Source organism: Siniperca chuatsi, linkage group LG4 (genome assembly GCF_020085105.1).
Source record: "Siniperca chuatsi isolate FFG_IHB_CAS linkage group LG4, ASM2008510v1, whole genome shotgun sequence".
NCBI lineage: Eukaryota > Metazoa > Chordata > Actinopteri > Centrarchiformes > Sinipercidae > Siniperca > Siniperca chuatsi.
Window position 1 is genome coordinate 1151358 of NC_058045.1, and position 144179 is coordinate 1295536.

Genomic DNA, 144179 nt, shown 5'->3' on the forward strand with positions numbered 1-144179 from the left:
TAAAGTAAACATCCTGTCTTGTATCACAGTTCCCCTTTCCAATATTAAACCAAGGCCACCATCTTCCCCAAACTTTAACCAAGTGCTGTGAGTGTCTTAACAACCATCAGAATGTTTACAATGCTTTACTTACCACGTATGGGGTGGGGATGGGAAGCAAATTACCAAGACAAATATGTAAGTACAGGGGAAGATGACATAGAAAGGGAATACAGGGTAACAACTTTGTCTCTATATGTCCTTCTTCCTTCTCTCACAAGCTGATCTTTGGGAAGAGAAGGTGATTTATCTTAGGCTGTACTCCCTCAGCTGCTTGGATAAAACAATAAAGACACAATATAAAGATACAATAAAAAATAACACTAGTTCAATATATCACAGTGAATTATAATAAATGTGCTCATTTCAACATATATTATGTTGAATTCAAATGTTTAGCCTACTTCAATAGTAATTTCACACAAATACCAATATAAGCAGGAGGGTAGCAGTATTATTAGATTATTCAGTGTGTGATGTGACAGTAATGGAGAGATCACATTGTGTTTTGGGGTTCAAGGCTCTTATTTATTTAATTGTATGGTATCTATGATTTTACATTAACAAGAGCTTGGGATGTGATCACTGCAGTGCTTAGGACATCAGATTGGTTTCTCATTTTTTATTTATTGTTTAAATTAGGGCCACGGCCCTTTGCTGCATGTCATCCTGCATGCAAACCAAAATGTGATTTCCCCTAATATCACAGCACAGCATGTAAATACTGTTTTTGTTGTATACGTTTATGACAAACACATCGTTTTGACACCAAAACCACCACCACCTGGTTCTTTAATAACAATGAATATTCTTAAACAATTGCTGTTAGGGATGCCCTGATCATGTTTTTTTGCCGCCGATACGATTGCCAGTTGTCTATGAGCCATATCAGCCAAAACACGGCCGATTCCAATCATTTTTTGTGTTGTTATAGCAGCTGGTATAGTACTATTATAGGTCAGTTTGACTGCTTTGTGGTGTATTGGGATCTCCACCAGGGGGCAACGTAACCTAGCACATGCGCAGCTTCTGGCCAATGAACGAGGTGGGAGTTGGGACTACACTACACACACGCACACGCATGTGGTTGTTGCTCTCAGCCACATGCACGAGAGTGTCTAACCACAGGTGTGTAGTACTAGTTTGCCTTCAGGGCTTACTGCCAGAAATGATTTCATTAGAAAGGTTTTTTGGAAGAATTGAGCATACGACTAGATAAATAGGATTTGGATTATACATGATACAAGATAGATTTATTGATCATTTTACAACACAGGGTTGTATAACGAGATTTTGTTATACAACCCTGATTTTGTAAATTCCCTTTATCCTGCTCAAAATAAATGATTTACAGTAGATCAGTGAATAAAAAATAAGTCATAGAAATGAAAACTATTTTACATGGTGGAGTGCTGAGGATGAATTAAGGAGTCTCACAGCCTGAGGGAAGAAGCTGCTCTGTAGTCTGCAGACTTTTACTTCTGTATCTCTTTCCACATTGCACAGGGAACAGGCTGTCATGGTGGTGTGTGTGTGTGTGTGTGGGGTGAGCACTTCATCAGAATGGGGGTGAAGCAGGTGGGAACATTCTCAGACTTTTTAGGTACAGGGACGATGGTGGGTGTCTTGAAGCAGGTGGGAACATTCTCATGTGACAGTGATATGTTAAAAATGTTATCCACTAGCTGATTGGCACATGTTCTTAGTACATGGCCAGGGATGGTATCAGGCCCAGCAGCTTTATTCATATTCACTCTCAGCAGGGTTTTCCTCAACTCCGCTGTGGATACTGACAGTGGCCGGTCTTCTGGAGGCAGAGTGGACTTTATTGGGGAGATCAAAACAAGCATAAAATGTGTTTAGCTCATCTGGTAACGTGGCCTCACACATGATGGGGGCGCTCCTGCTTTTGTAGCCTGTGATGTTTTTGATCACCTGCCACATACTTTTGGTGTTGGTGGTGTTGAGGTCTCTCTCCAGTCTCTCCTGATGTCTCAGCTTTGCCTCCTTGATGCAAAGTTTGAGGGAGCTACTGGCCACCGCATCTACATGTGCAGCCACTGCAAAAGTTCTGTGAGTTTTTAAATGGATGTTTTAATATAGTTTTGCTATTTTAAAAAACAGGAGCACCTTCAAGTTCAACAAGTTTGGATAGCGTGTTTTGGATTCATTCTACGTTCTAGGTATTGGCATGCGAGGAAAAAATTTGTAATGTTTCTTTGCAAATGCATAACAAAGAAGCCGTCAGACGAGTGAATGATGAAATACTGCGGCACGTGTACTGACAAGAACTAGGAAAAGTGATCATATCTCTCCAATATTAGCTTCTCTGCACTGGCTCCCTGTAAAATCCAGAATAGAATTTAAAATCTTTCTCCTCACCCACAAAGCTCTTAATGGTCAGGCACCATCGTGTCTTAAAGAGCTCATTATACCTTGTAACCCCACTAGATCACTGTGCTCCCAGAATGCAGGGTTACTTGTGGCTCCTAGAGTCTCCAAAAGTAGAATGGGAGCCAGAGCCTTCAGTAATCTAGCTCCTCTTCTGTGGAATCAGGTCCCAGTTTGGGTTCAGGAGGCAGACACCATCTCCACATTTAAGAGTGGCCTTAAGACTTTCCTCTGTGATAAAGCTTATAGTTAGGGCTGGCTTGGGTGAGTCCTGAACCATCCCTTAGTTATGCTGCTATAGGCCAAGACTACGAGGAGACTACCGGGAGCAGCAGAATGGATGTCCTCATTTTAATGTTTCATCATTTTTTCTATGATCTAATTTCAGTTGAAAAATTTAAACTGCCCAGTTATTGTGGATATGAAGTAATGTTAACACACAATATTGAAAACAGAAAACAAAATTATACCCATTGTTAAATGCAGCCTGGATTCTATTCCTGTTTACAATGAGGAGTTGGAGAGCTTTTCATATTGACTCAAGTTAAAGGCTGCTAAATCAATATGACAAGATGATTTGTTGTCTACATCTGCGCTGTGCTTTTCACTTGCTGTCTGTAGAGGATGGGAGGGAGAAGAAATCCTTTTCAGAACCAGCAGTTTTCTTTTCATTTATTCTGCACAGTTTCATCAGCAGATAGGACTGAAAACACTATGACTGTATAGTGAGTCTCCAAAGAACATGGACAAGAAGTCACTGATGTTTTGACTCTGTAATTTACTCTCATGAAACAGATCAGTTAGGACTAACAGCTGTGATATGGCTGAGACTGTTGCAATTTGCCAAGCATGGAAAAATACAAGGGCTTACATGGATTTATCAGGCAGGCAGTGGTTAAAATCAGGGAGGCAGTCCATCCATCCATCCATCCATTTTCTACCGCTTGGTCCCGTTAGGGGTCGCGGGTGACTGGAGCCTATCCCAGTGACTTTGGGCCTTAGGCAGGGTACACCCTGGACAGTGGCCAACTCGTCGCAGGGCTAACACAGACACAGACAAGGACAGACAACCATTCACTCTCACATTCATTCAATACGGGCAATTTAGAGTTATCAATTAACCTACACATGCATGTCTTTGGACGGTGGGAGGAAGCCGGAGAACCCGGAGAGAACCCACGGTAACACGGGGAGGACATGCAGACTCCACCCAGAGAGATTGTGTGATGTTAGTCTGGTCCGGGAATCGATCCCACGAACCCACGATCTCCTTATTGGGAGGCAGGAGCTTTAGCCGCTCTGGGGAGGCAGTCCAACAAAGGCAAACAATTCTGACAGGGAGCAGGCAAAGTCCAAAATCCATCTCTATGCAAGCTCCAAGAGAAACAGAAGAAACTCCAATAAGCTGAGACACAAAGGCCAGCAAGTAGGTGATGACAAACTGACACAGAACAATGAAAGCAAACAGACTTAAATACACTCAGGTAAGACAACGAGACACAGGTGAAATTGATCAGGGCGGCACAAACAATCAAAACTGGCGGGAAAAGCAAACAAAGATAGGAAGTACAACTACCAGAATCGTGAGGGGAACAAAATAAAACTAGAAATAACTACGCTACAAGCCCCAAACCATAATGGAGACATGCTTACATTACAGAGGAGTTCTTTTCTTTCACTTGTCTCCTCATGGTGGTAGTGATGCTGCATCATTGACCAATCACGGTGGACAACATTGGTCAGTGCTGGTTCATCTGTGTGTTGCTGCTGCCACAAAGTGGGAAAAAAAGAACCACTGGAATCAGATAAAACATTCAAGAGGAGATAAAGGTGATAATGCTGTATGGCCAAGGATGATAAATATTGTGGTGATGTTCGATGGTGGTAATGTTGATAATTTTGATAATAATGATAATGAGGATGGCGGTGGTTGTGGTGGTGATAATGACAGTTGATGACGATAAGGATTATGGAGCTGATGACAATGATGATGATTATGATGTTGATGATCATAGTAATAATGCTGATGTGAAGGAAAATTATTATGATTATGATAACTAATCTATGTGCTGTATCCTGCTAAGGCTGGCTGCTGTGGTCGCTGGACATATGGCGGCAGGGGGCACTCTCTAGCTGACGTGAGTTGCTGGAACTGGTGAAGCTGGGAGATGGAAGATCCTGGCATCCCAGTGCCAAAAGCCCCTATTGAAGCCAGCTACTGTGGTTGCTGGAAGTGCACAGCTGGGGGCGCTGGAATCCCAGTGCCAGAAGCCCGAGTTAGAGCAAGCTGCTGTGGTTGCTTAACCTTGCTAGGCAGCTGGAGTTGTGAGATCATGAATGCACTTGTGTCCACAACACAGGTCGTTCACATATCTGCGTCCTATGAGGAAGTACTGGCAGCTACGGCATGGCCGTGCAGGTCTGTGTGCACACAAAAAAGAAATGTGTGTATGTTTATTTGTTCTGCCTCCGTCGCGTGCACAAGCATGAACCCACATGGTCAGAAACAAATGAACATGTAAAGCGGGAGCTGTAAAGTTACTCTCCGCCGTGTGTGGTTGTCTTTTAGGGCCAAACTAGAGGTGTATGTGTATGATCTGTTTAGGATAATGGTGTTAAGTTAAAAGGAGTTAGTTAGCATGCAAAGACTCTGTCTGTATTGAGCATAACATAAAGTAACATCAACTTAGCAGTGGCTGAGAACTGCAGTTACAATAATAACCTCACGTTAACCATGGAGAAGATCACAACAATAAAACCTCAATGAAAACACATCATAACGTCACATGTACAAAAGTTAAACAGTCCTTTGCTTAGCTATATACACTGTTACTCTATGCTATTCCCAGTCGTTATGTTAGCCATCCGTGGGAGGGCAAGAGAGGTGGCTTTGGTGCCGCTGTTAGCTGGTGGTCAGTCTGTTGTGGGAAGAATTGTGATTCTGCTGTGGAAACATCTTTTGCTGTGCAGTGTCCGCTTGTAGAGATTGGAGGAAGCTGGTCACTCTGTCTGTGGATGTCCTTTCAGAGTTCACAGCTCTGCGTTAACTTGCTTCATGCTTCTTAATGTTAGCTAGCAGGCTTTGTGCAATAGCCGTTGGTGCTAAACTTTATTGCAGAGATCTAACAGGCCTTTGCAGCGTAGATCAGGAGACTTTGGTTCTGCTGCATGTTTCTGCTCTGTCTTTATTATTGAGCAAAGTAAAACCTTATTCGTAGGTAAATACAAGTGTTTAGTTTAGTTTAGGTTATTTGACGCAAGTTCAAATACAGTAGTAAAAAAGGAAATACCAGGACTTATTTCCATTGTGGTCCACATCATGGCACATCAAAGAACACAATTGACTTACAATTAAATATGCCAATAAAAGAAATCGAGTTGTCAAGGTAATTACCCAGAGGCAAGGAAAATTCTAAATAAGATCTCCTCTTTGTCCAGCCTATTTTCCCTAGACATAACTGAACTCAATTTAACATCAATATGAGATTTTGACCATTTCCTCATACTTCTTAAATTCTTAAGCCTTCCTCTTGTCTCAGCCTGATCCTAATTTAAGATCTTAAAATGCTCCTTTTTTCTCTCACTGCACTGATCATTATTGAGATAACAGTAAGATCCAAAAGAAAACCTGATTGGCTTATAAATGAGCCTGCACAATATCAGAAATGTATCTCAGTGATCAAATTCAAGTCTCAACTCTGTATATTTGATCTGTTCTCAGAGTTGTCTTACTTCTATCAAAAAAGAGTCAAAACAAGATCTACATATAAGCTTCAGTTTCTCTGGTTTGTCACAAACCGGCCCACCAGAAGGAAGTTGCTAGAAGCACGAGGAGCGGGACAGTTGAATTTAACAGCTTAATGGACACGCAGGAATATTAGTTAGGATGAGTGATACAAATTTGTTATTATATCTTTTAGCCGTTTCTCAGTAGACTAGATTACCCTAAAACATCTGTTTTGTCACTCACTATTCTCACAGGTAACGTTAGCTCAGCTAGTTTAGTTAACAAATATTATGGTGCCTAACGTTTCTTTGTTTACACTCCAGGTAACATTACATTATCTGTGAAATATCTTTTTTGCACTCCGTTAAGTGTGGATACAGAAAATAAACTGCAACCGGCAGTTTCAATCATTTATTCAGTTAGTTATCATTTATAAAGAGGCAACATTCAAGCACTGCTGCTGATTAAAACTGCATCTAAGCCTCAGTTTTTTGTTCATGGAGAAGAGTGTTTGCTACATAGACTGTATAAAACGGTTTGCTACAGGTTGAGCCCCTAAAGCTTATAGTTAGGGCTGGCTCAGGTGAGTCCTGAACCATCCCTTAGTTATGCTGCTATAAGCCTAGACTCTCGGGAGACTTCCCATGATGCACCTCTTTCTTCTCCCTCTCCATCTGTATGCATTTTTATCCCATTATTGCATGATACTAACTCAACATCTTCTCTCTCCTGTAGTTTTGTGCTTTCTCATCTCTCTCCTCTCTCCTTCTGTCTCTTTCAGCAGGTATTTCTGCCTCCGGAGCTGCAGAGACTGGATCTGTGGTTGTGGGCCACTTGCTGACCCCGTGTTCCTGCTCGACAACTGCTAATACAGTTGTTGTTAGTGGCTCTGTTATTAATACTGGCATTATTTTTCCTATAGCTGTCATTCCTATTATTACTAATTTATTAATATTAATACTGCAATTACTCTGTCCAAGGTTTCTGCCTCTTTAAGGAAGTTTTTCCTTGCCATTGAGGTCTAATGCTTGCTCATGGTGGGATTTGTTGGGTCTCTGTAATTAATATTATAAAGAGTATGGTCTCTATAGGAAAATTGCAATGAGATAACTTCTGTCATGAATTGGTGCTATATAAATAAAATTGAATTGAATTGAAGTGAAACCTTTTAGTTAGGGCTGGCTTAGGTGAGTCCTGAACCATCCTTTAGATATGCTGCAATAGGCCTAGACTACTGAATGATGCACCTCTCTCCTCCTCTTCCTCTCCATCTGTATACATTTTTATCCTTTTACTAACTCGACATCTTGTCTCTCCCATACTTTTGTGCTTTCTTGTCCCTCTCCTCTCTCCTTCTGTCACTTTCAGCAGGTATTTTTTCTCCGGTTTCTGTCTGTTAAAAGGAAGTTTTTCCTTGCTACTGTCGCCAAATGCTTGCTCATGGTGGGAATTTGTTGTGTCTCTGTAAATAATATTATAAAGAGTACAGTCTAGACCTGCTCTATAGGTAAAGTGCAATGAGTTAACTTCTGTTATGAATTGCCACTAAAATTGAATTGAATTTCTTTGTCATAGCACAGTCCATATTTCCTTTGTATAGTCAATATTTCATTTCAAGTTTTATATCCCATTTCAAAACTATGACTATTCCATTCCGTAAATAGATTTTAAAATTCAATATTAATACTATTTTGTTTATTTGTTTATTATTATTACTCATGTAAATTTTTATTCTTCTGTGTTGAGTTTTTTTGGAGCAAACGCCGAGACACATTCTTTGTATGCTTGCGTTTGCTAATAAAACAGATTCTGATTGAAAGGGCTATGGCATGCTGACATAAAATCCCAATACCAAGAATCGTGAAGATACAAAAAAATCTCCAGGGTTGTGTAAATAGTGAATGCATCAGTATTTGACGACTTGTGAATGAGAACGGGTTGGTTTTATCAGCTCTAAACCAAGCACTTCAGGCCTTCCTCCATGCCTGAAAATGCCCTAGATTGTCTGCAGTAGCCTATTGTAATCTCATTTTGGTCACAATTTCCACTAAAAATTAAAAAAAAAAAACCTTCATTTTAAATTTTGGGCCTTCAAAGTGCTCTCTGAAACTGAAAACTAAAATTGAAATGAAATTAAAAAGTAAAACATTTGTCTAGAGCTTAACCAAAGACATCGTTAAAAACGTCACCTGGATGCCAATATGAAGATTCTTCATGGCTCCTGCTTTGAAATACTTACCTTTGAACCTTGACCTCAGTGCATGTTTGATGGTGTATAATTTGGCAACAAAAGGGGCTACAGGCATGGGACCAACTGTTATAGAGAGCTCTCGCCTTCAGCTATCATGTGAATATAGTCAACAACTAGAAACTGGGTTTTGGGTTGGTAGTTCTTCCGGTTAGCATCAAGAAAGCTTGTAAATGTAAATAGGGTAAAAAAGATATATCTCCTAAATATATCAAATATCTAGTACAGCCGAACTAGTAATTACACTGCATCTAGATGATCTATGTTAAGAAAAAGTAAAGATGTTGGTTTATTTCAGATATTTTAGCCAAAACAGAGTTGAACATCCCATGGTTTACAGCTTCTGCATGACGTCAACGACTCACACCGAAAGCAGCCAATGGGAAAAGAGAAAGAAGTTGTTCTACACAGGCCTGGATGAGGGAGCATTTCATGCCAAAAATGCCTATGTAAAAACCTATGTCTGTCCGATTATGACTGTAAGATCATTGTATTCTAAGTAAATTATTAAGTAATTTACTCTTTTATTAATTTCTCAAGCGTGCTGTGAATAAGTGTGAATAACTGCTATGACAATGTCAGAAAACATGGCTATAACTCACTGTGGGAAAACAATATGCTTAGTGTAGGGTTATATACCTTGAGCACTACAAGGCTTTATAAAGTCACTGAGACAAGAACTTCTACAAAGACAATGTTTATTGTCCAAAAAAGAGCAAGTTTAAACCAAGTTTTTTTAGTTTAGATTAACAGGACAGCTCAAGAAAAACAAACATGGACTTTGTTGCGGTTAGACTAATCCACTGATCAGCAACACAGCATCAATTAGATCCTGACCAGTTACAATGAAAACACACTTCATATGTAAGGCATCAGTCCCTCGCCTTTTCAGACTCCTCAAAAATTCCTCTTCTTCAATCTGGAAGAGGACAAAAGAAGACAGAGTGCTATGGGATGTTACCAGGTGGCTTCTAAAATGATTGGCAGGTAGTTGCCAGGTGGTTAGTGAGTGATAAAAGATACTGCTTACTTACTCTGTTTCATCCTCCATATACGACTCACAAGTCCCAGATCCATATATTACAAAAAGTACAGCACAAGAATTATAAGTTATAGGGGAGGCCTTGGTGGTAATTGATTATTAATCACACCATATTCAACCACTGCAGCATTATAGCAACTCTTCATTTATAACAACATCATTGTGACAGTTTCCTACAACAATGTGCTATGTTATCGTCTGGCTGATGGTACAGCCAAGGAGATGTTGTGTGATATGTCCTCCCCTGATTTCTGATTGAACACAGTATGGGATCATTTTGAGTTAATGTGTCAAAGTCTTTTATCAAAACAATAATTACATTTTTGCACAGGAGTTTAACTCACATGCAAATGTGAGGCAACAACACAGGCAATGTCTTAGACAACTCACAGGTGTATGTTCTTGTCCTCACAGAGAAGCTCATCAGTGACATACAGCAAAATGTGAATGATGAAACGCTTTATACTGAGGAGATGTGAACAATAACTATCCAAACAATCTCCAGCATCAAATCCTATTTTCATTCTATACTTAAATACTCAATAAAGGCACTCAAAATGATCAAAACGTTAAATTTTTTGGTACTATTAGTGAAGATTACAGAATGGTGGTAAACTTGACAATAGCAATATTTTTTTAATCTCCCATACATATTCCATGAGGTCCATATTTGATTATTGAAAATGTATGGCTTCTGTTAGGGTCTTGAGATTCTAAGCATTTTATGTATAGGGACAATCAAATAGGGGAATTATAATTTTGGAATAGTGGGCCAAAAGTCAGCTAGCAGGTTAGCATGCTAATTTCAGTAGATATCTCTACAAAACAATACATAGACGTCTTTGACATGACGTCAGAACTGTTACTTCGTAACATTCTGTTGATTAAGTAAGTTCTTTTTTTTTATGTTTTAAAATAAAGGCCAAAGTTGGCATCCAGTGTCATTATCATATCTCCATCCGCCTGGGAAACAAACATTTAGAGTAATCCTGGTTTTGTATCTGGTGCTACAAAAAAGTTTCAGCATCAACCAGGGAATAAATAATGTACTTACAAATTCTTAAAGCAAATGTTGAAAGATACACAAGGTCCCACATTCATACTCATACAGCCTTCATAAATGCAGAGCAACAGGTTTATACACTTATGCTATTACTATTTTATTATAATACTTTATACGATAATGAAGTGCTGCAGATATCAGTTCAATTACATCATTTCATGGAAACTGCAATTATGAGTAATTAAACAAGAACCAGGCTGGAACTTGAGCCAACCTTTGGACATGCTGGACAAGTGGTCCTATCATCTAACTGTGGGCAACCATCTACCAAACTTCTTTGTCGGAAGTGGTGATGCCTAAACTGGGAGAGAGATAGCCCCACCAGGGCTTTGTAGAGTGTTTTGATCTAGGGTATAAGCAGCAGTCACTGAAAACATTACGGTTTCATATACTTAGATTTCCCACATGCAGGGCTTTCCACAAGGATTTGGAGTAGCCAGCCATTGGGGAAAAGTAGCCAGCTGGGGGGGTCCGGAGAAAGTTTTTGGCTGTAAAAGCCCAAATTTGGTGACCTCTGGCACGTTTTCATGCCACTACTTTATCATATACACTGATACACATTTTAGCCCACACAGTCAACACATATTTTTTTTATTTACTTATTGACACCTTCACTGTAGTTTATCAAGACATGTTGGTTGATGTATTGTTTTACGTTCTAGGACATTTTAAACTGTAAATTACAGTGTGAGGCTGAGGCATAGCCTATTCCTCATATGACATAGGCCTGTTACTTCGACAACATTGATTGTTTTAGCATGTGTTTTCAATGCATCTTAGAGATGGCTCTGCTGTAAAAAGCATATGAAAACAAAGAATTCATTCATTCATTACACTTATGGAAAGCTCTGCACATAAAGGCCAAGGTGATACTTGACATGGTTCACTAAGGAGTTGTTTTTATAAAAAAAGACCAATAATCATTTTGCATGCAACTGTATAATTCTAGATGTTTTCATAAAGGTTAACTTTTAGTTGTGTTGGGACTCCACAGATGAATTCATTCATTTTGGTGATTTTTAACTGAACTTTTGTTTTTTCCCACAATCCTGAGAACCATTGAATGCAGCATTGGCCAGTCTCACCCGTGACCCGGATGTCACCAGGTAAATAAAAAGGTCAGCGATCATTGATTCTGTCTCTCTTTCTCCTGGAATCTTTCACTGTGGCGGACAGCCGTGGCTGTCTCCCTGTCAGTGTGGACTGCTCACCAGCAGACACCCACCTGAACTCTCTCCTCCTGGCTTTGCTGTGTAATCTGCTCGGAGCAGAAACATGCAGCAGAACTGAAGTCTCCTGAGCTGCAAAGGCCTCTTAGATCTTTGCAACAAAGTTTAGCGCAAAATGGCTGCCACACACAAAGCCTGCCAGCTAACTTCACATGCTAACAGGAGCACGAAGCAAGTTAATACCTAGCTGTTAACTCTAAGGACAAGCACAGACGGAGCGACCGGCTTCCTCCACTACTAGCGGACACTTCACAGCAAAAGATACTTCCACAGCGGAACCACAATTCTTCCCAGCTTGGCTCATCTACAACAGACGGACCACCAGCTAACAGCGGCACCAAAGCCACCTCGCTTTCCTTCCCACGGACGGCTAACATAACAACTGGGCATAGCATAGAGTAACATAGCTAAGCAAAGGACTGTTTAACTTTTGTACATGTGACGTTACTGATGTGTTGTTCTGAGGTTTTGTTGTTGTGACGTGTTTATCGTGTTTAAGTTAATTTGGTAGCCACATGCTAAGTTGATGTTACTTTATGTTATGCTCCACACAGACAGTCTTTGCATGCTAACTAACTCCTTTTAACTTGGCACCGTTATCCTAAACAGATCATACACATACACCTCTAGTTTGGCCCTTAAAAACAACCACACCCGGCGGAGAGTAACTTTAAAGCTCCCACTGCTGCTCACACATTCCTTTTGGCACACACCCAGACCTGCACACACACACACACCCTGTTCTGTAGTTTAGTGTTTAGATTTAGTCTTCATGTTGTGCTTTGTTTATCTTTTTTAAAAGAATGCTTGTGTATAATTATGCTGGCTTCTTTAATGTTGCACAAGAGTGAGTCATTTGTCAACCTCTTCTATGTTCTATGTAGCACAATCAAGGAAGACGGTGTGTAATCATGTGTAGTTGTTAATTTTCACATCCATATGGACTCAAGTCAGTCTTCCACGAAAGTAACTGAAATGTGGGCTTCACAGACAGGACTTCAAACTAACCTCTGCAAAGTGACTTACCTCTGCAAGTGTGAGGTTGTTTCTCCAGCACAGGTTGTTGCAAAAACCCTCAACAGAAACATGACACTACAGTGACAGACAAACAGAAAGCTCTAGTAGAGGGATGGAAAAGGCTGTGTGGGGCTTGTTGGCTGCTATTGGCCACAGCCCATACCTTAGCAGAGTGCAGGCTACAGGTTCACACTCACACATTTGGACAGTGATGATGCAGAGCCGTCCTGCCACATAAAAAAAAGGGAACTAAAATAAAAACATAACCAAAGACTACTATGGAGACTGCCATATCAAAACAGGCAAAATTACTTGGGTGTGTCACCTATAACCTAATGTTTGTTATTATTGGAATCAGCAAACAGGCACAGAAAAGATTGTTTTAAATACATTACAAGTGTGATGATTTTCTTATAGGAATTCATTGCTGCACATTTAATAGGATTCTTTATCCTGTCAAGAAATTTTTTTCAATGTAAAATGACAAACCTGTGTTGACAATGACCTTCATGTCCTTCATGTACACAGACATCATGACCTTCAGGTTATAGGAATAATCCCAGGGAGGATGGCTCACAGTAGGCATCCTGTAAGAAAAAATGCTAGCTCTAACAGAGTTAGAACTCTGAAGACACAAACAGTTAATACTACATAGTGCTAAAACAATTACAAGAATCTAATGAATCTCTTTAAAATTACTATGAACTTTGTATGGATGAGTGCATGCTATGGTTCTTACATTCCTCATATCAGGAAGGTGGAATGGATTTTTGTGAGTCTTCTTCAGACAAGCCTCACAAAAGACTGCAGTGGCACCTATTATCAGTATGTCCTAGGCAGACAACACTCTGAGTAGTGATTGGTGCTGAACATTCAAAGCGTGTCTTCCTAGACTGCATCCCAGGCATTCAGCTCTCTCTTCTTTGCCTTACTATATGCAGTCTCAGAACATGAACTGCAGATCAGTGCCACATCATCAGGTTCAGCCTGTTGAGGTGTAACAGATGTAGAAGGGTTTGAAGGGCCTCTCCGTCTCTAGCTGGGCTGGGGAAGGCCTTGACTGAGGTACCTTTGCACGGCCAGCAATACACCTCCCTCCCAGTCCTCACCACCTTTATCTTAGCGCTGCTGATGCGTGAAATCAAAATATTTGGCTTTACTAGATTAAAATTACTAGATACAGGGAGACGAAAAATTCAGGTAAAGAGATATTATGCAGGCACACAGACAGACCTGTGCCTTTGGGTTTTATTTTTCAAGTTCAAAGTTGAGGACAGAAAAGAGTGTTTGTTACCCTACGTCATTGCTCACTTACAAATATACAATAGAGCCACCACAGCCCTGATATCACCATATAGGTAAACATGCTAAGGTATTTCTAATGATTTGGCAGTGTTCATCTTTTGCAATAATATAAATGTCAGTGTAAGCTTCTAGCAATGACAGGTGACAGGTGCGCTAGTAGAGGAGCAGCCCGATTAAATTAAAATAAACTTGTACCCTAAGGTTCCTCATAAGGAATTAAATCCAGCCAAGCAAAGCAACATTTCTGGAGACGGGCCTCGGCCAGCACTTCTGGGGGAAGACATGGTATGCGTTCAGCCACTGTAAACAAGTCATCCGTATATATCGGTTCAAATTTTTTATCAAACACTCCTCTCAGTTTGGATAGTCTTAGCAGATCTCCCTCCTTGAAATTCTTTAACTTGTCTTTGTGACAAAGTACAGGTTTACCGTACAGGTTCTGAAAAACTTGAGGGGTGTTCTCTGAAATCACCTGTTTAGGAGTCCATTTTAGACTTGTATGACAACTGTTATTGTAACTTTGAAGCAATTCCTGTAAGACATCTGGTGTTTTTAACTGTAAAACACCTCCACATTGTAGTTTTCAACGTACAATTAAATCTTTTAATCACAGAGGCTTTCAGGTCACTAGATGTAGCAAGATGATTAATTCTGTGTTTCTTCATCAAGGCCTGAAAACTTTTGTTAAAGAATTCTTTGCAACTTTTCAGGTATCCAGCTGTCTTTTAAAATAGAGGCAAATACCTTAGTGGCCTCGGCTCCTTGCATAAGCTTTTTTTGAAAACATATCAATGACCGTTAATAGATAATTAAACCTGCCATTATGTTCTACCAAGGCCTGCATATCACAAAGATCTGCCTGAAACTGATTTAGAGGTTGTGGTACAAAAACTCTTTCTGGGAAAATGTATCCTGACAGGTTTACGTAGCATATAAGTGTCCTGTTCAGATAAAAAAAAAAAAAAAAAAAAAAAAACTTGCACAGCTCTGTGGAGTTGCTCCACTCCCTGGATGGGATGGGTCATAATACCTTAATTAGACATAACAAAATTCATCATTACACACTACAAGTTTAAAAATAAAACAAAGTTTCAACAAACAATGCGTACAGAGTAAACAGGTGGTACATATTCATTTTTGAGGAATCTATGGTCAAGTCTTCAATGATTTTACTAAATGTAAAAAATATTGAATTTTGAGTTAAACGTAATGTTGTTTGTACAAGCAGTTCCCAAGGTGTGTATACAGACTGTGACCGAACAGTATCCAAAATCTCTTCTAGTCTAGTTACTTCAGTGTCACTGCTAACGTTTTCAACGACTCGAACTTGTATGTGCTGTGTAGTGGTATGTGGACCCAAATGCTGATGACCAGGAAGCAGTATGAGGTGAAGTAGCCAGATGGCTATAGTGTTTATTGGGGTTGATGGTTTACAGGCAGGCAGACCGGTAGGCAGACAGCAACAAACAGGAAAAAGGCAGATAGGTTACCGGCTGGTAGTGGTGGAAGCAGGGAAATGAGTCCAAGGTGGCAAAACAGTTCAAATAGGGAGCAGGCAAGTTACAAAATCCAGGATCCAGCCAAGGTCCAAGGAAGACAAAGAATCCAAAAACAGAATTCACGGTAAAACTGCCAGGAAACTGGGCACTGGAACCAGATACAACAAAAAGGTGCACCAAACGGCGACACACACAAAAGTCAGGAACACTCACTAGACAGGAACAAAACTCAAGACCAGAATCACTCAAGGTAGGAACAACACCATGTGTAACAACAATGACCCAACACTGAACAAAGACAGAGACACGGACTAAATACCCTAGGGGAGGTGAAACAACGAGACACAGGTGCAAACAATCTTCTTCTTCTTCTTCTGATGCTTTATGGCGGTTGGCAAACAGCTTTTGGTGCATTACCGCCACCCTCTGAAATGGAGTGTGGATCAGAACGGTCTTATCCTACCCTATAGTCTTCTTTTAAGTCCTGTCTTTTCCCACATGCCCTGAGTTCAATTGGAGTAACTCCTTTAGTCCTCCTGCGATCTCTTGCCAGTTTGTTTTTTAATCTCTGTCTATCCTGCTGGTACCTAGGACAACTGATAATTACATGTTCTACCGTTTCCTGTATGTTACAGTACTCACACATACCATTCTCATGTTTACCAATTATCTTCAGTGTACTATTAAGACCAGTATGCCCAAACCTCATCCTTGATATAATGTCTTCCTCTTTTAGGTGCAAACAATCAAGGAAGGACCAACAATCAAAACTGGAGGGAAAACAAAGACAGGAAGTAAAAACCACAAGATACACCAGGGAAGGAACACACTACAAAATAAAACAGGAAGTGACAACACCTAAACTACCACAGAACTAAAAGACCATGTAACTCTAAAATTAAAAAACAGTCCTCTACAACTCTAAAAACTGATCCTGAAGGCAGGATCTAGTGTCATCAGATATTGAAGTATTCTGGCTACAAGTTTGTTTGAAATTTCTCAAGCTGATATTATTAGGATGTTGTAACAGACCCCCTAGTGCTAACAGTTGGTATTTAGACAAAATTTGTGACATGTTGGCGCACGCTAGTAGAACAAATCACACAATATATTTTATGGGTGAATTCCTATTGATGTCCAATGAAAATGAAACTAATGAGTGCATCTGCAGCCTGTGGACTAGAATATATTTCAAGAGTGATGGCACTCGAGTAGCTACTTGTATTTGACCACATTTTTATAAATACACCAGAGCTCTAACTCCATGTGCCAATAGATTGTAGTGTCCTTAGCTCATTGCAATTGTGGGGAAAACAAAAGTTCCTAAGTCTGGTCCAAAAGTAATAAGGAAAAGATCATTTCAGAGTTTTATGAGGAAGATGTTAAAAATGCTAACCGGTCAAAGGTGTTCTTAGAAAAAGATCCAGAGGAAGCATTTCAGGCTTTCAATGGCATTTTAATGATGATTATAGACTGTCATGTACCATTAAAGAACTTTACAGTTAGAAACGTCAGCACTCCTTGGATAAGGAATTAAAAGAAGATTTGACGGAAAGGGATCAAGCAAAATTAACAGCAATTTCATCGAGTATTAAATCGGATTGGCAAATATACTGCAAACTAAGGAATTTTGTTACTAAATTAAATGAAAATAGAATAAATGAAATTAAACATGATAGTAAACAATTATGGAATAATTTGAGTTACCTATTGAGAGGAAATACTAAGTCCACCCCATCTTATTTAGAAATTGGAGGGGAATTTCTTACTAAACCAAAAGACAGCAAATCATCTAAATCATCTGTTTCATAACCAAGATAGACAAGTTAAAAGGCACTGGACAGCCAAAGAATACAGATTTAGCATAGATATTATATTATATACAGTGGTGTGAAAAAGTGTTTGCCCCCTTCCTGATTTCTTATTTTTTTGCATGTTTGTCACACTTAAATGTTTCAGATCATCAAACAAATTTTATATTAGTCAAAGATAACACAAGTAAACACAAAGTCTTTTACAGCGCTGTGGAGGAGTTTTGGCCCACTCATCTTTGCAGAATTGTTGTAATTCAGCCACACTGGAGGGTTTTCGAGCATGAACTGCCTTTTTAAGGTCATGCCACAGCATCTCAATAGGATTCAGGTCAGGACTTTGACTAGGCCACTCCAAAGTCTTCATTTTGTTCTTCTTCAGCCATTCAGAGACCCCACAACAACATCCAAAGAACTGCAGGCCTCACTCGCCTCAGTCAAGGTCAGTGTTCATGACTCCACCATCAGAAAGAGAAATGGTTTACTTTCTTTCAGCTGTGAATGTGATATAAGCGCTTTGAGTAGTCAGGAAAGACTAGATTATGGAAAGCAAAAAGTGTAGCTTTGAGTTCAAGAAAGTTAGTGTCGCTAAAGTTGAATTAATTTTAATGATTTGTAATGACGATCTTGATGGCAACCTGCTAAAGCCCATAGCTTCACTAATTTCTCTGATGGTCACACATATAATTAATCAATGTTTCAATGAAAATGTATATCCACAGGCATGGAAAATATCCAAAGTAGTGCCAATACCAAAAAAATTAAAGTTGCCGTTTTCTGAATCCAATAGTCAAACTATAAAGGGAGGGAAATTATAGGAGTAGTTTTGCTTGATTTTTCTGCAGCTTTAGACATCATTGATCACGAGTTAATTTTGAAAAAATTTAAATCTTATGGTTTTTCTTAGTCTGCATTACTATGGATAAAAACTTATTTGAGCGATAGAAGGCAAATGGTGTACTTTAATGGCAGTTATTCAGATGTTAAACATGTGAAACATGGAGTGTCTCAAGGAAGTTGTCAACAATCAGCAACAATTAGTGACATAAATACAAATCTAGATCAGGAGTTGGACAACAATAATAAACTTATTTTGAATGTGTCTAAAAGTGTTGTAACAGGAACACACTATTCTTTATGTTCAAAACCAAAGCTTGATCTCAGTAAAAATAACATGTTAATAAAGCAGGTACAGTTATCAAAGAAAATAAATTATCATGGGACAAACACATACAGAGCGTGGTAACTAAAATTATCTACCTAAAACTAACATTTTGTCTGTAATTAATTAATTTTATGTGCAAAATATCTGACACAACAAACTATCAAACAAGTAATTCAAGCTTTAGTTTTCTCTCACCTGGATTATTGCTCTGCAGTTTGGTCAAATACTTCATTAGGTAATATAAGAACTGGTCCAGACTATGAATTCACTCCCAAATCATATTACACAACACATGAATATATAAATGGTTTTTAAATGCTAAAAGAGCAGTATTTAAGAAGAAACTTTAGTAATTGATGTGTTCTTTGGTGTGTAAGGGTTCCATGGGCATTCTACGTTAAATGATGACATTTATCTGTTAGATCATGATAGATTCAGTCAGAGCCAGTCTATCTTACTTGTGTTTGTGTTATTTAAATTGTAAATTGTTAGTGTTTTATTTACAGTCATTTATGATGTGCTATGTTAGTGTATTGTGATGAGTAGTGTGAATGTGTCTTAAACAAAAAGTTGTTGAATAACCAAACAGCAGGTTACACACCAACACTGGGTGTGTCTGCTGTCAGACGAGGTATTTATCTGGTGACAGGATTGGGTTGAGGGTGTCAACAGTCAAAATTCACCTGTCAATATTAGAACTTTTTTCTTTTTTCACACGTGTTTGCTTTGAAACAACCAGAGGATTGTATTGTTGTAATATGACATTTTAACATCATGATGGCGCTGTTTATCCACATTTTAGTCAGATGGAAGCAGCACCTCTGCTTTTCTTACAACTGACATTCTTCACCACCAGTCATACAAAAAGAACTACCACATGTGCAGTTTTTGCACATTTCATGTCATGTGTTCGTGTCAGTTTTTCACTTGGAGAGAGATGAAGCTCTTTGTCCCCTTTACCAAACTGTTGTCCAAACTTTAGTGGGAAAATCCACTAATCACGTATGGTTTCAATCAGTCACATTGTGTCAATTTCGCAGAAAGACAGAAAATAGTGATGATCCCATCTAGAGAATCCTGCTCTGCAGACAGTGAGTTAGAGAACAACTGTACATGTCCTGATTCACAGCTGGAAGACTACACTCCAACTATTATTATGAATGAAAACAGTAATTCTCTTGTTATTTGTTCACGAAGTATAAGAAGAAGAGGAGGAAACCCTGCAATGCACTCACCCCTGCTGGATGAAAATAGAGCTTCTGAGTCAGTAATTCCCAACCTGGGGCTCAGCACCCCACACGTGGTCCCAAGATAAATGTCAGGGGTTACAACATGATTAAGGGGGGGAAAAGTCTTTTATGCTTTCTTTTCTCACTTTGTTTTGTTTATTTTGAAAAAATATATATTTACTTACCTTTCTCCTCCCTCAAATCAAACCATCTTAAAAATAAAATCATCATTCACAGTTTCAGTCCGTTCTAAGGCACTAACCTGTGACCAGGAGTCACAAGTAAATATCGCTTAACTTTAAGTGGTCAGTGGCCGAAAAGATTGGCTACATTTCTAATCTGACAATTTGACTTAACATGTAACGATGGGACCACAACTTTCAACACACCAACAATACAGAATTATTTAGAAAAAAAGGTCATATTTCCAACGCTATACATATGTAATAGAATGCAGTTGGCAAAAAGATCACTGACAAGTAGACCAGAGGGTTGTATTTTCTTTTACTGTAAGAAGTTACTGAAACTGTACGTACTGGACGTAAATCATGAGGTGCAGAATCGTTGGAGCTGGAGTCAGCAGTTAGGGTGGACTAGATAATTTGTCAGCTTCTGGCAGAAATGTGGATACAATAAACAGTGCAAGGAAAAAAAATTTAATTATAGAATTTTTCTATAATTTAGTTTGATCATTTTCACGGGTCACAATGTAAGCAGTGGAGCAAACCGGAAAGCAGAAACAATGTGATTTGGGGCTAAGCGTTTTAAGTTTTGGGTAAAAATTGGCAGGTGGATTGCAGATTCCACCCACTACTCAGGCATTATATACTATAATGACACTCAGCACTGAGTAAAATAGTTCACAAGAGCTGCCAGAAATTATGAATCACTCTGTTTTTCTCAAAAACTGTAAAACTAATTAAACCTGTCTCTTCCCACATATTCTGCTCAGTTGACACCAAACGTGCCCCACTGCATCCTCAGACTGTCCTCCACAAACCATCCAGCCAGATCTTTGAAATATCAAAAACTGAGCCCACAGTGCATCAAAATGTTTTACCATAAACAGTACGGTAAACAGCTACTGCAAACTCTCTATAAAATAAATCTGATGTTTATGAAAAGATAAAGTTTAGTAGTTATGGTAGATGTGGTAAATTTCAGAATTGTATATCAAAAACTGCATTTCTGTTTTGAATCCTATCCTCATGTAAACTATTGCAGCCAATGGAAATGGAGCTTCTTCAAACATCAGTTTGTCACTTATGGAGCAATCTATCTTTGTAAAAATATATTAGACATCTCTATATTGTCTAGATGAAGTCCACAGATTCTCAGAATTTTATCTCGATCTGAATTTTTGACACTAGTTTGAAATCTGCCTTTACATGCATGAACGGCTTTATCACAACCCTGGTGGTTGCATGAGTCTGTGTGGAGCCACCTGATTTTACGGGGTAGCTCAACATGATCACAACGGGCCATTTGTGGCAAAGGTTGATTTCAAGATGCAGAATGCCCTGTCTTACACCTACTCAGGCATCGTGTTGTGTGAATTAGAGACTCAAATTTCACCTTTGATTTTTTTATATTTAGTATACTAAAATGAATTGTGTACATTCAGATCAATTTAATGGTTTAATGTCTACATACGAAAAATTTAAGTTTAATATAATTAAATATTAGTATCTTAACTTTAAATAAATGTAATATTCAGGCAAATAAAGCACACCAAATATTTTCAACTTACTTTATTTTCATGATCCGAGACTAGATAGAACACCTTTTTTTGCTCTGCCGAACAAGAGTGCCAGTAATGTAACTCAGTGGTAACCCTTGAGTTGCTTGACATCTGTACCTAAATGTACTAGTATCATCCAGATTTTAAAAAGTACCATTAACATAACAATAACGTACAAACACTGAGGACCTGATGCTGAGATTACAATAAACTGCAAACACTTACATTGAAAGAATACAATGAGTGAATATAACAGGCTACCCAATTTTTCCCCAAAACAAGCACCTATGTCCATGGTTGCAATATTTATTGTCAAGTGAATATTCCACAAAATCCCTCATACAGCTTTAAATGTTCACACCAGTGGCTGTTGATGATGGCTAGTAGTGGCATACAGGTTATAGAAGCAGGCTTGGGACTGGAAAGGTGCCAAGTGAATCCCCAGGTGGGTAATGTGAAAGAGCATCATACAGTGGGGCAAAAAAGTATTTAGTCAGCCACCAATTGTGCAAGTTCTCCCACTTAAAGATGAGAGGCCTGTAATTTTCATCACAGGTACACTTCAACTATGAGAGTCAGAATGGGGGGAAAGAATCCAGGAAATCACATTGTAGGAGTTTTAATGAATTAATTGGTAAATTCCTCGTAAGTATTTGGTCACCTACAAACAAGCAAGATTTCTGGCTCTCACAGACCTGTAACTTCTTCTTTAAGGGGCTCCTCTGTCCTCCACCCGTTACCTGTATTAATGGCACCTGTTTGAACTCGTTATCAGTATAAAAGACACCTGTCCACAACCGTCACACTCCAAACTCCACTATGGCCAAGACCAAAGAGCTGTCAAAGGACACCAGAAACAGAATGGAAGACCTGCACCAGGCTGGGAAGACTGAATCTGCAATAGGTAAGCAGCTTGGTGTGAAGAAATCAACTGTGGGAGCAAGTATTAGAAAATGGACGACATACAAGACCACTGATAATCTCCCTCAATCTGGGGCTCCATGCAAGATCTCACCCCGTGGGGTCAAAATGATCACAAGAACGGTGAGCAAAAATCCCAGAACCACACGGGGGGACCTAGTGAATGACCTGCAGAGAGCTGGGACCAAAGTAACAAAGGCTACCATCAGTAACACACTACGCCGCCAGGGACTCAAATCCTGCAGTGCCAGACAGGTCCCCCTGCTTAAGCCAGTACATGTCCAGGCCCGTCTGAAGTTTGCTAGAGCGCCTTTGGATGATCCAGAAGAGGATTGGGAGAATGTCATGTGGTCAGATGAAACCAAAACAGAACCTTTTGGTTAAAAACTCAACTTGTCATGTTTGGAGGAGTAAGAACACCATACCTACTGTGGGGGTGGAAACATCATGCTTTGGGGCTGTTTTTCTGCAAAGGGACCAGGGCGACTGATCCGTGTAAAGGAAAGAATGAATGGGGCCGTGTATCGTGAGATTTTAAGTGAAAACCTTCCATCAGCAAGGGCATTGAAGATGAAACGTGGCTGAGTCTTTCAGCATGACAATGATCCCAAACACACCACCTGGGCAACGAAGGAGTGGCTTCGTAAGAAGCATTTCAAGGTCCCTGAGTGGCCTAGCCAGTCTCCAGAGCTCAACCCCATAGAAAATCTTTGGAGGGAGTTGAAAGTCCGTGTTGCCCAGCGACAGCCCCAAAACATCACTGCTCTAGAGATCTGCATGGAGGACTGGGCCAAAATATCAGCAAGTGTGTGAAAACTGAAGACTTACTGAAAACGTTTGAGCTCTGTCACTGCCAACAGAGGGTATATAACAAAGTATTGAGATGAACTTTTGTTATTGACCAAATACTAATTTTACCGAGGAATTTACCAATTAATTCATTAAAACTCCTACAATGTTCTTTCCCCCCATTCTGACTCTCATAGTTGAAGTGTACCTGTGATGAAAATTACAGGCCTCTCATCTTTAAGTGGGAGAACTTGCACAATTGGTGGCTGACTAAATACTTTTTTCCCCCACTGTAGTAAATGCTCGATCACCCCCAAACACAAACGATGCAGCTTAAAAGGGGTTCGCAAGAGCTGCTGAAGAAACCCTACAGTCCAGCACCGATTTCTGTTCTTTACTCAAAGGAGTTTTGGGGAAAGCCTTTCACCCCCCCATTTGCAAGAGCCCTTTCTGAATGAATTCATAGTAGTACCTCAGCTCTTTGGGGTAAGCCATGTTCAGTGCACAAATGACTCCCAGCATCATTGCACGGATCCAGTGTTGTCCAGAATGATTCATAAATCATTCAACATAAATAGGACTCACATTTTCCAGTTTCTCCACCCTCGTTGCTGACAGGTATGTCCATGGTGGCTTTCTGCAGGTCTCTCAAGATGTCATCTCCTTTGTCCTGTATATTTAAAGAAAATAAGAGAAAAAAGTAATGTATTTATGCAATATATTTAATTTAATGATGTACTTTACTGTATGAAGAAATGTTAATCTTGCTCACATACCTGTTAATCCGTAAAGATAAGTCTGGCTATATTGCATGTTTTTCTGAATGAAACTACTCAATGGGCTAAAACAAACACCAGCACGATCCTTTCATACTGTGCACAAGCATAGTAGTGATGCTCTTGTTATGCAGCCAAGTGTGAGGTTGTATTAGGCTTGTTTTTGGCGAGTGTCCTTCTAAATCACGTTGTGAAAGCCATTTACATGTGACTGTAATTACAAAGACTCACCATATACCCCCGAATGAGAGGCCCATCATCCTGGATGCAAAGTTCCTGCTGGCCTTTAAGGGTGACATCACTTGTGGTCTGTGTAAAAGGGTTACAATTAATCAAATATTCCTAAATACATCAGTAATAATATTTCCAATGCTGTCTTCAGTTCACACCTGGAAGCAAGTACAGTCTGATCTGCTGCCCACAGAGGATTAAGTACCTCGCTCAAGGCAGGTGCTGCTTTTTCACATTCCCCACCTGGGGACTGAACTGGTACCTTTCCAGTCACAAGCCTGCTTCTCTAACCTGTGTCACTATTGCCTCATTAAGACGCCATCAGATTTCCTTAGAAATCTGTGCTGCACCGGGCAAATAATCCAGGCTATGCGGTACTAGACAGGTAGATTTCACAGCGTATACCATAGACTGTATAAAACTCGGACGTAGTGTCCGTGACGTCACCCGTAGGTTTCCGAAGAGCCGTTTTGAAGCTCAAAGTGGGCAGCGCCAGGCGTCGCCATCTTGGGGGTCATTGGGACAAGGAGAGGAAATATGTCAACAGTGTTATAGCTACATTTGTTCGCAGCTTAAATGGTGTTATGATTGAGCACTCTCACATTAGACATGACAGTCCAGGGCTTATTTTTTATGTTCATTATGGTTGTTAAAAAATGACATCTGTAGCCATAACACTGTTATCACCTCTGCTCTTCCTCATCCCTACAATCCCACCCTTTATCCCCTTTTACCCCTACCACGCCCTGGACTCTGCAGCTCTCTGGGCGTAGCTGTTACCTCTTACCTCTGGCCCAGTCTGTTGATCTTATTTTAATAAATGTGTTTAGTTTTACATTTAGTTTTAAATAGTGTCCACCTTTTTGTGTGTTGTCCTATATATTTAAAAAATGGTTCACATTAATTAATAAATTCTATTTATATTTGCACTCCTTTTGTCTTTACTACTGACTGAAAATGTTAGATTTCACATTTTAATCTGACTTTACCTGCACACTGAGTAGTTATGAATCCCCGTAGGAGGCATCATTTATTTGCGACGTTGCAACTCTTAGAAGGTCTTCCTCAGGCAAATACACAGGTACTGTGAGCCAAAAAGAAACAATCAGCTGATCAAATAGGTGCATTCTATCAGCCATGTGTTATTCTTTTGCCTCACTATACAGTATTGGTCTCACAATGCTTGTGCAATACCCACAAGACCTTGTCAGAGATCGCAAATGGATGGCACCTCCTAAGGGGCTTCAGAACTATTCAGTGTGCAGATAATTGTTTTCACAGAGTATAGTTTCTCAGTGAATGTTCCACATCTGTCTTAAAGAAATGTCCAAACAAATTCGGCACGTAACATTATCTTTTCATTTTTACTTTCTGCTAAGATCTATGCAAAATGTTAACCTATAAATACCATCTTAAAATTTTCATTTATAACTATTAACTGTTATTTTGTTAAACATTTAGATCACCATTATATTTCCAATTAGGAAAATGATGAATGACAGCTTTTAAGAATGTGCTTTTATTCTAAAGTATATTTAGTCTGACAACAAACATTTACCACTACACAAGCAACAGTTTACATGACTTCAGTACACCTGAAAAGGTGTGTAACAGTAATTATAATGATAAAACCTGTGGATAACAACCCAGTGTCATAATTTGGCAAAATCTTAATGTCTTGTGAAACAAGTGATGCCTTCAACCTCTTTACCGTGGAGTACACACCACAGACTCACATCACACCGGCAGCCCTAACCAGCATGCGAATGGCACCCGCCCCAAGCAACTAGTGCTCTGCTAGGCTTGGCTGTCCGCACCAAGCGCCGCTCCCCAGAACAGTGTACCGACCTCAACTCTCTCCTTTTCAACACTTCGTAGTCCATCCCTCAAGTTCTCATCAGGCACAGGTGCAGCCACTCATTCTAATTAGTGTCTGCAGCAGCTCCCCTCCCTGATGACAGTTACAGTACTTAGCCAAGTCTAGCATTAACGTTACGTTAACGTTACATTGCCCATATGGTAAGTTTAACATTAACATTGCATAACGTTAACTAACTTACGAGATGGACCTTTATTTTCCAACCTCACACAGACGCCATTTGTTCAAAAGTATTATCGCCTTAAATTCTAACACTTCTCTATTATGATTTGACTTTGGTGCATGCCAGTATAATAACAGTGGCTAACATATGCTCCTGTTAGCATCGTTAGCACAGGTGGGCTTCTTGCTCAAAGGCTAACCCAAGGCTATTTCATTAGCTGGCTAATTAGCTAACAAGCCATGTATTGTCAGCACAGACACTGATACCTGCTAATTATAGCTAAGATATAAATAAAATACTAGAATTTCACTCACTGAAAAAACTGGACCACAGACTTCTTGGCCGGTCTGACGGTACAATTAACCGCACAGCAAGCCATTTTATTCTTCAGATATATTCATGAAAAAATCTCCAAAAGGCACAAACACGGTCGAGAGGTCAAGTTAGGTGACTAGCTGAGGTGATGGGCGGCTAGCAGACAGTTGGCGTTGACGGCACCGGCATCCTCCACCTGTCACTCTTAAGCCTTATTATAAGGCTTATATTATGAGTTCTTAAAAAAATCCAGAGACCAAAACAGTTTTTTGTACCAGGCGATAAACATGTTTATTTCTGCTGTAAAGTTGGCCATTTTAACATGAAGGTCTATGGGGACTGACTCTCTATTGGAGCCTGCCTCTAGTGGCCACCCGAGGAACTGCAGTTTCTTGCACTTCCGAGTTGGCTTCATCCTTCAGCCCCAGAGGTTGCTGCTTGGTGTATACACATATTTACCTCTTGCATGATCGCCAGATGTTTGGCTAGTTTCTGGCCAGAAAAACCCCTGTGGAGGTAAATTGGTGTCAGTATTATTGTAAATGTACAGACTATGAGTTACAAATATATATTACAATTTGTAAACACAAAACATGATCTACAAATAGATTCAAACTCCACAAACAAACTCTTCATGATCCACAAATAGAAACCAGTGACTTGTACTTGAAAACTAGAATTTCAATAAATGAAAAATGATTTGTCTGCACTTGTGGGTCATATTCTATTTGTAGATTGTTTCACATTTGTTTTCAGCATTTTGACACTACTGTTTTGCTGTTTTACAAGTTCCAATTTCTACAAATGCACTCTTCACAATTTGCAAACAAACACAGTCTAACTTGTATTTTCAAACCACTGTTTCAAGACACACGTACAAATTCTGTGTAATGCTCAGCATTCAAGTGTCAAATCTGTGTTTGTGGATCGCTTCATATCTGTCTACAAATCATTTTGACACTGCTTTCCCACAGAGAGTGTCAATACGAGCCACAAATGTAGTCAGCCAATCAGTCGCATTGCTTGCTACGTGATGTCACCCCTCCTCAATAAGCATGGCGGTGGTGTTAGAGAGGAGGGTGCTGGGTAAACTACATGCCATCTTGGACAGCGTCTCCCACCCGCTCCATGACGTGCTGGTCAAACAAAGGAGCGCCTTCAGCGGAAGACTCATCCCCCCACAATGCACCACAGAGCGCCACAGGAAGTCATTCCTGCCTGTGGCCATCAAACTCTTTAACTCCTCCCTCTAAGTGTCAGTCTGTATGACCCGAAGTCACTAAACTGGACATTGATCATTAACATCTCTGCTATACTTGACATAATTGTGCAATATCCTGTGTTTAATACTGCTGTGGAATGTACTCTGTTTTCACTTTAATTTATTGATATTTATTCATACTTCTATTACTGCTGTGCAATATCCTCCGTCTCATAATCATCTTAATAAGCTGCACTTAACTTGACAGCACTCATTATTGCACCATTACTTACTACTTGTATTATTACATTGTATTATTATACCGTACATACTTATCATCAACCGGTAAACCACTTTGTACTTCACACTTATTTTAATTTTATACTTATACCCACTTGGTACTTAATTTATTTTCTGACCTGTATTATAATGGATTATATTTTTTTGCTTAGAACTTCTCTTCCTGTGTGCACTGACGTGACAGCGAGCTGCTGTAACAAGGAGTTTCCCCTCAGGCATCAATACAGTATTTCTGATTCTGATTCTGATGTAATGAGGTCAAATGACCACAGTTACATATTTAGGACAGGATAATGTTAAATATTGATTTAAAGATCAAATAAAAACAACCCGGCATACCTTCTGCGTCCATGTCCTCTGCCGTGTCAGTGGGGTTGGTGCTGCATCTGATCTACATGTTAAGGCAAAAAAGGAAATACTTATGAGCATAACAAATAATTGGTCTTCCTGCATTGCTGGAGAAAATAATCACACAGCAGTATCAATGAAGGAATATAATTCACAGGAATGTTGTAAAGCATTGCCGAGGGCCATCGCAGCCACTAGAGTCACATTCAACTAAACACTTGCCTTAGATCATGAAACCTGTGCTCCGTCTGAGGAACAGTGGCACATCCCTTCTGTGTTAAAGACACACCGCTTTGCATAGAGCCAAATACCATGCAGACACAAACTGCCCCTGCTAGTATCATGTACTTATTTCAAATGAAATCCACTTGCTTCCTTGCATAAAAGCATGGCTTCTTGAGGGTAAGGCCATCGAGCAGTCCAGCAACCCTTATGGTCCTGATTCACCAGGGCCCGGCAGGGGAGCCTTCCAGGACCTCCGGCCTCCTCTGAAAGACACGGGCACACACACACATGCACACGTTACACAACTTCACACAACTGTGACTTTCCCTGACAAACATGTCATTTTGTTAAGGAGTCATTATCTGATGGTTGATTACACATTAGATAAATAATGTATTCATTTGATAATAATGCCACTGATTCATGGAGGCATATTAGGTTATCAACATATAAGTCTCAGCCATTTCTTGACATCGGTCTTGTGTTAGAACATGTGTTTACTACACGTTTGGTTGAACCGATCCTGCGCTTGTTTAAACAGAACATGGACCTGATATTTGGTGCTGGGTGTTGCTGCTGACGAGCCGTCAGACAACAACTGTTCATTTCATAAAACTGTATTATGTATCTTTGCACTGGTCCATTAGTGTGGATTTTCATGTAACCAACATCACCTCTGAACGGCAGTGTGAAGCTGTTCACTGTGTGTGTTGAGTCAAGACGTCAGTGGCTCCTTTGCTGCTCAGTTCACACCTCTAAGCTGCACTTTCGGCGCTCAGGTGACAAAATGGCCGTTTCCACACCCAAACCCAAAGCTTGGACACCTTCACAATATTTAGGTAAACAAGACCACCACAAAAATAGTAAATACTGGATTATACACAAAATAGACAAAACCTTCATTTAAAAATCCAACATACACTGAAACTACTCATAACAGGGCTGGGCCATCTCTGTGAAAACAGCGTTGTCACAAATACGTGCCGATTACATTAACTATGCATTAGTTGTTTTACGTGGATGCTAATATTCCACTTAAAATTGGACTTATAGCCATATCTGAGTACGAATGCATCAGCTGACCACCTCGATCTGAATAGTCCAGCCCAACCAGTAGGAATCGGTTTGCGAGGGGCGGTAGAAGCCTTTGCAGTCTGTTCGCTGTGAGAATACCTGATGCCTTCTATACAGACTATTTGTGGTCTTACTGTGCAGTATATGTTGGCATATGCTGGAATATTTATTTGGGATGAATTCATTTGAAATCATGAAATAATCGAGAAATAAACACTCCAACTGTCTGTTGGAGCTTTCTGCTCACATCACAATTGCTGTCAATCATCCTTGCATTTAATACTATAAGGAAGCGAATGAGGCTTCTTTCCAAACCTCTGACTTCTGCTGCTTCTGAATGCTTGAGCTCCCTCTTCTGCCTGCCCTCGAGCCCTCAGTGCTGCTGCCTGGTCTTCCCCTCATGTGGACCACCTGCGCTTACTATCGCTCATTGTGCCCGAGAACAAAAACACATGCACAGAAAACTTTAGAGCGTGCACTCTTTTTTAAAGTACACTGTCATCTGTCCGACGCACTGGTTCGCCCTTTCCTCTGGCACAACATGGCGAGTAAAGTAAATGACCTGATTCTTTGAACAGACACAGCAGTCTTACATTGATGAATGCAACTTCGGTGCATGAAGTACTCAAATACTGTCCTGAAAATCACTTTCACTTGTGAACCCCTGATGTAAACAGGGCCACCATGTACAACAACAACAGACCTTTTAGTATAACAATTAAAAGCATCTGTTAAATATTGTCTCTCGCCTTTGTGTCTGTCTGTTGAATGTTCCTACAAAAAAAGATTGTGTGGCGACAGCTCTCGTGTGAAGCTTCGGCTTTGAGGGCCGAGGCCTCAGAAGAAGCTTTAAAGGACCTTTTGTAGTTTCCAATCCAGAAAACCTACATAATGAAATGGTTTTACACCAATTAAACTGAATTTAAACAAAAAAACGTCCTGTCCATCCGTTGATCCAGAATGATGTAGTTATTTGACATGTTGATTGTTAGTGCAGCACTAAAGTAAACCTTAAATCTATGACACAGGTTTCCAAAGCAGCAGCTCTTGATATTAAGCGTGAACCAACACGTGTCAGTCCCTCCTTGAAAAAGGATTTCAAGGTTTCCCTCTGCTCCACATGAACATCTGCTCTCTGGAGCTGTAAAGGGGGACTAAAGCGGTATTATGCAGACAGACAGTCAGTGGGAAGGACTGGCGTATCATCTGCACGCAATTAGAAAGTGTAAAGCCGTGTTATTTGTACGCAGATTGGTGAGACTGGCTTGAGACAACAGTGCTAATATTTACATTTTTTGATAAAAATGATATTAAGGATATTTCAGTGGTCCCTGGATATGTCCCTACTGTCCCTACCCAATTCTACGTCCTTGCTGCTTTATTTTAATACTTGGTTTTCGAAAGCATAGCCACTGTAGGCTACTGCAAAAGCTGTGTGTGTTTTGTCTGCTGGTCCTCAGTTTTGTCTTTAGCTTTCTTCCTCCTATCTTTCTTACTTGATTTCTCTTTATCTTAGTGTAAGAGCTTACACAGGCTGTTTTTGAGAAAAGTTTTAATGTGCATTTGTAAGGTTTTAAACATTGGAGTTAAATGGTCAAAATGAATACAGCGATTATTCTGCTCTCCACAGTAAAAGAATTGAAGTGAGGAAAAAAGGAGAACTCAGTCAAAGAATAAATGAGAAAAAGAGACTTATGCTGCGGATAACTGTAGATTCACTTAGAAATATCCATCCAAAGGACCTGAGTATCTTGTGTTTGGACCGAGGCTGTAAGAGTACACAATTTGTTATTGTGGACTGAAAAATGGAGACTCTACCTTTAAGATATTAAATATTGCATTGTATTTAAAACTGGCAAACTGATAAAACAAGATGTTGTGTATTTGCTCTTTATTTGCACTTTAAATAAATGACTTGGCACATGCAGTTAAATCAGTAAATTGTTGTAAAAAGACAATGTTAAGTATTCTGTCCTGTTGATATTGTAATGCTGAGGGAGAAGGTGTTTCCCAAGGTTACTGTAAATATGATCTGTAGTAAACCAAAGCTGCATACACATTGTGAAATTACTGTAAATATAATTATTTTACTGTCACTTACATCTAAAAAGGTCCATTTGTTCCCAAATGGGAACGGGTATACTGCCTCTTCATGTTGAAACGGGTCAGAACGCTGCTTTGGGTGAAGAAAGTTGAAAATGTCCAGTCTGTGATCTGGGGGAAATAAAATCTCACTTTGTTTTTTAAAGGATAGGTGGACAGGAGGAACAATAACTCTTTCAACGTACATAAGGGCATGTGAGTGTTGACAGACTTGAAAAAAGTGTCATCTTTTCTTTGATGACATAAAAGATATGAGGGAGCTGATGGATATGAATGACGCCCATAAAGTGAAATGGTTGTTTGAAGAAGAGATCTTCAAATCAGCAAGTTATTTGGTGAATGTATGGGAGTTCAGGAAGAAAACTTTGTATCATGGATGACTATTATCAGTGATTATTTTCATTATCATTCATTTTCCTCTTATTCTTCTTATTTTCTTTCTTTTTTTTTAAATCTTGTAATGTTGAGCTTATTAAAAAAAACGCAAACAACTCTGATACCACCCTGATGAAAGCAAGAGAGATGAAAATGTTTGGGGGATAGAGTGTGGTACTGTATATCGGAGCTGTGACTGTGTCATTTTCATGAACTTGTATTGAAACTCCCACTGGTCTATACCACGCTGTATTTGTTCTCAGAAGATTCTAAACCTGGGTTTTAAATGTATTTTTAGGCTGTTGGGCACTGACTGGTCACTGACACACTGGTATGCAGATCCAACTGTGACAAGCAGAGGCCTGATTCACATCCTATTGTATGTCAGAACGTGTGTGTGTAGGGGGGGGATCCACCCTGCATTGTTACACCGGAGCCCAGCATGAAATGAAGATACCTGACACAGATAAAAACCTGTCTTTCAGCGTCACCACCTGTCACACACAAAACAAACAAACCCTGACTGGAGGCCGAGACATACCACACATAACGAACATGCATGAGCCGGACTTGATTTCACTCACCTTGCAGAGAGAAGTGTGTGACTCACAGGACTAAATAAAGTCTCACCTCACTCAAGTATGCCAGATATTGTCTTTGTAATGGAATAGTGGTTTCCATTGTGAGCAGTGACTGTAAATATCAGCTTCAGTTGGGTGAAGACAAGTGTGGAGTGGGAATAACAGTAAGGCAGGCTAAAGGGAACAAAAACACATTACATAATAATAATAATAATAGCATTGTCCAGACACCTTGTGAAGGTTGAAGGTGATACAAGAAGAGAAGGGAAGAGAAGACATACAGTATCAAAACAAGGAATGAAATGAGACATGAAAGAGAAGAGAACAAATGAGACACGAATAAGAAAGGAAATGTGACATGAAAAAGGACAAAGGAGAATAAATGACACATGAAAGAGAGAACAGAAGAACTTAGACATGACAGTACAAGAGAAAAATAGGATGAAATAAGAAAAAAGAACAGAAATCATGAAAGATGGAAAGGAGACAAAATGAAATGAGAAATGAAAAAGAGAGAGGAGGTAACATGAAACAGGTAAAACATGAAAAAGGAAAGAGAAGAAATAACATGAAGAGAAGAGCATTAGATTAAAAGCAGTAACAGGTTGGCTCACTAACTTGACGGGTTCACATAGCTGACATTCCTGCTCACATACACACATCTCTCTATCTGTGTCTTACTCTCTTACTCATATATAAGGAGGAAGAAGCAGAGAAGCAGAGGGGTAGAGTTGAGCTGTGAGTCAGGTTTGAATTCATTAAGCCTGAGTTAGCTGGTTTCCTGGGTGTGGCTGAAGGTTAGCAGAGTCACATACAGTACCTCTCTGACCCATCACACTTAAGCTGCGTTTCCACCGCAGGAACTTTCCCCAGGGATTAGAAACATTTGGAGGAACTCAGTGCGTTTCCACCGCAGGGACCAGGGTCTAAATTAAGTTCTGGGGACATTATTTTACCCCCAAAAAGGTCCCTGCTCTGGGATATTTCTGATTGGTCGAGTTCCGACTGGCAGAGCAGTAAGTGGTTAGACCGTCTGGATCGATGCGTCATATCGGATCTTCAGCATTATCTGTAATTGGTCATCATTAGCTGTTACTTTAGGAGACTTATTAAATATGGCAGACTATATTCAGAAATTCAGTTAGCCTAATATATTCAGCCCATTGAAACTTTTATTTATTATTTAATTCATTATTTTAATGAAATTGATACAAATAAAAAAATACATAACAAACCTGAAATATTACGGAGTTATCTTTGATCAGGATTTATCCTTTAACTCCCACATGAAACAAACTTCAAGGACTGCCTTCTTTCACCTAAGCAACATTGCAAAAATCAGGCACATCCTGTCTCAAAATGATGCTGAAAAACTAATCCATGCATTTGTTACTTCTAGGTCGGACTATTGCAATCCCTTGTCAGGCTGCCCGAATAAGTCCCTTTAGACTCTCCAGTTGATCCAGAATGCTGCGGCACGTGTACTGACAAGAACTAGGAAAAGAGATCAAATTTCTCCAATATTAGCTTCTCTGCACTGGCTCCCTCACTGGAATTTAAAATCCTTCTCCTCACCTACAAAGCTCTTAATGGTCAGGCACCATCGTATCTTAAAGAGCTCATAGTACCTTATTACCCCACTAGAACACTGCGCTCCCAGGATGCAGGGCTACTTGTGGTTCCTAGAGTCTCCAAAAGTAGAATGGGAGCCAGAGCCTTCAGTAATCAAGCTCCTCTCCTGTGGAATCAGGTCCCAGTTTGGGTTTGAGAGGCAGACACCATCTCCACATTTAAGAGTGGCCTTAAGATTTTCCTCTTTGATAAAGCTTACAGTTAGGGCTGGCTCAGGTGAGCCCTGAACCATCCCTTAGTTATGCTGCTGAGCTCCTCTCTCCTTCTCTCCCTCTCCATCTGTAAGCATTTCTATCCCATTACTGCATGTTACTAACTCGACATTTTCTGTCTCCCGTAGTTCTGTGCTTTCTCGTTTCTCTCCTCTCTCTTCTGTCTCTTTCAGCAGGTATTTCTGCCTCCGGAGCTGCAGAGTCTGGATCTGTGGTTGTGGGCCACCTGCTGCCCCCGTGTTCCTGCTCTGGTTCTGACCAAGGTTTCTGCCTCTTAAAAGGAAGTTTTTCCTTGCCACTGTAGCCAAATGTTTGCTCATGGTGGGATTTGTCATTAATATTATAATGAGTACAGTCTAGACCTGCTCTATAGGAAAAGTGCAGTGAGATAACTTCTGTTATGAACTGGCGCTATATAAATAAAATTGAATTGAAAATATAATATATTAGAAAAAATAGCTGTACAATATTGTGCAGGGATGTGCAAAATATTGACAAGGGAATGTGCAAAAGTTCACAGTATGAAGTATAAGAATATTTGCAATGTGCAATCTTCCTCAGGTCATACTTTACATGTTTAAGTATTGTAACACTACTGGGAAGGCTAAAAAAAATCCTCAGTATCATCTTTTTTTCATTCAAGATTTTTATATTAATCAATTGTAAAAATTTGAATGAGCAATCACATGTATATACTATATGTGCAAAAACTTTTCCCTTAAGTTTCCATTAGATTTCAGCTGTCAGAGGAATCTTGAGGCATCACAGTAAAATACAAGTTGATATGATGACAATGTCACCCCCGCCCCACACACACACAAACACACAGTTTTGGCTACCTGTATATCACACTGTCAATCCAAGTCCTCCCTTTTCCAACTCTCCTCGCATTCCTACACTCCACCATCACATAAGAGGAGTGGAGAGAGAGAAAAGAAGAGGAGATGAAGTAGTGGAAGAGTCCGCAGTCCGTCTCTCAGCTCTCCAACATGGAAAAGTTGAAGCTACACCAATGGTTATCCGTGTTTGTCCTCGCCTTCGATGGCTTTTTCTTTTTTTTACAGTAATCCTTCCTCTGAACGCAGAGTTTCTTTTATCTGGAGCATCAGAACCTTTTCTTGGACACTTCTTAAGTTTTACTCCTAGCTGCTGTTGCCTACTCCATCGCTACAGTTGCTCCAGAGCCATGTAGAGAGAGAGTTGCATCAACTCTATTCAGTTTCAATTCAAGTGGCTTTATTGATGTGACTGCATATAATACACTGTTGCTGAAGCATATTAACACAAACTATACAATCATAATAAACAAAATAAACAGTAAACAATGCTCAATAATAAACATTCTCTCCAATAGACCTTTTTTTTACAGCAATGGTGGGTCGCGGAGCTCTCTACATGGATCTGGGCTGCATCCCGCTTCTGCTCTGGCAAACTAAATCAAATCAAAACCAAACCAGTCGTTGCTGGTTGCCATAAAAGGCATCATCACCGGTGCGCCAGCGCGGGAATGTCGCCACAGACACTAGATTTAAAATCTCTGTATAGTGCAAAATACAGAGAGATTTGCCTGGTGGTGATAGGCTTAATCAGCATTGTGTGGCAAAGGCTTGAATGTAACGGATGTTCATTTATATGTAAAAGTCCTACACTCTAGCTTTAAGAGTTTTTTAGGCAAGAATATAGTTGTTTGAACTTCAAATCTGTGGTTGGTTTATCAAGATAGAGCCAAGTTGAAAATTTGCTCCAACATTTCCGGAGATGTGAGGTCCTGCTAGCGGGACAGCCAGCATACCTCGCCAGCCAGCAAGTTGACCATGCATTCAGAGCTCATGGTAGCCTGCCGAGATCAAGTCGTTTTTAAATTTGCCGCTGGCTCTAATGTCTCTGTAGTGGTTAAACATGAGATATAATTAGTTTTGGGTGTACCTAACGGCCAATATTTGGTCTCAGAGCCTAAATCTATGATTTGTTGTCGGGAAAATCGGTTTGGCTGAGGGCAAGGTAAAGGTTTATAACTATATTTTTATTTAAATTTAATGTTGTACTAGAGTGCTGTCTTTGTACTTTTGACCAATTGTGTCTTTTTTCCCTATTGTACAAACGTGTTATACTTATTATGATGGCTATTATTGTGTATTAAAACTAACATTTAAGCAATATTTTAATCGAGGGACAAGTGAGGAAACCCGGGCCCTCATCGACTGGCGGGCGGCCAACGAGAGCCTTTTCAACGGCAGGCGAAATTCTGGATGGGAGTGAGTATTGATTTTGAGTGCTTGTATCATTGCCTGTATATCTGGAGAAGGGTTGGAACCAGATTTGGGCAGTCTCCATCCATGACGGTTAAAATCTCATTGAAGTGGCAGTTTTTGTTTTTGTTTTGACCAGGTACGTTGTTACCACCACTGGCCTGGCAATAAATGCCAAACAGGCCAAGAAGAAGTGGAGTGGACAAACACAAGATAATCTGCCTGTTTCTCTGATTTGTGTTAGGCTATGTACTGAAAGAGCCTTCCTAAGGTTCCTTTTAAAGAAACTACTTTAGCTTTAGTTTTCCAGGCCATATATGCAACCTAATACAGACAACAACACAGATGTAGTGGCCCTTGAAATAAAATGTACTTTGGGACTGTGAATACATTCAAACAAACAGTTTCAAGATGTACCAAGTAATACACTATTTTCAGGAGCTTAGGGACCCACACACAGGCAAACGGGTTGAGGCCTGTAGTGTGACTGCTGCCACCTGGCATTGGTACACCACAATGGATGCTGCACTCCAGGGGCAGCACTCGATCAAACCGCCCCTGGTTGTTGCAGACGCAGCTCAAGCAGAGAGATATCTGTCTCTGTTTGAAAAGCTTGTAAATAAATTCTAAATCAGTAGTGTTCAGTTTTAAATTCAACCCAGGCAATTCATTCTTGAAAGCAATGTTGTATTATGTATATTTACAAAACAAAAACAAAACCCCCCAAAACGACAAAGTCCTATATTTTATAGTTATATACAATTATTTAGTCATGCAGTTAAATTTTAATTAGCCAGAACAAGAAAAAGAACATTGCAACAAATGAACATATACAACATATATAAACACACGTCTATCTATCTATCTATCTATCTATCTATCTATCTATCTATCTATCTATCTATCTATCTATATGGTATGTATACATATATAATGTAGGTTTACTGTCTAGATGTAGTCATGTTCACCTAGACACACAGGCAGTTCCTCAGGAGCAGAAAGCAGGGCAGAAAGCCCTGTTCCGCGACATGTCCCTTTCTACCATTTCTGCATTGACCCTGTCATTCTCGCCTTCTTCCTCCTCCTCCTCCTCCTCCTCCTCCTCCGTCTCCAGGATATTACCTGCTGCCACACAAATGTCGTGGAGGATGCAGCAGGCTCCAATCACCTTCAGGGCGAACAGAGGCAGGATCTCCAGGCCCCTCAAGAAGATAGCGCGGCAGCACATTTTCAGCATCCCAAAGGTGCGCTCAATAATGTTCCTTGCCCTTGCATGGTGCCTGTTGTACCAGGCATCAACTTGGCCTGTTCACATAGTAAATGTATGGTGTATTTCAAAGTCACCAGAGTAACGATTTGCTGTGTCTCCTGAGTGTGTGTGTGTTTAATAAGAAAGAGAGAGTGTTCTTACATGCTACAGGCTGGCGGTATGGTGTCATAATAGCAACGGGACGCTGCAGGCACGGGTATCCTCCATCATACAGGGCCTGCTGGTACATGGGTGGTCTCCGTAGGACAAACGCATCATGTACAGATTCTGGATTGCCAATGTACACATCTAGAAATGTACCCTTGGCATCACAGATGCCCTGCAGTAGCACTGAGGGGGAAAGTTTTTTGTTAACATTGCATTTCTTCTGTGGCTCTGCAGGAGGAAGAATCCTCTCAATCAAGTTCACTGCAATTCCAATTGCAGAATGACCGTTCTCAGGAGTCAAACTTGCCAAGTCCAAACTACCAAGTACAGAAGTCCGAACTTGACGTACTTGGTATTGAGAAAGGCCCATATTTTCATTTTCTGCTCTCTTTCTCTTTGGAATGCATCCTTATCTGGTAGGCTTACATGTTGTTAGTAATTACAGCCTCTTACATAAGCATGTAGGGGTCCTGCCATGGTACACACTCACACACACACACACACACACACACACACACACACACTGGCCCCAGTACGGGCTGGTACTGAAAATGATTAGGACGGGTTAGCACATGGTATAAATCTGGAGGAGGAAGGGAGGAGGAAAAACTGAGCAGGAGGAAGAAAAGACAGAGGTGAAAAGCTCAAATAAAACACAAACAACTGAAACTGTGTTCAGTCTTAAACCATTTCCACACATCACGGTGAATCATCTTCACATTGAATTCTAAACATGTGAACGCAGATAATAGCAATTTGATGTTTTTTGACACCTGATGAAGATATTATTATTATTATGAGATACGGGGAGTGACTAAATGTTACTGTTTGTTCTGTGCGATCAATTGTGATAAATATTTGACCATGTCTTCAAACTATCAGATTTAGAGAGAACAGTGGAACTTGGAACATCATATTATCACAAAATAGTGTGTACCTCTCCCAGTTTGGCATCTTTGTTACCACACGGACATGATCAGAGAGAACAAAAAGACACAATATGAGCCAAAGGTCACATCAATTAATAATTAATAACTATAACCAAAATTACCGTTAATAGCTAGTAGGTTGAAGGATTTGGAGTTCAGCATAGAAGATGTTGGCAAATCATTTACTCTTGTGCAACATTAAAGAAACCAGCATAATTATACACAAGCATTTATTAAAAGATAATAAAAGCAAAAACACACAATATGAAATCAAACTCTAAATGCACTAAGATAAAGAATATAAGAATGTGTATGTGTGTGTTTGATCCAGAATGGCGGGTTGGATCCAAAATGGCGTCAAACAAAAGAAATCAAATTCAAAATGGCGGCTGAATAGTGGGCGCATGGTTAGACAAAGAAGGGAAATTCAAAATGGCGGCAAGGCCATGTATGTTAAAGAGTGTGGCTCTGTTAAGGGCCAATTTGAAGTGTAAATGTGAACTGTGTGGGATAAACGGTGCCAGGTTATAAAGAGGATAGTTAGTTGTGTTGGGACTCCACAGATTAATTCATTTATTTGGGTGATTGAACTTTTGTTAGAAGACTGCATTCTTTTTTGTCCCACAATCTTGAGAGCCATTGAATGCAGCATTGGCCAGTCTCACCCGTGACCCGGATGTCACCAGGTAAATAAAAAGGTCAGCGATCATTGATTCTGTCTCTCTTTCTCCTGGAATCTTTCACTGTGGCGGACAGCCGTGGCTGTCTCCCTCTCAGTGCGGACTGCTCACCAGTAGACACCCACCTGAACTCTCTCCTCCTGGCTTTGCTGTGTAATCTGCTCGGAGCAGAAACATGCAGCAGAACTGAAGTCTCCTGAGCTGCAAAGGCCTCTTAGATCTTTGCAACAAAGTTTAGCGCAAAATGGCTGCCACACACAAAGCCTCCCAGCTAACTTCCCATGCTAACAGGAGCACGAAACAGACAGAGCGACTGGCTTCCTCCACTACAAGCGGACACCGCAAAGCAAAAGATACTTCCACAGCGGAACCACAATTCTTACCAGATTGGCTCATCTACAACAGACTGACCACCAGCTAACAGCGGCACCAAAGCCACCTCGCTTTCCTTCCCACGGACGGGTAACATAACAACTGGGCATAGGACGGTGTAGTCCCTCATTCGTCCAGGAGTGTTCTATCGTAGAAAAGGTTTCAGTCATAGTCATCTGGACACTGTTTTCAGAATCAAGACGTTTCGGCTCCCATCCGGAAGTCATCCACAATTGAGAATGACTTCCGGATGGGAGCCAAACGTCTTGATTCTGAAAACAGTGTCCAGATGACTACGACTGAAACCTTTTCTACAACTGGGCATAGCATAGAGTAACATAGCTAAGCAAAGGACTGTTCAACATTTGTACATGTGACGTTACTCTAAACCACACACCCAGCGGAGAGTAACTTTACAGCTCCCGCTTCACATGTTCCTTTGTTTCTGACCACGTGGGTTCATGCTCGTGCACGCGAGACATACGGAGGCAGAACAAAGAAACATACACACATTCCTTTTGGCGTGTACCCAGACCTGCGCACACACACACCCTTTGTTCTGTAGTTTAGTGTTTAGAGTTAGTCTTCATATTGTGTGCTTTATCTGTTGAATAAATGCTTGTGTATAATTATGCTGGTTTCTTTAATGTTAAAAATTATAAATGTCAGCTGATTTCTGCTCACCTTTCCTCACCTGGCACAACCCTTCCATAGAGGTCATGCAGGAACGCAAGGAGACACTCAGTGTTATATGGCCCAATTAGAGGTTTGTGTAACAGCAGTCCATCTGTGGATATTGCTGCACACATTGTGGTGTTGGCACCCCCCGGCCCAGGACATCCACTGTGGCTCTCTCCCCAATCACATTCCTTCCTCGTCACCATGTTTTAGCCAAGTTGAAACCAGCCTCATCCACAAAGATGAATATGTGGGGTGTTTACCTGCTTTCAATCTCCACGAGTCTCTAAAATAAAGCCACAAGGCAACGTAAGAGTTAGGCTATTACAGTAGTATATATAGTGTGCAGTACCTAAAAATGTGTCTTTGTGAGTGTTTGGTTTTGTTCAGAAACAGTTCTGTACTTTATAGTCACCTTACCTGGACTCACTGGTTCCTGAGTTGCCTGACTTGGTCAGAGTTCCTCTCAAAAGGCGCAGTGCACAACTGCTTCATCCTGACCTGATGTTTTTTCAGGACTCTAGAAATAGTTGTTGTGCTTACACTGTGAATATCTGCAAATGTAACGTTGTCTCAAATCTCAGTGAGTTTTATGCCATTGTTTCTGATGACCATATCAATGATTGCAGTTTCCTGCACATCAGTGAACATCCTACCTCTCCCACTTGTGTGAGGTAACTGTTGGGTCCTAAGCAGAAATGCAAAAGCAATTACACACAAGTGGGTCTGGAGGCTTTGCTCTATTTACTCAGTCAGATGCCCTGCAGAATACAACTTACCTGTTGGTTTGCCGGAGAACTCTAACAATAGATGCCACTGTTGAGTGTTGCAGATTTGGCTGCACTCTCAGACCGGCCTCTCTCATTGAGAGACAATGATTTATTACATGATCAGGTACAGCAGCTCTGATCTCATCTGAGACTACAGCTCTTCATTTTCCTCTTATTCTTCTTCCAGCCACTCTTCTTCCTCTTTCAGCCACTTCTCCATCTCTGGCTGGGTCCATGTTTACATCACAATACAAAACTATTCCAAAGTTGTCTCCTTCTGTAGAAATGGTAATAAAATTGAAAGAGTAACACCTGTATAGGTGTTCAGCTGCAAAGGGGAATCAGCTGTGGTTGGTCCAATTGTTTTTTAGATAGATTTGAAATATATTTCATTACAATATTACTATAGAAATGTAGCAAATTACTGTCTTATTCAGTTTTGTATTGTGTTATTGTTTTGAACTTAAGTTTTGAAAACGTTATGTAAGCATGTGCAAATTGGCCTGGAGGTACAGAGTTGTGTGCTTTTGCTCTTATTATCTTTTAGTAAATGCTTGTGTAGAATTATGCTGGTTTCTTTAATGTTGCACAAGAGTAATTTCCCAACCTCTTCTATGTTGAACTCCAAATTCTTCAACCTGCTAGCTATCAATGGTAATTTTGGTTATAGTTATTAATTTAGTTATTAATCTGAGTTCCAAATGGATAGTTTAGTGTATTTTATGAGACTGAATCAATTAATTAGCTATCATTTTACCTTCATTAAGGGTGGTGTGCCTTTGACTTTATTAAAGTTATTATTTATGATTACCTTTGATATTTTGATAATAATTAATTGATTGTACCTACACAATTTGGTGCCCCTTTACACATTGTAAATCCCAACAAGGCCTTTGCAATTTTCCCAAGTAAATGATACTGAAGTGCTACTTCAGTGCACAGGGACTGCTCAACAACCACAGGCTGCAGGTCAAGGCGAGTTTATTTGCATAGTCCAATATTACATACAGTGCATTCAGAAAGCATTTTTCACATTTTGTTATGCCTTATCCTAAATAATTTCCCCCCCTCACCAATCTATGCTCAATACCACATAATGACAAAGCAAAAACTGAAATATCACATTGACATAAGTATTCAGTCAGTACTTAGTTGAAGCACCTTTGACAGTGATTCATTAAGGCTACGTCTGAGATGTGTCTGAAGTGTTGTGGTTGCATTTTGTGCATTTTGGATGTTAGATTAACCGCTGTGCTGAGCTGCATGTCGGTAAAGAGAACTGTCTGAACAGTTCTGAAAAAGTGAACTCAGTATAGAGAAATGTGTGTTACCAATTGTAAAAAACTGTAATATTGCTTGTTGTTGGGGTGTCCATAGCTCTTTTGTCTGTCATTTTTGGTTAGGCTGATTGTCTGCGTTTTGTCATCTTTTCTGGTTAATTGTAGTAAGGCTATACTGAGGAGAGTGGTTGTATATTTTGAATTGACAGTCAGTTGTATGCACAGGCTGCAAATGTCTGTCTGTAGAGAAGAAATTATTGTTGGTTTGGACTTTGTTTTCTTTACACCCCCCCCCCTTTTAAAAATGTAACAACGTTTACTCAGAGTACATTTTAACTAACCTACTTTTTACTTGTATCTACATTTTTACACAAATAATATGACTTTTACTTGAGTAAAATATTCAAAATATTCTAGTACTCTTTCCATCCCTGTGGATGGGAAATATGAGAACACATATTCTCATGGTGCTTGGGACCTCAAAAAGGCTTAGGACTGCCCTGCAACAAGCACCATTACCCATAGCAATGCTATCAGCAGCTGTAATATTAAGCAGTAGCACAACAGTGGCGTATTAGCATGCTAGCAGCGGGCGCACCGTCAGTATTAAGCGTGTACAGGCTACATGCAGTCCCAGCAGTGCTGTGTTATCACTCCGGCGTCACGTCCCGCCCCTCTGTTGTGTCGGAGGAGGAGGACGGGTTTCACTGGCACCTCACATCCCATACTGGATTTACCGGACTCCACCTGTCGCGACTGCGAGCGCTGGGGTTTTTGTGTCAGTGTCGTAAGCGAATATTAACAGTGCGCTGTGACACAGCACGGCACGGCACGACACCTGGCTGGTTTTTAAACCGAGTGTCGTCGGAAAACAGACAATTAATAGACAGGTGAAAGGACCGCTTCGGCTCTCATCGCCTGCTTTATGTTTTGAAATATATTTTCTTTTCCCCGAGGACAGAGGGGGAAACAACAACCATAATTCCGGCGGATGGTTTTATCCGCAGTGTCTCAGCCAACCAGCCAACCGGGGAGCAGAATGTCAAGACAGCAGCAGCACCGGACGCCGTTAAAACTCACCGACAACGTGGTGGAGGTCAAAAGCAAAGTGAGTGGTGGGCTAACGTTAATTTCCGTGGCAATGGATGATGCACTGACAACACCGACATAACCTTGTGCTGTCGTTAAGATAACATACGTGCTGTCTCCCCCTTTCGCTCTCCGACCAACAAGCCGACACGTACGCGTCGCCGTTCCACACGGGTAATCCAGGGACAGATTCAGTATAAATGAACAGCAGGCCGTTTAATTCCGCATTGATTCCGCTGTGTCAGAACACCGTTTCTGCTATTCAGCCTCCGCAATCTCTTCCTCGCTCTCCGTTTCAGCGTCCCTGCCTCCAGTTACTTGTTGTGGACTAGCTTGATACTCGGCTCCGTTACTGCAACACTGTAGCATATTACTTGTAGTGGTAGTATCAGTAAGCCTATCGGATGTCGCCGTTGACATGTTAGCACTAGGCTACAGTAGCTGTTAAGGTTAGGCTATTTTTCGGCTACTTTGGAACTACACTTTTGAACTAATAGTACTTTGTCAGAGTATATCCATTTTGGGAGGACATGGGCGTGTCTGACAGGAACTTACAGGATAATAAGGCGCATTCATTGCATTCAAAACATGGACAAGTTGTTCAAGTGTGACAGATAACATCAAAGGAGTTTGAATTTTCATATAATATCAAGTTAATATACACTTCAATCGCTATAGACAAAATATAATATGTCTTCAGCATTGGGAACAGGCTACATATACTTTCACTTAGTAGCCTAATTGTATTGCATTGCTTGATTGATGTGCCTTGGAGTTCCATAGAGTCTCAGTCAGATACAGCACATACAGCCTATGTGCCCCGGCATTATTCCCCCTTGTAAAGACTTAGGACAGCTACAAAATGAAAATACTTATTACAGATGAATGCATTAATAATGTACCACTTTGGAAGGGAGCATTCTTTACAATAATTAGGCCTACTAAAACTTTTGAGTTGCACATTTCAATGACTTTTCCACTACTGTTAATGAGTGAGAAGAGATATGCACTGTTTGACTTTTCCAGTGCTGCAGTTGAATTGCAATAGCTGGAAAAAACAACATCTTAAAGTGGACAGCATGTATACAGGAGAGTTAAAACTTGGGACTGGCCTTTACAGGCATTTAGAATGGTGCAGCTGTAGGTTAACAACACATTTGTCATTTCTGTGGTGAAATATAAAAGATGAAAGAGGCTCCTCACTTAAACCCACAATAATTATCAAAGAAACATGTCATGATGTTTTGCAGCTTTAGGGCACTCATGCAGTACTTCAGTTGTATTGCAGCAATTTATGTAACAGTTTCTTACACGGAGGAGCATGTAAATGTATACTGACAGTACATGTAAGCAGCTGCTGTGTCTTAAGGAGGATATATTGGCAAAAATTGGAATACAATATTCGTCAGTATGTTTTCATTAGTGTATAATCACCTGAAAATAAGAATCGTTGTGTTTTCGTTACCTTAGAATAAGCCGTTTATATCTACAGAGGGAGCGGGTCTCCTTCCACGGAGGCCGCCATGTTGCTACATGTTTCTACAGTAGCCCAGAACGGACAAACCAAACAGCAGGATTCAAATGGTTGCAAACTGCAATTTCACCTCTAGGTGCCACTAAATCCTCCACACTGGACCTTTTAAAAAAGAAAGACTTCAAATAAAAATCAAGAGACTAGCTGGCACCCATGGCCAAATAACTGCCAAATGTGATCACGTGACTCACTTGCTAAATCAGGGGCACAGTATTAGATATTGCCACAACTAGTTGGCAACTAGATCTGTGTGAGAATGCCTTGTAGAGCAGTGCTGTGCTCAACCAGTTGTAGGAAGAGTGGATCATTTCTCTGTCATTGACATTCACTCAGTGTATTGTTTTTGACAGCTTAGTGCCATGTTAAAGGGGCATTTCACCCCAAAATCAAAAATACATATTTTCCCTCTCACCTGTAGCGCTGTTTATCCATCTAGATTGTTTTGGTGCGAGCTGCCGAGTTATCGAGATATCGGCCGTAGAGACGTCTGCATTTCTTGAATATAATGGGACTATATGGCGCTCGGCTTGTGGTGCTCAAAGCGCTGTGAAACTGCTCACAACAAATCTCTGGATTATCTTGATTAGATGGATAAATAGCACTACAGGTAAAAATATGTATTTTGATTTTGGGGTGAACTGTCCCTTTAACCGGTGAAGAAGAGAAAACAGAATCAAGCGTTGGAGCTTAACCTTAGCATGTTCTCCACCTCGGCGCCTGAATTCAGAGGAACTGGCACCGCTGGGCCCAAATCATTTTTTTACATTCACACACAAATGTTCACTCACTTATGCAGCTAAATGCTCGCAATGTACAGTAGAGTACAGAAAAGAAAGGATCGGCATTTGATCAGGTTTATTTTAGACGCTCCATTAAAATATGCCCGGATGGGCCTGATACCCATCCTTTGGATTCGTCTCTACTTATTTTATTTTATATTGTGAATGTGACTGATGACATTTCAGCATGGAAATAGTATGTTGGGCTTACTTTTACAGACTAAACTGTCCAACAACTGTCATGATTTTTATTGCTTGCCAGTAAATTATTTATACCTGTATATGATAAATGATTTAAGGCCATTTATCGGCATAGTAAATGGAATTATACTCACCAGAGAGAAAATCACCTGGCTGCTCAAGCAACAAGAAAAATGTGGTAAAGTAGTAAAGCCCGCCTCTTGCTTGAATTGATTGGCTGCCGGGGCTATGTCTGACATCGACAAGTGGTGCGACTCCGCGCCTTTTGTTGCAAAGTTGAGAATATTTAAACTTTTATGCGCGTCTAAAAACCGCTAGAACAACGCGAAGCGCGGTGCAAGCGAGGAGCAATGGCTTTGCCCTCTATGTGATCGCCCTTAGGTTGTAATGACATTTTGTGATTGAAGGCAGAGCCTGCCCTGCCTTGGTGAAAACAGCCTTCCTCCAGCACACAGTCGTAGTTCCGCAGTGTAATTGTCTAATTATTAGGATGATTTTTTTTTACATATAGTTAGGCAGCAAGTCATACTGTCTTGTGACTGATTACATTTTCACTGCTTGTGGTTGCTGTGTATGTTAATGCAACATTGTTAATAGGAATTAATCAGCAGCCTATCACAATGGTGATGCATATCAGAATAGGCCTGATTGGTGGATTACTTAATTTGCTTTCCCATCAGGCTGTGTTTTCATGAAAATCTAAATTATGCAGGTTGTTACTGTTCCATTGTAGTGTTAATAATGGCTCCATTTCCTTGTGCACAGTAATGCACACCAACCGTTTTTTAACTAAAGTATTTCCAGTGTTTTAATTACCAGTATGCATCTCCCCACCCAAAATAACATGTTTCCTGTGCCAGTACAATCACACCGTGCCAAAACAATTAAGAATGTCTCTGCACTAACATCGTATTATGTTGCTGATGCATCCCATCATCCAGGCTGTATATGGAGCACACATGCAGTACCTGTCCTGCCAGCTCCGGAGAACAACAGAAATGTTATCACCTGAAAGGACAAAGCAGCATATGTCCTGCTAACGGCTGCTGATGAAAGATGCTTTTTAGAGTCACCAAGATGAGCTCAAGCAGAACAGGTCCAACTTGACCACAGTTCAGAAAGGTCACACTAAGGTGAAAACCTGTCCTGACTATTAACATACAGTATGCAAAAAATGATTACTGATGACTTTTTGATGTGTGCATGAACATGGATTTTAAGCTTTTGTGAAACTGGCAGAAATATGATAAGGGTGTAGTGGTGCATTGAGAAGTTAGAAATTCCAGTCAGTGTGTCCAGTACACCTTGGCGGAACAACATCACATCGGGCTTGGGTGTAAACCGCACCACCCGGCCATTACTATAAATTCCTTCTCTACAGACGGGCACATTGCAACCTATGCATACTTTAGTACTGACCAAATTAGCAGTTATAAATACACAACCCCTTCCCCAGTATAGCCAAACCAGATGACCAATGATGGCTGACAATAACTAAAAATGGCTATGGACACTGTGGCATATGCTCTAAGTATTAAGCTACATAAATAGCCCAACACTTATAAAATCAACGGCAGCATAAAGCATCAGTGAGGCAGACAACACTTAGATGTATAAACAATATAACACAGCCCTTCCACTCAGAACACTAGGCTGCTAGGCATCGCAGTGGTTGTGGACGTTCCCCTCTGGAGAGTGAGTTTGCTGTTGTCCTCATCTGTCTGAATGGCAGTCTGAGCCTTGTGCACCGTGTGACCTGTTGGTCACGCAGCTGTGTGGGTGTGTTTGATTTGGGTCATTTAGCGTGCATGAAATCAGTGATTAATTAAGGTAGATACAACCTTTTAGTTTTGACCCATGCTGAGGTACAATAATGCAAACCTTACAACCCATAATGATGTCATTCTTACTTGTATTACATTGTTGTGCATTTTGTTGACTGTGCACTGTGTAACTATGTTACTGTTCACAAACTGCTACGGTGGGCCTACCTAACTACACCCGCCAACCGTACGCCCTGCAGAAGGAAGCGTGCATGCTCATGGACGAGAGGCTTGTGCTCGTGACAGTGCAGGATGGAAACATTCATGGCACCGTCCTCCTTGGCTGAGCTGTAACATTAGCTAGCTCAGTGGTGCTAGGTGAGCTAGCAGTATCAGACTATTAGTTAGAATATTATTGTTGCTATTTGTTATTGTTGCACGCGTCTCCGTGGTGATATGGTTGGCGGGTGTAGTTCGGTAGAAAGAAAATGGTTCCTACATGAAACTGCTCACGACGAGGTCTGTGGATTATCTTGAGTAACCGGGTCCTGATTTCTGGAAAGAGACGTTGCTGTTGAGTTTTGCAAATGCATTGTTTTGTTTTGTTATTGTTGTTCAGACGGTTAAGCTAAGATAGCATATATATGCTAACGTCAGTGTCTGTTTTCTCCACACTAACTGGCAGCTAGACCACGTGATACCAACGTCGTTATACTATTGGCTCACAGGCCTTGTTAGAAGCAGGAAGCAAACGTCATATCGCACACAGAAATAAACAAAACATTCATTTTGGACTTGTCAACCTTTTTAAAAATGATTCATTCACAATCAAACATTTTTTTTCTGGAAAAGTGATACTTTTATTTACTTTTAAGCTTTATGGATGTATTATTATTCAGTATAGTCTTTAATTATTTAGATCTAAACTTTGTATTTGATTGTGGAAAATTGTATTTTACTTTATATTGAAAATTTGTCATTAGGTATGTTTATTGACTTACTCTGTTTCCAGCTACTCAGATGTCAGGACGTGTTGCATTTTATAGACAAAACAATTCATTGATTAATTGAGACACTAATTAATCAGTAATGAAAATTGTTAGTTGCAGCCCTATTTCCAAACACGTGGTGTTGTTTTACCTTTCCTCTCAGTAAACATTTTGGCTGGAGAAACAAGATGTGGTAACTTTAAGTTGACAGTAGATACCAAGGGTCTGAACTGGACTCCTGATAAATACTGGATATTGGTGAGAGCCATTTCATTATTACATATATGCATTACATTTATTTGGCAGACACTAATGTCTAAAGCAACTTTGGTTTTCCCCACGCATACTTGCTGTAGTTTGAGATTCACTGTCTTGCTCAAGGGCACTTCGACAGGTGGGCTTGAGGAACTGGGGATTGCCAGCAACCCCACGCTGCAGTTTATTTGTCCAGTTTTACAGTTGATATCCCCGTTATCCCTTCAGTACAGCCATGGTGACTGGACTTTACCCTGGACAGTTTTCATAGGGATTATTCCTTCAGTAGAAAATAGTCCCCATAAAAAGAGAGAGTGCAGTCTGTGGATTATCCATTCTCCTCCATTGTATTGGGAAGTGACTCTGGCAAGAGATGTTGCTGTTGAGTTTTTAAAAATGTGTTTTCAGTACTGTGAGCAGCACAAATTGAATTGTATTCACCTCCATTGTGTTGGGGTAGAGGACGAAATCAGAAGACAGATACAAACCTACAGGTAAACAAATAAAATCCTAATAATAAATCTGCATGGATAGGTACCACAAGAGATATGAGAAAAAACAGTCATTTGGGTGAACTGACCCATTAAACCTCTAGCTATATTTTTCATCAAGGAGTGGCTTTGTGGCTTCCTTATTTGGCGTGAGATTTATTTGGGCAGCGTGAGCCTTCAGAGCCTGAAGGTGGGCGCTGGAGTTGGCAACCCTGATGTTATGTCAGTTTTGAATGTTGCCCACGGATGGCTTTCTGCTTACAGAATGGTGCTCTGAACCAGGACACATGATAAAATTGCCACTTTGGTTTTTCAAATATATTATTTACTTAACATTTGCCCTTAACATTGAATCTGAATTTGAATTTTCAAGTCACCCCATATGACTTATTCCTGAAGGACACCACCAGTTTGAGTGACAAAAAGGGCAATTTGGCCCACCGTTCTTTCGCCCATATAGAGCACATTCATTTCATATAAAAAGAGAAATAAGCATGATTCAATTTCAGACATTCTACAAAGATGAATTTCTTGAGCAGAGTGTTAAAGGCAACTCTTAGAGTAGAGTAAATGATGCTGTTGCATGATATTACTGTATGATTGTATGTATCTGAGAGTCCTTGGCCAATAGAACATGTAAATATTGATAGTAATCTAGTTTGTCTTAGCTGTCAGTGTATTAAATTACAAGTTGATCCTCTCCCATCTCAAACTGTGAAATATCCGAGAAACTCTGCTTGATGTTTGTATTTATTGTCTTCCTTCAGTTTGAGGCAGAATACCGTCGCTTTGCTCTAAAGAGGAACGGTCCGGGTGGCTTCCAGGAGTTCTACCACCTCCTCCAAACCATCCATCACATCCCCGGTGTCGACGTGCTGCTGGGTTATGCCGACATCCACGGAGACCTCCTTCCAATTAACAATGACGACAACTTCCACAAAGCTGTCTCGTCAGCCAATCCGCTGCTCCGCATTATCATAACCAAGAAAGGTAAGACGAGTAGGGACAGAGAGGGATGCAGTAGACAGAAAATGTATCTTCGAGAAGAAGGCAGGAGAAAATTGGTTTCAGAAACAGTCTGAACCCCTGCACCGATTTCTCTTAACTACCCACTGGAACCCAGTGAACAGCTTTGGATGGTGGTAGACTGCGCTACCTGGTGGCTGGCCTTCCTTGCTTTCAAGCAGTAATTATTTATTGATAACATTGTATGTTGATACATTTATCAGGGAAAGCAAGAGAGTCTGGTCTCTAAACCCAGTGTACAGGGTTTGTCTGTCTTTGTGCAGCTTGGACATGGTCAAGTCATATTGTGCTGGAGTGATCTGTGATTTATAGTGTGTCTGCCTAAAGAAGCCTCACATAGCAACAGCAACAAAACAAGAATTCTCAAGACAGAACAATATAACTAATAAATAATACATCACAGACTTTTTGGATAAAAGATATTTCATGTTTAAATGAAAAGAACAAAACAAATAAGATCTTGATTTATGCAGGCTATGTAGGCAGTTATGCATTTATTTATTTATCTTTTAACGTATAGATCCTGGGCTTGCCTCATGTTACACTTTCATAGAATGGCCATTCTATCCTCTTGGCTTTTATTTTGATATATTTACTTTTACTTCCCGGTCACCTGTCTTGCTTTTCTTAAAAAAGGAAAAACCAAAAGAGTAATTTCCAAAAACCCAAATTAGACTGTTATTGGAATTAGGTTTTCTCGTTTTTCATTTTTGATTCTGACAACGAAAAAATGAACTGCCAGAACGTACACGGACCCAAGACCCTGCAAACTCATTAAGTGGGCTGTTGTAATGTCACGTTACATGCAATTCTGTCTCTGCTGGTCCACCTTTTGTATAGCTGAACTAATTTGATAATGAGCTTCTTGTATCTAACCCTGTTGCAGATACCCGTCTCTTTCTTACTGTAAAAACATTCAGAAAGAGACGCTTAAGTAGTTTAAATTACAGCTGAAGAATTCAGTCATTTTACGCTCAAATGTCATAGAGGAAAAAAATGTCAGGTGATGTAGTTTAAAGAGAGACATAGTCTGCGTAGGGACGTGGGTCAAACAAGCCCAGGAGACTGGGCTGTTCGTGTCCCGTGTGAAGCCAAAAGTCAACATTGACTTATTTTAACTTCTGTAACATATTTAACTTACGTCACATGTATAAGGTAACTTAACTTACGTACGTAAGTTAACTGGCGTAGGCCGGTAGGTAACTACTTACCTACCGGCTGCTTAAGAGGAGTGAGCAGTCAGCAGGCGATGGCAGTATCAAACAGAGCAGTCAGTAAAATAGGTTTTTCAAAAATTGTGAATCACCACAACCACGAGAGAACCTTGAGCATACAGTCATAAATGTGCACAAAAATATTAGGCTGGGGTCCAGTAGTATGCGAGATTGGCTGCGGACAGATACACACACGCACACACACACACGAACAAAAGCATGATCCCCTCCAGGCTTATAGCCTGATGGAGAAAAGTCTGCTGGTGATGAAGGTTACATGGTTTTCCCACAGAATATTATTGTCTACTAGAGAACCAGCTCCTGTGTCAGCCAGTGGATAGAATGCTGCGCAGAACAATGACTTTTATTACAGGGTGGAGGGAAATATTTTATTACCCACCTCACCCCATAATATTCATCCTGTCCGAATGGGGCTTAAGAAGTCTTTTTGATTTTTACCCATGTTAGATAAATGAGTAATAATAAGTAATAGGAAAACAGAAGACACAGATCGCGTACCTAAGTGGGTGATGACCGACTGATTGCCTTGCATACTAATGACATACTTAAGTTTGAAATCAGTATCCTGTTGTTAGGGGCACGACAGGGAGTGAAGATGCAGCACAGACAGACCGAACCAAGCCCACGCTAATTACTGCACAAATAGCCTATCAGGGTATATGGTAATTGAACTGAATCAGATAGTTTCGCTGTGGCCTGGTACCAGAACGCAGGTCTAAATATTGTGTATCATTCAAAAAAGACAAACTTCCTTTAATGAGTGGTTTGAGATGATTTACAGCTGTAAAAATAACTTGACTTAACAGTTTGACTCTCTACTGGGAAATAATATTATATTTTACCGCCCCATCCAGGCTGTGATTGGTCGGTTCACGAAAAGTGACAATGACGAGCGCATCAACTATGAAAAGTTCAACATGTTTCAACAACACGGCACCCGATATAGCTAACTAGCCATCCAAACCCAAACCTTGCTTATCTTATAACCTGGTATTGAGGATCTTGAGAAGGAGGATGTGGGCTGGTCGGTCTGACTATGCTCTGCCCCGTTCCCCACTCTGGCTGAGGAGACAATGCTGTACTCTTGCTGTTGTTTATTTGGTTGTCATGACTTTGCGACTGTTTGACGTCCTGTCACTGTTCCAGTTGCTCATCCTCAAAGTGGAGAGAGCGGACGACCGTTCGTTTGAGTTCAGCGGTGCGGACAGCTCCGCAGAGTCGTGTAACTGTGACTTCATGACATTTCACATAATCACTAATGAGTTCTGTGGCACTTGAAGGATGTTTCTGTTGGCTGGGATAAAACAAATAAACTTATCTTAACTATCTTCTACTCTGTGTACATCCATCCATCCATCCATCCATCCATCCATCCATCCCTCTCCATGCTTAGTTCTTCCATCATGTATGCATCATTGCATACTATACCGCTGCGTTGTTGTCTCCCAGCGCACCCTCTCTTGCTGTGTCTCTGTATCTTGCATAGTTTGTGATGTAATTATGCTAATCTGCTGTTTAGCAGGCTGCTATTGTTGTTCAGAATCACAGACAGCTGCTAGTTTAATCAGATTAACTCAGTGGTCTGGGGGAAGGAGGAGAAAGAGAAGGAGAGGAAGCGAGCTAGGGAGAGCAAGATATTTAACACCGAGAGACTGAGCATAGAGAGAACAACAGGAAATCAACAGTTTTATTTTAACATCCTGTTCAGTAGGACCATTCATTTGCTGCAAGTTCAACAGCCAAAACATGTAGCAATGTTTCAGAAGTCCATCAAATCCAACACAGTAAAGTCGCGTTAGGAATAATGGTGTAATTTAATCTCCATTGTGCTGTAGAAGCTAGCCTGCACCTCATTAGTAAGGATTAGGCCATGAGTTAGCCAACAAAAAAAAATCTACTCACCCAATCACTTTATCTTTCATCCCTGAAGTGTAATCCTGTTTATACACCACATCCACGTGAATGGAGAGACTCCTACAGCTGAAGCCTCTAATAGAATTCATGCAGCAGTGTGCTCTCTCTTGACCTTGGGAGGTTCAGGCTACATGGACAGATTAAAATAGTGGTGATGATACTTTTTTTAAATTATTATTTAGCAGGTTTTCCTAGATTCAGCTCTATAAAAATTTGAAATTATTCATAGTAGTCTTTGCAACATTATAGCGGCTCTGTTGTAATATTGCACTGTATCAGGGCTTCATAATGTGTTAAATGTATGTGTAGATCTATGAGGTTTTAAAAGCTTCCTGACTGCTTCAAAACATCATTAACCTCTGTGCATCTTTTTCAATGCAAAAGGAGTTAATTTTGCTCACTAAACACTTCTTTCAATGAGTGCCCCTTCCTACCTCTCTGTTCTTAAATTTATATTGCTTTCCCTTTATTTTCTCTGACCTTTACTCAGGGTTGTCTTTGTGTTTGCACGTGTCTGTATTTGTGTATATGTGTTTGTGTGTGTGTGAGAGAGACAGAGAGAGAGCCACTGAGTGGGATTATCTTACTCTAAAATACTTCATCAATCATATTAGCTCCACTCACTGCCACCACTTTGTGTGCTGTGTGCGCGTTTCATGTTCTTATATCCTGGTGGGGACTTTAACCTGAATGCACACTAACCCATGGGGACTTGTGTCACCGTGTGGACAACAATTGAGGTCCCCATGGATAGAGACTGCTTTTTGAGGGTTAAGACTTAAGGTAAGGGGCTAGGGAACGCATTATGTCACTGACTGCGATTTTGAGAGAGAGAGAGAGAGAGAGAGAGAGAGAGAGAGAGAGAGAGAGAGAGAGAGAGAGAGAGAGAGAGAGAGAGAGAGAGAGAGAGAGAGAGAGAGAGAGAGAGAGAGAGTTGTGAAAAAGTGTTTGCCCCCTTCCTGATTTCTTATTTTTTTGCACGTTTGTCACACTTGTATGTTGTCTTGGAATGTTTCCAATCATCAAACAAATTTAAATATTAGTCAAACATAACACAAAATGCAGTTTTTAAATGAAGGTTGTTATTATTAAGGGGAAACAAAATCCAAACCTACATGGCCCTGTGTGAAAAAGTGATTGCCCCCTAAACCTAATAACTGGTTGGGCCACCCTTAGCAGCAACAACTGCAATCAAGCGATAACCTGCAATGAGTCTTTTACAGCGCTGTGGAGGAATTTTGGCCCACTCATCTTTGTATAATTGTTGTAATTCAGCCACATTGAAGGGTTTTCGAGCATGAACTGCCTTTTAAGGTCATGCCACAGCATCTCAATAGGATTCAGGTCAGGACTTTGACTAGGCCACTCCAACATCTTTATTATGTTCTTCTTCAGCCATTCAGAAGCCCCACAACAACATCCAAAGAACTGCAGGCCTCACTTTCCTCAGTTAAGGTCAGTGTTCATGACTCCACCATCAGAAAGTGACTGGGCAAAAATTCCAAGTTCCAAGTTCCACTTTGTTGGTCTAGAACCAAGAACTGCTTACGTCAGGGGCTGGGGACAGGAGTATCGTGACCAACAAGACCAACTAAAACTTTGAGACTGCCATTTTAAAAAAGTCCAGAGTCTAGTCTGCCTAATCCAAAGAAAAAGAAAAACTGTGGTCCTCGACAGAAGTTCAGAATAAACTAGAGGGAGCTTCAAGAACGAAAACCGGTATTCGACCAGATACAGCATGAGATGGCTACAGCGGGGTACGACAGAAGCGTTGCACAGATAAAAAAACTTGAGAAACTGAAAAAGCAGTACAGGGACCAATAGAAGGACCTCGGGCGAAGCAGCAGTGGTCTGCCACGGAAAAATCCTCATTTCGCCTTTCTTGACTCAGTCCTCTGCAACAGACCGGCATGCCAACTGACTGGTGCCTTGAACAGCCTGCAACAGCAATGCTTGAGGCGATGGTAGATGATACTCATCATGGTAAGTTTAATTTTTTAATATTTCGCCTTGTTGCCAGCCAGCTATGTATTTCCTAGCTTTTTAGCGAGCTACTAATTTCTTCAGTGTTACATTTGTAACACCTATGGCTAGCTGTTGGTTAGCTAATATTACACAAGCAAGCATAGTTACTAATTTCTCACATTGATGTTACGTTTGTAACATCAATGTTACGTTTGACATTCGTATGTGAGAAATTAGTAGCTATGCTTGCTTGGGTATAGTTAGCTGTCCAACAGCTAGTTAGCTAGCCAGCTAGCGTAACCTTGGTAACAATAGCTAATGTTAGCATGCTACTTAATAACATTGCCATTGGCTCACCTACCAACGTCACTTAACATTTGGCTTCACCAAAGGGTAAAATTGTAAAAAGTGTTTTGGACGAGTTTATTTTTTAATGCACTGTTCTCTTTTTTTGTTGTTCATAGAGATGACTATGTGGAGCTACAGCTACCACTAGACCTGAGCTCGCCCACACCGTCTTGCAGCTCAGGAGCTCAAAGCTCCTCGTCTTCATATCAACAGGCGAGACGGGGTAAGATTTGTTTTGCTGGGTAGGCCTATATAGTAGTCTATCACACCAGACACTATGCAAATATTGAGATATATTTATATTACCATCAGGCTCTAACATAATGTTTTTATTTTTCCTTCACCTACCACTCTGGCAGGTAGGACATTCAGTTCCTTTTGTCTGGCACCTCTGAATCCACGGAGAAAGCCTTATAAATACTAACAAATGAAAACAGTCAAATGTATCTGATTGTAGACATGTGTGATACAGAATAGAGCCTTAATCAACATCAGTTCAAATTGCTTTGATAAATAATATTCATGAAAATAGGCCAAACTAGTTAAAGCTAAATTAGTCTGTCTTAATATAGAGATATATAAGAGAGAATATAAAGCAAGTCAATGTAACATTTACATATAATATAATATAATATGGTACATGATGATATAGTATAACATAATATGTAGTATATAGTACAGCAATATAAGATACGGTAGCCACAGACAATATTTGACTAGCATTTGGCAGGAGCATACTCTTCATTCCCTGCAATTTGCGATGGCATGACTACACAATGAAGTTGTGTGTTGTGTGTTAATTGTTATTGTTCTTGTACACAGGAAAACGAAAGCAAGACAACAATGTGGAGCTCCTGCAATAGCCGGAGAGGGCAGATGAGAGGTTCTTGCATGATGCCTTGCTGCAGAAAATGGAAGCAGACACAAGTGCTTTGCTTGGGCTCATGGGGTGTATGGTGGCAGTGATGGAGGCTCAATCCCACAAATGACACTAAACCACACTGAAGTGTTGAATTTTTTTTTTATTGAAAAGTTTGAGATTGAGTTTGAAGATGTTTAATGCACTCTACACTATAACATTTGACTTTTGTATTTTGTGTATTTTACTATATTCAATTTATTGTTTTCCTTTTGATGTGTTAGAACACAAAAGCAGAACAGGTAGGGCATCTCCACAACTGATTGTGCACTGCTTAGTCTATAATTGTAGGTTCAGGGGTCAGTCTGCCAGTGTCCAAAAAGGGCTTCATGAGCCAATTCTGCATGGGGTAAGCCGGGTCACTGATCAGGTATTGTCCAACATCACAGCCAGAGATGGTCACTTTGATTTGCTTTAGTAATTGCCCGTCACTTAGGACTTCCCACAAATGTGTCATAGTCATAGACTGTCATCATGCCCACTCCCTGGATAGCCAACACATACATCCCAGAAAAGACCTCTGCCATCCGAAACTGTTTGCAAAACAATTGAATGCCATCCTTTCCAGTTGTAATAGTATTGAGGATACTTCTGTTATTATTGTTGGAATCTGGCTTCCATCTAGTGCACCAACACATGCTGGTACTCTCCAATAATTATGGAAGGAAGTGGCCATTTCTACCACCTTGTCAGTATCAGGACATGTAATGTGGGCAGGAAGTAGTACCATGATGACTGCATTGCAGAATTGCTCAACACAATTAAACACAGTGCTCAGGCCTACCGCAAAAAGATGGCTGATGGTTTATACAGTGACGTAATGACGTGGCTCTATGGTGGCTCTCTAACCTGTAGAAAAGGTTCGCAAGTTGAACCACCTCTGAACCGGCACCAGCCCAGATGCAGCACTAGTTTCATGTTGTTGGAAAGGTACATAAATTACATAAATTATGGTTATAAAATTACAGAGTACAGTGGTAGTGAACATAAAATATTGATTATCTTATGCAATTATTTATGTCAAGAAAGTAAAATAACTGTCCTGTATATCCCCTAATGGTCTGCAATATTAGGGTAAGGCTAAAGATGAATTTGCATACTCAAAACTAATGCAGTTATGTTTGGTGAAATAATCCATGAGATAATGATGTAGCTGGTAAAGTGATTTTAATCAGTACAGTTCTCAGCAAGTGAGCCAATGGCAGATTAATTTTGCATCCTGTTGCTTACAGGTACAGACTACGAGCTTTGTGATGCTGATAAGAAAGAGAGAGAGAGAGAGAAAGAGGGTGGATGAAGAAAAGGAGGGGTTAATCTTCTTCCTGCCAGGGTACTACAGAAATGACTTTCCAGAAATAACACCAACACACAGACATACACAGACCACTGCCACAGTTTCTGACATGCTTGTGTCTGTAAATGTTTATAGGAATGCACTTATGTATGTTCCAGCTGTGAGTGGCAAAGCTCCCCCGGCTCTATGACTGAAATCTCAGTTATGATGGAGAGCTGGCTATAGATGGCTGAAAATATCTGTACGAAATGATGATGAGGAGAAAATCAAATATTTATACACAAGCAGCAAAATGCATGGATGGAGGGAAGGAGAGAGAAAAACAGAATCAGACAACTGGAGAGGAAGAGGTCTGCAGGTCTGCAGCTCATGTCATCTGTCTTGACACCACAGTATCACAGTAATTCAGCTAATGAGTCGAAATGAGTCAAATGTTAATGAATTGCTACAGTAGGACTTGTGACATAAGGAAGACAGTTAATGTTTGTTGTGCTTTGGCACTGCTGGCACAGAATATGCACATTGCTATGATTGGAAAAGTAGGAAAGTATTTTAGTAACTTTCACTGTTTGTTAAATGCAAAGTGGGGGGCATAATCATACTTGTAAGTACAATACACATTTTATAAACTGTGGTGTGCTTTAAATATAAACTAAGACTTTACAAAATAACAGTTACATCAACACTAATGTATAAGGCAACAGGAATATTATTAATACATCCTGAGTAAAGAATAATACCTGATATGGCTGCAACTAATAATTATTTTCATTATCGATTAATCTGCCAATTTTTTTCTTGATTAATTGATTAATCGTTTTGGCTATAAAAATGTCAGAAAATTGCCCAAAATGTCCAATAAAATTGGCTACAGTTGCAAGAGCTTGTGTTTAGGCTAAAGGCCATTTGTGGTTTTCTTTGACCTGAATCATCGAGATAATTTTGTCTTTGACACCATGTTTTTCTTAATTAATTTAGGTTCACACAGGTCAAACTACAAGCAAATTAGAACTCTTAAGTGGCTTGTTTATTGATTTTAACCTGCCATTCAACAAGGTTTCTAAAGACTTTAGGGGAGTAAAACAAATTCCTGACCCTGCTGCTTTAGCTAAAGCATAGTGGATTTGTTTGCTCTCACTCCAGAGTCCCAAAAACTGTTTCAAACACGGCACCCTAAATTTAAGTAAGGTACCACATGCTTCTTAAGTATGATTAAGCCTGATTAAGCCTTGAAACATGAAAAAACAGTTACCGGCATCCAACCTACTACTCGTTATTTAGTTGGCTTCAAATGAGGCTTAACGTTCACACAGATTCTCTTGACTGTCCCTCATTATTACATTAGTCCAACATCACCCCAGCCTGTGGGATTAGCCACATTAGCAGCGCAACATGCTAGCACCAAGTTCAACAGGCTAACCTACAAAATAAAAAGTGAAACAACATAAAACATGGCAAAACTTACAGCTTTCAAGTTTGAAGTCTGGTCACGGACAGCCGGTATCGATCCATAATTGAGCTTGAACCGTTAGTGACCCTTGTTAACAAAGCAGTCCGTAATAAAATGCACAGACATTGCCATCAAAAATAAACTTCATCCACTCAGCTCTTCTGTCCTCTGAGGCTGGGGCCGATGTAACGATTTGTGCTGGTTCTTTGACATGGTGTAAATTAGTTTGGAGCTGAATAAATGTTCAGTAAGTTATTAGCAGTCTTGTGAAACTGAAAAAAACTTGTGAAAACGGGGGTATTTTGACTTTCTGTCTTATAAGACTATAGTCTATTGATCCATAGATTATTAAAACAGAAACACATTTGTTGAGTAAAATATATTAGATTATGAATAAAAATAATATTCAAACACAATATAGCCTATCACTCAAAAATATAATATACCAGGTCTCCATATCTCTCCTGCCCCCGAAAATAATGGATTAAGAAGTACCTTTCTCATTAAGAAAGTAACACCAGCGATTGTCCGACCAACGAGAATTTCGCATTGGTTGGACAATCGTATAGAGCAGAAGGTGTCAGTCCTAAAAAATATGTAAACCAGTGGGCAGAAAAATACAATTTTATCTCTTAAAAGGGAAACGTGATATTGTATTTTCCAGTTGTAGTTGTAAGTGGTAAGGGTTAATACTACACCCTCACAGCATATAGTGTGCTCTTTGTTTCATATTGTGTCCTCTCTCTCCTCTGTACACAAGCCTATTGTAGACTTGCACTGGATTCAGCCATATGGCAGCCCATTGGGGTCCAGATGGAGGGCACTACAGAGTGAGGTCACTGTTACACACACACACACACACACACACGGGACAGATATGGGACAAATATGAACGATGCCATCGTCCATCGCCGTTGGCTGATAGCCATCGACCACTGAGCCCTCTACCATCATGATTTGGCGAGTAAATCTTGTTACTGAAAGTGCAATAAAAGCTTTGCGAGTAAAAAGTAAAATAAGAGTAGTTTATCACTATGACTAATATTTCAAATATTTTTTATAAACATATGATCTGCTTAATGAGGTAACTTAAGCGTAGTGCTAGCCGTTCCTGCTACAGCTTTCAGACCGTGGTCGGGAATTTTTCCTCCAGGGATGAAGTTGATGCTAACCATGGGGCTTACCACCTTCACTTTTATCCAGCAGCTGGGAAGCAAGACATGGGAACGTCTTGGGTATTGAGGAGCTGCAGCGTTTATTCATGGCCGAACTGTAACCTACACTGTACATTTACTGCCACTAGACAACTTCACTGCTAACCTGTTCCTCTGCTCCGATTGGCAACACCTGTCTGCTCTGAGTGCAGTCACAGTCACTCTCTCTCTCCCACACCCACTACGCACTGCCCTGTTCCTTAAAAAGGAGCCAAGCTACTCCAAACAACAGTGTCAACAACAATGTTTCACTGTGGACATTGTCATATGCCAATTTGGTAGACATCGCTAAACCCTACTCTTAAGCTGCAGCTACTTAGCCATTCACATTTGTAGTATTTTAGTTCCGTAGCATACCTAACCTACCTAAGTATATAGCCCGGGTCTTTAATTTCAGTCAATTCCGTGCCTTGTTCTGTAATAGTGTGCTATGTGATGAATGATCACAAAATATAATCAAGTAAAACTGCCAGCCAGCCGGTCACTGAATAAGCCTGTCAGTTAATCAGCCCAACACTTAAGTGCTGTAGTTATTGACCTTATTTTCATTCACATGATCTAAACTTGTGACTTGTTTAAAGGGAAGCTTGGGGGGGGGCATGTGAAAGCATGTGAAATAGATAGATATTAGATGACAACTGAGCAACAGTGTTCACTATGTTTAAATGCATTATTTTTTTGACATCAACTAGCCTAGATCTAGGTCATTAGACTTGTGACTGGTCGATTTCTATGAGTAAAATTCAACATTTCTGATGGTTTTTATACAGTTTTTGGGCTAGGCAATTAACCGAAAAGTTATTGAAACTGACAATATGAATTTCTAACCAGACAGCTGTCTGAACAGTGTGTCAGCAGTCCGTTATGTGTGTGTTTTAAGTAGTTTTGACTTTGATTTTTATTTTTTAAGAAACATTGGTTTTAGATCGATCTTAACTACTTTCAACCAGTTTTACTGACTCAAACGATTATTTGTGTCCCAATCGGACTTCCAAGTTTGTGGCTATTGACTGCTGTGACAGCTGTTTGCTAGCCAAGTTGGCTTGTTTTTAGTTTATTGGATAAACTAGCCAGTTTTTTTAGGCATGGCTCCACTTACCTCGCCATCCGACTGTAAACTGCAAACAGTGCCGTCAAGAGATCTCTGAGCTCCAGGAGAGAATCTCCATTCTACACCGCGTAAACTGTAGCCGAATCTGGCCGCTTCATATTTGGCTGAAGGGATACTGCTTTACCCACGGTGTTCTGTTTGTTTTAATGTATTTTGGAATAGGCCTGATTTGCTGGCGATGGTCAACATCTTAACAAAAAAGGCAAATGGCTCCTAGCCTGTAATATGGACCTGATGCTGAAATCAACTAATTCCTGCTCATTAACTGATCATTAAGGCGAGGATGTCTAATTACTGTACACAGCATGGACCTGGTTTCAAACAAGTCTCCTGTATTAGTGTTGCCATTCCTGTCAGGATTACTTCAGGAATAAATTGGCAACATTCAAAGCGGTCTGTCATGACACCAAACCTAAAAACAATTGGGTCCAACAAGTTAAGCTCAAAACGGCGCATCGCTCGCGGGCCAGTTAGGATGGTCCAATAAAATATAATGCAATTGTAACTGATTTTGTCGCTGACGCTCGCTTGCATCGCATGCAGTTAGGACTCTGTGTTAGAGATACACACTTGAAGAGAACACAATATAGAATTGTTGTCAAAAGAAAGCTAAGAATCTTTAATAAACAACCATTTTTACCTAACCTTTACTGTAGTGACATTAATTTTACCTCTGAAATCTCTGATGTTGAAATGGCATTAGATTATTTCTCAAAGAACTTCCTTGCAATTATGGATAAACATCCACCTTTCAAAAACATCAGAATAAAAGACAGGTCAAATCCTTGGTTTTCCCTTAACTTTCAACTCTGTTTAAAGCAAGAAACAAAACATGGTCTCTTGCTAGATGCTCAGGGGACCCATCCCATTGGCTTGCCTTTAAGCAAGTGAGAAATACATTCACAGCTTCTGTAAGGAAAGCCAAATCAATTATTTAGAATCACCGCTCATATTCAAATCTGGCAAAATTCTGGAAGGCAGTAAATTCTATGAAAAATAAAACTTATTAATTCTTTACCTGCATATGTAATAGCTGTATATTATCCAACCAGAAAGAGATCTGCCTAGTTTTTAATAAGCATTGCTGCTGCTGGTCATTCATTTAACAATGTGTATACAGGACCCACACCTATAAATAGTGTTTGTATACCCTGTAAACCACGCTTCCCAATTCACATTACAAACTATTTCTCCTAGTGATGTAACTAATGCATTACAAACCATTGATCCCAGGAAATCCACTGGAGCAGACAAATATAAAGCTTTCCACTCCATTTATCACTGAGCAAATAACACATATTTAATCTTTTCATTTCAACTAGTATAATTCCCAGTACCTGGAAGTCTGCTCATGTGATTCCTTTGTACAAGGGAGGAGACAACAGCAATCCCAATAATTATCAGCCAATATCCAAACTTCCCTGTCTGGCAAAAATCCTGGACTCACTGGTGAATAATCAACTCAAAGTATTTCTCTCAAAATATTCTGTTTTTAGCCCTCACCAGTCTGGTGTCAGACCTATGCATAGTACCATCTCTGCTGTTACATTGGTTGTAAATGATATTGTTTCTTGTATTGACAAAAGGAACCATTGTGCTGCTGTTTTCATTGACTTGTCAAAAGCTTTCAATATAGTTGATCATTCTCTGCTTATTCAGACACTATGTAATATTGGGTTTGATTCAATTGATTGTAGATGGTTTCAAAATTACCTTTCTGAAAGATTTCAGTGTGTCAGAGTTTTTACCAGTAACAAAAGGTGTTCCACAAGGATCAGTTCTGGGGCCTGTCTTGTTTACAATTTATATTAATAATATTGTCTCTTTTCTAACTTACTGTAATGTCCATCTTTACATGGATGACACTATTGTTTTGCTGACTCTTGCTGTGGAGAACCTCCAACTTTATTTTAGTGCTCTTCAAGATGCACTTGTCAAACTTAAACTAATACTTAATGTAAGCAAAAAGTTCATGCTTTTTTCTAGAGCAAGATATATTGATTTTATCAGTCTACACCCATCCACACTGAATGGTAGCAATATTGAGAGTCACAGAGTATAAATAGATACATATATTTGGCTTGATGAATCATTTACATCATATTGAAAATCTCATTACCAAATTGCAGCAAAAACTCAACTCAAGACTCAACATTTCATTCTGTACAGCAAAGCTGGTTGGTCCTTTCTGACACAGAGGTGTGATAAATACTTGACATTCACCACCCTATATAACATCTATGCAGGACTGGACCACAGGGCCATACCCTACTCACTCTACGCAATGTCTTTTGTTTCAAGTCCTGCAGGTTTATTCTTAACTTGGAAAATCTGCCTTTAGATTTTGTGCACCAAACACTTGGAATTATCTACAAAAAAAGATTCTCAAGATCGACACTCACTACCCCTAGACAATTCAAGACAATGATCTCAAACCACTTCACCTCAGTGTGCAATTGTTTTCACTGTATTGTCCTTTTTTGACTTTTTTAACTGTGTATTTCTCTGTATCTCGACTTCATTGCAAATGAGGGAAACCTCAGTGATTCGAGGCTTAAATTTAATTGAACCAACCACCTTTATTTAAGTGATATAATTAACCACAAGTCTCCAGTCTAAGAGCAAAGGAGTCATAATATTGGAGAAATTGCAGCTGGGGTATGGGTACAAATGAGGACAAGCTTATAAAATATATATAAATAAAACTGTTAGATGTAAATACTGTAAGAAAATTCTTGCGGCTTAGAGAGAACACTAGCAATTTGTTCCAGCACCTGCAGTGATGGAAACATGATACACTAATTTTCAGCCCTTTTCCAGCGCGACTCCCCCTGCGCTTTCATCTGTTTCTATCTGCGGATGTCTTTAAACATATGGTATCATCCATAATCCTTAAGCCGTGTCTGCTTTCTCTCATCATGGGCAACGTGAGATCATTGGCAAATAAAATGGACAAGCTAACGGCGTTAGCCCGGAGTCAGACAGAGTTCCGTGAGTGTAGTTTGATGTGCTTCTCAGAGACATGGCTACACCAGGATATCCCGGATCATAACGTTTCCATTGACAGCTTTCAGACTGTTCGGGCCGACAGGGATCACACCAGGAGCAATAAGTGGAAAGGCGGCAGGCTTTCTGTTCTGGTCAACAACAGATGGTGTAACCCTGGTCACATTACTATCAAGCGGAGCATCTGTAGCCCAGACATTGAACTGTTAGCTGTGGGACTCTGGCCACATTATCTACCATGTGAATTCGCACATGCAATTGTTGTGGCTGTCTACTTTTGCATTTGCTCCTGGGTGCTAAAAGCCTATGCCCCCCAGCTATGTGGAGTCCTTCAACATGTCTTCAACCTCAGCCTGAGTCTTCAAAGGGTCCCTGTTCTGCGGAAGACATCTTGCCTCGTTTCTGTGCCGAAGATGCTGCATCCCAATGGCTCCAAGGACTACAGACCGGTGGCACTGACCTCCCACATAATGAAGACCCTGGAGAGACTGGTGCTGGAACAGCTGCGGCCCATGGTCAGACCCCTCCTGGACCCCCTTCAGTTCTCCTACAAGCCCTGGCTGTGAGTTGAGGACGCCATCATCTTCCTGCTTAACCGCATCTACACCCACCTGGGCAAGCCGGCAAGCACGGTGAGGATCGTGCTTTCAACACCATCCGGCCAGCCCTGCTGGGTGAGAAGCTGGCAGCGATGCAGGTGGATGCCCCCCCCTCGTGTCCTGGATTGTTGACTACCTGACTGGCAGACCACAGCACGTGCGTCTGCAGCACTGTGTGTCGGACAGCGTGGTCAGCAACACTGGGGCCACTCAGGGCACTGTCCTTTCCCCCGTCCTCTTCACCATCTACACCACAGACTTCAGCTGCCACCTTCAGAAGTTTTCTGATGACTCTGCTGTGGTGGAATGTATCACCGGTGGTGATGAGACTGAGTACAGGGCTGTGGTGGGGATCTTTGTCTCATGGTGTGAGCAGAACCATCTGCAGCTTAATGTAACAAAGTCTAAGGAGCTGGTTGTAGATCTATGAAGGGCTAAGGCACCAGTGACCCCGGTTTCCATCCAGGGCATCAGTGTAGACAGTGTAGAGGATTACAAGTACCTGGGAGTACACATGGACAATGAACTGGACTGGGCTAATAACATTCAAGCTCTTTGCAGGAAGGGCCAGAGCTGCCTCTATTTTCTGAGGAGGCTGAGGTCCTTCAACATCTGCCGGACAATACTGAGGATGTTTTATGAGTCTGTGGTGGCATTGTGGGAGTGGAGCTGGACTCTGTCGGTGGTGTCAGAGAGGAGGATGCTGGCCAAACTACATGCCTTCTTGGACAATGTCTCCCACCCACTCCATGACATGCTGCTCAAACAAAAGGAGTATCTTCAGCGAAAGACTCCTCCCCCCAAAAAGCACCACAGAGCGCCACAGGAAGTCATTCATGCCTGTGGCCATTAAACTCTTTAACTTCTCCCTCTAAGTACTTGAAATATTGTGCAGTATACTCTGTTTAATACTCCTGTGCAATATACTCTGTTTTTTGTTTAATATTCCCTATTTATTGATATTCATTCATACTTATATTACTGCTGTGCAATATCCACCTTCTAATAATCTGGTTAATCTGCTACATTTACAATACCGTACATACTTAACCTGTAAATTCATTTTGTACTTACATTTATTTTAGCTTTTATACTTATATCCACTTTGTACTTAATTTATCTTACCTGTATTATAGTGTATTATATTTCGATTTGCTTAGTACTTCTATTCCTGTGTGCATTGACGTGATAGTGAGCAGCTGTAATGAAAAAGTTTCCCCTCGGGGATCAATAAAATATTTCTGATTCTGATATGTTATGTAGTATTAGCATGGTAGGCTACTAGTCCCTCAGCTGTGACTTTTTCCCCGCGCTGTGACGTCTTTCAGAGAACACCGTAAACACACCCGTTACCTGTCTAGCACGGTGCTGTTAAACCAGTCAGTCGGTGTAATCCAGGCAGTATTTTCTAGTTGGACAGTTAATTGTCTGCCAGGGAAGAACAGCCTTCATATCAGTAAAATGAGCCCCAACAGTTGTAACATAAGCATTATGTTTACTTTTATATTCTTTGGAGGTTATGAAATAATCTTTGACTGCCACAGTGTATAAATATACAACTGGCACAACAAAAACACACACCTCCCAATATTTGTATCTTTATGAGGATCCTTCATTGTTCATTGCATTTATTCCCGGTCCCCTAATTAAGATTTTTAAAGTTTAAAATCAACACCTGATTCTTAAACCGCTCCTTGAAAACACGAGGACCAGCAAGAATGACTTCACTTCAAAAACATGTTCTCACTCTGAAGGTTAAAACTGTTTCCCACACAGACAGAATTACACAGATACACGCATGCCTACATGTATACAATCTGATCTAATTGCAGTTTACTCTATAAATATACAGCATCAGAGTTCACACAAAACACAAATGGACTGTAGGCCACGTGGAAAGAAATATACAATAGACCTCTACCTTAGAGGTCCATAGTGGACTGAATGATGCTCCTTTTATAGTCTAAATTCTCCATAACAGATGTTACATTTCAATAACAAATAAAATCACTGTATTTAATTAACCATTATTTGCCATTTTTAGAGTAATACTCCATATAAAACAAAATATAACACATTTTGTAATTAAGTGTTTCCGAGCATAAAAGTAAGAGCTTGTCTAAAAGCTGTTGTATCCGGACAGTTTACAGAATTTTTGGTTTGGACTACACCTTTGTTTTGGATGATGTTATAAACTTTCCTAGATTAGACAAGAAATTCAGGAACATGACCGTAACAATACTGTAGGATTTACGTGGAATTATAATGTTTCAGATTGTGGGTGCAACACTGATTTAAAGGTCCGCGTTGGTCTTATATTTTGGGGAAGGAGGAAGCCTACAATATCGTTCTATCAATCTACAGTGTGTGTTTAGAGGGGGCTTAGCAGTGTCTGTGCCTTCAGGCTTTAGTCTGGGCCTTTCTGCTGAGGTTCTGTCTCTGTTCTCTCTGCCTTGTCAGGAAACATACACTCTAAATGGAGACAGTATGCGTGTGTTTTCTCTTATGTTAATGTTGCTCTCCATTGGTAGATACTGCACACGCACTCTGTGTGTGTGTGTGTGTGTGTGTGTGTGTGTGTGTGAGAAAGAAAGAAAGAATGCAGTATGAGGAATGCAGCAGTTCAGGTATTTGTCTCCAGCAGAGAAGCTGCCTTCACTTTGTTTGCTCTTCTTCCTTTCCAACTAAATAAAAGCCCGGTATGAGACTTAGCAATTAATGTGTGACATGCTTCTTTCACCTACTTTTTCTTGCTCTCTCATTTGTTGTGACACGGTCCAACAAACTGTGGTGAGACAAGTACAAGGAGAGAAACAACGATGACGAGTGACTAAGGTTTAGAGTAATCTCTTATTACCTACAGATAATTCAACTGTGTGACTCCACTCACAATAAAACCTTCCACTTAAATTAGTGACGTCAGGGCCAGATGCCTAAAACTGTAGGTTCAAGACTAGACCTTTGTATACACAAAAAGACAGACATTTGCATATGTGCTCTTTTAGTCAGATTTATAAAGCCAAGTGTATGGTTTTATTTTATATGGTTCTGTTTGATAAATCTCAATTTTTGCTTAACCAGTCCCACGTTAACTATAAATGGATATAGACAAGCCCAAATTGTTTTCATATGAAGAGATGTCTGAGCCACAAGTCTCTTAATGAAAATAATGGCAAAGAAGTGCAATGTCATCAAATCCAGATTAATAGGCGAGAGAGAGCAGCCATCTTTACACATGAGCGTTCACACGACGGCAGTTATTTATGGTGCTCAGTGTCAAAATTGAAAGCACCTGTAAACTATCATTGGCAGTGATACTGTATGTCAAATATCAGAAAGGTAATCTGTAATGAGTTTACAGTACTCATAGCAAAAGAGTTTACAAAGTGGGTCACAGTTAAGAATAAAATAAAAGTACATAAAAGAACAAAAGCAGTATAAGTACATGCTGGTCTAGCTAGGCAAACATGATCATTAGTCAGTAGATGATGTAATGACATGAAGCTGAAAGACATGTTTGTCATATTCTCTTCAGCATTTCAGAATGTTGTCATACAAGTGCCGATAGAATGAAGTTTTGCTTGCCACATTGCTGACATACTATAGTTAAGAGGCCTTTATTCAAGTGTCATGTATAACACACACCACAGAAATGTCAGAGCAATACTCTTCCATTTAGGCATTCCCATTGTCTCCCATGAAGACCCTGCTGTTTAAGTCTTGGTGGTGGGGTCAAAGAGTGAAACATTTTGATTCTTGACATATAGCATCCACCAAAGGCTGTCTGGTTGGTAATAGATGTCCAAGATACATGGTAAAAATAGTAAATGACTTCGTCTTCAGGGACCCTTGCCACGGGGCTAAACTGGCAAGAAATGGATGTTCCGTCTCTCACAGCAGTCTGTTTCACTTAATGGCTAAATGAACACTGACTCACATGAGGGAGCAAACTGCTCCTTCAGTGCTCCTAATGAGCTGAAACTAAGCAGTCTGCACATTTGGTCTCAACCTGATCAGTGACATCACAGCAGGTGTTTTCCCCTCAACTGGCACAGGCAGATTTTATTCAAGTAGTTTGCAAAGGCTGATGTTTTTTAAAACCTTTATTTCCCCTCAGGTTGAAATCTCTTTTCCGAGGGAAACCTTTTCTCCCTTTTAAGGAGGCTAATAAGTCTATAACCGACAGCTTGGTTTGCGTGGCTCAGGATTCATAGCAACACAGGAAAACAACAGACAGATGTCTGTTGTTTATATTTTTTGCCTTTACTTGATAGTGCAGCCGAAGATAAACAGGAAAGGGAGAGAGGGGGATGACATGCAGCAGAGGGCTAGGTGAAGGTGATTATAGCCTACATCAGAGGGTGTGGTGAAAAATAAACACTCTCAGCCAGTCACATCACTGGTAATATAGCCATGAAACAGCTGAGCCAATCACAGTGGAGCATGACAGCAGCTCAACAAATAAAGAATAGTCTTCTCCACAAAAGCATAATTTTGTTTGTATGGTGCAGAGCGGTACAATGTGAACACAGGGGGAGGGGGGTTTATACACGTAATTAGTACAATAATGATGGAAATAAGTAACTGAAAAAATGTTCTAAGCCATTTACATCAATCCAGTGTTCTAGTGTTTGTTTTGTAATGCATTTAAATAACCAACCACTGATTTTTATTTATTTATTTTTTTTAAGTTGGAAAGGAGGCTGTTACGCACAGAGTTAATGAGCTCCCGTAATCCAATGTCTCTCGCATAAAACAGCAGAATAAGTGACCTGATGTGTCTGATGTGTGTAGAGGTGTTTGGGGTTATTTTGTGGCAGCCTGGTGACATTTGCATGTCATTTAATGACGCTACACAGTGGACAGCCTTGTGTAATGGTGATGTGTTCTGGCGCAGCACTTCCAAATCTGTTTTAACAGATTTATCAATATGTGTCCCGCTGCCTTCAGATGGCTGCAGGGATTTAATGTACTGGAGAAACAGATTCTGTAAGAAGCACTCATATTCAGTTATTGATAAATGCAAACTGATTTACCAATGATCCTGCTTTAAACATTTTAAACATTTGATGCCGATTTAAACACATCTACTGGTTGGAGAGCGTTTAAATTAAAAAGTTTATTTACATTTTAAGCGTTGTTGCCTTATTTCTGATGTTGCGTCAAACAATTCACTTTGCGCTGCCTGATTTGAATGAACCTCCCACCTGTTTGTTCCTCTCCTCCCACCTGTGCACCTTGCTCTCTGAACTGGACACCAAAATACCACACAGACAGGCAGAGACAATTTTAAAGTCAGCGGTTGGCTCACTGCTTGCGCTGGTTTCACCGCCACGAAAATTGGGCCCTGTGTCTTGACTTGGCTAGTTGAGTCTGATGGTGCCTCTTGAGGTAAGCTGTTCTCATGTACTCCACAGGAGCTTTAACATGAAAATTCTTGACTCAGAGTTAATTCTTGACTTTCGAAGTAGTTTGACAAAACAACTTTCACTCAGTGTCCACTAACTAGCTAGTTACCTGAAGGCGGGGACACACATTAGGACTGTTAAGTGTCACAGGGGTCAATTCATGCAGCAGGGGAAGGACCCAAACACACACACAGTCAAGGCAGAATGTGACAGTTTAATGTGGAAGTAAAGGTATATATAGACTTACAGGCAGGCAGACATGCAGGTAGGATCCGGTACAGATTCCAGATAGCAAGATACAGGGTATGCAGAGGCTTGAAAGCAGGACATGAGCAACTATGACAAACTGGCAGAAGAACAAAGGATCTGGGCCGGTATATATATAGAGTGGCTGATGAGGGAATGAGGTGCAGGTGGGGAGATGGGTGGGGAAGCACAGGTGAGGGGATTGAGGTGATTGCGAGGCAGATAGGAGTGGCAGGATCTGGAATGGAAAGAGAAAAGTCTGAGGGAATCTGGTGGACAGGTAAAGAATAACATTGAAGGGGCCTGGGAGAGAGGAGATGTGGCTGAAGAGAGGGACAGAGAAGCAGACATTGTAACAGTTAAGGTGTTTATGAATATGATTTGGGCATGACGAGTGATAGGACCAAGTTGGACCGGGTCTGTTCAAGTCTGGGTCAGTTGATGTTGACAGTCAGCCGATAAAAATCATATAGTGTGTGATATGTAAAGACTCTAATCTTAAGTCTTCAGATCCAGTCGCTGCCAGTCATTCTCACAACCATGTTTGATATTTGTGACTGAAGTCGATGACTGAAGACTTCACTTGTGTGTCGTCTGAGAGAGCTCTATCGCTAAATAAAGAGCTTTACCTGAATTTAGCTTTGATTTACAAACTTCACTCTGTAGGCTATACAGTCCTACACGTCTCCCCGTCCATGATTTCACCTAGAACAAGACCACGCGACAGTTAGCGTTCTCACAGGATTTGCAGGGTCGTATACCGCCAGATCTCCAGTGGTTACTCATGAGTGGTTCAGTGTGTTGTCTAGTGTATTTAGTATTTCTATCTAGTCTTCAGGTGTGTCCCAAGCTTAAGCATGAATTTTGATGATGTGATAACAGGTTGTATATAGGGGGAGATGGTAACCCCTGGCTCTGCTCAGATGGTCTTTGGCTTCAGATGTGTATGTCCTCCTTGATCTTTCTTGAAAGTTCGGGCAAGACCAGCAATTCTCAGAATTCCATGGAAGCATCTACATTCATTATGTGTCTACACCCCACCTTTTCCTTTCATTTGTCACCTATCTATACCTCAAATTAAGATGTTACACTAGTTTACCTTGAATTTAGGTGCAAAGCTGTTATATAATCTGATTAAGAATGGAGCCCAGTTGTTATTGCTAGATAGAAACAAAACAGAAAGGGTGTGGCTGCTATATTCTGCTCTGTGACGTTGAAAGTCAAAACAAAAACATCAGCTGTCTGACAGTGAGCTTCAGGAAGTTGCTGTCAAACCAAGAGAATGATTGAAGACCTGTCACCCAGTCATGTGATGTGCATGGCACATTGCCTCTAGAAAAAGGGAAATCTGTTTGTAAACTCTGTTTACTGTGTCTGCAATGTTGCTTCCAACAAGTGATCATAAAGTAAACCAAAGTGTGTAGGGCCTGAAAAAGGCCTGGGCTTTCTTTGGATTGTGATTCATAGCAATTTAATGGGTTTGTCCAGTCCAATTGCGCTTGAATTCTGCATGTTCTCAGCAATTAGTGGGTATGGCCTTGATAATCCTGTTTGGCCATAAAAATCTACTTTTTAGCACCATGTGAGTCATATTATGGCTTTTACTATACACATGTACAGCCAGAAATCAGTGGATAATAATAATAATAATAATAATAATAATAATAATTTTATTTGAATAATGCTTTAAAGTTCTCAAAGGCAAAAGGCTTTACAAGAAAATAGCAGAGACAGTAAAAGCAATATCAGTATAAAAACAACAAGAAGCAATAACAGTATAAAAACTACAAGAGTGAAAAAGGTGAACGGGGGAGGGGGGACTAATAGATCACAGATTAAAAGCAGATTTAAATAGGTGGGTTTTGAGTGCGGTTTTGAAAGAGGGGAGTGAGGGAGAATGTCCCAGAGGGAGGGAGCAGCAATGGAGAAGGTCTTAAGCCTACTCTTAAATGTGGAGATGGTGTCTGCCTCCCAAACCCAAACTGGGACCAACAGAGAGGAGCTTGATGTGCCTGATTTTTGCAATGTTACGCAGGTGAAAACAGGCAGTCCTTGAAGTTTGTTTTATGTGGGAGATAAAGGACATATCCTGATCAAAGATAACTCTGAGGTTCGTACGGTGGTGCTGGAGGCCAGGGCAATGCCATCTAGAGTAACTATATCTTTACATAATGAGTTTTGGAGATGTTTGGGGCCCAAGTACAATAACTTCAGTTTTGTCTGAGTTTAACATCAGAAAATTGCAGGTCATCCAGGTTTTTATGGCCTTAAGGCTTGAAGTTTAGCTAACTGATTTCATTTGGTTTCATTTGGCTTGATTGATAGATATACAGTGGTGTGCAAAAGTGTTTGCCCCCTTCCTGATTTCTTATTTTTTTGCACTTTTTCGTCACACTTAAATGTTTAAGATCATCAAAATAATTTAAATATTAGTCAAAGATAACACAAGTAAACACAAAATGCAGTTTTTAAATGAAGGTTGTTATTATTAAGGGGAAACAAAATCCAAACCTACATGGCCCTGTGTGAAATAGTGATTGCCCCCTAAACCTAATAACTGGTTGGGCCCCCCTTAGCAGCAACAACTGCAATCAAGCATTTGCAATAACTTGCAATGAGTCTTTTACAGCGCTGTGGAGGAATTTTGGCCCACTCCTTTGCAGAATTGTTGTAATTCAGCCACATTGGAGGGTTTTTAAGCATGAACTGCCTTTTTAAGGTCATGCCACAGCATCTCAATAGGATTCAGGTCAGGACTTTGACTAGGCCACTCCAAAGTCTTCATTTTGTTCTTCTTCAGCCATTCAGAGGTGGACTTGCTGGTGTGTTTTGATCATTGTCCTGCTGCAGAACCCAAGTTCACTTCAGCTTGAGGTCACGAACAGATGGCCAGACATTCTCCTTCAGGAGTTTTTGGTAGACAGCAGAATTCATGGTTCCCTTTATCACAGCAAGTCTTCCAGGTCCTGAAGCAGCAAAACAGCCCCAGACCATCACACTACCACCACCATATTTTACTTTTGGTATCATGTTCTTTTTCTGAAATGCGGTGTTACTTTTACGCCAGATGTAATGGGACACACAGCTTCCAAAAAGTTCAACTTTTGTCTCGTCAGTCCACAGAGTATTTTCCCAAAGGTCTTGGGGATCATCAAGATGTTTTCTGGCAAAAATGAGACGAGCCTTCATGTTCTTTTTGCTCAGCGTGGTTTTCGTCTTGGAACTCTGCCATGCAGGCCATTTTTTCCCAGTCTCTTTCTTATGGTGGATTCATGAACACTGACCTTAACTGAGGGAAGTCAGGCCTGCAGTTCTTTGGATGTTGTTGTGGGGTCTTTTGTGACCTCTTGGATGAGTCATCGCTGCGCTCTTGGGGTAATTTTGGTCAGCCAGCCACTCCTGGGAAGGTTCACTACTGTTCCATGTTTTCACCATTTGTGGATAATAACTCACTGTGGTTCGCTGGAGTCCCAAAGCTTTAGAAATGGCTTCATAACCTTTTCCAGACTGATAGATCTCAATTACTTTCTTTCTCATTTGTTCCTGAATTTCTTTGGAGCTCGGTCATGATGTCTAGCTTTTGAAGATCTTTTGGTCTACTTCACTTTGTCAGGGAGGTCCTATTTAAGTGATTTCTTGATTGAGAATAGGTGTGGCAATAATCAGACCTGGGTATGGCTAGAGAAATTGAACTCAGGTGTGATAAACCACAGTTAAGTTATGTTTTAACAGGGGGGGCAATCACTATTTCACACAGGGCCATGTAGGTTTGGATTTTGTTTCCCCTTAATAATAACAACCTTCATTTAAAAACTGCATTTTGTGTTTACTTGTGTTATCTTTGACTAATATTTAAATTAGTTTGATGATCTGATGTGTGAGCTGTATAGGATAAACGGTGCCAGGTTAGAAAGAGGATAGTGTCTGTGTGAACATCACTAACATCAACTTAGCATGTGGCTACCAAATTAACCGTGAAAACACATCACAACAATAAAACTCAATGAACCAAATCAATACATATACATTCACAAAGTAACACAGACCTGTGCTTAGCCAAGTACACTGATAAGCCATGTGAAGCTATGTAATGCCCAGTTATAGGTTCAGTGGTTATGTTACCAGTCCGTAAAGGAAGAACGGTTGCTTTGAACATGCTGCTGTTATCTGGCAGTTCCGTTGTATGAGCCAGGCAGGGAAGAATGTTGGTTCCGATTGAAGAAAACGTATGGTAGATGGAGGACCCGGTTGCTCCATCTGTGGTTCTCCACAAAGTAAGTTCGTAAAGTTAGCTGGCAGACTGTGTGTGACAGCTGTTGGTGCTAAACTTTGTTGCAGGCTCTCGCAGCGCTGTGTTGAGAGAGAGAGAGAGTTTGGTATGGTGTTTCTGCTCCGAGCAGATTACACGGCAGTAACACCTGAGATATACTGTTATTGTGATGTCAGCTATAGTAGCAGTAGAGTTGTGAGTATCGCTGTCTGGAGCTGGGTTGCTGTTTCTGGGAAACCATCTCGTCCTCTCTAGCTGTTAGCATCGCAGCAGCAACTGTAGGGACAGTCTGCTAACCCACAACCTAGCTAACATTAGTTACATTACTTGCTGTAGCATTGTTCGCTCTCTACATGGTATTTGTCATGGTATTGGATTTCTCCAGAATTGCATACCCCACCTTTAATTTGCAGATTTGGGGGTTATACCATGGAGCCAACCTTCTTTTTTTGTTTCTCTTTTTTTAAAGGGGCAATAGAGTTGAGTTACATTCTCAGTGAGCCTGCAGCACTATCAACAAGATGATCAGAGGGACTGAAATTAGCATAGGAGTCCTCTGTTATATTGAGACATGGCTTTGAATTGAATGCAGATGGAATCACTTCCTTAAATTTAGCTACAGCACTATCAGATTAACATCTAGTGTAGGAGTTTTTACCTAATGGCATGTAGTCCAGTAATAGGAGTTCAAAAGCTATCAAATAATGGGCCAATAAAAAAGGATTCTGTGGAAAGACTATTAAATGTTCAATTTCAATGCCATATGCCAAAACAAGGATGACAGAGATCTGATGTTTAAGAGTCCACATTTAATCTTCCTATTTTGTTGTGCTATTTCAGCATTTTTGTTTAGGTTATTATATATAACTTCTCTTCTGTTAATTTTTGGTTTTATTAATTTAAGTCAGAGGCATCACTAAGGCGTTTTGGGTGGGTAACTGCTCTAAAGGAAGTGCAAAGAAGCGTGTAGGACTGCAACTCTGCCTCCTGGGCTCAACTCTAGCTTAGTGTTTACTGCACCATCCAAAGTGGGATGAATGCTGTCTCTCCTATTTAGACCAGGTCTTCCCCAGAAAGGGGCCCAGAGAAAACAACGGACCAACATTGTCTTTGCATATGTACACAACATTAACTTTGGTGACCTCCGATTGGCGTAATCGGGAGTCGGTACCACTGACGTGAATAACATTCTTACTGTATTTATGCTTATCCCTAGCCAGCAGTTTTAAATAGGAATCAACGTCGCCCGCTCTGGCCCCAGGAATACATCAGACGATGGTCGCTGGTGTCGCTAACTTCACGTTTCTCAAAATGGAGCTGCCAGTAATCAGAGTTGGTTTCTCAGCGGGTGTGTTGCTGAGTCGGGAGAACTTGCTCTGAGTTTCTCTTTTTGTTTTAGTTCACTAATTATTTACAATTGCCTTTTTTTCGATTGCTGTTAAGCTACTGTCAATTAAACTGAACACTTCCTGCAGCAATGTTCCACATTAAAAGCTATCCAGTGGTTTAGACAGTATGATCATTCCCCTTCCTGGTGGGCTATTAATTTGAACTGGAAGGAAGGAAGTATTCTTCTGAAGGAATTGAGCGTCACTGACAGTTGGTTAACAGCATTTGAAAAACTATGGAGTAATTAATTGAAATAATTAATAAGTGGAAACAGTATTTCTGTTAAAATGAGAATGTGCAAACAGCAGGGACATGACCCTATTGTTGTACTGATGGAATTAGTGCTGTGGAAATGTTCATTATACTGAATTTACCATGTGAGACAGACAGACAATTCCACCCCGCCTTTATTTTCCTTTATCAGTCATTGTTAATAGCCATAGACACTTCTGGTAATTTGTGATGGGAATATGTCCTGGAATTTGGCTTTTAATAGACTAAATGATTAATTCATGTATCAAATATAATCTATAGATTAATCTTGAAACAATAAATGTTAAATAGTATTAACAGGGGCAGAAGCATTCATACAAGTACAAATAGTTTGCTGTATTTGAATGACTAGTTTTTGAATGACTATACGTTGCTTCACTTTTAGTTATTTTAGTAGTTCAAGAAGCATTTGGAGTTGAAGTTTTAGCAGTAATTGTACTAGTAGTAATACGTGTAGTTGTACTGATAGTTGTTGAAGTTTTAGAAGTAGCCAGTAAAGTGGTTTTCAGGTGTTGAAGTAGTGAAATTAGTAGTAGTGGAAGAAGTCACGAATATTAATTTATTATCTGGTAATCTAAATACTTTTTGGTGAAGTCATGCTCTCAGCTGATCATTGATGAAGCAGCATAGAGAGAGATATGGCAAAATAAAGAAAGAGGAAATAGATGTATGCAATAAAAATATTTATAAATTCCCCTTGCACATACAGTCAGAGTAATGGATCCAGATATGAAATTTGACACAATAATATTTTTGGACTGAACTGTTTTAATGTTCCTCCAAAAAAAATGAAGAAAAACATTCAGATGTACTGTTCAACTCGATTAGATTACATAAATAAACCTGTGATGGTGCGCTGCAGGTATGTGAATAACCCTGTCTTTCCCTTTAGCACCTCTCCCACACATCTATGAGAATGACTGCCAGGGGTCACCGCTGCTGTAGGTTCCCACAACCTACTTGCCAAACACAAAGTTGATTTTGATCAGTTCTGTAAAATCTGGATTTGAATTAAGGTTTTGAAAGTCCACTGCCAGTGTTCCTTTAATTTAATGATTACTACAACATCTGCATGTTTCAATTACTCTATGTAATGTAGGCATAGGCAGCTAAAATACTTGGTCATCATTATGACTAAATATGAATCCAAGACAGAATAGGAACCTGGGCTTCGGGCTTCCTGTGTCAGAAGTGTTCACACCCTCCACTCAACTATAAAACTATATTAACTATATACTACCTCGTGTTGGCACTGAATTTTGGCATTGGTCTTAATTCATGTGCTGCAGAATCGTCAATATATGCATGTATAATTCCCAGGAGACTGGGCTGGTTGCCAGGGCTCAATGTCCATACCTCTGGTATACATATTACTGTAACAAAAATGCATTAAGCTGCTTTCAAAAAGTACTCCAATATGAACCAATAAGTAACCAATATTAACATTAGCTCCTTACATGTCTGTAAACATTAGTGCATACACAAGGTCTCCATAAGTTAATTCTTTGAAATGTAATTTATGACAGACGTATGTTTGAATAAGAGAATATTTTTGAGAGTAACTTGTTTGTGAACACCATTATTTTATGTTGAGGGAATAAAGAATTGAGGGAATATCCTGTTTTCAGTTTGGAAAAAAAAATACATTGAGGGCAATGAGGGACCCAAAACATCATGTTTAGGAATACACCTAGCTGGGGCGAGATTGTCTCATTGGAAAAGTATTGTTAAATGATGAGACCGTACACCTAGTGTACATAGTGTATATAGTTATACTGTACTTCCCCAATATAGGTAATATAGCTAGCCTTATTTCACAGCTGTTGTCAGTGAGCAACCGCGCACGTTATTTTTTTGTGTTAGAATGACGCCTTCTCCAATGTTACATAACATAGTGAAAACTAAGGCTTTTAGCTAAAGTTTTAGCGTGGGGAGTAAAATCACTAAACTATGAGCGTGGTGTATGCTGTGTTAGTCTGGGCCAGTATTGCAACCAAACTTGTGTATGCTAGTGTTAGCATTGCTCCTACTAACTAGCTAAGTCAGTCAGTTTCCCAGACCATTGAAATATTCCTTTAGAATAAATATTAAAAAAAAAATCCCCATAGTTGTAAATGTTGAAATTTTTTAAAAACATCACAATATAAATAATTAACTGTTCTCTCCATCATTCTGTGTGTCTTCTTTAAGAGGATGAACCTGTAGTTTTTGCCACCAACTCCCTCCAGAGGCGTAAAAAGGGGCTGGGCTTAACCGGACTGCGCACCACCGGCTCAGGCTCCACCCACTCAAAGAACAAACCGGGCCTTATGATTGGCCGCCCACAGAACTTCAGACAGATCTCATCCATCATTGATGTGGACATCTTACCTGAAACACACAGACGTGTACGACTCCACAAGCATGGTACCCACAAACCACTGGGCTTCTACATCCGTGATGGGGTGAGCGTGCGGGTGACACCACAGGGCGTAGAGAAGGTGAGATAAATTATGTCATTTCAACCTACTTAACATTCTAGATAACATTCCACCTTTCAAGCTGACAACATTGATGATAAATTGAATATGATACACCGCCACCTAATTTCTTCTTGTTTTATTTGGGCCAATAGGATACCTTATCTCTGATTTTATCTGAAAATATTCACTCTTTAAGAAGAGAACACATAAGCACAGAGTAAAGGGAAATATTTATTGTTCATTTTGTTATTTGGAAATATGACAGTTTAATATGGAGGATTAAACATTTGAGGGCACTTTATCTTATGGATCTAAATGGAAAAAAAAAGTACAAATCTTTGTAATAAGATGGTGTAGTCCCTCATTCGTCCAGGAGTGTTCTATCGTAGAAAAGGTTTCAGTCGTAGTCATCTGGACACTGGTTTCAGAATCAAGACGTTTCGGCTCCCAACAAATCTTTGTGTTGTACTGAATCATTGAATGTCAATGGTGAGAACTTGTTACAAAGTTCTACTAGGAAAACTGATATAAAAAGGTCAGAACATTCAAATCACTTTGTTTTAATAGTGTTCCTTCAGATTAATTGAAAGTGGTCTTTATCTTACTTACACCTAAGATGAAAAACACCTCCTGCGCTCTGATTATGTTGCCAGTTACATTTCTGAAAGATGTCTCAGTCATGCTTCTCTTGTCATCCTGACAAGAAGGTAGGACTTATACCACAACCAAATGGCCAGTGCTGTGGATGCCCCGGCGTGTGGCTGTAATGCCCCTTCTAAAATTACCTACCCACACAGCCATTTTGGCATGCCCTCTTTTGAACTGGCCATTCTGCCCTTAAAAGAAAGTTGCAGATTTCCTCATTTTAAAACTATATGTGACGCAGCAAATAAACTCACGTGTTTTAAAGTTTACCAGGATATTGCTGCATAGTGTTAGCTAACTACGAGCGTACATAGACTGAGATCTGTTGGGTTGCTACTTTTTTAGTGCGATACCACGAAAGGAGTGCGTGGTATTTTTCCTCTGATAATGTTAACGTTACATTGTGAACAACAAATCAGTGTTGAAATCATAGAAATAAACAAAATAAACCCCGCTGTCAAAAAAACCTTACTGTCTGCGCATATATCTCTCCAGCACCAAACAGGGCAGCAACCGGGTAGTTACTTTGGTAATGGCCTCAAATACTGTCTCTCTCACGCACGACTGAATTAACAGTGAGTTGGAGTTTAATTCTGCGTGTATCTAAACTTTACTGGTGTGATATTTGATTATTTATTTTTTAAGTCTCAACTGATGTGAAAATGCTGAAAGAGAAGCTAAATCCACCGGCCTGTTATGTTTGTTTATTTTATTTGTTAATTTAACGGGTTGCACACAGTATCAGTAAAACATTTCCAGAGTTATCCAAAAGGCTTGACTAACCTGCACTCTGTCGTGGCTGTGACGAATACAGTTAATTTGATGTACGCATACGTCTGCGTTGTGTCTGTCCGCCAAAAAGCTCTGTCATGAATTTACTTTTTACCCAGATTTAAGCCACATTTTTACGATACACGTTTTAGATCTTGGTTGTTTTTAACTACATCTTTTAACTGGATAAAGGATTTTAGAAATTCAAGAAGCCATGGCTGCGTCTGTCTCTGTAAGAAGAAGAGTTAGAGCAAAGAATTTCCTTGCTCAACAAAAACCAGGAGGCTGATAGGCACTTGGACACTATCCTCTTCGGCCCTACACATGTCACCGCAACTAGTGCTGAAGAGATGGATGCTGCTCCCTATCTGGCTGATGGTGCTACTTCTCCGTCCACTGCTACTGCTCCAGCCGCCCCATCTGTCCCTGCTCCAGTCACCGTCCCTGAGGACCCCTGGGTCTGGCTTAGGGCAAAACCCAAAGCCCCAGTCAACTCTACTCCATCACATCCTGAGTCTTGGGTTGCGGTCAGCCACCGCAAAAAGAGAAGAGACTCCTTTTATACTCCCATCTCATCCAGCTGGAAAATCAATACGACATCCTCGACTTACATGAATTTCCTCCACTGGCTGGAAACCCGTGACCTACTCCACCTCCCATGATATTGAGTTAGTCCAGCGGCTCTCCATCGCCCTTGGCCCCCCCACCGAACAGACCAGGCCCCTCCACTCAAAGCCAAAGTTCACTCCAGCTCCGCGGGGCTCTTCCTCGGCCCACTCTTCTGACCATCCTCCATTATCTGCCATCTCACCACCGCCAGATGCTTTTCCCACCACCCTTATATTCGGTGATTCAATAGTGAGGCACGTCAGGAGAAGGTCAGCTGAGACACACTGCTTCCCAGGCGTTAAGGTGGCTGACATCCTGGCCAAGATCCCCAGTATCTTTGCGAAACACCTCTGCGCTAGGAATGTTATTATCCGTGTCGGCTGCAATGACGTTTCCAGCCAGACTTCTGAAATCTGAAGGATGTTGCCCATCCTAGCAGACTAGGAGCACGTACTCTAACGCACAACATATTTTATACAGTTTAACACTCCTGCAGTTTGACTGTCCCCTACCACGTCTAGACAGCCAAGAAGGCTTGACACCGGTCACTTCCGGTCTCCAAGCCAACTTCTTCCCCACAACGCTGTCATCATCCTTTTCAGGCATAGACGCAGTAGCTCCTCCTTGTGCCCAGGTGTTCTCAATGCACGTAATTCCAATTATGAGTCAAAGATAACAGCATAGAGAGGAGGACTTTGCAATGACAAAACAGTATAAACTAATATATAAACCGATAAGAAATTCACTGCTTGAAAACTCTGTACATAGCCATACACGCTGATGTTTACAATATTGAAGCTGTTATTACTCATAGAAAAATCAAAGCACAGAAACAGTCGAAGACAAGGTCTAGTTTAATTACTGTACCACTGAAAAATCACAGCCCAAACAAAACGTTTGGACATGATCAAAAGGTAAACATGGCTCTGTTAAACATCCGAGCACTTACAAATAAGACTTTTGCTGTAAATGATCTTATCACTGAACATAAGCTAGATTTAATTTTCTTACAGAAACATGGCTCGGTTCAGATGGACCCTCTCTTGATTAAAACTGTCCCTCTAAATTATAGTTTTATCCACTCCATATGTGAGGGGAAGAGGACTGGCTGCTATTTTTTCACACATTTTTAATTGCAAGCATGAGTTTAGGTAGTTTTTTTTAATCATTGAATACCAGGCTATTATATTGGAAGTCAAACCTCAATGCTGTTGATCACTTTGTGAAAAATCGACCACCAAAGCATACAGCCTCATTCTTACCCGAAATCTCTTAGAGATCTCTTAAGATTCTTATAACTGGTGATTTTAATTTACATGTTGATAACATCTTGGACTGCAATTCTATGGATTTTATGGTTTGGTTTAATACTTACCTCTCTGGCAGAAGATTCTATGTCCAGATTTCAGACAAACATGACTCTCTTTGGTATTCCACAGGGTTCAATTCGTGGACCGTTACTGTGTTGTCAGTATGCGCTTCCACTCTGGAAAATTATTTGTGAACATGGAGTCATTTCCATTGTTATGCTGATGACATTCAGTTATAATTATCTTTAGCACCAGATGATACTGATGCCCTAAATTCCATGATAATTATAATATATATATATATATATATTATTATAATATTATAAAGACTACGGTCTAGACCTGCTCTATAGGAAAAGTGCAATGAGATGACTTCTGTTATGAATTGGCGCTATATAAAGTTGAATTGAATTAAACTGCCTCTCCAGCATTGTATAGTGCTGGAGAGGCAGGAAATGAGTGATAATTTCCTCAAATTAAATGAAGATAACTGAAAACTTAACAACAACAACAACAACAACAAGTACAAATGCACAGAGAGAAGACATTTTAAACAAACTTGGAAGTCTGGACCTACAGAGTAAGCCTGTTATTCTTGACTGAGCTGAATTTTAAAATCACATAATGTTATGAAAGGTTGCTTTTTATCATTTAAGAAATATTGTTGGAGCTAGACCCTACCTCTCTTTGGAAGATTCCAAAAAGAGGTAGGTAGAGGTAGCTGACCCATGCTAATTAGATTACTGTAATGCACTCTATACTGGATTACCTAAAAAAACTTTTGATGCAACAATATTACACCAGTACTAGCATCATTACACTGGCTAACTGTAACATTGAGGATTGATTGTAAAGTTATTTTACTTGTTTTTAGGGCCCTAAATGGTTTAGCACCTTCGTACATCTCTGATTGCTTATCTAAGTATGTTCTAAACTGTTCCCTTAGGTCATTTAGCGCTGGTTTACTAAATGTACCAAATATGACTTACAAAATAATATGGTGAAGCTATTGTGATACATGTCAAGTAGGGCAGCAGGAGAAACAGACACTAAGGCTGAACAGATGCAGTTAATAATTTTTAATAGTAAAGAAAAAAACTTACACTGCTTACAGGCAGGCAGTGGTCAAGACCAGGAGAGCAGTCCGAACAGGCAAAGTCCAAAAATCCGAAATCCAGCGATATCCAAGAGAAAACAGAGAAATAGTTCAAAACACTGTGCAAGTCTGGGACACTTGACGTGTGTACAATGACGATCTGACACAGAAGAAAGAAAGCACACAGGTGAGGGCAGAGGGTTAGGGTTAGGGTTAGGGTATACTCTTTTCAGTTTAAAATTCCCTATTTATTGATATTGATATTTATTCATACTTCTATTACTGCTGTGCAATATCCTCCGTCTCATTATAATCTTAATAGCTACACTTAACTTGACAGTTCATGCACTATTACTTTATACCATATTATTATCATCCACCGGTAAACCCACTTTGTACTTCACACTTATTTTATACTTATACCCACTTGGTACTTAATGTATTTTCTGACCTGTATTATAGTGTATTATAATTTTTTCTTAGTATTTCTATTCCTATGTGCACTGACGTGATAGTGAGCTGCTGTAACAAAAGAGTTTCCCCTCGGGGATCAATAAAGTATTTCTGATTCTGATTCTGATTTAAGAACCAGTGCAAAACTTACTTTTATGAACTTGCTTTTATCTAATTCCACATTTTTATTTATTGATTTATTTTTTATTTTCACGTCAGTGTTGCCACTCAATATTTTTATATTTCGCATATTGGTTTTATGGTTTTTATATCCTATGATTGTTTTTAATCATTATTAATTTGTTTTTATTACAATTTTATATTAAAACATGAGTCACTCTGGGAAAATAAAAGCACAGCCACAATGAAAGACATACGTGCAGGTACATAAGGACAGACCAGCTCATTCCTATGATATTATGATTTATCATTATCATTTTTAAAATAAGGACTACAAACATTTTTGAAATTAATTTTCTTCAGTTGTATACAAAGCCAATACCAGACAACATACATAAAAAGAAGGTTTTTGACATATTGTATTGGACATGTTGTCTGTGTCATAGATTTGGTAATATGAAATCTAGGTTCTCAGGTTGTGAAACATGTTCCAGAGAGATGTAACAGTTGACACTTCTGAATGACTTCCGGATGGGAGCCGAAACGTCTTGATTCTGAAAACAGTGTCCAGATGACTACGACTGAAACCTTTTCTACGATAGAACACTCCTGGACGAATGAGGGACTACACCATCTTGACACTTGTATCTTCTCTTTTTCCTTCTCCTCCTTCATCCTGTAGGTTCCAGGGGTGTTCATATCCCGCCTGGTACGTGGTGGGCTAGCAGAAAGCACAGGGCTGCTGGGAGTTAATGATGAGATCCTCGAGGTCAACGGCATCGATGTAGCAGGAAAATCTTTAGATCAGGTAAGTACAGTGTCTAAAATGAACCTTGTTGGAGACCTGCCAAGCCCTAGCAAAAGTTGAAGTGTTTTTAATTTTGGGCTTTTCCCAATCGTTATATTATGGTAAATCAGTCCAATTAATTTAAACTTTAAACTAAAAACACCACCTTCATGTTACCATCACAATAGTGATTCTTCCATATTGTCGTTTTCACACTTTATTTTTTTTTAAATGTTTCTCGTTTTTTGCTCCATCTTAATTCAACAAGTAAAAGACAGGCAGGAAAGCTTGCAGTGACCTGCAGCATTGGTCCAAGGCTGATTTAAAGATGATCCTAATAAAGGGAAATGAAACACTAACTAGAATATTTCCATTTTCTGAAGAAAATGCATGATTGCTGCATCTGCTACTATTGCTGCTGCTTGCTGGCCCAGCTTCTGAAAGAATCCCAGCAAAAAGTGTTGGTGATTCACCTTGAGGACAATGAGTGTCATATGTCCCTGAGTGTCATATGGTCCTGAGTAGTGGGTGGAATTTGCAATTCACCTACCAATTTTTAACCAAAACTTAAAACGCTTACAACAAACTGTTGGTGAGAAAATTCTGAAAAAAATCACACATCATTCTGCTGGTTTCGGGTGAATTGTCAAATATTTTGCTGATGTTTGATCCAACACTGAGCAAAAAAGAAAACGTGGATACAGTACGATTTACTGCAAGATAATGAATATCACTGTAAACTCACCGTTTCATCGATCTGCTCACTTGCTCACTACCATCTAGAGAATATCTGTGTCAATTTTGGTAGCATTTGAATGAAGAATTGTGGACATATAGATGTTAATTGATTTAGCATATTTTGTTCATCATGTTCATCACACATCAGTGGATGTGCTGAAAAAATTTCATCTCCATAGTTCATCTTGATATACAGCAACATCTGTTGATGGGTCGAACAGGGTCACCATGCCAAACAGGAAGTGTGAATAACTCAGCAGTGTTTTAACTGATCGGCATCATGTGGTTATTGATGGACCACTCCCAGTTACACTTATGTGACATTCATGAGTCATAGTCATAGTGCCGCTTACTGGCAACGGGACGCAAGCCACATGCATCAAACATTATACGAACTACATGAAATTTACATTGTGTGGTCTACACTTGATATATGGCAACATCATGTATGATTAGTGCATGTTCTATAACGCCACATAGTGGATGCAGGAAGTGATATTTAACTTCTTCACATGGTGCCCAATGGTCGTGAATATTCAGAGCGGTGTCAGCCAGCCTCCGGTCAGAAGACCGTGGCTGACGCTCCCCCCGAGGTGCGCGTGGAGGTGAGTAGTAGTAGTAGTAGTAGTATAGGCTGTAGTAGTAGTAGTAGTAGTATTTATAGTGGTAGTAGTAGTAGTAGTTGTATAGTCAGTAGTAGTAGTAGTAGTAGTTGTATAGGTAGTAGTAGTTGTATAGGTAGTAGTAGTAGTTGTATAGGTAGTAGTAGTAGTTGTATAGGTAGTAGTAGTAGTAGTAGTAGTAGTAGTTGTATAGTCAGTAGTAGTAGTAGCTGTATAGGTAGTAGTAGTTGTATAGGTAGTAGTAGTAGTAGTAGTAGTAGTAGTAGTAGTAGTAGTAGTAGTAGTTGTTGTATAGTCAGTAGTAGTAGTAGCTGTATAGGTAGTAGTAGTTGTATAGGTAGTAGTAGTTGTATAGGTAGTAGTAGTAGTAGTAGTAGTAGTAGTAGTAGTTATATAGTCTGTTTTGATGTTACGGCATGGCCAGCTTTGTTCTATGTGTCACATTCAAGAGCACAAACATTGGCTTTTTGTCTAAGGCTAGACTTCTGGAATGGCATCCACAAGGCTTGCTTGATGAGTCTAAACTTTTAGAATCACTCACACATTATTTGCAGAGTTTCAGAATTCTATAACAGGAAGGAATCAAAATCAAAAAATGTCATATTGATGAAACAAACTTATCTAGCCTGTGTTGACAGAGTCTGTCTTAGGTCAAGCAACTTAGCTCTCGTTATCCTTTGGATGACCATGTATCATGGCTCCTCATCCTGAGGAAGTGTGTTAGCACAAGCATACAATCTAGTAAACCTCTCTTCCCAATTTAGCGTGGGGAGCAAGTAAAAACCAAATTGTACCTAACTTCCTATGGCCAATACTTGGGGAAAAAACCTCTGATGGCATAAGAGGAAAAACAAGTCAAGTATTAGCCTTAATTATTCTTTTGTCATACATATACTTTTAATACACAGTTGTGTATGTTTTGAGCAAGCCTATTAAATCATCTTTTGCATTGCAAAAGGATACAATATAGGCTACAGATCAGGTGTATATGGTCAATGTATATGTAATCATGTTAATCAAACATCATGCATCTAAATACTGAACAACATAGAATATGAAGAAATAATGGAACTATTAAAAATTAGGATAGAATTAATCATGTGAATTAATCATGTCTGTAGCAAAACATCATTCAGAACTTCCTAACTGAACACAGATACCGTATCATGGTAATAGTGATGATTGCTTAAATCAATAGCACATTTCAATTTCAAAAATAGCAGCACACTTGGATAGATATTGACATGTACTACCCAATTGTTTCAATTAAATCCTACATCTGAATCTTTATCCGTGCTTTATGATTTTAATCAGCGCCTTGATTATCAAAATCCATCTTTATTTCACATTCTTAAACACATTCATCTTCAGACAATTTCTCATCAGTTGGCAAACCTGGTGGCGTCTCAGTCAAAGTTGGTGTGTATCTGACCTTCATTACAGTAGGAGTGTAGCGTGATAACTCAGTTGATTGTGTCTTATAAGTTGCGCACCACCACTTACCACCAGAGAAATACTGAGGGTATGCAATGTAACAGTCATTCATCATCATCACCTCTCAACAGGACACTCAAAAACAACAGGAGGCCCTGGTCTCTTCGTCCGGAATACAACTGGAAGAAAATGAGTCTTTTCTGAAGTGTTCTACAGTCTTTTACCATGTTGTGGGCAGTTTGAGTGTTCTCGTTCCTGTTTGTTTGTGTGGTATGCAACCTTACTTTGCTGTTGAGCACCTGAGTGCTGCTGTTAGACCCTGTTTCGGGTCCTGAGATAATTTCAACATCCTCTCGATCTGGATTGCTCCTTGGTGAGCTGTTTTCAACCTGTGGCACTCAATTGGTGACGCTTCCGTTGATGTGAGCACGAGAGCCCTCGCACTCCTTTAGCGGGCTGCCTGGATTGCCCTGCTCTGGCTCCTTCCCATTTCCTTGCTCGAGTCCACTCAGCAAGAGGAACCACTCCTTCCATCGCCACGGCTTTCCGTCTACTCAGGAGCGGTTGGGGGAGCCGGCCTGCACCTTGAGGCATGGATCCATTCTGCTCCTGGTTGTTAGCAGCACCTGGTTCTTTCCACCTAAGTGATAAAGAATACCTTGTCCAGAGATTTGATTAGTTCAAAATCACCAACTTGAAAAGGATGAATAGGCTCCTCTGATGGTTTTGGGTGTCTGTCTGATACCTGCAAATGAAGTCTGGAGTCTCTTAGACATGACGTTCATTGATATTCATTTTATTCATTCATTTTATCAACTTCTTCAAAAATGTTTTTTCTCTGTTTATATTTATCTTTGCCTTACGGTACTTTCCTTGTGATCTCCAATATTGTATCCTCTCTTGATGGGAATGCCATATCATAAAGTCTCCACAATCCCACAAGCAGTCTCCTCTCACCCTCTAGGGGAGGTAGACTTTCTGGATCTTTGGGTGTTTTTGAACCCTCCCCAGCTGCGCGCAGATTCACTTGTGTAGAAGGTGGACGGAAGGCAGTATGAGTTAGGATCCCAGAAATTTTGTCGTAGCAATTTTGTAATACCATGCTAACAGAGAGGAACCAGATAAAGATGTTTATATAAAGTTGTTACATTTTACATTCAGAGCATCACAGGCTCAATTGCATCAGTTTAAAATTGCTATTTTAAACATGTTGTCATCAATGTTTTGGTCAGTCTCTTTTTACAAAGGGACTGCTCAAACTTCACGAGGCCCTCTTTTCTTCTGGTTTGTTGACATGATATGCATCTGTCCGCTATTGTTTATGAGATTTGTGTGATTTGTGTGATACCTGGTGCAAACCATGAACGGATTACCTTTATTACCTTATTTATCTCATTTGTCCTCCCTTTTCCTACATGAGTGAAAACCGTGTGCCACCTAGGCTAACGCATGGACGAAGGACTTGAGTTAAGTGTGGCTTGTTTAGTTGCACTGTTAGCTAACATGTTGCTTTTAGAAGCAGAATATATATAAACACAATCAGTATCACCTGTTGTGTGCAACGCATTTTACACTTGCCAATTGTGAAGACAAGAAGATGGATTTCAATAGTTTGGATAACAAGAGCTGAATGTTGGATAGTTTTACTAGATGATGCCATATGAATGCCATAACTGAAACACATATCTTGAATCAGTGAAAAATGGTGGCAATCTGGCTCTCAGCTAAAATACAGGCATGTGTTAGTGCCTACAACAGATTAAGCAGATGTTTTAGAAGACAAAGCATGTGCCTCCATCCATTTATTAAACACCTTTTAGTTACTTTGCAGATTCAGAGTTTGATACAAGATGTAGTCAAGAAATTAAGTTTCAAGATAAACTTTTATTGATTCTCAGAGGGAATTCACAAGCCACCCAGCAGTATATGAAGTGAGCTTATTTTAAAATGAGCTTATTTTATCAGCTGCAACATTAAAGCGAAGGACACATTAATGCCTCAATAATTATAATCCAATAATATGATATATATTATTCTGAAATGGGCCATTCTGCATAATGTGTACTTTTACTTAAGTAAAGGAGGAGTATTTCTCCCTCCTCCATGTGTAATTATCATCAATGGGATCAATGTAGCTGGATGTGAAGGCTGCTATTAAAGTTAAACAGAATGGTCGCATTGTAACTGTTATGTGCTGGGTGTCAGAAGTGTTCAGAATGTACAAGATAGCGAAGACTGCCTAGAGGCAGGTGTCAGAACACCTTGTTCTAGAAGAGAACCAGTAACAGATTGAATGCCTTTACTTGCCTTTTCTTTAGGTATATGATATTGCTTAAAGAGTGTAGTAGCCCCTAATAAACTCGAAGGGAAGCAACAATTATAATTTAGAAAAGGTGTAAAATGTTCAAATGAAGTGTGAATTTGCTCTGATACACGCAGGGCTACACTCACTGTGTCAGAATGGAATGTAAACAATCCAAAAGAAGCACTAAGGGATGTGTGTTCCTGTGTGTGTTATCGACAGCCTGCACTATGAGTTACAGACCACAAGGTTAAAATGTGTGGGACTGACTGAGAGCAAAACCAGAGCTTTTCAGAAATTTGAACATCACCGAAAGGGAGCAAAAAATGACTACAGATAAGATAAAACTGTCAAAAGTACAGCTTAAATTTTGCAAGAACAATGAAGTGGTTTGAAACAATATTTCATCAGAAGATCCAAATATACCATCAGAAACAGAGTAACTCACAGTTATCATAGCACACAAAGCATCTCTTCTAAAATCTCACTGAAGAATTTAAAATAAAAGAATATAGCTCAGTGGAATGAGATTTGCTATCTGGTACAGTCTTTGATACAGGCTCTATCAATGGAATTCCAACAACAAGTATGCCGATTTTACACATTTACCAACTGTAGAAAGAATAACTATTCTGCCAACCAAAATTGTACTCACAGAGTCACATCACAGAGTAATACTGATTTCTGCCTCTCATCACTATTCATTGTTATGATTTCTGTATGGAGTAAACATGGTGTGACTACATTTAGGCAATGAGCAATTCATTATTGTTCCATTTTATGCCTACATTGGATTCCCACACCCTCTGAAAGTGTTTGATAAACTTTGTTATAGATTATTTTGGTCTATGAAAATGCGCAGTGACAACACTCAAATAGCTGTTTGTCTGGTACAGATATTTATGACAACCTTACATGTCTTTACCTACGGGCCCCTGGCTGTTTCTGTAGATCAGACACCTTTAATAGTAGCTACAAGAAGTTATGTTTAACCGTTCTACATTTCCCTCTGTATGCTAAAGTCAGTAGCTTTTTTGGTTAGTTTTTTCCTTTGGGGAGAACATTATAGGTGTTGCCTATTGTAGGTCAATTAATGTATGTTGTGTAAATATTACTGCATTACTTTATTTATTTTTATTTTATGTATTTATTATTTTTTAAAACTAAGACATATCGAGGCTATAAAATAAAATCCATCAACATATCAATGTATCTGGTGAAATAACATCACACCTCAAAGCCATGATGTCCAAGCCAACATTAACAACAATATATTCCTTTTCTATAGATGAACATTTGCAGCCAGTGACACATCCTAGCCTGTGTTTTATTTCTAATTTTTGGTATATGCCTTTTACTGTTTTGTCAATAAATTCTCTCCCGTTATCTGAACTTATTAAAGTTGGCAAACCGAATCTAGGGATAATTTTGCTGCATAAGAATTTAATCACTGCATTTTAATGTTTTGCTGGTGTAGCCTCTACCCAACGGCCTGACAAACCTGCCCTCTATGACCAACATGTACCTTTTTCCTTGTACTGGTTTGATCGTGTCCACATAGTCCAATGCTATATGTTTAAATGGACCCTGAGGTATTGGTATATGTCCAATATTGCATCTACCTGTGCCTGCAGTTTAGGTGACCATAATCCCATGTTTGTTATCTTCTTGATTACCCTTGTGCAATGTTGACCATGTGCCTCACGAATGACAAAAGATAACAGATCAGCAGTAGCTACACACAGCCCACTATGAGACCTTCAAATTTGGTCAGGGCCTTGAGATGCCCCTCTTTGGAGCCACAGTTCTTTCTCAGCCTGTGGTGACTTTATTTGGTAAATCATGCAAATCTTGTTTTAATACTTTGTGAAACACATAGGGGGCGTGCTTAAAATCTTGGGCCAAACACCCGTATATATATTGATTACCTCGATGTGTAAATGCAACAAGTGTTGAGACCTGGGACTTAGTGGCACACTGAAAAAAGTGGAGCAAAGATCAATGACTGTGTAATATTTAGAAGGAGGGACATTTGTCAGCAGTGTGTGCAGATTAGGCACCCCTGCATCATAGTCTTCTACTGCTTCATTGCTCTGAGATCATGTACCAGCCGTAACTTTGTTTTGTCTGCTTTTCCTTTTTCAATGACTGGATTAGTTTGTTTAGCAGCTTTGAGTTGAGTGCTGGTGTGTGGGCCAGCTCTGTCAGTTAGCTTTAGCTCTAGCATGCTTTCGGAAGGTGGCGTCTTGTTTGGTCTGTTGGCTTAATCCACTTGTCTTTGTTCCTCTTCATTGTCTTTTAATAATTTTTCAAAGTCCTCTACCTCTTGCCATGTTCTGTTAATAGCTTCTTTCATTAGCTCTTTTGTTGGGTCAGGTTTTTTAGTATTTCCTTCCTCTGTCTCAAACTGCAATTCGTCACAGCCTCACAGTAAAAGATATCAAAAAGTTGAAAGGCTTGTGACCAGTACTGAAAGTATGCAGAGTTAGTAGCAAAGTTTTCAAAGTGGAGTATGTTTGAAGAGGATTTGAGGATTGCTCCATTGGCTTCCATTATAAAAAAACATATGGTGGATTGAAGGTGCTACATTCAGTAATATTAAACCGTGAGACAGTGAAAGGGACAAACGGATCATTGACTAATGTTTTGTCACACTACTGTAAATACATTTGTTAAGGCCATTTGCTCTAATTTTTCATATTGGTTACAGCACTCTGATGAAATAAATGAAACAGGTGGAAACCAGTGGAAGATCCAACAGGGCATAAAGAGATGCTGTTACAAGCACATTGTGATCACTGCGCTGGCTGAATATTAGGGTGCAGTGATCTTGATACAGTTTCAAAAGAAAAGAAAAGAGCAGCAGGGAGTAAAACATGTATTCCAAATTTCATATTTTTCAAATTTGAAGGAGAGGAAACTGTGATTGACTTAAACAAATAATTGAAGTGTTTTTTTCTCTTCTTCCAGAGCTAAGACCCTCTTATCTGTCATTTCAGGTTACAGACATGATGGTGGCCAACAGTCACAACCTCATTGTGACCGTCAAACCGGCTAACCAGAGGAACAATGTGGTGCATCGTGGGAGTAAAACCTCAGTAGGCAACTCTGGTTCTGTGGGCTCAGCTGGATCTACTGGCTCCGCTCTGTCACATGACTCGCCAAGCCCCGCCTCTCAGAGCAACCCCATTACTGCAAGGTATGACATGGACAGGACAGAGGGACTGTTTGCACTGAAGCTACTGATTTTACGCACCAATTTCTGTGCTATTTCGTGCCAAGAAAATCCACAAAACAAGGACCGAAAAGTAGTCAGTGTTTTCTCAGAATGTTATGTATGCACTGAGACCATTCTGACCCTGGATTATAATGATAAATATAGCCACAAGCGGCAGCAGGAAAGGAAGAGGAGGAGAGTATATGAATGGTCTAGTTTTTAAAAAATGAAATTATTGGGCTGCAAAAAGAGAGTGATCAAATATATTGCATTTATGTAGACTGACCCAGAAGATCATGGAAATAATATGTCTCCAGGAACATTTTAATTTCATTTTAAAAAGTGTAAACGTAAACTTCTTCACTGTGACACCCCCTGATCGGTCATGATCAGTATAACAATTATCCACATTTTTCTGCTTTGATGTCAATTATGTACCAAATTCTGAGAATTTTTATAAGCAAAGGCACCAACAGCTGTTGAGTAGTTGGGACAAGATTCACGAGGTGCTACAATAAAAAACTGTTTGGCTTATGACAACCAAACAATATTTATTATGTAGTGGTTTCATTGGCTCAGTCTTAGTAGTGGCTAAAAAGCTTTTTATATATCATATCTTTAGTGCAGAAAGAGAAGAAGAATTACAGCACTTTGTGCTTGAACCCAAAGCAAAACATGCTGATGCATACTTTTATAGAGTATTTGATACATCAGTTCAAATATGGCAATATAATGTAGCTTCAGGGCATTCGACAACCAGTATTAATCAACCATACACTAAATGTGTCATTTAAATCTGCACTAATCAATATTTTTATAGAAACAATGGATTACTGTGTAATGTGAAAGGTGTTGCTCACAGTTACGAACCCAAAGAGAATCATCACCAACTGTGCAGTTACAGTAAGCCTCTTTCTGCACATTGTTTTGGTTTTACGGCCCACATCTTTACTGTGTTGGGTCCGTCTCATCGCTCTCATCAGCCTGTTGTTTCCAGCTGCAGCAGGCAGCTGCTTTCGGTGGAAAAGCTCTGATAAAGCCACTGTACCCGACCTGCTCAGCAGCAAACAGACACAGTTAGAGACCAGCTGGTGAACACAGTGGAGCGTTTAGCCGCTAAAGAGTAAGACATTTTTCTCAGGAGCAGGTGGCGACCAAACCAGAACTAAAAAGAGAATGAATATTGGACTTACATTCATCAGGTGAACAAAGTGGGCAAAAAATTATTGCAGGTTTAACAGACTGTACCATATTTCTTTTTCAGCACAACAAAGTGTTAAATGTCTGTATTAGACATCATTTCTAGATTAATTCTATAATCATTATTTGCCCTGTCATCTGTTGTTACCACAGCAACAGCATTGCAGAGGGCGACAGTGACGATGAAGATGACGATGGCGACCTCATTTTGGAGAATGACTGCCTGACACTCTTCGACTCCCATCGGGTAACCAACAGCAACAATACTAACCTCAACAGAGACTCACCTAGCAACAGGCCACACGACTCCACTGTGGTTAGGCCCCTCCCACAGAGCATGTCATTGCCTAATAGCGTTGGAGCATCCCTGAGTGACAGCTCCATGATGATGTCCAATCACAACGGAAACCCCGCCCACACATCTAGTAGCAGTCAAGAGGGCATGAGAGAGGATGGCAACATAATAACACTGTAACCATGACAACACTGACCGCTACACTGTAGCGGTCAGAACTAATATTACAACAACAGAGTGCTGTAACCATGACAATTACAGATGGCTGTGCTTCCGTCAGCCAGATAACAGACTCAGCAGCACCTTTTCTTTTAAAGGTTCTTCCTGTTGATTCACTAATAGTTTCTCTTTTTAAAGTGGATGGACCCTGAGTTTTTGACAGGTTAGAACACTGACAGCACCGCAGAGTTACCGTACACGGGGTTCTGCTAGCTTCTTTTCCCTTTCCAGTCTTGGTGGATCATGGGCTTTCACAATCTACAGGTATAACAACATTGACTTTTTATATGTCTGCAACATGTGGCTGAGCTAATGTATAGAGCTGAATTGTCAGGTTCTGTACGTAAAAAATAATTTATATTCACCCTAGGGAAATAATTTAAATGCCATAATGTATTAACTGATCAGTGTGGACTAATAGAGAGCAACAAGGTTGAGAAATAATTGTAAAGGCTCCTGTAAAAACCATAAGTCAATTTGATGTCCGCATATTTAAGAAAACATCTCTATTCCAAAATTGCTTGTGAAGTATTACAAAACCTACAAACCTACAGTTGCACCAATCAGAAACATGACTATTAACTGCAGTATAGCAGGATTGCTGAGTATAAGACAATGGAAAAACAATATACATTAAAACATTAAGGGCTTGTGGCAGCACAATAACCAGCACAAGCAGCGCGCAAACCACTGACTTTTACCCGTCTGTGTGGTATTTTGGTGTCCAGCTCAGAGAGCAAGGTGCACAGGTGGGAGGAGAGGAACAAACAGGTGGGAGGTTCAATCACACCAGCCAGCGCTAAGAGAGGTGTTGGTATCTTTGTGTACAATGTGTCTTAGACGTTGCTCTGAGAATAAACATCTCGCAACCGCGTCGGTTTCTAGAGCAAAGTCACTCTGCTGGCAATCTGGTGATATTGTTGACAAGAGGAAACTAAATACTTGCAACAAATGCAATGCAATAATAGAATAATCCTAAAATATTAACTATTACTTGCTTTTCAACCAGTAGATGCATTTAAATTGGCTTGTAAAATGAAGGTTTAATATGATTAAAGCAAGAATGTCGGTGAATCAGTCTGCATTCATCTATAACTGAATATGAGTGATTCTTACAGTACAGTGGTGTGAAAAAGTGTTTGCTCCCTTCCTGATTTCTTTTTTTTTTTTTTTTGCATGTTTGTCACACTTAAATGTTTCTGATCATCAAACAAATTTAAATATATATATATAAGTAAACACAAAATGCATTTTTAAATGAAGGTTGTTATTATTAAGGGAAAACAAAATCCAAACCTACATGGCCCTGTGTGAAATAGTGATTGCCCCCTAAACCTAATAATTGGTTGGGCCACCCTTAGCAGCAACAACTGCAATCAAGCGTTTGCGATAACTTGCAATGAGTCTTTTACAGCGCTGTGGAGGAATTTTGGCCCACTCCTTTGCAGAATTGTTGTAATTCAGCCACGTTGGAGGGTTTTCGAGCATGAACTGCCTTTTTAAGGTCATGCCACAGCATCTCAATAGGATTCAGGTCAGGACTTTGACTAGGCCACTCCAAAGTCTTCATTTTGTTCTTCTTCAGCCATTCAGAGGTGGACTTGCTGGTGTGTTTTGGATCATTGTCCTGCTGCAGAACCCAAGTTCACTTCAGCTTGAGGTCACGAACAGATGGCCGGACATTCTCCTTCAGGAGTTTTTGGTAGACAGCAGAATTCATGGTTCCATTTATCACAGCAAGTCTTCCAGGTCCTGAAGCAGCAAAACAGCCCCAGACCATCACACTACCACCACCATATTTTACTTTTGGTATGATGTTCTTTTTCTGAAATGCGGTGTTACTTTTACGCCAGATGTAATGGGACACACAGCTTCCAAAAAGTTCAACTTTTGTCTCGTCAGTCCACAGAGTATTTTCCCAAAGGTCTTGGGGATCATCAAGATGTTTTCTGGCAAAAATGAGACGAGCCTTAATGTTCTCTTTGCTCAGCAGTGGTTTTCGTCTCGGAACTCTGCCATGCAGGCCATTTTTGCCCAGTCTCTTATCTTATGGTGGAGTCATGAACACTGACTTAACTGAGGGAAGTGAGGCCTGCAGTTCTTTGGATGTTGTTGTGGGATCTTTTGTGACCTCTTGGATGAGTCATCGTTGCGCTCTTGGGGTAATTTTGGTCGGCCGGCCACTCCTGGGAAGGTTCGCCACTGTACCATGTTTTCGCCATTTGTGGAAAATGGCTCTCACTGTGGTTCGCTGGAGTCCCAAAGCTTTAGAAATGGCTTTATAACCTTTTCCAGACTGATAGATCTCAATTACTTTCTTTCTCATTTGTTCCTGAATTTCTTTGGAGTTTAGTCATGATGTCTAGCTTTTGAAGAATTTTTTGGTCTACTTCACTTTGTCAGGCAGGTGCTATTTAAGTGATTTCTTGATTGAGAACAGGTGTGGCAGTAATCAGGCCTGGGTATGGCTAGAGAAATTGAACTCAGGTGTGATAAACCACAGTTATGCTTTAACGGGGGGGGGGGGCAATCACTATTTCACACAGGGCCATGTAGGTTTGGATTTTGTTTTCCCTTAATAATAACAACCTTCATTTAAAAACTGCATTTTGTGTTTACTTGTGTTATCTTTGACTACTATTTAAATTTGTTTGATGATCTGAAACATTTAAGTGTGACAAACATGCAAAAAAATAAGAAATCAGGAAGGGGGGCAAACACTTTTTCCCACTGTATCGTGTCGTCCACAGCTGCTTTATACTGTGTGAAAGCTTCTTCTCCAGTTCATTAAATCCCTGCAGCCATCTGAAGGCAGCGGGACACATGTTGATAAATCTGCAGCCTCTGATTGGAGAAGTGCCACTCAGAGCACAGCTGTTTTAGAGATATGAGACATATAAAAGTGATGTGATTGGCTGAGAGCACATTTATTAATCACCACAGCCATGATCTATATTCACCTTCACCCAGCCCTTTTGCACATTGTGCTGCTGCACATACATGAACCAAAACAGCAGGTGAAGACGCCCACACAGTCTTTGTACCCAAGACCTACCACTTTGCACTGGTCGGTGCGCTTACCACAATGAAATAATGCCCTAATTGTGTTATAAATCACAAAACACCAAAATATATACAAGACAGCAGAACAGAGAAAATGGAAAAAATGAAGTGGTTGAAACCAGTTAAAAGTGAGACGAAAGGGATTTGATGGTATTTGCAATACTTGCCATTTTTTCAATTTTCTTTTTAAATTTCCTTTTAATTATTTTGATTTTTTTCACTCAATCAATTGTCATACAATAATCATGATTCATCTCATTCGTTTAATTCATGGCTTAAAATTTTATAGTTTTTTTAATGTGTATAAATAAAGGAAATGGGACATTTGGTTCCATAACACATTACTTAAAAAAAAAAAGGGTGTGTCGGTTCACTATATTGTTAGACAAAGCTTTTACAGTCTGGAATTGCAAATATGGAAGCACAATTACTGTGAATCACTATCATTCTGATTTTTGAAATCATCTCAGCAACTGTTATTCAGACAAGAGGATGGAAAGGTATGTTAAATGGGTGATGAAGGTAGGTACACTTATATTTCATGATTTTCACACTAAATTTAAGAATCCAAAAAGCAGAGACATCAATCCCACTCCCCTCATCAGCCAAACATACTCTAATCACATATATGCATACAGATGCATATGTACACAAAGACACTGTTAACCATCGAATAAGGGTCGAAATAAGGAAATTCCTGTCATGTTTGAACAGTCTGAGAGCAGTGCAGTATGGGACACAGAGTGTTGTTATACTCTTATCTGGGTCATATAAACCTGTGTGTGTGTGTGTGAGTCCATGTCTTTGTTGTTGGAGCTCTGGGGGTATTGCCTTACAGTCAGAAATGTTGGCTGACTCAGTCACACATCGCACTCTTCCTTTACTGTCCACCTCTGTCTCACGTTCTGCTTCAAAATATTTTTGGTCTGACTGTCAAACTGGATCAATGTTACAATAATGTTTACAAAATAATATCAGCTATATGATGTACAACAGAAGATGTACAAGTGATCATAAATTCTCTCCGTCAACTTGGGTGATGCCAGCCTGCCCCACCTACATTTATACTGTATACTCTAGTTTAGCATTCATAAGAAATAAAATTCACAACACCCTAATAGAAGTATTATAGAGCTCCATAGTCTGCTTGTGTTTAGTGTCCTCTGGCAGTGTGAATGCTCTTTCAGTGCCATGTTGGTCTAATCCTGCTCAGAACAGTTCTTGTGCCCTGGGGAAGGTAGAAGAAAACCCTGTTTATGTTGTATCTTGAACACGAGTCAAGCAAACCTTATAGACATAGAATGCATTTAATACACTGAAAAAACTGTGACTTATAACTGCTTCAAAGCAGCTATTACGGTAAATAGTTGTCATTTTAAATGAGCATTTTCACTTTTAAGTACATACTAACTAACCATCCAGTCGTGCTCAGTGACGGCTGTTTCCTCTAGATCGAGAAACAATCGACCAATCAGAGCTTTGTAAGTGGGATTAAAAATGTGTATATCATTGTCCTACATAGCTAGCTTTGTAGGACGACATCTGGGAAATATAATGACAGGATAACGGCAGAAAAAATGGTGACAAGCACTGATGAGATGGACGCAGCTGTACAGGTTTCTGCAAGTCAGCTAACAAAATAACAACTCTTAAATCAACATATTTCTTTGATTGACTTAGCTTGTGAGGGAGTAAAGCAGTTTGTGAGAAATGTCATTTCATTTCTGCCAGCTGTTCATACAGAAAGGTATCACGCAGCACGATGCTCAAACCGTTTTGTCTAACACCTCTGTCTTACAGGGGATGTGTGTATGATGTTGGTCTAATGGACAATGGACCCATTCATATGAGACAGCTGTCACAGTTTAATTCCTGGTTGTCACCCATTCCATATATTTCACAGCTAAACCATAAAATTACACAGAATTACATTGAATAATTACCAAATTAAAGGTTTGGTTTGGTTGGGCATTGTATTTTCCTGTAGCAGACCACGTACAGCCTGCCGTTGGTCGACTCTTTCAGTCGGAATTCTCATCTCCTTCCGCAATCTGCATGTTACCGTTTTGCAAGGGCACCATCACTGCATCCTGGGCTTAGCGCCGCCCAAGACGATTGTGATTGGTTTAAAGAAACACAAACAAGCCAGAGCATTTTCCCCCTATACTAGAATGATAATGGGTTCAGCCTGACCTTTCTCCCTCCTACTCCCGCTGCCCCCTGGTGATCGAGTAACCACGACTGAACGATCACCCAGCTCTAATGTAGCATCTCCAGTCAAACCCTGGCTGCTTATTATCCTTAAAATAAGGTACTGAGTTTGGAAATGAAACCCTCAACACTAAACCAAGTTAAATCCACAGCAGGTAATCCACACGGCCTTTCTGAACAGGTTGCTTGTTAAAATGCTACTAGCAAATAGCTGGATGAATTTTAAGGAAAGCATGGGGAGTGTTTGATATATCATCGAAGTCTACTGATGCTGTTCATCAGCCAGGAAAGATATATCAAGTGCACCTGACCTGAATATTTTATTTGATGTCAACAACTGCTTAATGTGCACACGCACACACACACACACACAATCACATTTTTTTCATTGTAATGTATGTTATGTTTGTAAAATATAAATGTAAGATTATGAAACAAGGGAGATGTTCATTAATTGGGAGAAGTTTTTATGTAAGAGAGCATTTTATAATATGTGTAAAATATGGAGAGTATTTTTCTTATTCTTGTACTTAAATTGTATATGAGAGGAGACGGGCAACTGAGATGAGCAGTGTGTGTGGTAGGTTGTTGCTGAATGTGAAACATGCACACAGTGTTCCGTTTGTGTAAATGTGGTTATAGTAGCTTTATTAAAGATCAAGGATGTCTTTTTCAGAAGCAGGTATTTCTAAGTTTAGGTTAAAATTAAATGCTGCTTTAATTTTTAATGAATGCATGCCTAAGTGTTCCATGTTAATGATGCAAATCCTGGAATATTCCCCAAAATGAAGTACCGTTGCATGTCAGCACAGTCATTCCAAGGTTCACATATTAGGTTCTTATCAAGCTTTATAGGTTTATCCATAATTGTAGGGACCATTGATCCTTGCTGTGACTGACATTTTGTGTCCCTACCAACAAGCACAGGGTTTGAAATGACGGAGACAAACACTGAGCTACTCACGGTCAATTTACGGCAAATCCTGAGCAATTTAAACAAAAGTCTAGTGTACGCATGGCTGGATTACCAACTGGGCAAATTGGACCAGACCACCAGGGCCCCAAAGGCCCCAGCCTCACTGTGTGGCAATGATGGCAATTTGATTAATTGTAAATTTGTCTGTTAATATGCACCACTAATATACAAAAGAAACTAAAATGATAAGGGCCATGAAAGTGGCTCCTACATTTTTACCTGTAATATTTCAGTTGATCTGGTGCTTACATGGGGTGTATTTTTTATTAAATCTGTGTGTAGTCAAATGATCACAAAGGAACTTGGGGAGCAAGGGGGAGGGTGGCTTTATAGGCCCCCCAAGCTCATTTTTGCCTCTGGGCCCCTATCAAGCTAATTCGGAGTGTACACCAGCATTAAAGAAACTATAATACTCTTACCCAGAGTCAGGTGACAAGATCAATGTATCTCTGTATTGCAAGTACACAGATCCAGGACATGTTTATCCTAGCTTAGCACAAAGAATAGATGCAAACTGCTAGCCTAGTTCCTACTCTGTCTTACTCCAGCTGTCATATTTATACATATTTTGTTTGTTGAATAAAATTAGAATTGTAAAAAAAGCAAGACATCATGTGTTCAGGAGCAGTTAGTGTTGGAGCTATTTCTTGACTGAGTATACAGGGCCCTCATGTGAGGAGCAACTCAGGCAGTGAAGGTTTGAGCCCGGGCCGGGGCCCTGCAATAAGGTACATGGGGCGCACTCTCTACCAGGTGAGCTACTGGGGTGCCCCATATTTTTTCCATCTTTGATGGAGCTAGTTCATCCATTTTTCTACTAAGCTAGGCTTTCTCTCCCCTTTCCCCCTCTCTCTCAACACATTGGGTTGGCGCTGTATAAATACAATTGAACTGTAATATTTCACTTGCTAACTAATGCAAAGTTCTCTTTGTTTCTTTCTTTCTTTCCTTCCTTTCATCCAGTCTATTTTTTTCCTGCTATCAGTGTCGTGTTCAGACACTTTTAACTGGGGTGGCCCACGTGGGGCACTGACTTATGCAGGCATGGCATGAAGTATGTCCGTGAACACACACACACACACACACACACACACACACACACACACACACACACACACACACACGTCGGAATAGCATTAATTTACTCACTTCTCACATCTACTTTAATTACTAACATTACAGTATCTTACAGTTTGTTGCATTCCTGTGTTTAAAATGTTTATTTTAAAGATAAATAGAGCGACCAATCACAACACAACACAGTGGCACCATACAAATGTAATATAAAGCTTCCGTACTTTATTCTTCTTCAAGTCCTCAAAAAGAAATTGCACCTCCAAAAGAAAACAGTGCACATTCAAACAGTTGGTTGGAACTAAGGTCCCGCCTCTGACCGGGCAGATAGCCAATTATAATTTAGGATAATGGGGTGGCACCTGGGGTGGCCAATCACTGATTTCAGGGGTGGCCTATGGCACTCTGTGGACACGGCCCTGCCAGCCATCCGTCCTTGTGTTTTTCTTTATCTCTCATTCCTATCATCTTTATTTCTTTCCCTTCTTTCTTCCATTCTCTCACTTTTCACTTCTTTCTTCCCTTCCTCCATGGATCTTTTTCTCTCTTGCTCCTTTTCTTTCTTTCCTTTTGACCAGTCTCATTTCTTTCCTGCCATCATTCTTTTGTTTTGTTTTTTCCTTCTTTCCCCTTCCCTATTTTCTTTCCATCCTTTCTTCCATTGTTGTCCCTTCTCATTTCTCTCATTTCTCCTTCTTTTCTGTATTTTTATGTTCATTTTTTCTTTCTTTCTCTCTTTGTAATCCTTCATTCTTCTATTTCTCTTTCTTTCATCCCTTTCTCTTTTGTATCCATTCTTTCTTTCTTACTTACCTGTATTTTAATATAGTAGGCCACCCTTCATATTTGGATGTGGTCTGACACACATCAGAGGTGAAACAGCCCAAAGAGATGTTCATAGTTACTCCCTCTATGTTTTAAGCAGCAGAGAGCAGCATAGCAGCAATCTGCTCACAACATGTTTACTGATCGTCTTTCAGGGCCTACAATCCCAGACCTCCTTCGAGGTGAACGTAGGAAGAAAAAGGAAGAAATGTCTAAACGGACTCCAGCAGCAGCATGATGAAAGCTAGCAGGGTTGGTCCGGCCAGAAATGTAATCAGTCTAAACAGAGGTGATATCCATTACAGGATTAGCCAAACCAAGCACTGCTGCTGTTTGTTTAACTGGAGCTAATAGAGGCTGTTTATATGGCTGGAGGAAATGGGGCGAGGTTGTGAAGAAGACAGAGAAATAGAAACAGAAAGGTCACAGTGTTCAGATGGAGGTTTTCTGGCTCTGGTTTAAGCAGCCACAGCAGCTTATCAGGCTACAGGCCTGCAAAATGCCTTCATTCATACAGTAATGTGGTCATAACCTGCTGTACATACACAACCCAGTATCACGCCAAAGCGTGTAATAGACCCTCTGGTCCTCTAGAGGATACCGTGTCAGTGTCACGTTTTGCCTCGACTAGGCATGAACATTACACGGCTGTATATAGGTGCAGTAGCAGCAGGGGCCGATAAATTACTCAATGCCAACAACTCCCCACGGACCAAAGAGAAGCACACCAAGTAAGATGAACATGGCCAATAAAAAAAAAAGTATTAATGTCTTTTGTTTAAAATATTTTAGGTTGCCTAAGAGTTATGTTAATTGCAAATTTAATTTGGCGGTAACTGTTAGAGAACCGAATGTTATTACAGCAAGGGCTGGCTCAAATAGTGGGAGCGGCAGCAGGTCAGTGGCTGGAAATGCCACTGACCTGCTGCTGTTTGTGGCATCTGCTTGTGAGATGCCAAGTTTATAGTTTATAAATGTTAACAGTTGTCAATGTTGTATTAGACTAGCTAGAAGTAGCATTCCCATGATGTGATAATTATTTTCTATAGGTTTACTAACTACTAAAATCATGTATTATGTGCTAAATACAATATATCTTATCTGTATTTACAATGTAGCTTGATTCTGCACTCTATTTCACATTGCATCAGCCCATACGTGAATATTTACCGTTGCTTTGGCACCAAGTTACAACTGACATTAGCACATATTAGCTAGCTTAGGTTAATCGTCCAAACAACAATAACCCATTAAATTACAATTACTGTTTAAACAAAATCAACAACTACCAATAGTCATAGTCCTTACAACCTTAGCTAATGTGTTGTCACAGGTTAGATTGTCAAAATTTGAAAAATAACAACCGTTACGTCCACAAGTATGCAGTTACCTACCGTTATAGTTCCCTCAATGTAACGAAGCACAATGCAAACAATGTAAATTAATGAATTATTAAGGGTACGCTACTAATAAAATATGAAGGTGCTTAGGTAGAATTTTACAATAACAATGTAGTATAACTATATTAAAAAACATTGCTTAAAAAACATTTAATTAAGAACACCAAATAGTTCACCTATTCAGATTTAAAATTATTATATTATAAATTAAATTATATTAAAACTAATTAGTATTATATTTAATATTTTTTAATTATAATTTAATAATTTATTAAAATTATATATAAATTATAAATTAAATGATATATTATTCAGAAAACTTGCAAATTAATGGAACTAATTGGAGGAACTTGGTGCGGTTGGGTCCTGGTTGGGTCATATTTTATCATTTTTCCTCAGGTGGGGTCATTTAAAAAAAATCCTAACGTTGCTTTAGCCTACCTCTAACATTATATGTGAGTGTGAACTGTGGTCTGTACTGGAGTTTGTAATAAATCACAGCAGGCTGCAGTTATATGAACTTCTTGCAGGAATACGTAAAATAGGAAGAGATTGTAGACCCCGCACCACAGAACAGACAGTACACTGGACACAGAGAAAGGCTCTACTGCGCATACATTTATATACTTCAACTGATTAACAACCTATTACCATTAATATGCACTCACTGCAGCCTGCTGTGATACTTTGCCAATTATCAGATGTGGGCATGTTTATTTGTGCTTTAGAACATAAAGAACTAGTAATAAGCTATACTTAACAGTTCACATAATAAGCTACACTTAACAGTTCACCATTACTATGCACTATTACTTTATACCGTACTTTATACCGCATTATTATCATCAACCGGTAAACCCACTTTGTACTTCACACTTATTTTAATTTTATACTTATACCCACTTGGTACTTAATTTATTTTCTGACCTGTATTATAGTGTATTATATTTTTTGCTTAGTACTTCTATCCCTGTGTGCATTGACGTGACAGTGAGCTGCTGTAACAAAAGAGTTTCCCCTCGGGCATCAATAAAATATTTCTGATTCTGATTCTGAACACAATAAGAATCAGAAAATAACGTTTTATTTATCTGTTTAACTGCTTAGTTCTCACTAACACCGCTCCCTCTCGTCATTCACTCTCTTGCTCCCTTGACCAATGCTGCTCTCTCTCTCTCTCTTTAGCTCGTTGAGCCGAGAGGAGTCAGAGGTGCACGGTCATCAATAAGCTGCATCACACAAGATCAAGAATTTCAGTGCACATGAATATAGGTGATATCATTCTGATATTATTATCAACATATATAAGTATTAACTATGAGTTTCCAACACAGATCCCCCCCTTTGGGACTACAAAAGTCCCATACTTACTAATCATAGAGGTTAAAATACACACATACTATTTACAGAGTTTCAGAATGCATAACAGGAAGGAATCAAAACCAAGAAATGTCATTTTGGTGAAATAATGCGTACAGTGTTGGGATTCAGGTAGGACAAGTTAGGTTATTAGCAAAAATATCAAAGATATTTATGAATATTAATAGAATTGTTAATATTATCAAAAATATTAATATGAATTAATAATTACAGGACACCACCCTGGGATCAGGGACCAATAACCAAACATGAAAAAAAACTCTCAAGGTGGCTGTCCACCTAAAAATACTGATATTTAAAGGTACTATCTCATATCAAAAGGGGGACAGTGAAAGGTGAGGTCTGAGCACTGTTACGATTACAAAGGCAGACTCCAATGCAGAAACAGAGATGTGATTTAAGGAGTTTATTGTACGGTTCACCAGGCACTTGATGGGGTTTAGGGAAGGGAACCAGAGGACGGAGACCAAGGGGGTATGAGGGATGGCCAAGGTCCAAGTTTGGAGGTGTGTGAGGCTGTGTGACTGAGACCAAGTGAGGCAGACAGGCAGGCAGGCAGTGATCCTGAGCACAAGGAGAGCAAGGTTAGTACAAGCCAAAATTAAAAGCGAGCAAAGATACTAGAGCAAATAGTCTAGGAGACGGGGACATGAACTACCACATGGGTTGAAACAACGATCTGGCGATCCCGGTTGATATACTGCAGCGCTGATAAGTGGATGGGTTGCAGGAGTGTTGGTTGATTAGTCAGGAGCCCGTGGAGAGAGAGAGAGTAAGCCACGGCCACAACACAGACACACAGTGAGAAACAGACAGAGACAAGAGAGAAACTCAGAGGTTATGGCACAGGCCGTAATACTATTATTCAATTCAATTAAATTTTATTTATATATTGCCAATTCATAACAGAAGTTATCTCATTGCTTGGCGACAGTAGCACGGAAAAACTTCCTTTAAGAGGCAGAAACCTTGAGCAGAACCAGACTCGGCAAGGTGGGCAGCCATCTGCTGCTCCCGGTTGGGTTGAGAGAGAGAGAGAGAGAGAGAGAGAGAGAGAGAGAGAGAGAGAGAGAGAGAGAAGGGGGGTTGGGGAGGGGAAGCACTATGCAAATTCCACCTAGAATAATAAATAATAAATAATAATAATGTAATGGTAGTAGTAATGTTAATATTAACAAAGTAATAATAATAGAAATGATAGTGACAGGAATAATAATGATAATAATTGTAATAAGACTAATAATAAAAATTGTAGTAGCAGTTGTCGAGCAGGAACACAGGGGCAGGAGGTGGCCCACAATCACAGATCCAGACTCTGCAGCTCCGGAGACACAAATCCTTGCTGAAAGCGACAGAAAGAGAGGACAGAGACAAGAAAACACAGAACTATGGGAGAGAGAAGATGTTGAGTTAGTAGCATGGATTAATGGGATAAAAATGCATACAGATGGAGAGGGAGAGGAGGAGAGAGAAGCTCAATGCATCATGGAAAGTCTCCCAGCAGTCTAGGCCTAGAGCAGCATAACTAAGGGATGGTTCAGGACTCACCCAAGCCAGCCCTAACTATAAGCTTTATCAAAGAGGAAAGTCTTGAGCCTACTCTTAAATGTGGAGATGGTCTCTGCCTCCCGAACCCAAACTGGGACCTGATTCCACAAGAGAGGAGTTTGATAACTGAAGTCTCTAGCTCCCATTCTACTTTTGGAGACTCTAAGAACCACAAGTAACCCTGCATTCTGGGAGCGCAGTGTTCTGATGGGGTAATAAGGTATAATGAGCTCTTTAAGATACGATGGTGCCTGACCATTAAGAGCTTTGTAGGTGAGGAGAAGGATTTTAAATTCTATTCTGGATTTTACAGGGAGCCAGTGCAGAGAAGCTAATATTGGAGAAATATGATCTCTTATCCTAGTTCTTGTCAGTACACGTGCTGCAGTATTCTGGATCAACTGGAGAGTCTTAAGGAACCTATTCGGGCAGCCTGATAATAAGGAATTGCAATAATCCAGCCTAAAAGTAAAATGGACTAGTTTTTCTGCATCATTTTGAGACAGGATGTGCCTGATTTTTGCAATGTTACGTAGATGAAAGAAGGCAGTCATTGAAGTTTGTTTCATGTGGGAGTTAAAGGATAAATCCTGATCAAAGATAACTCTGAGGTTCTTACGGTGGTGCTGGACGCCAGGGCAATGCCATCTAGAACAACTATATCTATATCTCGGTGGTGTTTGGGGCCAAGTACAATAATTTTGTCTTTGAGTTTTACATCAGAAAATTGCAGGTCATCCAGGTTTTTATGTCCTTAAGGCATGCTTGAAGTTTAGCCAACTGATTAGTTTCATCTGGCTTGATCAATGGATACATTTGGGTATCATCCTCATAACAATGATTGTTTCCTAATAGTATTGCCTAAAGGAAGCATATATAAGGTGAATAGAATCGGTCCAAGCACAGAATTTTGTGAAACTAACTTTGGCATGCACGGAGGACTCACCGTTAACACGTACAAACTAAGATCGATCTGATAGATAGGATTCAAACCAGCTTAGTGCAATTAAATGTTCCAGTCCACTGATTGATATCTGACGTGTCGTGCTGACGTGCTGCAGTAAGCGTATTGTCTCATTTCCGGTCCCCGGTGTTTTTGTTTTACTAGTAGTTTGTTTTTGCTGCTCTATCTCATCAGAGTTAATTTTGTTCGATTCTTCGATTAAAGTGACTATCTAACTAATTAAACGTACACTAGTTCTGCTCAAGCACTCATAACTCTCTTCTTTTAATGACTTTCTCGCTATTCCCACAGTTTACACGCTACTCATTTTTGTTAGCTACCGTTCTTTAGCTTAGCAGCTAGTAATGGCTTCTCTTTCTCACTCTCACTCTCCTCTCTTGCTCGGTGTGTCAAATGTTTAGCTATTTCTCTGCCTCCTTTAGTGAGTACATGGTACTTAATGTTACATGTAATAAATGTAGTTTATTTGTAGCATTGGAGGCGTGGCTTAGTGAATTGGAAGCACGGTTCTGCACCATGGGAACTCAATCATTAACTGCTGTAGTCAGTCGGGAAACCAGGGAGGCTGGATGACTGTCTGAAGGAAGCATAGCCCTAAGCAGAAGTCCACGGTTCACCACCAACCTGTTCACATTTCTATCAAGTTCTCCCCACTCAGCGACACACCCACTGAGAAACCAACTGATTATTGGCAACTCTATTTTGAGAAACGTGAAGTTAGTGACACCAGCGTCCATAGTCAAATGTATTCCTGGGGCCAGAGCGGGCAACGTTGAATCCTATGTAGTGGCAATTTCTTAGGAATAAAGAAACACTCAAGGCAATCACTTGTCTTTCTGTAGGTTTACTTCAAGCATCTGCAGACGGACTCACAGCAGCAAAAACATACATCAGTATAATCTGCTCTGAATGAGTACAGAGGGAAAAAAGCATCAGTTATTTATCCAGTCTTCAGGGTCAGGCTCCTCAGCCCGGGGAGAAGAGTGTCCCTGAAGTCTGGACATAACAATCAATAGGATAATTTGTAGTTCCATGTCATCATTATCAGTGCACTGTTCTCATCTCACAGTCCAAACAATCATACACAGATCAAGTATTGATGACAAACAATTCTGAATAACATCTGTATGTTATTATATCAGAGAGTCTGTTTGTTCTTGCCATTACAATTCCTCCCTTTTTTAGCATAAAATCATCTTAAAATAAATAAACAAACGTTAGGTAGGAAAGGAAAAATCAAACAACCAGACAAGTGACAAGTGTCAGAGGAAGAAAACCCCCACATGTACTTATCATTAGCTTATCAAGCAACCTTCAATTCAGTAGCCTGTCATTAGCAGTCATTATCATTATAAATGGATGCAAATAGAAATGACCTAAAAAATTTAATGAGAGACTAAACCAAAGAACTAAGTTATAACCAATAAGCATGCGTGAATCAACAGAACAACAGAACTATTATTATTATTATTAGAACTGTAACCATTAGGTAAATAGCTCTAGTAGTAATATATGAGCATGCGTGAGCATTCTATTCTAAATTCGCATCATACTTCAAAATCCAGTGCGGTTACATGCAATTTTATTCTCCTCAAATCATCTCATTGTCAAATGGTGGAATCCATTCAACAGAGCTGGATGTTTCTATTGGCATATTCATATACTGACCCATAGATGATTTAATTGCTATAGCAATCATTGATCTGAAGCAGGGAATTACACAGCAGGTCAAAAGGAGGAAGAGCACAATAACTAGGAACACGGGTGCCAACATTTTCATCAACAACAACAACATTCTTCCATCCTCCCATAGTCAGCCATGAGCACATATCCCATCCTCCCACACTCTGGGAGTCTAGGCTTTTCTCCTCATGCAGTAGGTCGTTCAGGTGGGAAGCAACATGAGTCATTTTGTCTGTGATGTCTGGAACATAGGTGCAGCAATCAGTCCCAATAATACGACAAACTTGTGAAAATGAATGATGGTGGGTAGAAGGTTCACAGATGTTATCAGCTTAGCAAGGTAGCAGGAGCCACACCACCCCGGTCTGAGGGATTGATAAACATGTTGTCCACATACCCACACGTGCTCTCTTAGGGATCCAAATCCATACTCCGTAGGCATCAGGACGATGGGATTGTCGCTTCCTGGGCGGTGTAAGCTGGTGGTGTCAGTCAGATTCAGCTGAGCGATGTATGGCTGAGGTCCCCTGCATTCGCTTCGGCCTCCCTTGTTCCACTCGGTGCCACATGTTGTAGTGACAATCTGTTTGCATGCTTAAGTCCCCAGGAAGTGATCTCTAGATGTGTAGCACTGTCTGGTGAATCCAACCATCCCCTGGGATTGAATCCCTTGCTGGGTTATTTGGTTATGTTCCAAAACCTTGCCGTGGAGCCGTCGTAGTTGGTGATGCTGATGTTACATAGCTTGAGTGCAGCACCCATGTCTCTCACCGTTCTGTCCTGCAGAGTAACCCCCCAGGTGAATGCCACCATGACTCCTAGGGTCTCTGAGACATTTAATGGCCTGGGTTTCACTGGGATGGAATCCTCCACCACATGGGGGAGCTGCACACAGGCATAGCAGCTCTGGTTAGTCACTTTTCTGGCAGTAGTCAGTATAGTTGCATACCATGCGTTGTCTTCCAGCTGAGCTGGGATGTTGGGGAAGATGGATAGCACCTCCCTTTTGACCCCTCCTTCTTCTAGGGTAAGTTGTGATTTGAACGTTTCCATTAGTGAGACTGATGACAGGACAATGATGACAGCGAGCAGCACCCCGTCTCCGTGGCCTCTCAGTCCGTCACCCCTCCATCACCATCTTTCTCTGGTCTCAAGTGTCATCTTATCAGTTGTGTCACCTCTGCCTACCCCCTAATCAGTGTGCCCGTGATGTTGGTTCGGGAGGGTAGCGGTTCTAGGTGGTCCCAGTGGAATTTCTGTGCTCAGAGAAACTCCCCCATGGGACCGCCACTCCCCTCCAATACCCCCTGAATGCACAAGGGGAGGAAGATTCGGTTCACTCACTGATCTTGATCTCACTTGTCTGATTGGCTGCTGGCCCCGGCTCGGGTACTCGTTTGCGTATATCCACGTAGCTCTCTCTGCCACCTTTACAGCAGTTTCAGTAGTGAGCAATATCTGGTAGGGACCATTCCACCTGCAAGCCCACCAGCTCTTTCATCTGAAATCCTTCACCACGATCCAATCACCAGGCTCCAGTCATGCAGTTTCCTCTCTGCAGCCCTTGGAATGGCTTCCTTCACCTGTTTGTGAATATCAGAAAGCACAGAGGATAAGTTCGCGCAATAGCGTAGCATCTCATCCTCACATGTCAGGAGGAGTCAGGAAGTTGTCTTTTCACTGGCCCAATACCAGTGTTTAATGGTCTGCCAAATAGGATTTCAAAAGGGCTGAGACCCCCCCTGCTTCTTATCCTGGACCTCATGTACATCAGAACAATGGGCAGTGCTTTTGTCCAGGACAGCCCTGTCTCATCACAACACTTAGCAAGCTTGTTTTTCAGAGAACTGTTCTCCCTCTCCATGGCTCCTGCGCTGGCTGGGTGATAAGCACAATGATGTTTTAAATCAATACCAAGATACCCTCCTACTCTTTTCAATGCTGCGCTCATGAAAGGTGTACCGTTATCACTAGATATCTTATCTGGAATACCCCAGTGCGGGACGATATCTCGTATTAGACTCTTTGCTACTGCTGCTGAATCCTGTTTGGCCGTTGGGATGGCCTCTACCCATTTAGAGAACATGTCAACAATGACCAAACAATATTTCTTTCCCTCACTGGGTGTCAGCTCAATGAAATCCATCTGCAGATGTTCAAAGGGTCTCTCAGGAGACACATGGGCCGCCTGATTTGAATACTTCTCCCCACATTATTGGTTGCACAAACAATGCATTTTTGGCAAAATTTTTGAGAGAAGTTATTAAACCCCTTTGTGAACCAGTATCTGTTCACCTCCAGCATCATGCTCCCCTTTGACCCATGGTCTCGCCCATGGGTCAACACAGAATAATAATGGAACAGATACTTTGGTAAGCATGGTTTGCCACTTGGTCCATACGACACTTTGTCTGTGACAGTGCAGCCTGCCTTTCGCCACACTGCTTTTTCCTCTGCCGTTGCTCTTGTCTGCAGTTCCTGCAGATCAGCTGTAGGTGTCAGAGGTTCATTAGTTACTGCAACACACTGAGTGGTCTGTGTTTGTTTGGCAGCAGCTTTTTCTGCCTTATCTGCTCTGGCATTCCCCTGTGAGATAGGATCAAGGTTGTTAGTGTGTGCTTCACATTTACAAATGGCAATCTGCTTAGGCAACAGCACAGCATCCAAGAGTTCAGCAACCAGTGTGTGGTGTGCAATGGGTTTTCCTGTGGATGTAAGGAAGTTTCTGTTTGCTCAGAGTTTTCCAAAGTCATGCGTCACTCCCCATGCATATCTGCTATCTGTGAAAATGTTCACAGTTTGGTCCTTATCACATTTACATGCTTCCGTTAATGCAACTAACTCTGCTGCCTGTGCTGAGTAATTTGATGGGAGTGGTTTAGCCAGAATTGTTTCATACAATGTTGTTACTGCAAACCCTGCAAGATTTTTACCAGTTGCTGGATCTCGTGATGCTGAACCGTCAACAAACAGCTCCAGCTCTGGATTGATCAATGGTGTTTCCTGCAGATCTGGTCTGGGGGAGCAAGTCTCTGTTATCACTGCCACACAATCATGAGGTTCACCGTCTGCCGCTGTAGGGAGGAGAGTTGTTGGGCTAAGCACTGTACATCTCTTAACAGTGATATTAGGCATTTCAAGCAATATGGTGTTGTATCTTAACCACCTGGCTGTCTGTTCAAGCAATATCATTGAGACAGCATGTGGAACCAACACTGTCAGATCAGCATTACCCACAATGTCACGTGAGGCTATAACAGCTTTCTCTGCAGCCGCCACAGCCTTTAGACAATTTGGCAGCCCAGCTGCTACAGGGTCAAGCTTGCTGGAAAAATAGCCCACTGGTCTCAGCCTCCCTCCATGTTCTTGTATTAGTACAGAAGTCATGAACCCACCTCTCTCGTCAATAGTCTGTGTGAAAGGTCTGTTACTGTCAGGGAGACCAAGCGTTGGGGGCGTCTGGAGGGCCATCTTTAAGTCCACAAAAGCCTTCTCCGCTTCTGGTGTCCAGTGGACTTTGTCTTTTGCTGCAAGACCTTTCCCATGTACAATATCTGCAAGGGGGCCTTCAATCTGTGCATAATTTGCAACCCATTGTCTACAGTATGACATCATTCCTAAGACGGCCATAACCTGTTTCTTTGTTTCTGGCTTTGGGATGAACTGAATTGCCTGGGTTCTTTTGGGTGATAGGGACTTCCCCTCAGCTGAGATCACATGACCCAAGAATGTGACCTTTTCAGGCACAAATTGCAGCTTGGACAAGCTAGCTTTGTGGCCATTTTCAGCAAGGTGATTGAGCAGAGCTAGTGTGTCTTTTACACAAGCTTCTCTTGTTTTTGAGCAGATCATAAGGTCATCTACAGTACATATTGTAAGAGCGCACTTCCTTCTGTCAATTTCAACATTTCCAAATAGTTTTTTAACGCATCGTTAAAGATTCCAGGACTCTCCGAATACCCTTGGACAAGTCTGGTGAATGTAAACTCTTACTTTCAAAAGAGAACGCAAACCAATACTGGCTGTCAGGATCCACTGGATTGCTGAAAAAAGCATTAGCCAGGTCAACAACTGAAAACCACTTACTCCCAGGTGACACCTGTGAGAGTGTGGGTTGGGAACATTGGGTGCTCTTGCATGTACTGCTGCATTTACCACCTGCAAGACCTGCACGAATCTCCAATGTTGTGGCTCTCCGGCGTCCCGGAGTTTTCGTACGGGGAAAATAGGTGTCCGGACTGGAGATTTTGCGCATGGAATAATCACTCCTGCTTTTAAAAGAGAATCAAACATCGGTTTAATACCGTCAACAGCTTCCTTCTTCAAAGGATATTGGTTCTGACAAGGCCTGTATGAAGATTTTGGTGTGATTACTACAGGCTCAGCATCTTTGATTAATCCTACATCATACTTGTGTTGTGCCCACAAGCAGGATGGTACCTGATTTAACTCAGGAATTTCTGAGACGTCTTTCACAAAATGTTTTTGTCATGACTTATTTCATCATCTGATGTTACCAAACTGGCCATTAAAAACTCTGAATCTGGAATGAGCTCAATGCTTCTTACCCCTGTTGCTATAGCTGAAAATCTTTTCCAGAATACCTGAAGTTGGTTGTGAAAATCCACACCTGAGTCTGATTTACCCAACCAGCAGCTTCCTCACAACGTCTGGTCCAAGGGCCCAAGCATTCCCATGTATCCTGCTTTGCTTTGACCAGGGGGACATGAGGCTATGTGTTAGTAGCTTTCAATGATCCACTGTGTAAAGCTTTGTTTCAGGTCCCTGAGACAGTGCATCTTTTATCATTCCAGTACAACCAGGTCAGCTTTAGTGTGTTTCTCTCTTTGTCTTGCCTGAACCATGTGTCCTCAAAATGTTTATCAACCCCAAGATGTACATGTGATGTGCAGTGTAACTCTTGTGGTGACTTGATGTCTATTCGTGTATAGTTGTCTGGAAAGAGAGCTTTGACCTCAGTAATCAGAGTGTTATTTACAGTTGTGTGAGGCAGCTTCCATTGATAAGAGTACATCAGCTCCCTGCTACAGTGTTTCACATATTGTGATGCAGTGTCAGAAATTCTGGCTACAATGATGCCTTTGGGAGTGGAAATCAGAATAATTCCTAATCTTATCATCATATCTCTTTTGATAATGTTGATCGGGCATCGTTTAGATAACAAGAATGAATGTTTAAAGTGTTTCTCAATTTCTTCACTGCATGGCAATGGTGTGGTATACCTTTCCAGCAGGGGTGTTCCTGAAACTCTTACTGTCCTCACAAATCTGCCACTCATCTTTGGAAGGACTGCAAATTCTGACTCTCTGATGACAGAATCAGTCGCACCAGAATCCACAAGAAAAACAATATCTTTTCCAGCAACATTGATTGTGACACCCCATCTAGTTAGTCAGCCTGCTCGTGATTCTTGGGGCAAACTTTTGCCCAATGTCCCATTTTGCCACATTTGAAACAAGAGTCACTCCTTCCTCGTCCTCTTCCTCTTCCTCCACATCCCCGTTGGCCTTGGTCTCGGCCTCTGTTCTGATTCTCATACGCCCTCAGCTGCGCCATCTGTAATCTGTCCGTCAGCTGCGTACTTTTCTTCCTTTGCTCATCTTTGAGGAATTTTTCTGCATGGATAGCGTATCTCTCTATGGTCTCCAGGTTACCATACTCCCAGGTTACGCAGTCACGTTTCACCATGTCCACAATCTCAGATGCCATTGATGAAACGGTCACGTAGATGTACTTCCCAGGGGGTGATTGTATTATTACCCCCCGTAGCTTCAGGCTTTTTCAATCCGCTGAGTGTATTATGGATCTCTGTGAGCCTGGCCACATACTCTACTACAGTCTCACCATCCTTTTGTTTGCAGGCTGTTATCTTTCCCAAATCCATTCTCAGGGGAAAAAGAGTCTTTATTTTGTCACAGAGGTCAATGACAGCCTGCTTATACGGTATGTTATTAGCATGGTCCCACTCTGTCTGTTTCAGCCTTATATCTGCTGGAGGAAAGCCCCCCCACACTCTCGGCCAGGTTGTGCCCATCTGAGTTCCTAACAGTCTCTGTAGCTCGATGGTGGTGGGTCTGAACTGTTGGCAGAAGGCCAGTAACTGTGTGGCGAATGCTTCCCCCTCATCCCGAACAGAGGGGAGAAACTGTGCAGCTTCTTCCAGGTCAGCATATGTCCATGGTCTGAAAATCAGTTGTGAGGTCCCATCTCCTGCTGCCTCCTCCATCATCTGTGCAATCACTTTTAAGGAGGTGCCAGAGTTTGATCTGGGCCGGAATTCTTTGTTGCTTCGAGTGCGATGAGGGCTGGAAGGGCGATTGGGGGTGTTTGGGCCACCCCAATGTGATTTGTAGGCCTCTTTGGGTGTTGGAGGTGTGGGCATGAATGATCCTTGTCCTCCTGTTGCCTCATTCGGGTATATTGAGGCCGCAGTTGGTGGTTGTGCCTCTGCTGGTGCTGCTGCTGTAGCTGCTGCTGCTCGTTGTTGAGGCTGACTTCCTTTGACGGGGGCCGAGTCCAGGTCCAGATCCAGCTTGGCACACTGTGGGACATACTGAGACACAGAGGTGTTTGGTGGATCTGTCCCTGCCTTATTTAATTTTTTATCCCTGATATGTGCTTCATGTTGCCAACAAGCATAAGCCTTCCAGTCTGCTTTACATTGCTTATTTCTTTTCTTTTGAGTGACTCTTCTTTCTCTTCTAATTTGCCTTTTAATATCTCATCTCTATCTGTCTGAGAGAGAAGCTGCCTTTTGATTCTTTTACCCAGATGTCCAGCTGGTCAATGCTGTGCTGTGTTTTAAATGGCCTCTTTGTGCTTTTTAATATTTTGGCTGGATTCTTAGGAGCGCTTCTGCCACTGTTAAGAGGAAATTAAAAAGGACCTTGAAGCTGGCTGCTAGGGGAAAGACAGTTTAGTTTTAGTTTTAGTTTACTGACTCAGTTGAGAACCCAAAAAAATATTAACCCTTCAATGCCTCTAAGAGCGGCCTGTTTTATTGCCTTCCCAGATCATCCGTTTGGCATTCACACCTTTTACTTACTCAGTTTTTTTATTACTTATTTTATATTATTTTATTTTTGTTTTATTTTTGTTGTTTTTTTTGTTGTTTTTTTTCCCTTCACACATTCCCTCCCCCCCTTTTTAAAGATAAGTTCCAAACTACGAATCTTTAAATAACCCAAGAGGGAACCTAATGAGTCAGGCAAGAGTGTGTAGAAAAGAATTGCAGAAAGGAACCGGTCTGTAGGAAATATCCTGTCTGACAGCGAAAATTTTGGCCAAATACTACAATGATTCACACAGTGGTCCCAGACCTGCCCTGCTGACACGTCTGTCATGCACACCCCTCACGGTAGAATCGGTATACCCCCGGGCCCCCTTGAGTAAACTCACCACAGTGCTGCCACAGCCACTAGGTTCACTGAATCACAGCGGTGAGCGAGCCTTGGACACTCAGGGCAGCAGACCGCCTCGTCTCCACCCTTCCTTTCCGGGGAGGTTGAGGTAAAGAGTCCCAGACTCTAGCCGTGCACGGTCTTAACCTGCCGCTCCGAGCGCCCAAGTCCTCTCACATGAGTGAAAATGCAGACAACGCCAAATTGTAGTGGCAATTTCTTCTGAATAAAGAAACACTCAAGGCAATCACTTGTCTTTCTGTAGGTTTACTTCAAGCGTCTGCAGACGGACTCACAGCAGCAAAAACATACATCAGTATAATCTGCTCTGAATGAATACAGAGGAAAAAAAAGCATCAGTTATTTATCCAGTCTTCAGGGTCAGGCTCCTCAGCCCGGGGAGAGCGTGATCTGCAGCGGTTCCCTGACCAAGTAGCAGGAGAAGAAGTTCCATGGCGAAAAACAGTACTAAAACACTTTCTACTCTCATTTTCGTAAAGAGAATAGTTTAAATTATACTTACACACAAGTTACCCAAGTTTAGAAGAAAAAGGAAAGCTAATAGTTGGAAAAAGTAAGACGACAAGACGGAGCTACGGCAACAGGCAGCATGCACGTTGGCACATGCGCACTATGTCTAATGAGACCTCCAAATTTGGTCAGGGCCTTGAGATGCCCCTTTTTGAAGCCACAGTTCTTTTTCAGCCTGTGGTGATGAATTTTGAATGTCAAGGAGATCTTTTTCAGTAATGTCAGTTGTAAGCTCAGCAGTTAACAACATAATAGCTTTAGGGTCAGCAGTGGCAGCAAACTTTGCTGCCTCGTCGATTGTATTATTTCCTCTTGTTTGCGCTGAACTATCTTTTTGCGCTTGACATTTTATTATTATTATTATTATTATTTATTGCAATTTTCTGTGGAAGCATCATGGCTTCCATTAATGCTATAACTTGATCGTGATGGCGGATCTGCAAGCCATCTGTCTTTTTGAACCCCCTTACTTTCCAAGTTGCCCTAAAAAGATTGCAAACACCGTGCGCATAAGCTGAGTCAGTATAAATGTTAACAGTGTGATATTTGGCTAATTTGCATGATTAAGTTAAGGCCATTAGTTCAGCTAGTTACACAAAGCATGGTTGTGCACATTGTTCTGCTTTTCTGGTCATTGTGGTGTTATCACTATTAAGTTGTACTACAGCATATCCAGCATTTAAACCCTCCAGGTCTCGATAGCAGGACCCATCCACAAAAAAGGTGAGTTTAGCCATGGGGAGTGGAGTTGCACTCAGGTAAGATCTGAATTCAACAAAAGTCTGTACCTGTTTCACAATCATGAGGCTCTCCCTCATGGGGAAGAGGCATCAAATCAGCGGGGTTTACTGTTGCGCATGTTCTGATAGTTACATCTGGGTATTGCAACAATCAAGTATATGTTTGTAATCTTTGATTAATACAAATGTACTTCTCTCTATCAGGTTTGCAAGTTTGTGATGCGTGTGGATTTGGATATCATATCCCATAGTAATAGAGGATGCTTTTTCATACATCAAATGTGCCTTGTTCTACAGGCGATAGGGCAGTGGATTAATACGCTACTGGTTGTTTCTTTTCACCCACTCCTGTAGTTTGCGTCAGAATTGCTGTGGCATGTTGCAGATGGTGTGAGACAAACAGATGAAATGGTTTATCATAATCTGGTAATGTGAGTGCAGGAGCTTGTTGAAGTAGGTTTTTTATTGCAATAAATGCCTGCTCTCCATCCTCAGTCTATTTTAATGCTACCTGAAGTTTGTCTTTTCCTGCAGCTTTTATCATGTTTCTTAAAAGGTGCGGTGATTAATGTATAATTCTCTATCCAGTCACAACTACACTCTGTTAACCTTAAGAGTGTCATTAAGTGTCTCACCGTCATTGGTTTGGGAATTTTAGATATACCTTTGAGTTGAGATGGTGAAACACTTTTAGTACCATTTTGCACACTCGAGACAAGTATTCTTCTTTAGTTTGACAATAGTGTAGTTTTTGCTGGGAGGCCTTATACCCCCCCTTTCTCAGCTCTTGCACACTGTAATAGAGTCTTTATGACATTGTTCTTGTGTGTCTGAGCAAACAAGTAAATCATCAACATACTGGATAACAGTACTGCTGACTTTATTTGGTAAATCATGCAAATCTTCTTTTAACACCTTGTTAAGCCTTGCCGATAAGTATATTGATTACCTCGATATGTAAATGCAAGTGTTGAGACCTGGGACTTAGTGGCACACTGAAAAATGCGGAGCAAAGATCACTGACTGTGTAATATTTAGAAGTTGGAGGAACATTTGTGAGGAATGTGTGTTGATTAGGCCCCTCTGCATCATAGTCTTCTACTACTTAATTTACAAATCTTCATCTTTGTTTATTATCATTTGTGCAGAGTTTAAGCCTGACTACCTGAGGTGTAGCTAATGCAGAAAAGGATATGATTTTGATACATTTTTTATCTTTGCTATGCCATATTTAAGGACACTGAGTTGGTTCCCATTTCTGCTGTTTTGCTGCTAATACTATTGAACTTAAATGTTTAGACTCATAGTCAGGGTTTACTTCAGGCTAATGTGTGGAAGAACATGTTTTATTTTCTTTCAAATATTTATTCTTAGATAAAGTTAATGCAGTTCCTTGTTTTCCTACAATGATAGATGCGGCATCGATCTGTACATGTCATGGTAGTTTTTTAAGCCAATTTTCTTTTATTTTTTCGTTGTTCTCTGTGTAGAACTGCAAGGTACAGTGAGAGTCCAATGATGGTTTCCTGGATTTTGGAATTTGTGCCATTATGAAGGGTTTCCATTGGTAGCAGGCTTTGTAAACTTCTTCATTTATTTGTCCCAACCAGAACACAGTAGATTCTTCTTTATAATATTTTTGCAGTGTCATCTAGAACACATTGTCTTCTATACATATTCTAACTGGGGTGCCTACTGCAACAAACATTGTGGTGCTCCTTAGAATCTCTTCCATGTTTCCAAGTCCCAAGATTCTTCCAAGCAGGGCTTTCATATCTCCCACTGCCAGCAGGTGTCCTTTAGTTTCCTCTTCATATGTTCGTATCCACTTGTGTGCCCCCTTGTAGATGTTGGGCAGTCTGCTTATGAGTCCTTCCATATCCATTGCAGTCCATGGAATGGAATGCATGGCATTGCCTTTCACTAGCAGGGGCAATATAAAATTCGGAGAGGTATGAAATGGGAGGTCCTTATCGTTTGGGTCTGGACCTGTTTCCTATTGCACTGGAATAAATGTCTGTCCACTTTTTTTAATAGTTTTTCAAAGTCCTCTAACTCTTGCCATGTTCTGTTAATAGCTTCTTTCATTAGCTCTTTTGTTGGGTCAGATTTTTTTGTATTTCCTTCCTCTGTCGCAAACTGCAATTCGTCACAGCCTCCATCCCATTGTGCTCCTCCTCTTTCACCATTCTTCTCTGCTCTGTACATTTTTTCTATGTCCTCCATATCATTTCCTCCACTTGCTGCTTTCTTTGATTTTTTTTGCTTGATTTTAAGCTTGGATAGTGCGGAAATATGTCTCTGTCTCTGAGAGCATATATTGGCGGTTGGATGATGTCTCTCTGTGTGTCCCTCTGTGATTTTTTCATAATCTCCATTGATTGTGTATTTAGACATTACAGGCATTTGGAGTGCATATGGTGGGGCCTTTTCTTTATCCATGTCTTGGTTCAACACTTCTCTGCACTTTCTTGCTGTTTTACATAACTCTTTTACTTTTCATAGATAAAGATTTATCACTTCTTGCTCTTCTTTTCTTTTCTTTTGCCTATTTTTTCCTTTGTCTTTTATTTTATGATTTGTGATGAGAGTTGCCATCTCCTCACCCACACACGTCAAAAGTGTCCTCTGGCCATTTGGTTGCGGTGTTCTTTGTTCTTCGCACCCACCTTTGGGCAATCTTTTTATTATATTTATATTTATTATAGTTTCAAGCAGTGGATTTGCTCGTATTCAAATTTCTTCCACTGTTATTTTTGCAGTTGTCATGATTATTTGTGCCACTATTTTGCTAAATTATTAGTTTTAAATTATTTTTGCTTTCGTTTAGACTAAGTATTTAAGTGAAATCCCAAACCTTTAAATCTATCAATTTCTAAAGGTACTCTTATAGTGTTATTTTACTTTTTATTTTTATTATTTTTGTCTCCCACCGTAGGCTACACACCCTCTGACTGTACCAATGTTTATGTATAATTCAAATGTTGAATGTTTTTTTTAGCTTGTAATTTTTTATCACACAATATTGTTTTTACGTGGTCTCTATTTTGTGCTAAACTTTAATAATGCTATTCAAAGAATTTTTGTTGCTCCGCCTTTTAAGTCCCCTCCCCACAGTGATGTCTTATTTTATTAATGTTTTTCTGCTTTTACTACTAATCTTCTTTCTGTTTTAGAGTTTAGAACCTGGTCTCCCTTGAGAATGCGTTTCAATCCCTTTAATGGCATTAGCTAGAAAAATCCTCTATTCCTAAATAGATATGTCACCTTACTTTGTAACTTTATACAGGCCTTATCAGGAGATAGTCTACTGGGCAGAGTATTTTTACACAAAACGTCCTTCTAAAGGCTCATGAATTTAATGTCCTTTTATTTTTAAAGTCTTTTTTCAAGGCTCATGTTTAGTTTCCTCATAGCATAGCTACATAGCTTTTAGCTGTGACTCTCTGTCAGCCTGGCAAAACATAAATTTAACTTACCAAAAAAACAGATCCCTTAGGTAAGTTTACTGCAAGTTAAAGTTACATTTCCTCTCGAAGTTCCTACTCTACGTACAATTCCCGACAAGAAGTCTGCAAGTGCCCCCGTGACTATTTCACTCAGAGCAGCGGTCAATCACAGCTGTCAGTCGTGATGTCACACCCCCTTGTTTTTAGCATCAAATAGCTCATTAAAACCAAACTTATCAGAAAAGTTAACACTTGAACAAACATCATCATCGTGATGAGAACTACCTAAAATGACAGAAACCATATTTGGGAAAAATTTATTTGGCGTGTACTTTGATTTTTTTAGTTTGTCCCAGCCGCTAACATGGAGGGGCAGGGTTTATGACCTATTCTGCAGTCAGCCACCAGGGCGACCGAGATGTTTTGGCTTCACTTTTGGGGAGCTGTCATGTCGTCCATCTTTATATACAATTTATGGTTGTAACAGTACACAAAATTCGTGATTTGGTATATACCTCGGTTTTGGGGTCACAGTTCGGTATGTTTTCGGGTACAGCAGAGAAAACTAAAACATTTTGAAAATAACATTTTTGTCATTTATTTTGAAAAATGTAAACATTCAACATAATTCTTTCTGTAACAGTTAAAGAACTCAAATACTGGCATATTGTCAATAAGAAAAAATATATAACAAAAATAAATAACAAATATCAGTAATGCTCCATCGTAAGACTCTGACCTGTTGATAATTCCTGAAAAATTGCAGCTTGTGCTTGTTAATACAGGGCAGTCCCAGCAGACTGACTAAAATGCACATATGAAGGCATATTGTAGTGGGGCTTGAGCACTTTGACCATATGCTTAAATGCTATATTCTTCACGAATATGGTTGCATATCCACAGCGATAAACACTCCTATAGCACTATAGCATAGTTATTGCTTTGGCACGGCCCAAATCTGCAGTGAGAGGCTGTCTGATAACTGTGGGGAGATGGACTTGCCTTCCAGTTTGTTTTTGTCTTGTTCCACTAATTGACACATTTGGGTTAGGGTTAGGGTTAGCTAACAGTCGTAAATGTTTTAAGTGTATCCAGAGACATACCCCACTTCAGTTGAACAATGTCTGCATACAGTTTGACACTAATCGTTGTCCTTTTCTTTTGCTGTAACTAACCGGGAAACCGTAATGCTCCCATACAGTGGATCTAAATGTCATGGGAGGATCCTCCAGCTCTCATTTGTGTTTGCCATTCAGATGGCAGTGACACTACAGGAGTTTGACTAACCTGGCTAACCAGGCTAAGCCGACTAGGATGCTACAGCTGATAGACAACAACTGGTGTATTGCCAAAACTTTCCGGGTAAAACTCACACTCCAGAATTTCAGTTTGGTGCTTGCAAGTAGTGGACATCAATAGACTTTCTTGACAGTAATTGTTTGGGTTGCAGGGCGTACCCAACTGAGGAACTTGCGTACCGATTCAAATATCCTGTACCAAACAGTTCGGGACAAATACACGTATCATTACACCCCTACAGGCTACCGAATAGTAGCCTACTGACGCCTTTATCTGTCATGTGACCCTCACCTTGCAGGTCGTCCCTCAAGAGTCTCCCCTTTGTGTGGGGGCCACAGTCTGTATGTTTGTACAGGCAAAGGACTTTTTCCCCCTTTCTGTCATTATATTTAATCAAGTTCTAAGCTGACATTTAATAACTCACTGGATAAAAGCCAAATTTTGCACTCTTTTGAAAAGTTGCCTTTTTATAATAATTTCTGTTCAGTTCACATTTTATTTTATTACATACTGTATGTTTTTATTCAGTGGTGGAAGAAATACTTTTCTTAAAGCAGCATTCATTTATTTTTTTTTTGACTACTTGGGGGCAACAGAACAAGCTATAAATACAACACTGACATATTATTGCCTTATGAAGTTGATATGGCTAACATGTTAGCAAACTATTGCTTAAATAAGTCAGACAAGTTGCTCCCGATGGGCAGGCCAGCGCCTTGCATGGCAGCTCTGCTGCCATCGGTGGGTGAGTGTGTGCATGCATCTAATAAGGCCTTGTTGAATAATTTACAGGATGATATTATGCAATCAAGTGCTTCAATCCCACTGGGGAGGTGGTGAGCAATAGGTCTTACCGCGTCAATATGAATCACTCAGGCGGTGGAGGGAGCATCCCGTCTTTTCCTTAAACACAGACCACCGGTCTGGACTCGCGCTAAAGAGTGTGTAGAGGCAACTGACAAATCCGAAATAAGTTGACATTTCCTCACATGCCTGGACAGCATGTACACCTACTAGATTACGTAGGGTGAAAATGTGGCCAAAGGATTTACCTGGATAATTTGGGCTTGCACACCTTTAACTTTTCCCAACATTTTACTTCCATTATCATACCCTTGTCCACGGCAGTGAGTGAGGTTGATTCCATGCCACGATTCTTCTATCTTGGCATGGATCTGCTGGTGATTTCTTTTCCTATCGTTTTTGCTGAGTCTACAAACTCAATAAAATGTTTGTTCATTTGTTCTTTGTGTCATCGTTAGACACATACAACATGTGATATATCTGGGGTGGCACGGTTATCCTAAACAGATCATACACATACACCTCTAGTTTGGCCCTTAAACACAACCACACACACGGTGGAGAGTAACTTTAAAGCTCCCGCTGCACATGTTCCTTTGTTTCTGACCACGTGGTTTCATGCTCGTGCACACAAGACATACGTAGGAAACATACACACATTCCTTCTGGCGCACACCCAGACCTGCGCACACACACACACACACACACACACACACCCTTTGTTCTGTAGTTTAGTATTTAGAGTTAGTCTTCATATTGTGTGTTTTTGCTTTTATTATGTTTGTGTATAATTATGCTGGCTTCTTTAATGTTGCACAAGGGTGAGTAATTTGCCAACCTCTTCTATGTTGAACTCCAAATCCTTCAGTGGTGCCGCAGAGGACTTTATTCATTAAAGTTATTTATGATTATCTTTGATAATTCTGATAGCCATAATGAATTGATCGCACCTACACTAGTGGGTGCCCGCCTTTAACCATTGTAAATCCCAACAAGTATGACAAATAGTCTGGGAAAGGCTTGCCTTCAATCTTTAGCTGACATACCTTTTAACAACGTAGTGCTGTCAACACCTGCCAGTGCTCTAACAATGTTTTCTCTCTCTACATCAGTAATTTTTTCAGGCCATTTTCCTGGATCCTTGTAGCTTCCGGGGTCAATGACAAGCTTCCCCTTCATGTCCACCAGCCTGTGTTTTTTGTTCTGGCTCCACAGAAGTAGACTCAACCACATCATTATCAATGCCCTCCACAAAAGTCGCCGTGGGTTTAAATCCTGGTGTCAGGGTTAAATGCAGAATGCTATTATTGATATCATCCTCTTTCTCACAGGTGGTGGTGTCTCCTTCACTGACGCTAGCTACTGCTTGTCTAGTAACGTTAGCTGTAACGTTAGCCTCCTGGCTATCGTTCGCTCTACAGCCTGGCTGGGAGCAGCTTTCTGAGTTGATTGAAAAAAGTTGGTCTTTACATTATTATTTGGGTCTAAAGCCCTTGTCAGCTCCCTCCTTTTCATCTCCTTTCTTTTCTGGCATCCCAATTTATGTGCAGGTCCTGACATTGCAAGGAAATTTCCTCCAACATTTGCCAGAAGTGTTGATATTGCATACAAAAAAAAGGAATAATTTTCAGGTGAGGGGGTTTCACTATGAAATAGGCAGGCTACATTTTACTAAAGCAACAATAAATAAAATGTTTATTTTTGTATAAGTAATGGTGAGTATTTTGGTTCAAAATAAAAGCTTCCCCTTTTTCCCCCCTTATGTGCGGGTCTATGTGTGTGTATTATGGAGTGTTTCCTAATAATATTGCCTAGTTGGAATAGGGTCTAAGAGACAGGCTGATGGCTTAGATGAAGAAATCATTGAAGTTAGTTGAAGAAGGTCGATAGGAGCAAAGCAGTCTAAATATATATCAGGTTTTACAGTTGTTTCTAAAGTGCCTGTGTTTGAAGATAAATCGGTACCAGTTGAGGGCAGGACGTGATGAATTTTTTCTGTAATAGTTAAGATTTTATCATTAAAGAAGCTCATGAAGTTGTTATTACTAAGGGCTGTAGGAATACATGGCTCAATAGAGCTGTGCCTCTCTCTCAGCCTGGCTACAGTGCTTAAAAGAAACCTGGGATATTTTTTTATTTTCTTCTATTAACCTTCTGGGGTCTGAGAGCATTTTCTTGATTTTACCTATCTTCTTAAATTCACCTTTTAAAGGCACTTGCATAACAAGATACCATGTGTTTTATATCAAAATGTGTAGCAAAACCTCAGCTCTATGTATAATGAGGCACAACTTGTCAAGTCCGATTTTTGAAATTCTTCAAATCTCTTGGGAAAACATACCATTACTCAGGTGGAATAATTATTTTAGCGCTTGAAATGGGTTTACGAAAGTCTTAGGTTCACAGTAGTTGAATATATGAATAAAATAGTATATAAATGCAGAATAAATGTCTAAAATGACATTTTATAATATAATATTTTGAGTACAAGTGTTCTCTGTGACTCTACTTTCACCAAATGTTAGAGGGACTGAGATAAAATGGGACTGAATAGGGACTTCATACATGTTGTATCAAGCTTCACGGGATGTGTGCAAATGAAAAATTAGCATTAAGTTTAACAGTTTTTTTCTCAAACCAAACATTTACTATGCATATAAAAATCCACACAGAAATAACACACTGTTTACAATATTTAAATAATGTGCATGTTGTCATGTTTCACTTTTTCAACAAGTTTTTTTCAAATCAAATATTTACTATGCAGAAAAAACAGAAAAAAACCCACTATTTACAATATTTACATAATGTGCATGTTTCAACTGTCTATCCAGCTGCATGCAGAGGGCAACGTCACACTCTCGGTGTGTCCTTTCGCTTGCCTTGGCTTTAGCAACGTTCACATCTCCTGCAACCCATGATGGCTTTCTTCTGTCCTGTCAGCTAATCTTCTCTGTATCTATTCCAATTTATCATATCTGCTACCTGTCTTGTCCACCCCAAACAGCAGCAAATCACACCTGAATGAGATGTGGGGGTGGGATACTCTGTCTTCCATTTCACAGCAATTTCACATTCCTTAGTGATTTCCTGAGTGTCCATTGGTTTGTTTCAGCCAATGCAGATGGACACACAAACCCACCAATTACGTACAGTGAGAGACAGACGAGAGCTCTCTTCTCTTCCTCGCTGTGTGAGTCACATACGATCTCGCGAGAATAATGACTCAGAAGTGGAGAGTCTACAGATTCTGACAATATCTGAACCATATTCCTGTGCTGTATTATTACGGAGATATTAATAGAAACATTGAGTAAACTTCGACTAAACGCACCGACACATTTGGCGACCCCAGGGGGTTAATGATGAGTAGTATTATGGAGGGCCTTCCTACATGTTTTAAGACTATCTTGCCAGACTAAATGAGATTCTTCCAGGTTGTTGGAACGCCATTTCCTTTCAAGTTTTGGTGATGTTTGCTTTAATTTGCGGGTTTGGGGGTTATACCATGGAGCTAACCTTTTTTGTTTTATTATCTTCTTTTTTAGAGGGGCTACGATAGAATCGAGTGTCGTTCACCTGCAGCACTATCAACAAGATGGTCAATTTGGGAGGGGCTGCAATTTGCATAGGAGTCCTCTGTTATATTGAGACATAGCACCGAATTAAATGCAGATGGGATCACGTCCTTTAATTTAGCTACAACACTATCAGATAGACATCTAGAGTAGGAGTTTTTGCCTAATGGCATGTAGTCCAGTAATAGCACTTCAAAAGTTATTAAATAATGGTCCGATAATGAAGGATTCTGTGGAAAGGCTATTAAATGTTCAATTTCAATGCCATATACCAGAATAAGGTCGAGGGTATGGTTAAAACAGTGAGTGGCTTCATGTACAATTGACAAAAGCCAATCGAATCAAATAATGAGATAAACGCAGTACTAAAGCTATCATTTTCAACATCCATATGAATATTGAAATCACCTACAATAATTACTTTATCTGTTTTAAGGACTAAACTTGATAAAAACTCTGAGAATTCAGATAAAAATTCAGAATAAGGACCAGGAGCGCAGTACACTATATCAAATAGAATTGGCTGTCGTGTTTTCCAGGTGTGAAAGACTAAGAACAAGGCTTTCGAATGAGATCAGTTTTCACAACTTTCAATCCTTTGAAAGCCCACCATGCAGCTTGATACAAATCAGTACCACAGTTGTAGTTCTTTTGGTTTTCAAAGTAGTGTTGTAAATAGGGTCTAAATATAAGAAATATCTAGTATGGCTGAACTAGTAATTACACTTCATCTAGATGATATATGTTTTAAAAAAGTGAAAAATATTGGTTTATTTAAGATATTTTAGCCAAAACAGGAGTCGAACTCCCCGTAGTTTACAGGTTCCACATTACTGACACCGAAAACAGCCAATGGGAAGAGAAAAAAAGTTTTCCCCTGGATCAGGGAGCATTTCATGCCTATGTAAAAACCTATGTGGCACACTATGTCTGGCTGATTATAACTGTAAATTCACTGTACAATAAATACTTTATTAAGTAATTTAAAAGTTTTCCACCAGACTTCAGGTTTGGTGGTGAGCTGGATTCCTCTTGCAGTGGTGGCTAAGGATCATGGGTAATGTAGTCTTGCCTTCCGCTATCCAAAACTGACAACAGAAAATTAGACTCAGACTTGAAGGAGAAATAATCTAAACTGATAGCTGTAACATTAACCTGTCTTATTGTTGAATTATCAAGGACACTTTCGAGTTTTTTGTGGAGAAATGTTGAGGATATCATTGAAAGAAAACCTTAATTAACAGTGAGGGAAATACTTCCGGGCGGCGTGTCCTCAGTTCTGTAATATGAGTTCCTCTGAGTGTCTGATATTGCCATGGATGGTTTTACATTGGAGTTAATTGAAAGCTGGTGTGTCTCATACAGATGCTGAAGGGTACCTTGTGCGTCTGTATGAGACGCCAAGGGGCCTGACAAAACGTCGGTATTTGACGACCTGGGAATGAGAACTGGTTGGACCTACTGAGTAGGGGGGGCGATACTGCAAAATTTGGTTTTGTTCTGATACCAAGTAATAATGCAACCGCAAGGGGGGCACAAGCCAGTGTCTTCTTGTGCCAGTCCCAAGTCTGGATAAATGCAGAGGGTTGTGTCAGGAAGGGCATCCGACGTAAAACACATGCCAAATTAAAAATGCGAATTGTGACAATGACTTCCATACCAGATCAAAACTAACACACATAACAACGACCACCACTGGTGCTGTTGACCTACAGGGTAGCGGTGGAAATTGGATTGCTGTTGGTCGAAGATGAAGAAGGAGAGGAGGAAGGTGTGTTCGTAGGCAGAGAGAGAAGAGGAAAGCTAAGAATGTAGGATATATTGGTAGAAGGATGCTGAGGTTGGAGCTGCCAGGCAGGAGGTCTAGAGGAAGACCAAAGAGGAGATTTATGGATGTAGTGAGAGAGGACATGAAGTTAATTGGTGTGAGTGAAGAGGATGCAGAGGACAGGGTTAGATGGAGGCACATGATTCTCTGTGGTGACCCCTGAAAGGGAACAGCCGAAAGGAAAAGAAGAAGAAGAACATCTGATACCAAGTAATACAGGGCCAGAATCGTGAATATTGATACAGATACTTTTTATTATTAAAAGCGGCTTATGTACTTTCATGTAGGGGAGAGTAGTGTGTCATGATTTATTAGGTTAATGCATCATCAGTAGGCTAAATCTAAATACATTTTCATGACCACTAAATGATGCCAAAGGTTAGCTGAGTAGAATTTATACTTGCCACCTGTGAGCCCCGGGTTTGATACACACCTGCAGTTTGCAATGTTTTCTTTTGTTCATCCATCACTGCAATTATGTGCCGGATTAAACTAGTCAGGAAGCAGCTTGTGCATGATGCATATGTTGTTTGAGTGCGCACAACAGGACAACAGCAGAGAAGAAACAAAGAGGACATGCACTAAGATGTGTTCACGACAATGGAACGTTGTTTGCACAGACAGTTCTACTCTTTGAAATACAAATGGATACAACATAGATGAGAGAAACGGATCCCTTTTTTGGTATCGATCTATTGACGCTAGAATCGATCTTCAAAACGAGACGTAATATCTGTTGTATTGATATTTTGGTATAGATCTGTCAAATTTGACCCGTATTGAATTCATTAACAAGCACTGAAAAAAACACCAATTATTATCCACTAAAATGTTTTATGTGCTAAGTAACTTATTATTCATCCATAACCATAATATATACACTTACTTTGTAGACCACATTTAAATTACAATGTACAAATCGTTTTTAGTTTGAAATAGGCAAAATGTATCACCTATTTTATTGCTTGTGATGAACAGAATAGGCAAATATATTATAAGAACATGAGAAAGTAATGATAAACAAAATAATTCCCAAAATAACTTGTTTGTATTTTCTTATACGTTAAAATTAGCAATTATTGTTACAGCTGTTGTGTTATGGGTCAAAATTGACAACACATACCTTCCTATGAAAAAAGAGTCAATTTAATTTCCAAAACCAACACTTTATTTTGGTCAATCACACAACAAGACTTATAGAAAGCACCTTTTGAAACCAGAGTTACAAGGTGCTGTACAGTGCAAACCTTTAAGAAAATACAAAATTAAAAACAGGAAATAACATGAAATTACGGAGCCCCAGAAGGATCACAGATAGAAAAAATATGTAAAAGTTGCAAAGCAAGTCCACATTTTGTCTGTAAAAGATCTACTAAAGGACAAAGTGTGTTAACAAAGAGGCAAACAAAGAAGTCTAACACACAAGCAATAAAAACAATAAAACTACAGTAGAAACTACACAGAAGGCACCATTACAGAACAAAGTGCTTACGGAACAGGTGGGTTTTTAGCAGCTTCTCAAAACATTCTACTGACTGCATTTTTAAGTAGGGGAAGACGGTTCCAGAGGGTGGGAGCCACAACTGCAAAAGCTTGGTCACCTTTGCTTTTGAGCCTAGTTCTTGAGTTCAGTGATCTCACTGTGGCTAGGGGACACAATAATTTGGAAATATAGAGTGGTGTCAGCCCGTGTAGTGCTTTGTAGGCGATTAAAAGAATTTTAAAATCTATTCTGCAATCTATGGGTAACCGATATAGATTGGCCAGCAACTCCTAGGTTTTTTTAGGCTTGCTTAACATTTGCTGCTAAGGAATTGCTGTATTTTATTGGAAATGCTCTCAGGGCTTGTGATGAGGACTTCTGTTTTGTCAGGGTTGAGTTCTCTTTGGTAGCTGTTAGGCAGTCTTGCAAGATGGAGAGGTTACTGAGGACATTCGATTTGAAGGAAAGGATAGTTGTGTATCTTCCGCATAACAGTGATAGGAAATGCACTTAAATTGACTAATTAAGGAACCAAGGGGGAGCATGTAGAGGGAGAAAAGAATAGGACCTTAGGGTACACCGCGCGTTAGCTGAGCAGATGAGGAGACATAATTGTCAATGGTCACAAAGAAACTCCTGTCTGACAAATATGAGGCAAACCAACCAAGGACAGTCCCCGTTATACCTGCATAACGTTAAGGAGAATCGGATGGTCAACAGTGTCGAAGGCTGCACTTAGGTCAAGCATCAACAGAACTGTATAATTCCCAGCATCAACACACATTAAAATGTCATTTGAGACCCTAAGCAAAGCAGTTTATGTACTATGCCTCAAACAAAAACCAGACTGGAATTTGTCAAAGATATCATGGCTATCCAGGACCTGTACGAGTTGTTTACATACAACTTTTCCCAGGATTTTTGGAATAAATGGAAGTTTTGATATAAGTCTATAATTGCAGAGAATAAGTGAGTCAAGGCTTGTCTTTTTTAAAAGTGGCTGAATAATTGCATGTTTAAAATAATCAGGTACACAGCCAGAGCCAATAGAGCTATTTACAATGGAGAGTATATATGGTCCTAAGGAACTAAAAACATCTTTAAAAAGAGAGGTTGGAACAATGTCACTTGAAGTAGAGGAAGGGCAGATTTGGGAGACAATGGCTGTGAGAATGAAATTGGGCTAAACTGGCTCAATAGTGACACACGGGCTGGGCAGTCAACCCTGGGGGTACAGGAAGGCAACATTTTTGATCGTATTTCTGCACTCAACACTCTCTGAGACAGCATATGTCATCGTTCATCCAAGGGGATTTGTTGGCAGTACGGATTGATTTGTTTTTAAAAGGAGCAACAACATCTAGGGTTATTAAAGGAGCAGACTAAGTCATTGGTCTGGGCAGGGAGAGTCATATTCTTAAGTCTGCAAAGACAGAGGCGAAGTTTTCAGCAACAGTGGTTATTGAGAGTACGAGAGTGGGTCATATGTTTGGTGGGTTGGGAGTCAGCATTAAAAACAGTATCAAATCTGAATAACCAGATTGATTGAGGAGACTTATGAACAAGTCTCCCCAATCTCCGGCAAGGGGTGTGTGTATGTGTGTGTGTGTGTGTGTGTATTACTTATGGAAGGGGGTCCTGGTTCCAGGAGGTCTCCACAGGACAAAGTGCCTTTCCTGGGGCATGGGACCTAGATAGAGAGGCTGGTCCTAAGCCTTGTAAAGCTGGCTTTGGAAGACCCAGGGGCACATTCCGAGAACTTTACTCAGTAATGATTCCCTGTCTTGGGGCATGGAACTCCAGTCAGAGGGGGCCCTTGTTCCTGGAGTTGTTCCCCAGACTAAAAGCTGTAAAGCTGGTCTGGGAAGACCCAAGGCCTATGGGGAGATTGTTACCCAGGAATTAGTGCCCATCCTGGAGCATGAATCTCCAGTTGGAGGGGGTCCTTGGGGTCTTGGGTCCTGGAGGTCTCCCCAGGACCAACTGCCTGTCCTTTGGCATGGTACAACCTGAGTCAAAGTCCAAAAGTACTAGTGTCAAAGATGCAATTATAAGGAAAGTATGGTAAAGAATCCGTAATTGCAAGGGCTTGCTTTTGAAGAACCTTATAATTCTGTACGTAGACCTTGGCTCCCCCCTAGCGGCCAAATCGTGAATTGCAGTTTTTTTAGCGAAGCCGCACATAAAACTAATAAATATGAACCAGCCCCTAATTTTATCAGTCAACCCCTAATTAGGGGTTAGGTACATGTTCAAAATCTCCATCTGACTTTGACTCAAGGATAGAGCTCTGTTCCTTTATGCGGGAGACCACACCAAACCTGTGAGTGGATTAGCACTAACAGTGTTTTAGATTACAGCCTGCATACCCTGTAACTAAATGTAACAAGGGGAGAACTACCATTGCATATATATCTAACTTACTCTGTAACTACAGAGAACAATATGAGAACAGTTTGCCTCAAAACATGGAAGAACAAACTAAATGGTAACACTTTATATTAAGATGCACATATTTACCATTAACTAGTTGCTTATTAGCATACATATTAATAGCATGTGAGCTCTTTATTAGTCATTATAAAGCACTATTCTGCATAATCATATTCTACAACTACTCGGCCGTTAAGAGTTTCCCCTCAATAACCTCCTAATTACTGTTTATTGATAATAAGTAAAAAAGTTGAATTACGATCTTAATATGCTTTGCTCAGTATGGGCCTTAAAAGGTAGTACCACAAGAATAGTCATTCTCCCTTAACAACACTTAATAAATATGGTCTATTCCTATGTAACAAAACACAAAACTACAAGTGTAAATAGTGTCCAAATAACTCTAAGTCTGAATATGTTCCCCATTCTAAAGTGAGGTCTTGCTCATAACTAATTCACTAGCAGTTTGACACTTATTAACCCACATAGGTTCCCCATTTTAAAGTTGCCTCCTCTTCACACTTAGTAAATCCATTATTCTTTACTTGCACAATGTAGTGCAACGTATATCCTTTTTTTTAAACTGCATGTGACGTCTATTTACTTCCTGTCAACTTTAACGTTACGTTCGCCTCCAACATTAGTGATCACCTTACGGTGCTTTTCCATCTTTAAGTTAGTTACTTCACTTTTTAGTTAGCTTTGTACATATTGTTATAGTATTTAATGTTCGTTTTTGTATGTAGAGTTTTTTGTCATTTTGATAATCACCTCAGTGTCTTAGATAACCGTTAGTGACACTAGCTAGTCACTCAGTGTAACACCACCCTGATTTTCATAGCTTAGCTAATGTTATGTCGCTATGGCTCTTTTTTACACTTGGTACTTGGATGCAGACTGAAGGCGGTGCAAGTCAGTCACTTTCATTTTTGGAAGCTCTTCCAAGTACTGTGTAAAAAACAGCCATAGTGACCTAACGTTAGCTAGCTCCCTAACTAGCAAACTAGCATTGGGATTTTGGAAATACCCACTACTGCATTGATGTGGACAACAATACAAAATATGAATCAGCATGTTCTCATAGTAAAAATAAAAAATTGAAAGACTGATGAGACAGACAGGCTCACACCACACAAGGGCTTTGTTCCATTTACTATCTCTTTTTAATTGTTGTCTGTGAGCTTCTGTAAAGCCTGCTAGTTCTCATTATAAAAATTCTCAGTGTTGTAACCTTGATCCATGTCTCAAACTATGCCATGTCGGGTCCTTGAATTTGAGGGAATTGGGCCTTCAAAGTCATTGAAAAGTCGTTGAATTTCATGTTTAAGGTGTGGGAACCATGAGCTGGTCACAATAGGGGCTGGTAACTGCTAAGAATCTTAGCTGGGCTTGGTAATAAGAGCTGGTAACTGGTGAGAATCTGAGATGGTAGCTGGTAAGAATAGGAGCTGGTAGCTGGTGTCACCAGTAGTAACTGGTAGCTGGGCTACCAGCTGTCAAAAACCTAGCTCAAACTGGCCAAGCTGGTTATCAGCTACCAACTTAAGCTGGATTTTCCAGTAGGGTAGGCAGCAGCAGCCCAGGTAGGCTGCATTTTTTAAGTGGAGCTAGCTACCTGCATAGACCGATGACAGACAATGAAAATGCTGGCTTCCAAGGCTGCAGCCTAGAAAATAGCACATAACCGAGGTTGCGGAGTAGACAGGATAAAAGAGGTTGCCGTGCCGTGCAATTCAATGGCACATAAACTTCAGGACAGATTGCACAATACACACACACAATTGGGTTACAGAATATTGTTGGGTGGGCTGACAATATTTTTGGGTGTAGTATATGGACTACACGGACTAAATCTGTCTATGCACACTATGATTATATCACAGTGGTATTCAAGCCAGGAAACCAGGAAAGCCAGAATAGGACCCAAATGCTGACACTCAAGCAGGGCAGGTGCAGTTTAATGTTTTAATGAAAGGTAACAGTACAAAAAACTTAAAGGATTGTCAGGCAGGCACTGGTCAAACCAGAAAAGCAGTCCAAAAGGCAAAGAAATCCAAAAATGGCAAACAAATCTGTCAGAAAGTCCAACACGAAGAATAAATCCAACAAAACACTAGAAAGCACAGGGAAAGGGCTGTAACGCTTGACACAGAGGATGACGATAAACTGACAAAGAACAAAGGAAGAATACACTCTTAAATACACTCAGGTGAGGGGAGAAAATGAGACACAGTTGAAACTAATCAGGGCGAGGCAGATAATCAAAAATGGCGGGAAAAGCAAACAAAGACAGAAAGTAAAACTACACAAGACACATGAGGCAGCACAATACAAAATAAAAAAAGAAATATCTCAACACAAACCCAAAACCATGAAAGATTAAACCACCCAACAGTATGGAAAGTAGTTAAAATTGACTCATTACATTAGTAACAATAAACTAAATAAAACAACAAGGTAACGCTTTAAATTACAGCCCGCAATGTACAGCGTAATTACTCCAGAGTTACTGTGTAATCTAAAATTTCTTATTTTTTGCATGTTTGTCACACTTTAATGTTTCTGATCATCAAACTAATTTAAATATTAGTCAAAGATAACACAAGTAAACACAAAATGCAGTTTTTAAATGAAGGTTGTTATTATTAAGGGAAAACAAAATCCAAACCTACATGGCCCTGTGTGAAATAGTGATTGCCCCCTAAACCTAATAACTGGTTGGGCCACCCTTAGCAGCAACAACTGCAATCAAGTGTTTGCGATAACTTGCAGTGAGTCTTTTACAGTGCTGTGGAGGAATTTTGGCCCACTCATCTTTGCAGAATTGTTGTAATTCAGCCACATTGGAGGGTTTTCGAGCATGAACTGCCTTTTTAAGGTCATGTCACAGCATCTCAATAGGATTCAGTCAGGACTTTGACTAGGCCACTCCAAAGTCTTCATTTTGTTCTTCTTAATCCATTCAGAGGTGGACTTGCTGGTGTGTTTTGGATCATTGTCCTGCTGCAGAACCCAAGTTCGCTTCAGCTTGAGGTCACGAACAGATGGCCAGACAATCTCCTTCAGGAGTTTTTGGTAGACAGCAGAATTCATGGTTCCATTTATCGTAGCAAGTCTTCCAGGTCCTGAAGCAGCAAAACAGCCCCAGACCATCACACTACCACCACCATATTTTACTGTTGGTATGATGTTCTTTTTCTGAAATGCGGTGTTACTTTTACGCCAGATGTAATGGGACACACACCTTCCAAAAAGTTAAACTTTTGTCTCGTCAGTCCACAGAGTATTTTCCCAAAGGTCTTGGGGATCATCAAGATGTTTTCTGGCAAAAATGAGACAAGTCTTAATGTTCTTTTTGCTCAGCAGTGGTTTTCATCTCTGCCATGCAGGCCATTTTTGCCCAATCTCTTTCTTATGGTGGAGTCATGAACACTGACCTTAACTGAGTGAGGCCTGCAGCTCTTTGGATGTTGTTTTGGAGTCTTTTGTGACCTCTTGGATGAGTCGTCGCTGCGCTCTTGGGGTAATTTTGGTTGGCCGGCCACTCCTGGGAAGGTTCACCACTGTTCCATGTTTTCGCCATTTGTGGATAATGGCTCTCACTGTGGTTCGCTGGAGTCCCAAAGCTTTAGAAATGGCTTTATAACCGTTTCCAGACTGATAGATCTCAATGACTTTCTTTCTCATTTGTTCCTGAATTTCTTTGGATCTCGGAATGATGCTTTTGAAGATCTTTTGGTCCACTTCACTTTGACAGGCAGGTCCTATTTAAGTGATTTCTTGACTGAGAACAGTTGTGGCAGTAATCAGGCCTGGGTGTGGCTAGAGAAATTGAACTCAGGTGTGATAAACCACAGTTAAGTTATGTTTAACAGTTGGGGCAATTACTTTTTCACACAGGGGCATGTAAGTTTGGATTTTTTTCCCCTTAATAATAACAACCTTCATTTAAAAACTGCATTTTGTGTTTACTTGTGTTATCTTTGACTAATATTTAAATTTGTTTGATGATCTGAAACATTTAAGTGTGACAAACACGCACAAAAATAAGAAACCAGGAAGGGGGGCAAACACTTTTTCACACCACTGTATATGTAGGTACTGGGGAACAAGAATGTGTACTGTCATTATTATTCAACTACTGGGTACCTATTCTATTACTATTACAGGATATATACAGTATGACCATAAAAATCTTGACGTTTCAGGGAAGATAGATTGATGACTTCTGCATCACTTAATAAATCTGATGTGATTTTATTTCATAATGACCTTATTACCAAAAAACAGGCAAACTACATTGTACCTTTATAATTTTTGAGTACTTAAAATAACTACGGGGTACATCTGTGGGCGGAACAAAGGTCCAGGGGATAGTGTATTGTCATGGATACTGTCGGCCTCTGAAGACTGTCTCAGCTGTCGTTTACCTCCCCAGCAAACTTTATTATGCTCATTTATGGCCCTGTGGCTCCGCCTGCCATCTGCGGACAGAATTCACCCAACCTAGATGTCACTCACTTGTGTTTCGGTGTAACCACATGTTGACAATTTTGAAATCGATAAGATGTTAAAAGTCTTCTCCCTGGCAATTGTGTTTGACTAGCTCCTCAAGGTGAAAGCTTACCTTTTTTTCATCTCTCTGCACAGCCTCCCAGGAAATAAATACAAATATAGCAAGATAAAACACAAGGTATTAATTTCAACATATATATATATGCTTAATATACTAATCTGACAGCAAACTGTGCAGTTAATTTATGTGTATGTTGTTAAGTTGCAGTTGATAAATGTTTAGTGTGCTATATTGACTATATGTATGGCCTTTCCTCACACATTCACTAATGGCCTCATATTTTACAGAAATATCCATGTTTCTCTATAAAAGGAAATACAGAGTTTTTTTGGTAATCAGTCCCCTTTTTGTTACATGCACCCTCAGCACGGGATAGTAGACTAAATGATTTCTGATGTTGATTTTAAAGAGACTATATTATATATAATATACTTATTATGGGAAGAATAACCTGATTACTGCATACAGATGCATAGCTATACATATTAGTTGAGCATGAATAAATAAACAATACTTTTTAGGGCTCAATAACTTTTATAACTATTTTGAGTGGGATTGACAGTATGTAGGCCTTAATGTGGTCTACAGGGAAACATATTCATATGCATTTCAAATTGTTTGAAAATTGTGTATTTGGCAGCTGAAATATAAAAGAAATTATCCAGGGGAGAACCCGCAGACCCCCTTGCTTGCCTCTCTAACTGTTAGAGGCCCCCAGTAAAATCTGTCTATTTTCAGCACTGACAGTTTTTCTTGTTCTTTGAATAGGATACCTTGCCTTCTTGTTTGAGAGACTAAGCCCACCCTAAGGTGAAAGCCTAAAACCACCCCAGACAGTGTGTCATATTTTGTTAGATCATCGTTTGGTATATAACAACTATAAAGCAACTAGTAACTATAGCTGTCAGATAAATGTGGTGGAATAAAAAGTATATTTACCTGCTTATCTACAATCCACTACTGTTCATATTCACTTTTTCTGTCCTTCTGTTTCTCTGCTCTGTTGTGGCTTCTAATGCATCTGTGTTCTGATTTTTAGGTCTATGAACACTCACGTATCAGTAAGTGAAAAAGAAATGACAGAAACCTTGGATTTGTGACTATAATAATATAGAATAATATATGTATCCTATGCTTACTTTCAGTGAAAATAACTTTTTTGTTTAAATTGTAGTTAAATTACCACAAAATTGGTGTTTACTATCATTAAAGTGAGTCTGATAACATTCACGTTATTAGGGCTTTATAACATATTTGTTTAAATTGTCTTTAGTGCTAACAAGGTCAGATAACTTAAATAGTGGCTGTAATCAGCTCTAATGGTGTAGGCTTAACTTACATCACGACAGACTACTCAAACACAATATAAAGGACGGATAAGTGGCTTCACATCACAAAAAATTAAAATCCTGGAAACATCACAATTTCTTATTTGAATTGTATACTTTTAATTATTATTTCTGTTTTCTTTTTAAATATTTTGGTAGATTTATAAATAACCTAATTTAGGCATCTTGTAATATTTCTATATATTTAATTTAGCAAAATATGTTTCCACTATACTGTAGTTTGGTGTGTAATTTATCACACTGACCACATATTTTATATATACTGTATGTATATTATGGTTAATTACTATATCCAATGATTTAGTACACTCACCAAATAACATTTGCTTGTGTAATACTTCCCTACATCTAATCAGATAAGATAAAAATCTACTCAGTCGGCAGTCACATACGAGTATTTCAATGAATATAAGCAGGTTGATGGTCAATGATATTTGATCTAGCTACTGAGAGTTTTGATGCTTCTAATTATCTTACTTCACATCACTGTTTTCATCAGAGTAAAAACACCTCTGGTGAATACTGTATGACAACAATCAGATTTCTACTATCGACTGCTGCCCACTGGTGGTCAAAAAGACACACTGCAGCCAGAAAGGTAGAGACAAAAAAGATGTACAGACCAAGCTTCCATCATTTATTCAGATCATTTTGTCTTTTTATGTTGCTTTATATACAGCAAGCAGACATCTGTACAAAGAACACAAATATATTATTCATGCATGAAAAATACAAAGATGTAAACATAACAATTCACTGAGGAAACTTTAAAACAGAGTGAAATATTTATATTTCATATACTGTAACAACATCACAAGAACTTGCTGCTGGTCTGGTTGGGTTGTGTCTCTGCCTGTCACGTTCAATAGAAATTGGACCGTGACTGATGTGATATGAACTGAAGTCTGTGTTACTGTGGACATGTTCTCAGTGAATTGTTAGTTTAGTTCCCATGTGTAGCCAGTCAGACGCAGTGTGTCTCATCTCTCCTGGAGGTAGTGGATGAGGACTTTCTCTGAGCTCACGATGTGACTGGGTTTACTGAACTCCCGCGACTGCAGTCGCTGGATGCCTGCACACACACACACACACACACACACACACGGAGAGGTCCCATGTCAAAAATAAAGCACAAACCTGACATTATCATGCCCATCAGTATACACTGTTTAGATGAAAGAATCCGAAAATAGCTCATGTTCATCGCACAGTAAATGTGAAAGCAACAAAACACTGTAACGTCTCGTGTTCGGATACTTAACAGAAGCAACGTTAGCAATTCAGCAGATTACAAACCCGCGTGAGCCGTGCGTCTTACAGTAGGATCACGAGACAACCATCAGAATATTACATTGAATTTCAGTATGTCATGAGCTGCATAATGGCTCCATAGTAAATGTTTTCACAGCGTTTAATTAAGATTCATTGTAACATATCTATGGTGCAGTGTTCTTTAATTTGTTTAATTATAAAAAGATAAGCCAGCACAACAGACCAGCCTTGTTCGTCCGAGTGTTGAGTTCTGGGAAACATTCATTCCGAAGGACGAGTTAACGGTTTGAGTCGAGCACAGAGGCTGTATTAGGCTATGTGTAGCTCCGCAAAAAACCCAACACAAAGCCAGCGGTGCTGCTGATACCGCGGATTGGGAGCTGAAGTTTCCCCGGTAAACACGCCGATCTCTTCGGCTGTCGCAGTCCCTCCTGCCCGGCCTGCCGCTCCTCTCGCGGTCACTTCTCCTCCGGAGCCGGCTCCAAAGTGACCGCGAGAGGACCAGCGGGCTGAACGGCCAACTCCGTCAAATACACTGCGCTCCTTCACCACCACAGACGGTATGTAGCTGCTAGCTGTAGCTGCGATATTGGGCCAATCAAAGAACGCTTGTAGTGATTGGCTGTGAGCAAAACCATAGTCATTTTTTTCTAGATCTTAGAACATCGGAAATTTACCGGCTTGTATTATACTGCGCATGTGTAAAGTCCTTGTGTTACCTAGGCTATTAGCATTAGCAATGCTAGTAATGTTATGAGACAATGGTCATCACTACCTAATGCTGTATCATTATGTGTAACTGCAGGCTTTCTGTTTATTATATAACAAACGTTTATAGGCTACATTTAGGCCAATTATTACCTGTCACAGTGACTGTAGTCTATGTATTGTTACTTGTATGTTTTGAATGAAACATGTATGAATACATTTGTGTTTCAATCATGACTTTTTTCTCCTGTGTCTTGTTTCCAAAGTGAAGCTGAGGATGATGACGATTATACGCGAGGGCCATCAGTCAGCCCGTCTGATGAAGCGCCGTCAAGGTGGGTCTGCCACTGCGAGAGTGAGAGAGGAGGAAGGGGGAAGAAGATAGGTGGCATAACAGAGAGAGTGATAAAGGACCAGACCCACTCAGGTTCATGCCTGCCAGGGAGCCTGGCCCCACCCTTGACACCACCGCCTCATGGTCTCCCCAGTCACTTTTCCAGCTGTTTTTTAGCACCTCCGTTGTCCGCACCATCAGTGCAAACACCCACGCAAATGCTGCCAAGAGACTGCAGGCTGGATTGAAGTTTGTTTGGAAACCTCTCACAGTGGGCAATTTCTACCAGTTCTTGGCCATTCTCATCTTCTCAGGGCTTGAAGGGCATGACAGAGGGGACTACTGGAAAAAGGAATGCCATACAACTTCCGATTCCCTGGCGATAAGATGTCACAAAATCGCTTTGAATCCATCTTATGGTCCCTGCACTTGAGCAACCCAGCAGAAGACGAAACCAACGACCACAAGAGGAACAGTATGACAGACTGGTCAAGAAATGGGGGTACAAAATATTTGTGCTTGCTGACTCCTCAATGGCCTACATGTGGATTTGTTTTGTCTATAAGGGGAAGAGTGTGCACGTTCCAGGCCACTTCAGTTACACTTCAGTAATGGACCTTATGGCATTCCTTCTCCTCAACACTATTCGTTGACAATTTCTAATCCAGCCCTGCCCTCTTTGAGGAATTGTCCAGACAAAACACTGGTGCATGTGGGACAATCAGAAAAAAACGGATTGGCTTTCTTAAGACCAAACAAATGACTGCCACAAAAATGCAGAAAGGGGAGATATGCGGTGGATAAGAAAAAACTAAATCCTTTTTGTAAATTGGATGGACACACATGAAGTGAACATTTGCTCTGCTGTGCATGAAGCATTCAGCGGACAGACTGAAGAGGAGAGTGAAAGAGGCTGGTGTGTAGCAAACCAAGAATGTGACTATTCCCGATCCTGTTTGGAGTACAATCACAGCATGGGTCTGTCTGATGCTTTGATTGGCTATTACAGTGAGCACCGTAAAACTATGAAATGCTATTAGACCGTCTTTGTACACTTCCTTGTGCAGAAGAAAGCTGTTGACCACAGCGATGTCCATAAAATGGTAAAAAAGAAGAACAGTCCCACCATCAAAAGACCATTCACCCAAAAGCAGTTCAAGGGGAAGCTAACTGGAGTTTGCCAAAGCTTCAGCAC

At 40.2% G+C, this 144179-nt stretch overlaps 2 protein-coding genes and 1 long non-coding RNA gene across 4 annotated transcripts in view; 1 reads left to right on the top strand and 2 right to left on the bottom strand.

Annotated features, from left to right (window-relative positions):
* Window positions 1–23491: 23491 nt before the first annotated feature.
* LOC122875352 lies at window positions 23492–27080 on the bottom strand. Its single transcript, XR_006377808.1, has 3 exons — window positions 26580–27080; window positions 24224–24301; window positions 23492–23886 (listed from the first exon to the last, which is right to left on the bottom strand). It is a non-coding gene; the product is annotated as an uncharacterized LOC122875352 (long non-coding RNA).
* Window positions 27081–42696: 15616 nt separating this feature from the next.
* pard6a (par-6 family cell polarity regulator alpha) lies at window positions 42697–97129 on the top strand. The gene is made up of 6 exons (XM_044193369.1): window positions 42697–44114; window positions 50875–51097; window positions 79965–80254; window positions 85923–86048; window positions 94124–94323; window positions 95695–97129. The coding sequence occupies exons 1-6, from the start codon at window positions 43998–44000 to the stop codon at window positions 96014–96016; spliced, it is 1278 nt and encodes a 425-aa protein (XP_044049304.1). The 5' UTR covers window positions 42697–43997; the 3' UTR covers window positions 96017–97129.
* A 44165-nt stretch (window positions 97130–141294) lies between these two features.
* The window catches only part of LOC122874880 (spexin prohormone 2-like), an 8589-nt gene continuing 5704 nt past the window's right edge, over window positions 141295–144179 (bottom strand). For both annotated transcript variants that reach the window (XM_044193373.1, XM_044193370.1), the window contains one exon: window positions 141295–141742. In XM_044193373.1, coding sequence (XP_044049308.1) covers window positions 141651–141742 — 92 coding nt within the window. In that variant the 3' untranslated portion in view covers window positions 141295–141650. The remainder of the gene's footprint in view (window positions 141743–144179) is intronic.

Excerpts from the sequence above, each read along its gene's own strand:
- pard6a (XM_044193369.1), top strand. The coding sequence starts at position 43,998 with ATGGTTTTATCCGCAGTGTCTCAGCCAACCAGCCAACCGGGGAGCAGA. Across the intron at positions 44,115-50,874 it reads TGGTGGAGGTCAAAAGCAAA|TTTGAGGCAGAATACCGTCG; the intron begins GTGAGTGGTGGG and ends GTCTTCCTTCAG. Across the intron at positions 51,098-79,964 it reads CATTATCATAACCAAGAAAG|AGGATGAACCTGTAGTTTTT; the intron begins GTAAGACGAGTA and ends GTCTTCTTTAAG.